At 36.2% G+C, this 127,430-nt stretch overlaps 16 protein-coding genes and 1 long non-coding RNA gene across 27 annotated transcripts; 8 read left to right on the top strand and 9 right to left on the bottom strand.

The window, feature by feature from the left end:
* Window positions 1-51,777: 51,777 nt before the first annotated feature.
* On the top strand, window positions 51,778-54,425 carry LOC110860898. Of its 3 annotated transcripts, none has more exons than XM_035860704.1 (6): window positions 51,778-53,225; window positions 53,314-53,439; window positions 53,496-53,744; window positions 53,859-53,935; window positions 54,002-54,097; window positions 54,198-54,425. In XM_035860704.1, the coding sequence occupies exons 1-6, from the start codon at window positions 53,223-53,225 to the stop codon at window positions 54,235-54,237; spliced, it is 591 nt and encodes a 196-aa protein (XP_035716597.1). In that variant the 5' UTR covers window positions 51,778-53,222; the 3' UTR covers window positions 54,238-54,425. The 3 variants fall into 3 exon arrangements, with proteins under 3 accessions (XP_035716597.1, XP_021965707.1, XP_021965706.1); XM_022110015.2 differs by having other exon boundaries at window positions 51,787-53,225; window positions 53,496-53,799; window positions 54,198-54,416; XM_022110014.2 differs by having other exon boundaries at window positions 52,470-53,225; window positions 53,496-53,799; window positions 54,002-54,115; window positions 54,198-54,416.
* A 361-nt stretch (window positions 54,426-54,786) lies between these two features.
* Window positions 54,787-56,633, top strand: LOC110860897. Of its 2 annotated transcripts, none has more exons than XM_035860705.1 (4): window positions 54,787-55,147; window positions 55,447-55,617; window positions 55,871-55,990; window positions 56,328-56,633. In XM_035860705.1, exons 2-4 carry the CDS (start codon window positions 55,489-55,491, stop codon window positions 56,433-56,435), a joined length of 357 nt encoding a protein of 118 aa, XP_035716598.1. In that variant the 5' UTR covers window positions 54,787-55,147; window positions 55,447-55,488; the 3' UTR covers window positions 56,436-56,633. The 2 variants fall into 2 exon arrangements, with proteins under 2 accessions (XP_035716598.1, XP_021965705.1); XM_022110013.2 differs by having other exon boundaries at window positions 54,800-55,147; window positions 55,829-55,990; window positions 56,328-56,533.
* LOC118439410 lies at window positions 56,599-58,943 on the bottom strand. Its single transcript, XM_035860703.1, has 4 exons — window positions 57,843-58,943; window positions 57,604-57,767; window positions 57,211-57,544; window positions 56,599-57,138 (listed from the first exon to the last, which is right to left on the bottom strand). The coding sequence occupies exons 1-4, from the start codon at window positions 58,232-58,234 to the stop codon at window positions 56,631-56,633; spliced, it is 1,398 nt and encodes a 465-aa protein (XP_035716596.1). The 5' UTR covers window positions 58,235-58,943; the 3' UTR covers window positions 56,599-56,630.
* A 1,979-nt stretch (window positions 58,944-60,922) lies between these two features.
* On the top strand, window positions 60,923-66,799 carry LOC110860870. Of its 2 annotated transcripts, XR_004837403.1 has the most exons (9): window positions 60,923-61,126; window positions 61,211-61,311; window positions 61,386-61,542; window positions 61,891-62,213; window positions 62,519-65,211; window positions 65,281-65,688; window positions 65,759-65,984; window positions 66,083-66,391; window positions 66,474-66,799. XR_004837403.1 is itself a non-coding variant. In XM_022109984.2 (5 exons), the coding sequence occupies exons 1-5, from the start codon at window positions 61,012-61,014 to the stop codon at window positions 62,726-62,728; spliced, it is 906 nt and encodes a 301-aa protein (XP_021965676.1). In that variant the 5' UTR covers window positions 60,924-61,011; the 3' UTR covers window positions 62,729-63,924. The 2 variants fall into 2 exon arrangements, 1 of the variants encoding a protein (XP_021965676.1); XM_022109984.2 differs by lacking the exons at window positions 65,281-65,688; window positions 65,759-65,984; window positions 66,083-66,391; window positions 66,474-66,799 and having other exon boundaries at window positions 60,924-61,126; window positions 62,519-63,924.
* Window positions 66,785-68,474, bottom strand: LOC110860871 (acyl-lipid (8-3)-desaturase). Its single transcript, XM_035860684.1, has 5 exons — window positions 68,230-68,474; window positions 67,804-68,148; window positions 67,640-67,707; window positions 67,462-67,566; window positions 66,785-67,350 (listed from the first exon to the last, which is right to left on the bottom strand). Exons 1-5 carry the CDS (start codon window positions 68,453-68,455, stop codon window positions 66,871-66,873), a joined length of 1,224 nt encoding a protein of 407 aa, XP_035716577.1. The 5' UTR covers window positions 68,456-68,474; the 3' UTR covers window positions 66,785-66,870.
* Window positions 68,475-72,677: 4,203 nt separating this feature from the next.
* On the bottom strand, window positions 72,678-80,781 carry LOC110860890. Of its 3 annotated transcripts, XM_035860682.1 has the most exons (6): window positions 76,838-79,563; window positions 74,114-74,446; window positions 73,614-74,021; window positions 73,322-73,547; window positions 72,943-73,238; window positions 72,678-72,861 (listed from the first exon to the last, which is right to left on the bottom strand). In XM_035860682.1, exons 1-6 carry the CDS (start codon window positions 76,896-76,898, stop codon window positions 72,722-72,724), a joined length of 1,464 nt encoding a protein of 487 aa, XP_035716575.1. In that variant the 5' UTR covers window positions 76,899-79,563; the 3' UTR covers window positions 72,678-72,721. The 3 variants fall into 3 exon arrangements, with proteins under 3 accessions (XP_035716575.1, XP_035716576.1, XP_021965695.1); XM_035860683.1 differs by lacking the exons at window positions 74,114-74,446; window positions 76,838-79,563 and adding an exon at window positions 79,574-80,781; XM_022110003.2 differs by having other exon boundaries at window positions 74,114-79,561.
* Window positions 80,782-83,371: 2,590 nt separating this feature from the next.
* On the top strand, window positions 83,372-85,681 carry LOC110860872. 3 transcript variants are annotated; one of them, XM_035860687.1, is made up of 6 exons: window positions 83,372-83,490; window positions 83,631-83,897; window positions 83,998-84,405; window positions 84,701-84,926; window positions 85,014-85,309; window positions 85,375-85,681. In XM_035860687.1, exons 2-6 carry the CDS (start codon window positions 83,741-83,743, stop codon window positions 85,512-85,514), a joined length of 1,227 nt encoding a protein of 408 aa, XP_035716580.1. In that variant the 5' UTR covers window positions 83,372-83,490; window positions 83,631-83,740; the 3' UTR covers window positions 85,515-85,681. The 3 variants fall into 3 exon arrangements, with proteins under 3 accessions (XP_035716580.1, XP_035716579.1, XP_035716578.1); XM_035860686.1 differs by having other exon boundaries at window positions 83,381-83,897; window positions 85,361-85,681; XM_035860685.1 differs by having other exon boundaries at window positions 83,382-83,897.
* A 60-nt stretch (window positions 85,682-85,741) lies between these two features.
* Window positions 85,742-94,517, bottom strand: LOC110860874 (phthiocerol synthesis polyketide synthase type I PpsC). The gene is made up of 8 exons (XM_022109987.2): window positions 94,366-94,517; window positions 94,159-94,271; window positions 93,672-94,021; window positions 93,260-93,604; window positions 92,436-93,192; window positions 88,246-92,354; window positions 87,061-88,161; window positions 85,742-86,960 (listed from the first exon to the last, which is right to left on the bottom strand). Exons 1-8 carry the CDS (start codon window positions 94,515-94,517, stop codon window positions 86,163-86,165), a joined length of 7,725 nt encoding a protein of 2,574 aa, XP_021965679.1. The 3' UTR covers window positions 85,742-86,162.
* An 857-nt stretch (window positions 94,518-95,374) lies between these two features.
* Window positions 95,375-96,963, top strand: LOC110860875 (transmembrane protein 68). Its single transcript, XM_022109988.2, has 6 exons — window positions 95,375-95,482; window positions 95,550-95,697; window positions 95,762-96,027; window positions 96,100-96,293; window positions 96,451-96,654; window positions 96,748-96,963. Exons 1-6 carry the CDS (start codon window positions 95,476-95,478, stop codon window positions 96,856-96,858), a joined length of 930 nt encoding a protein of 309 aa, XP_021965680.1. The 5' UTR covers window positions 95,375-95,475; the 3' UTR covers window positions 96,859-96,963.
* A 1,129-nt stretch (window positions 96,964-98,092) lies between these two features.
* Window positions 98,093-100,735, top strand: LOC110860876 (acyl-lipid (8-3)-desaturase). 3 transcript variants are annotated; one of them, XM_035860698.1, is made up of 6 exons: window positions 98,093-99,151; window positions 99,402-99,716; window positions 99,788-99,882; window positions 99,953-100,057; window positions 100,160-100,229; window positions 100,305-100,735. In XM_035860698.1, exons 1-6 carry the CDS (start codon window positions 98,932-98,934, stop codon window positions 100,667-100,669), a joined length of 1,170 nt encoding a protein of 389 aa, XP_035716591.1. In that variant the 5' UTR covers window positions 98,093-98,931; the 3' UTR covers window positions 100,670-100,735. The 3 variants fall into 3 exon arrangements, with proteins under 3 accessions (XP_035716591.1, XP_035716589.1, XP_035716590.1); XM_035860696.1 differs by having other exon boundaries at window positions 100,160-100,735; XM_035860697.1 differs by having other exon boundaries at window positions 99,815-99,882; window positions 100,160-100,735.
* Window positions 100,736-100,775: 40 nt separating this feature from the next.
* Window positions 100,776-102,293, bottom strand: LOC110860877 (retinol dehydrogenase 12). The gene is made up of 4 exons (XM_022109991.2): window positions 101,812-102,293; window positions 101,587-101,748; window positions 101,269-101,465; window positions 100,776-101,182 (listed from the first exon to the last, which is right to left on the bottom strand). Exons 1-4 carry the CDS (start codon window positions 102,090-102,092, stop codon window positions 100,866-100,868), a joined length of 957 nt encoding a protein of 318 aa, XP_021965683.1. The 5' UTR covers window positions 102,093-102,293; the 3' UTR covers window positions 100,776-100,865.
* A 735-nt stretch (window positions 102,294-103,028) lies between these two features.
* On the bottom strand, window positions 103,029-104,883 carry LOC110860912. Its single transcript, XM_035860713.1, has 5 exons — window positions 104,436-104,883; window positions 103,946-104,353; window positions 103,646-103,871; window positions 103,274-103,569; window positions 103,029-103,189 (listed from the first exon to the last, which is right to left on the bottom strand). The coding sequence occupies exons 1-5, from the start codon at window positions 104,878-104,880 to the stop codon at window positions 103,053-103,055; spliced, it is 1,512 nt and encodes a 503-aa protein (XP_035716606.1). The 5' UTR covers window positions 104,881-104,883; the 3' UTR covers window positions 103,029-103,052.
* A 384-nt stretch (window positions 104,884-105,267) lies between these two features.
* On the top strand, window positions 105,268-108,395 carry LOC110860878 (1-acyl-sn-glycerol-3-phosphate acyltransferase alpha). Its single transcript, XM_035860714.1, has 4 exons — window positions 105,268-105,607; window positions 105,685-105,827; window positions 107,799-108,146; window positions 108,217-108,395. The coding sequence occupies exons 1-4, from the start codon at window positions 105,426-105,428 to the stop codon at window positions 108,351-108,353; spliced, it is 810 nt and encodes a 269-aa protein (XP_035716607.1). The 5' UTR covers window positions 105,268-105,425; the 3' UTR covers window positions 108,354-108,395.
* A 98-nt stretch (window positions 108,396-108,493) lies between these two features.
* Window positions 108,494-109,961, bottom strand: LOC110860902 (retinol dehydrogenase 12). The gene is made up of 5 exons (XM_022110022.2): window positions 109,851-109,961; window positions 109,470-109,768; window positions 109,230-109,391; window positions 108,920-109,116; window positions 108,494-108,846 (listed from the first exon to the last, which is right to left on the bottom strand). The coding sequence occupies exons 2-5, from the start codon at window positions 109,706-109,708 to the stop codon at window positions 108,527-108,529; spliced, it is 918 nt and encodes a 305-aa protein (XP_021965714.1). The 5' UTR covers window positions 109,709-109,768; window positions 109,851-109,961; the 3' UTR covers window positions 108,494-108,526.
* A 353-nt stretch (window positions 109,962-110,314) lies between these two features.
* LOC110860879 lies at window positions 110,315-113,476 on the bottom strand. The gene is made up of 6 exons (XM_022109993.2): window positions 112,525-113,476; window positions 111,710-111,810; window positions 111,532-111,632; window positions 111,272-111,428; window positions 110,862-111,184; window positions 110,315-110,719 (listed from the first exon to the last, which is right to left on the bottom strand). Exons 1-6 carry the CDS (start codon window positions 112,686-112,688, stop codon window positions 110,510-110,512), a joined length of 1,056 nt encoding a protein of 351 aa, XP_021965685.2. The 5' UTR covers window positions 112,689-113,476; the 3' UTR covers window positions 110,315-110,509.
* Window positions 113,477-115,491: 2,015 nt separating this feature from the next.
* LOC110860903 lies at window positions 115,492-115,951 on the top strand. Its single transcript, XR_002549001.2, has 2 exons — window positions 115,492-115,643; window positions 115,715-115,951. It is a non-coding gene; the product is annotated as an uncharacterized LOC110860903 (long non-coding RNA).
* Window positions 115,952-116,476: 525 nt separating this feature from the next.
* Window positions 116,477-117,827, bottom strand: LOC118439403. The gene is made up of 4 exons (XM_035860681.1): window positions 117,443-117,827; window positions 117,198-117,373; window positions 116,619-116,765; window positions 116,477-116,536 (listed from the first exon to the last, which is right to left on the bottom strand). Exons 1-4 carry the CDS (start codon window positions 117,825-117,827, stop codon window positions 116,477-116,479), a joined length of 768 nt encoding a protein of 255 aa, XP_035716574.1.
* Window positions 117,828-127,430: the final 9,603 nt, after the last annotated feature.

The raw sequence follows: 127,430 nt of genomic DNA on the forward strand, positions 1-127,430 counted from the left end.
GAATACATCAATGTCAACCAATGCCAATTTACCCACAAAGTATTATTTTTTCAGGAAATATTTCAGCATTTCACGCGGAATTTGGTAACTTGGTAATCTTATTCCATGGGTTCGTGATTGCACTGTTAGAAATCAGGTATAGTCGGGCAGGAATTGATTTCTCGGTATTAAATTTACTACCGCTTGGTATTAAAATTATGCTGGTCCGTAAAAATTCGATAACGATATTGTTAGACTTTAATACCGGGTTATTACTACACGGTTGACGGTGGCACTTATGAATATCATCTTCATAAAGTCATATATAAATACCGCGTGGTATTGTTTTAAAACTGGATTTCTAAGAATGTCTGTGAGCGCTTGGAACAGGTTTGTAACTTGATTTCCCGTTGTAATCCGTGTAAATTGGCGAAGTTTGCGCACTTTATGAGGCTATCATTAAGGTAGATTGTGTGAAATTGAAGTAAATATTTTTTTAGGTGTTGAAACCTTTTTGTCTTTTGGTAGACTGGAACGTCGAAATGTAATTATGACAAATTGTTGAAATAGTAAAACGTGTTGATTAGATGCAATGGAACACGTCGGTAATTGGATTCTAAACAAGTCCTGAGTTGGAAGCTGAACTTTATCTGCACGAAATTTGTAATCCATGTATATCGAGAAACATTTTTGCAGGTTTGCGCAATTTACGATGTTATTATCAAGGTGAATGGTACTGTGTGAACAAGTTTGTGTCATGGCAAAAAGGAGATGGGCGATCTATGAAAAGGTTACCCAGATACCACGTAACAAGAAAAGTATTATCCCAATCCAGTTAGGGATCGGGTTTACTGCGCTGGGAATTTAAAGTTGACAATGTGTACCATATGTCTGTCATTTTTTTAAAACTCCAACACCACAAACCTAGCAGAAAACAAGGGCTTTCTGTGGAACTAGATTTCGGGCTGGCGGAGGAAGCAAGGTGATTTGGTAGGGAGCGCGGAGGGCTACACTAAATATTATTTAACACTACCTTATTTTTATTTTGACGTACAAGGTATACGAAATTGAACGACTTTTACGTCGAAATAGAAATAAACTAGTATTAAATAATATTTTATTATTGTAACCCTGTGCGGCGCGATCGCCAAATCATGCCTCTTCTACTCCGCCAGCCCGAAATCTAGCTCCTCCGAGATCCCTTGTTTTCTGCATTGTTTGTGATGTTAAAATTTTAAAAAATTGTCAGAAATATTGTACACATTGTCAGTTTTCAATTCCCAGCTCAATAGACCCGATCTCACTAAATTTGACTAAAATCGTTGTCAACTTATCGTGCACACAGGCAAACAAACATATTTCAAATTAATGAATTTCAACCCTTAAAAACAGGTCACAGAGGTGAGATATCGAAAAATTTTATAGGAAAAAATAATTATCCATTAATTTTTTCTAAATTCTGGCAAAATTTCAATTTTTTTGTTACGTGGTATCCGGGTGACCTTTTCATGGATCGCCCATCTCCTTTTTGCCATGACACAGACTTGTCCACACACAGTATGTTACATATTTATTTTTAATTTTAATTTAATTTATTCATACTACGAGCAGAGAAGCCAGTCTTTCGACTGGCAGTCATGCTAAGCATTTGAAAATGGTCGATAAAATAAATCTGAGGGGATTGCAGGAATCTGCTGACATCCGTGCACGGCGCTATGCAAATACGGTTGAAGTTTTGGTGACCTGTGACCCTTGACCTTGAATGGCGTAACCTATGCTATTCAAACTATGCTCCCACTGCTCTGGACGTACCTTTGAAATGCGCTATCATACGTTGCTGTATGTAGTCTAGCGTTTGAGTTAGATTTTTACCGTTATTCTAGGTCACAGTGAGGTCACAGACCCCAAGTGTCTTATATATTCGTGAAGGTATTTGTGAGACCTTTTGAATGATACCCCACTTGATGGGTGTTATCGGTTGACATTTTGATGACCTGTGACCTTGACCTTGAAGCCTCCAATGGCGTGACTCAAACTATGACTACTCTCATCGCTTAGGACTAAGCTTTTGAATGCCGTATCATATGCTGTTGTACCTAGTCAGGCACCTGAGTTAACTTGTGACCGTTATTTCAGGTCACGGGAGGTCACAGACCCCAAGTGTCTTATATATTCTGAAAGGTATTTGTATTTAACCCGTAGTCACTTTTTTATTACGGATCGGTGGATAGTAGGATCTATTTAAAAAGTAAATATAAAATTATATGAATATATGCACCAATTGCATTATTCCTTGTCGCACAATGCCCCATTCTTTCATTTTGACCACTTTTGGCCACTTTTGGCCACTTTTGCCCATTTGCCACCTATTTTGGTAAGTGGTCAAAAACCACTTTTGGCCGCTTTTAACTGGCCAATCCTGCCAGTCTGGTTATTGCCAAGCGAAACGCTTCCGAGGTTGATAATAACAGATCCTGATGCCCTTTGGATATGTGGTAGGGTCCTATGAGTATAAATGTAGTGCAACATAACAGTTACTGTTTATTAACGCAAAATTAGTCAAATAATAAATTCTCAAAAAACGAATCAATACATAAAATCTCGTAAAATTAGCCGAACAATAAATTCTCAAAAAACTAATCATCACATAAAATCTCGGAAAATCAGTCAAATAATAAATTCTCAAAAAAATTAATCAAAACATAAAATCTCGGAAAATCAGTCGAACAACAGATTCTCAAAAAATGAATCAAAACATTGACATTGACGGAACTTGTAGGGTGATTGTGGGTTCCTAATTCAATAAAATCAAATAGAATCAATAGACCAATATCAACAATAAACCTGGACCTTATCTTTATTGGAAAGAGATAAAAATCTATTAAATTAAAATATTAAATGACAAGGAGATTTTGTTTTGATTCCTTTTTTGAGAATTTATTAATTGACTGATTTTACGAGATTTTATGTTTGGATTCATTTTTTGAGAATTTATTGTCCGACTGATTTTCCGAGATTTTATGTGATGATTAGTTTTTTGAGAATTTATTGTTCGGCTAATTTTACGAGATTTTATGTATTGATTCGTTTTTTGAGAATTTATTATTTGACTAATTTTGCGTTAATAAGCAGTAACTGTTATGTTGCACTACGACGAAAAACAGGGTATCCATGTTGGTTTAATTTGCAGGAAGAAAGTGAAAACGGGTGGGGTAGGATATAATGGGGGGCAGATCATCTCGGGTAGCATATAATGGGTAGCATTTCATGGGTAGCAGATCATCACGGGTAGCATATAATGGGTAGCATTTCATGGGTAGCTTATAATGGGGGGCAAAGATATGCATAAAACCTGATTTGATCATGCAGAAATCGGTTGTGCGTCATTTAAAACAAATCCGACCGAGATCGGTCCAAAACTGAAAAAGTTTTGATGGAAGCATCTCAAACCATTCATGTTGCTAGCCAAAAATTACAATATTCTTAGTTGGTTGCTACTGGCTATCAATATAACAATTTTCCAAATACAAGTAGTTGTGTTAGGCAATTTGCCAAATTAATTGGTCAATTGTAATTTCCATTTTTGGCCAATCGCACAAAAAATTTTCTCCTATCAGTGTTGGGCACGATTATTAATCCATATTAATTATAAATTCTTTTGCAAATTCAAATTTCAATAATTTTATATTTACACCCGGTATACAAAAGTATTGGTTATTTGCATATTTGTAATTATGGAATGATTCCGTGCACTTAGAGCTTCGAAACTCTGCACGCAGTTATATAAACTAATTGGTGAATAATCGCTCGTCGCCGATTTTTAAAGTCGTCGACAGGTCAAAGGTCAGAATTTTTTTAGCACTTAAAAATGAGAGGCCAAAAACAAAAGTCCATGGATAATTTTTTTTGACTTTTTAATATTTTTTATTGGAAACTGCAAGGTCTTACGAAGAAAATGAGCTATCGTACGGCCGTGTACGATTTTTTTTGACGCCCACAGGAATTTTTCGCCAAAAAAGTTTTTGAGGCCTAAAATCGCGACCGCGGCGAAATTTAAAGAATTGAAATATACAAAAACATATAGAAAGTGCATATATGCTTTTGTATATTTCAATTCTTTAAATTTCGCCGCGGTCGCGATTTTAGGCCTCAAAAACTTTTTTGGCGAAAAATTCCTGTGTGCGTCAAAAAAATCGTACACGGTCGTACGATAGCTCATTTTCTTCGTAAGACCTTGCAGTTTCCAATAAAAAATATTAGAAAGTCAGAAAAAAATTATCCATGGACTTTTGTTTTTGGCCTCTCATTTTTAAGTGCTAAAAAAATTCTGACCTTTGACCTGTCGACGACTTTAAAAATCGGCGACGAGCGATTATTCACCAATCAGTTTATATAACTGCATGCAGAGGTTCGAAGCTCTAAGTGCACGGGATCATTCGCAAATTACAAATATGCAAATAACCAATACTTTTGTATACCGGCTGTAAGTACTGTGTCAAATTTACAAATTTTAAATTTGAACATCCTATATGCATATATTTTGGATTTAAATGTTTATAAGTTCATTTTGTAATTTATAATCTAATCCAGATTAAATAATCTTCCTCCCTAATCCAGATTGTTCTCGTGAAATAACTACATAATCCCCGTAAAACCTAATATCTGAAAAATTATTTTCTGCGAAATTAATTTAAAAATTTGGATTATTGATCCTTAATCCGTTTTTAAATTAATTTTGCGACCCTCTGTACATATTTTCAACTAATTTTGTAATGAAAAAGATTCAAGACATTCGGTCTTCAAAAAGTTTAACAATTTTGAGGTGCAATTAATTGTCTGAAAATGTGCATCACCTAAAATTCATGAAATAAAATAATTTTAAAAAAGCTTGCTTAGGCGAGGCGCTGCTAAAAGTGAAAAACAAGGCCTCTGGCGTATCTTTTAAATATCTCGTACCTTTATCATTGTAACAGGAGTTGGTGACTTTGCATCACCGCGAGGCCAAACATTTTACGCCAAGCCTCTAGTAATAAAGAATATATTCTCAAGAATTCGCAAGAATCTGGGTTAACGTCAAAATTATCATTTATCACTTTTTAGTTCGTACTGAGAACTAGTTGTTTTAATATGTAAATAAAATTAGGAAATACCCTCGCGTTGTTATTCGTGCGTCGGCATCTTAATTTTTTGCATAACACCTATTGAAAATTGTGCACATCCATCAAATTTTATTAGCTACCTGAATTACTGGTTAACTATCGAATTTAATTATGAGCTAAATAAACATTATTGATCATAGTGATCCTTCGCAAAATACGTTTACAAGCTCCACTCAATTTAACAGCCCTTTCGAAGCAATAATCGTTTGTTTAAGCATTTATGTATATATATACATATATACAATTTTAATTAGCAATAATTGAATTTCTTAGCAGAAAATGTAAGTAATAAACGTCGTGGTATGGTAAACGGTAAAAATGTTTGGCCTCGCGGTGAGGCAAAGCCACCAACTCCTGTAACAATGATAAAGGTACGAGATATTTAAAAGATACGCCAGAGGCCTTGTTTTTCACTTTTAGCAGCGCCTCGCCTAAGCAAGCTTTTTTAAAATTATTTTATGAGAATCTGTTGTTCGACTGATTTTCCGAGATTTTATGTTTTGATTAATTTTTTTGAGAATTTATTATTTGACTGATTTTCCGAGATTTTATGTGATGATTAGTTTTTTGAGAATTTATTGTTCGGCTAATTTTACGAGATTTTATGTATTGATTCGTTTTTTGAGAATTTATTATTTGACTAATTTTGCGTTAATAAACAGTAACTGTTATGTTGCACTACGACGTAAAACAGGGTATCCATGTTGGTTTAATTTGCAGGAAGAAAGTGAAAACGGGTGGGGTAGGATATAATGGGGGCAGATCATCTCGGGTAGCATATAATGGGTAGCATTTCATGGGTAGCAGATCATCACGGGTAGCATATAATGGGTAGCATTTCATGGGTAGCTTATAATGGGGGGCAAAGATATGCATAAAACCTGATTTGATCATGCAGAAATCGGTTGTGCGTCATTTAAAACAAATCCGACCGAGATCGGTCCAAAACTGAAAAAGTTTTGATGGAAGCATCTCAAACCATTCATGTTGCTAGCCAAAAATTACAATATTCTTAGTTGGTTGCTACTGGCTATCAATATAACAATTTTCCAAATACAAGTAGTTGTGTTAGGCAATTTGCCAAATTAATTGGTCAATTGTAATTTCCATTTTTGGCCAATCGCACAAAAAATTTTCTCCTATCAGTGTTGGGCACGATTATTAATCCATATTAATTATAAATTCTTTTGCAAATTCAAATTTCAATAATTTTATATTTACACCCGGTATACAAAAGTATTGGTTATTTGCATATTTGTAATTATGGAATGATTCCGTGCACTTAGAGCTTCGAAACTCTGCACGCAGTTATATAAACTAATTGGTGAATAATCGCTCGTCGCCGATTTTTAAAGTCGTCGACAGGTCAAAGGTCAGAATTTTTTTAGCACTTAAAAATGAGAGGCCAAAAACAAAAGTCCATGGATAATTTTTTTTGACTTTTTAATATTTTTTATTGGAAACTGCAAGGTCTTACGAAGAAAATGAGCTATCGTACGGCCGTGTACGATTTTTTTTGACGCCCACAGGAATTTTTCGCCAAAAAAGTTTTTGAGGCCTAAAATCGCGACCGCGGCGAAATTTAAAGAATTGAAATATACAAAAACATATAGAAAGTGCATATATGCTTTTGTATATTTCAATTCTTTAAATTTCGCCGCGGTCGCGATTTTAGGCCTCAAAAACTTTTTTGGCGAAAAATTCCTGTGTGCGTCAAAAAAATCGTACACGGTCGTACGATAGCTCATTTTCTTCGTAAGACCTTGCAGTTTCCAATAAAAAATATTAGAAAGTCAGAAAAAAATTATCCATGGACTTTTGTTTTTGGCCTCTCATTTTTAAGTGCTAAAAAAATTCTGACCTTTGACCTGTCGACGACTTTAAAAATCGGCGACGAGCGATTATTCACCAATCAGTTTATATAACTGCATGCAGAGGTTCGAAGCTCTAAGTGCACGGGATCATTCGCAAATTACAAATATGCAAATAACCAATACTTTTGTATACCGGCTGTAAGTACTGTGTCAAATTTACAAATTTTAAATTTGAACATCCTATATGCATATATTTTGGATTTAAATGTTTATAAGTTCATTTTGTAATTTATAATCTAATCCAGATTAAATAATCTTCCTCCCTAATCCAGATTGTTCTCGTGAAATAACTACATAATCCCCGTAAAACCTAATATCTGAAAAATTATTTTCTGCGAAATTAATTTAAAAATTTGGATTATTGATCCTTAATCCGTTTTTAAATTAATTTTGCGACCCTCTGTACATATTTTCAACTAATTTTGTAATGAAAAAGATTCAAGACATTCGGTCTTCAAAAAGTTTAACAATTTTGAGGTGCAATTAATTGTCTGAAAATGTGCATCACCTAAAATTCATGAAATAAAATAATTTTAAAAAAGCTTGCTTAGGCGAGGCGCTGCTAAAAGTGAAAAACAAGGCCTCTGGCGTATCTTTTAAATATCTCGTACCTTTATCATTGTAACAGGAGTTGGTGACTTTGCATCACCGCGAGGCCAAACATTTTACGCCAAGCCTCTAGTAATAAAGAATATATTCTCAAGAATTCGCAAGAATCTGGGTTAACGTCAAAATTATCATTTATCACTTTTTAGTTCGTACTGAGAACTAGTTGTTTTAATATGTAAATAAAATTAGGAAATACCCTCGCGTTGTTATTCGTGCGTCGGCATCTTAATTTTTTGCATAACACCTATTGAAAATTGTGCACATCCATCAAATTTTATTAGCTACCTGAATTACTGGTTAACTATCGAATTTAATTATGAGCTAAATAAACATTATTGATCATAGTGATCCTTCGCAAAATACGTTTACAAGCTCCACTCAATTTAACAGCCCTTTCGAAGCAATAATCGTTTGTTTAAGCATTTATGTATATATATACATATATACAATTTTAATTAGCAATAATTGAATTTCTTAGCAGAAAATGTAAGTAATAAACGTCGTGGTATGGTAAACGGTAAAAATGTTTGGCCTCGCGGTGAGGCAAAGCCACCAACTCCTGTAACAATGATAAAGGTACGAGATATTTAAAAGATACGCCAGAGGCCTTGTTTTTCACTTTTAGCAGCGCCTCGCCTAAGCAAGCTTTTTTAAAATTATTTTATGAGAATCTGTTGTTCGACTGATTTTCCGAGATTTTATGTTTTGATTAATTTTTTTGAGAATTTATTATTTGACTGATTTTCCGAGATTTTATGTGATGATTAGTTTTTTGAGAATTTATTGTTCGGCTAATTTTACGAGATTTTATGTATTGATTCGTTTTTTGAGAATTTATTATTTGACTAATTTTGCGTTAATAAACAGTAACTGTTATGTTGCACTACGACGTAAAACAGGGTATCCATGTTGGTTTAATTTGCAGGAAGAAAGTGAAAACGGGTGGGGTAGGATATAATGGGGGCAGATCATCTCGGGTAGCATATAATGGGTAGCATTTCATGGGTAGCAGATCATCACGGGTAGCATATAATGGGTAGCATTTCATGGGTAGCTTATAATGGGGGGCAAAGATATGCATAAAACCTGATTTGATCATGCAGAAATCGGTTGTGCGTCATTTAAAACAAATCCGACCGAGATCGGTCCAAAACTGAAAAAGTTTTGATGGAAGCATCTCAAACCATTCATGTTGCTAGCCAAAAATTACAATATTCTTAGTTGGTTGCTACTGGCTATCAATATAACAATTTTCCAAATACAAGTAGTTGTGTTAGGCAATTTGCCAAATTAATTGGTCAATTGTAATTTCCATTTTTGGCCAATCGCACAAAAAATTTTCTCCTATCAGTGTTGGGCACGATTATTAATCCATATTAATTATAAATTCTTTTGCAAATTCAAATTTCAATAATTTTATATTTACACCCGGTATACAAAAGTATTGGTTATTTGCATATTTGTAATTATGGAATGATTCCGTGCACTTAGAGCTTCGAAACTCTGCACGCAGTTATATAAACTAATTGGTGAATAATCGCTCGTCGCCGATTTTTAAAGTCGTCGACAGGTCAAAGGTCAGAATTTTTTTAGCACTTAAAAATGAGAGGCCAAAAACAAAAGTCCATGGATAATTTTTTTTGACTTTTTAATATTTTTTATTGGAAACTGCAAGGTCTTACGAAGAAAATGAGCTATCGTACGGCCGTGTACGATTTTTTTTGACGCCCACAGGAATTTTTCGCCAAAAAAGTTTTTGAGGCCTAAAATCGCGACCGCGGCGAAATTTAAAGAATTGAAATATACAAAAACATATAGAAAGTGCATATATGCTTTTGTATATTTCAATTCTTTAAATTTCGCCGCGGTCGCGATTTTAGGCCTCAAAAACTTTTTTGGCGAAAAATTCCTGTGTGCGTCAAAAAAATCGTACACGGTCGTACGATAGCTCATTTTCTTCGTAAGACCTTGCAGTTTCCAATAAAAAATATTAGAAAGTCAGAAAAAAATTATCCATGGACTTTTGTTTTTGGCCTCTCATTTTTAAGTGCTAAAAAAATTCTGACCTTTGACCTGTCGACGACTTTAAAAATCGGCGACGAGCGATTATTCACCAATCAGTTTATATAACTGCATGCAGAGGTTCGAAGCTCTAAGTGCACGGGATCATTCGCAAATTACAAATATGCAAATAACCAATACTTTTGTATACCGGCTGTAAGTACTGTGTCAAATTTACAAATTTTAAATTTGAACATCCTATATGCATATATTTTGGATTTAAATGTTTATAAGTTCATTTTGTAATTTATAATCTAATCCAGATTAAATAATCTTCCTCCCTAATCCAGATTGTTCTCGTGAAATAACTACATAATCCCCGTAAAACCTAATATCTGAAAAATTATTTTCTGCGAAATTAATTTAAAAATTTGGATTATTGATCCTTAATCCGTTTTTAAATTAATTTTGCGACCCTCTGTACATATTTTCAACTAATTTTGTAATGAAAAAGATTCAAGACATTCGGTCTTCAAAAAGTTTAACAATTTTGAGGTGCAATTAATTGTCTGAAAATGTGCATCACCTAAAATTCATGAAATAAAATAATTTTAAAAAAGCTTGCTTAGGCGAGGCGCTGCTAAAAGTGAAAAACAAGGCCTCTGGCGTATCTTTTAAATATCTCGTACCTTTATCATTGTAACAGGAGTTGGTGACTTTGCATCACCGCGAGGCCAAACATTTTACGCCAAGCCTCTAGTAATAAAGAATATATTCTCAAGAATTCGCAAGAATCTGGGTTAACGTCAAAATTATCATTTATCACTTTTTAGTTCGTACTGAGAACTAGTTGTTTTAATATGTAAATAAAATTAGGAAATACCCTCGCGTTGTTATTCGTGCGTCGGCATCTTAATTTTTTGCATAACACCTATTGAAAATTGTGCACATCCATCAAATTTTATTAGCTACCTGAATTACTGGTTAACTATCGAATTTAATTATGAGCTAAATAAACATTATTGATCATAGTGATCCTTCGCAAAATACGTTTACAAGCTCCACTCAATTTAACAGCCCTTTCGAAGCAATAATCGTTTGTTTAAGCATTTATGTTATATATATACATATATACAATTTTAATTAGCAATAATTGAATTTCTTAGCAGAAAATGTAAGTAATAAACGTCGTGGTATGGTAAACGGTAAAAATGTTTGGCCTCGCGGTGAGGCAAAGCCACCAACTCCTGTAACAATGATAAAGGTACGAGATATTTAAAAGATACGCCAGAGGCCTTGTTTTTCACTTTTAGCAGCGCCTCGCCTAAGCAAGCTTTTTTAAAATTATTTTATGAGAATCTGTTGTTCGACTGATTTTCCGAGATTTTATGTTTTGATTAATTTTTTTGAGAATTTATTATTTGACTGATTTTCCGAGATTTTATGTGATGATTAGTTTTTTGAGAATTTATTGTTCGGCTAATTTTACGAGATTTTATGTATTGATTCGTTTTTTGAGAATTTATTATTTGACTAATTTTGCGTTAATAAACAGTAACTGTTATGTTGCACTACGACGTAAAACAGGGTATCCATGTTGGTTTAATTTGCAGGAAGAAAGTGAAAACGGGTGGGGTAGGATATAATGGGGGCAGATCATCTCGGGTAGCATATAATGGGTAGCATTTCATGGGTAGCAGATCATCACGGGTAGCATATAATGGGTAGCATTTCATGGGTAGCTTATAATGGGGGGCAAAGATATGCATAAAACCTGATTTGATCATGCAGAAATCGGTTGTGCGTCATTTAAAACAAATCCGACCGAGATCGGTCCAAAACTGAAAAAGTTTTGATGGAAGCATCTCAAACCATTCATGTTGCTAGCCAAAAATTACAATATTCTTAGTTGGTTGCTACTGGCTATCAATATAACAATTTTCCAAATACAAGTAGTTGTGTTAGGCAATTTGCCAAATTAATTGGTCAATTGTAATTTCCATTTTTGGCCAATCGCACAAAAAATTTTCTCCTATCAGTGTTGGGCACGATTATTAATCCATATTAATTATAAATTCTTTTGCAAATTCAAATTTCAATAATTTTATATTTACACCCGGTATACAAAAGTATTGGTTATTTGCATATTTGTAATTATGGAATGATTCCGTGCACTTAGAGCTTCGAAACTCTGCACGCAGTTATATAAACTAATTGGTGAATAATCGCTCGTCGCCGATTTTTAAAGTCGTCGACAGGTCAAAGGTCAGAATTTTTTTAGCACTTAAAAATGAGAGGCCAAAAACAAAAGTCCATGGATAATTTTTTTTGACTTTTTAATATTTTTTATTGGAAACTGCAAGGTCTTACGAAGAAAATGAGCTATCGTACGGCCGTGTACGATTTTTTTTGACGCCCACAGGAATTTTTCGCCAAAAAAGTTTTTGAGGCCTAAAATCGCGACCGCGGCGAAATTTAAAGAATTGAAATATACAAAAACATATAGAAAGTGCATATATGCTTTTGTATATTTCAATTCTTTAAATTTCGCCGCGGTCGCGATTTTAGGCCTCAAAAACTTTTTTGGCGAAAAATTCCTGTGTGCGTCAAAAAAATCGTACACGGTCGTACGATAGCTCATTTTCTTCGTAAGACCTTGCAGTTTCCAATAAAAAATATTAGAAAGTCAGAAAAAAATTATCCATGGACTTTTGTTTTTGGCCTCTCATTTTTAAGTGCTAAAAAAATTCTGACCTTTGACCTGTCGACGACTTTAAAAATCGGCGACGAGCGATTATTCACCAATCAGTTTATATAACTGCATGCAGAGGTTCGAAGCTCTAAGTGCACGGGATCATTCGCAAATTACAAATATGCAAATAACCAATACTTTTGTATACCGGCTGTAAGTACTGTGTCAAATTTACAAATTTTAAATTTGAACATCCTATATGCATATATTTTGGATTTAAATGTTTATAAGTTCATTTTGTAATTTATAATCTAATCCAGATTAAATAATCTTCCTCCCTAATCCAGATTGTTCTCGTGAAATAACTACATAATCCCCGTAAAACCTAATATCTGAAAAATTATTTTCTGCGAAATTAATTTAAAAATTTGGATTATTGATCCTTAATCCGTTTTTAAATTAATTTTGCGACCCTCTGTACATATTTTCAACTAATTTTGTAATGAAAAAGATTCAAGACATTCGGTCTTCAAAAAGTTTAACAATTTTGAGGTGCAATTAATTGTCTGAAAATGTGCATCACCTAAAATTCATGAAATAAAATAATTTTAAAAAAGCTTGCTTAGGCGAGGCGCTGCTAAAAGTGAAAAACAAGGCCTCTGGCGTATCTTTTAAATATCTCGTACCTTTATCATTGTAACAGGAGTTGGTGACTTTGCATCACCGCGAGGCCAAACATTTTACGCCAAGCCTCTAGTAATAAAGAATATATTCTCAAGAATTCGCAAGAATCTGGGTTAACGTCAAAATTATCATTTATCACTTTTTAGTTCGTACTGAGAACTAGTTGTTTTAATATGTAAATAAAATTAGGAAATACCCTCGCGTTGTTATTCGTGCGTCGGCATCTTAATTTTTTGCATAACACCTATTGAAAATTGTGCACATCCATCAAATTTTATTAGCTACCTGAATTACTGGTTAACTATCGAATTTAATTATGAGCTAAATAAACATTATTGATCATAGTGATCCTTCGCAAAATACGTTTACAAGCTCCACTCAATTTAACAGCCCTTTCGAAGCAATAATCGTTTGTTTAAGCATTTATGTATATATATACATATATACAATTTTAATTAGCAATAATTGAATTTCTTAGCAGAAAATGTAAGTAATAAACGTCGTGGTATGGTAAACGGTAAAAATGTTTGGCCTCGCGGTGAGGCAAAGCCACCAACTCCTGTAACAATGATAAAGGTACGAGATATTTAAAAGATACGCCAGAGGCCTTGTTTTTCACTTTTAGCAGCGCCTCGCCTAAGCAAGCTTTTTTAAAATTATTTTATGAGAATCTGTTGTTCGACTGATTTTCCGAGATTTTATGTTTTGATTAATTTTTTTGAGAATTTATTATTTGACTGATTTTCCGAGATTTTATGTGATGATTAGTTTTTTGAGAATTTATTGTTCGGCTAATTTTACGAGATTTTATGTATTGATTCGTTTTTTGAGAATTTATTATTTGACTAATTTTGCGTTAATAAACAGTAACTGTTATGTTGCACTACGACGTAAAACAGGGTATCCATGTTGGTTTAATTTGCAGGAAGAAAGTGAAAACGGGTGGGGTAGGATATAATGGGGGCAGATCATCTCGGGTAGCATATAATGGGTAGCATTTCATGGGTAGCTTATAATGGGGGGCAAAGATCCGCAAATCGTAAAATGGTGTGCGTATTTATTTCCGTTCTATTCGATTTTTAAAGAAAGATAAATAGGGTCATATGGAGTTTCTTTTCTTATTATTGCGTTACAAACATCAGAGTGATTTTCTTTTCACAGTAGTGCTACTTTTGTTTATATGAATTGCGAAAATTAAAAATATCAAATAATCATTCCGCAACAAATGGAAAGAAAAACATAAAAATTAAAATTTGGGTTATGATTATTCTTAAAATTTAATTATTGACTGTCAAATTTGTCAAATTTTAAATTTGCCAAAATTGACGCAATATATTTTCAGCAATACAAAATCAGGCTTACCACAAACCAATCTTTATAAAGGTAAAAAATTAATATGCAATAATATTCTGTAAATAGTTCACTATGTAATGTAAACTTCGTAAGCTTGCAAAGATTTCCATCACTTTTGCAAAGATTACAAAATTACAAATAATCAGGTTTTGGGTGGTTTTGTTCGACGACTATATTATCTTATCTTATATTATCTATATTATTTGTTATTTGCCCAAAATCGTTCAATTGGTCTTGCCCGAGGGACGTAGGGAGCATATTCCTTTTTTGCAACAAAATCGATTTTTTTCGACCACAGGTAGTCCAGAACAACTTTTGAAGAATGACATGTTGCTGTGTCCGGTCAGAAGAGTACGTTACGATTATTGATAAAGGGGATCAAGATCTTCTTTACACAATCGTTCAGATATCTCTCCGAGGTCATGGTGGCTGTGGTCACGAACGGCTTTGAGACGTCCCCCAATGAGTCCAATGCTTGCCCGATTATGTGCTTTGTGGGGAATTTTGACTTCCGCGTGTATTTGAAGGAATCTTTAAACGTTTTCTTATTAGTACATGAGTAGTACTTCCTCCCAGGGACTTCATCTGGATCCATCGAGCACTTGGTCTCATCATCCATGACCAGAATCATTGGCATGTTTTGCTTGACTCGTTTTTCAGCAATATGCCGAGAGCTGGGCTTTGCTCTTTTTTGCTGACCTTGGTTGCACTTTAGTGCAGATGTCGCCTTATAGGATTTGACCCCCAACTTCGTAGGTTTAATGTCATGTAAACTTAATTTTGCTATTTTCAATTTGTAGCCCAAATTACCATCTGATATCCCAAGGTTATTTTTGAATTCCTGCTGAACTCTATGTATCAGTTTGGGGGTCCCTACACGAGCAGGACGATTTTTAGATTTCAGCATTCCTTCTCTCCAAATACATGTCTAAAACCAGGGTTGCAAGTGATATATATCACCTAGTGAGATTTAGTGAGATTTAATGATTTATATCATTTATCTCACTTGGGGCTGAGTGAGAAATATGAGAAATAATGAGATAAACATGCAGTTAATGACTCCGTCCGCTAGGTGGCGCTAGTGCATGGCTCATAAATCTCACTAAATCTCGTATTTCTCATGTCTCACTATTTCTCATTATATCTCAGTGAGATGAGATTTGTGAAGGTGAGATGAGATTTCTGCAACCCTGTCTAAAACTCTGCAAATTGTCCCCATATAATTTTTTTCAGTTTTGAAGTGGCGATTAACCATTATCCGAACGCGCCCGCACACGTTTTCATAGTAGTGGCAAATTCTTTTTTCGAGGTGTTCTGAGTTTTTTGTTCTCATTTTTGAACCAGTCCAGATATCGACTTCTGGTTTTCAGATTCGGGTAGTCAATCGCATGGACTATAAAGCTACAGCGTTCCAATTCAGTGACAATTGTTCTTTCATACAAATAAATATACTTTTTCAAATGTTTCTTTACTTTCCGATCGAACCCTACTATACTAGAAGAGATTCCCGATTTAAATTTTGTTGATCAATTTCCTTGTGAATACATGCATCTTGTTGCATTAGGAGTAAAGAGCATCCACTAAGGTTTTTGACTGACGAAATAAAATGCTCAGAACTTTTTACACAGTTAATGTAATTTAAAAAAAATTGCATATGTTTATTACCAAAGAGTTTGGATTGCCATACAGTTAAAATTTTAATGATTCAATTCCGCCATCTGCAACAGATTGTATTTTCTTCTTCAGATTTCGCATCAAATTCCGCCCAGAGACTGCACCTACTTCCAAGCTGATTTTCTTCCATCTGTTCTTAAATTTTCTAAAGGTGTCGGGGGTTTCTGAAAGCTTAGAATATTTGGATTTAGTCAGCGCCCAGAATTTCTCAATTGGTCGCAGTTGAGGAACATTTGGAGGGTTTTCATTTTTTGGCACAAATTCAATTTTTTTCATCTGTAGGTAGTCCGTGAACTTTTTTGGCGTAATGAGAAGTGGCGAGGTCATCCCAAAACAAAACTTTGTTGTTTTTATGATATTTGTTAATAAACGATTCCAATCCCCCTTGAATGCATGATTTAAGATAAACCTCCTGGTTTACAGTGCCCTCCAAAATGACGGGATCGGAAACATGGCCGGCGCTGGGGATGCATTGCCAAACTAGATATTTTTTTGGGAATTTGTCCTTCTTCCGAATTTTGTCTTCATATTTTACTTCAGAGGGGTCCGAGGAATGGTAAAAATGCCTTCTGGGAAGATTTGAAGGGTCGACGGTGACGTAGGTCTCATCGTCCATGATGACCACTTTTCCCCGAATATTCTTCAACAATTTCTTGCAGCACGCTTGAATCCTTTCCTTTTGTGTCGCCTTGTAATTTGGTGCCGGTTTTTTTGTCCTGGCTTTAATCCCTAGTTTATGGACTTTGATTTTGCTCAGATAGCTTTTTGAAATTTTGACCTTACTTGCCGCGGCAGCCGTTGTCGTTGATGGATGATTTTTGAAGATTTTTTTTTATCCGATTTTTGACTTGTCGTCGCTAGCTTTACAGGTCGACCAGTAGGGACTTTGAATTTGACGGAATTGGATTCCCCGTACTTTTTTAGGTGATAGTAGACTCTGGACTTAGAAGTACCTTCTTGTTTAAAAAAGTGCCACGTAGTTTTGGAATCACTGTTTGCTCTATTTTTATGAAACTCAATCACTCTTTTTCCAAACTCTTGCCTTTCAACCCAAGTTTTTCGAGTTTTAGCCATGACTGGATAATTGGTGACATATATCAATGGAAAGCTTATAAGTTGGTCTACTCAAAAATATTTTTCTAAAAAATAATTTCGCTGTGTTCCCGCCTAGCGCGCCTTTGACGGGGCAGTCAAAAACCTTAGTGGATGCTCTTTAGTAAAAAAGTTATTACATGTGTGAATTGATGGCAAGCCAGGTGCCCATAAACTCTCAGGTGTACAGATTAAACGACTCTCAGATTCTCTAATTTTGAAATCAAGCGAAGTAGTGCGCGAATTTTCAAGAAAGCCACGAAGTTTAACTGAATTACCAAGGTGGGAAGCTACGGAGTTTCGTCAATTTTTGCTTTATGTTGGTCCAGTTGTGCTTAGGGACGTAATTTCCTCGGATGACTACAAATTATTTGTGGCAGTGTCGTTATAAGTGAACCCGAGAACATATTTAAAATACGATAACCACGCCGAATTATTATAATCCTTTTTTGTGGAAGGCTTTAGAAAAATGTACGGAAAGGATCAAGTTTCTTATAATGTGCATTGTTTATTACATTTAGCAGCTGATTCAAAAAGACTTGATCCAATCGATTCGTACAGTGTGTTTAAATTTGAAAACCACTTATTTAAAATTAAAAAATGGTAAGAACTCTTTTTAAAAAAAAAAGCAAAAAAAGAGTGGTCCAGGAAGGTAGCATTCGGACGAAAAAATTTTTTTTCGAAAAAAAAAAGTTTTAGAATCTTCTGAAACGTGTAAAAATGCAAAAAGAGTGGTCCCGGATGGTAGAATTCGGACGATAAAATTTTTTTTGGGGAAAAAAAAGTTTTAGAATTTTCTGAAACGTGTAAAAACGCCAAAAAAGATTGGTCAAGGAAGGTAGAATTTGGACGGAAAAAATTTTTTTGGAAAAAAAACCGGCACCAAATTATAAGGCGACACAAAAGGAAAGGATTCAAGCGTGCTGCAAGAAATTGTTGAAGAATATTCGGGGAAAAGTGGTCATCATGGACGATGAGACCTACGTCACCGTCGACCCTTCAAATCTTCCCAGAAGGCATTTTTACCATTCCTCGGACCCCTCTGAAGTAAAATATGAAGACAAAATTCGGAAGAAGGACAAATTCCCAAAAAAATATCTAGTTTGGCAATGCATCTCCAGCGCCGGCCATGTTTCCGATCCCGTCATTTTGGAGGGCACTGTAAACCAGGAGGTTTATCTTAAATCATGCATTCAAGGGGGATTGGAATCGTTTATTAACAAATATCATAAAAACAACAAAGTTTTGTTTTGGGATGACCTCGCAACTTCTCATTACGCCAAAAAGGTCACGGACTACCTACAGATGAAAAAAATTGAATTTGTGCCAAAAAATGAAAACCCTCCAAATGTTCCTCAACTGCGACCAATTGAGAAATTCTGGGCGCTGACTAAATCCAAATATTCTAAGCTTTCAGAAACCCCCGACACCTTTAGAAAATTTAAGAACAGAGAAGAAAATCAGCTTGGAAGTAGGTGCAGTTTCATGGCGGAATTTGATGCGAAATCTGAAGAAGAAAATACAATCTGTTGCAGATGGCGGAATTGAATCATTAAAATTTTAACTGTATCGCAATCCAGTGTCTTTGGTAATAAACATATGCAATTTTTTTGAAATTACATTAACTGTGTAAAAAGTTCTGAGCATTTTATTTCGTCAGTCAAAAACCTTAGTGGATGCTCTTTAGATGTGATACGAAAGGAATATATTTTACTTGTAGCCCAACAAAAACAAAAACAGCCGCTATTTTTAGAACCGTTTGATTCTATCTAGTGTTCTAAATATACATATTTTCCCAAATTTATCTGAAGAATCGTCAGAATTGGATTTCTCAGAAATTTTATGCAAGTGTTAAGTTTTTAATGAGTCATTTGGACTTGTGTGTTTTCCACTTCTCCATAGTACATCTACATCCTAAACATGTTCCACGTTTTGGAATTTCATGACGACTCTGGAATATAGATTGGAATAATTCCGGCATCTTGGTACATTGAAGCAAACGGAGAATCTTACTGGCCGCCTGTAAGAAATCCAAATACGTTTGTGAAAGCACTCAAATCACCACAGGACTCTTGGCAGCGTTGTCGAGCTCGTATTTTAAAGTCGTATAGTAAGATTAAATTTGTAACATCTTAATTTAGCATTTTAAATTTGAAGTTTATAATCCTTACTAGCCTATAAGCCCGTCTTTAAGACGGGCCACATTTTAAATTTTACACGAACATTTCGTTTAAAAATAATTTTTTTACGTTGCTAAAGAATTTTTTTACGTTGCTAGGGAAATTTTTTTATGTTGCCAAGGAAATTTTTTTACGTTGCTAAGTATTTTTTTACGTAGCTAAGGAAATTTTTTAACGCTGCTAAGCAAATTTTTATGTTGCTAAGGAATTTTTTTTACGTTGCTATAGAAATTTTTTCATGTTGCTAAGGATTTTTGTATGTTGCTAAGGAAATTTTTTTACGTAGCTAAGTAAATTTTATTTATGTTCCTATTCATTTATGTTCATATTTATGTTCATATTCATCATCATATTCATAATCATATTCATAATCATATTCATAATCATATTCATAATCATATTCATAATCATATTCATAATTATAATCATAAATTCAGATGCCTTCTCTGATTGGTGGAGCCAGGAAGCCGGCAGCCAATCAGAATGCAGGAATGTCACGGCTAATTTCTCGGGACGGACTTTTCGAAATTATAATATAGATTCTGTTTATGGTACTTATGAGGAGGCGTCAAAAAATTTGTCCAAACATGAACTGCAGAGTGACGTCACATCAGAATCTGACCAAGAATATCACAGAAGCATAAGCGAGTGTCAAGACCCCCTGAAAGATTCTCGTACGGAGTCAAGAATAAGTCGTCAAAACTGGGGGATTTTCCGAAGTTATGCCTTGCACCATATTCAGGAACGACAAACGGTATTCAGCTTAGTTAAATATCAATATATAAATGCATGCATACATATCTATGAAAAAATATGTGTACGTATCCTTGATTTCTTATTTTTGAATCACACCAATTATTTCTAGAAGACAGAAATCAGATTCAATCGCCAGACTCAGAATCCAATATTGAAGTTAATGCTAATGGGACAAGCAATGGCCGGAATACTTCCACGCCTTCCGATGAAATTATTTATAGCTCAGGTATGTGTTTCCCAAATTATAATATTCAATTGTAAAGTAATCTAATACAATTTATTGTTATAAGGTGCCCAGTTACTGCCTTCCGACCTTAACGCCGACGGAATGATACCAAATGTACTTTGCTTTGATTATTTTTTTAAAACAATTAAAATTGCCTCTCAATGTTTTATATAATTTGTACATTATTTATTTTTTTATGATTATAGGTGGAAAACGACAACGTAGAGTCAAGACTTCCACAAGACGAAACTATTCCAACGTGCAAAAAAAGTAAATCCCAAATGTTGGACCGAAATCATCTGCAACCTTGCCAATTAACCCGCCGGTTTAATGAGTCACCCGGATCATCCCATTTTGACGAGCACGACTTTAACGAAGGTTTTACTAGGCAACAAGCTACGCCAATAGGTAAATTGTTGCCTTTTATTTATATTTGTTAGATTAAATTATATAATTCAGCTAATATTAAGATATTTACTCTCCTTTCAGAACTTTTGAGAAGTCTGGTGCAGAATGTGAAAATGATTAACTTGGACAGAAAGGTGACCCGATTATCAACCGGAGAAGGACTTGACAAAGGTGGAACTGAATTTACACTTCCGGACCAATTTACGGATTTAGAAGCCTTTTTGGCCTTTGATAAATCGATTGAAAATCATCTTGATAAAGATGTGGTGGGTGAACGGAACTGTTTATATGATTACATAATTATATGATTAATTGTTATGTAACCTAATCAAACTTTCTTAACACATGTAGAAACTGAAATTGATGTTATGCGGTGGAAACTCTGTGGGGAAATAGTTGGCCGAATGCTAAAGAAAATAATGTCAGACACTTTGGCCAAGAATTTTAGCCTCTGGGGAAACGTGATAACATAAACTTTTCTGAAACGAATCTCTACCGTTTGGTTAAATGTATGTAAATTATAAAAATTATAATTATTTATTGTGTTCCATATATGAGATTTTTTATTAGATGTAGTTCTTCGTAAACCAAGCTTAGGAGGGGACGAAAAATCAATCGAACATGCTGTCTCGGAATGGTTTCGTCACGCATCAGATCGTGCTAATCCGAAGCCAAAGAAAAGTCTGCAGCATCCCCATGTTTCTCAGAAATAGTTTTTAAGGATTAATTTACCCATGTATTTGCATAAACTTTTCGTTTATAATTTATGCCACCAATAAAAAACAATATATAATTTAAAATACGAGGTGAACTTTAATAAGCGACTAAATACTGCCCATATATACATCCAAGCGATGACATCGAATGGACGTACGCCGGACAAGTAAACATGGAGGAAGATGACATCCAATGAATGTGTTATGGATCATCCACATCAGTATTAAAAGTAGCCAAATTCGGCCATGCGGAGGATGTCCCATGGACGTTTCATAGGATTACATGTCATAATTATCATTTTATACGAAGAAGTTTAATGTAGAAGTGTAAGGTTGTTAAAGCTTTAGAAAAACTGAAATATAAAGCTAATTACATTGTTTTCACTAGAAAAATTTGTCAACTGGTTCAGGCAATACCCAATGGAAACATACGGAAAAATGCAAAAAGGCATCAAACGAGCAAAAAGGCATCAAACGGGCAAAAAGGCATGACTTTTTTCCCAAAAAGGCGTTTTATTGCACACTCTGATTACCACACGTAGCAACTTATTAATATCACTTTCAGGGTATGCTGTCACGACAAGGTCACGGGGGTCAAAACTACTGACTTGATCGGATTCAGCGTCAAAAATCCATTCAAAAATTGATGTGCGACGCGAATAAGCCATATTTGGACCCTACGGTCACAGCAAGATCACGGGGGCCTGGGTGTTCAAAACCATTCACGGCGTTTTGAATGTATTTTTGACGCTGAATCCGATGAAGTCAATAGTTTTGACCTCCGAGGCCCCCGTGAACTTGCCGTGACCGTAGGGTCCAAATACGGCTTATTCGAAATGTCGCACATCAATTTTTGAATGTATTTTTGACGCTGAATCCGATGAAGTCAATAGTTTTGACCTCCGAAGCCCCCGTGACCTTGCCGTGGCCGTAGGGTCCAAATACGGCTTATTCGAAATGTCGCACATCAATTTTTGAATGTATTTTTGACGCTGAATCCGATGAAGTCAACAGTTTTCACCTCCGAGGCCCCTGTGACCTTGCCAGGATTACCATGGGGCATAAGGATTACCATGGGCAATAAGGATTACCATGGGCAATAAGGATTACCATGGGCCATAAGGATTACCAAGGGCAATAAGGATTACCAACAGCCATAAGGATTACCAACGGCATAAGGATTACCAACGGCGTAGGGATTACCAACTGCCAGAAGGATTAATAAAAGCCAGAAGTATTACCAATGTCATAAGGATTATCAGCGGCCACAAGGATTACCAGCGGCATAAGGATTGCCAAAGCCTATAAGGATTCCCAAGGGCCATAAGGATTACCAACGGGATAAGGATTACCAACGGCCATAAGGATTACCAACGGCATAAGGATTACCAACGGCCACAAGGATTACCAACGGCATAAGGATTTCCAACGGCATAAGGATTACCAACGGGATAAGGATTACCAACGGCGTAAGGATCACCAACTGCCAGAAGGATTACCAACGGCCATAAGGATTACCAACGGCATAAGGATTACCAGCGGCATAAGGATTGCCAAAGGTTATAAGGATTACCAACGGCATAAGGATGCTTATGGCGTTGGTAATCCTGATGGCCGTTGGCAATCCTTATGGCGTTGGTAATCCTTATGGCCGTTGGTAATCCTTATGCCCGTTGGTAATCCTTATGGCCGTTGGTAATCCTTATGCCCGTTGGTAATCCTTATGGCCGTTGGTAATCCTTATTCCCGTTGGCAATCCTTATGCCGTTGGTAATCCTTATGCCGTTGGTAATCCTTATGGCCGGCGGTAATCCTTCTGCCGTTGGTAATAATTATGGCCGGCGGTAATCCTTATGCCCGTTGGTAATCCTTATGGCCGTTGGTAATCCTTATGCCGTTAATAATCCTTATGCCGTTGGTAATCCTTATGGCCGTTGGTAATCCTTATGGCCGTTGGTAATCCTTATGCCGTTGGTAATCCTTATGGCCGTTGGTAATCCTTATGCCGTTGGTAATCCTTATAGCCTTTGGCAATCCTTATGCCGCTGGTAATACTTATGGCCGCTGGTAATCCTTATGCCGTTGGTAATCCTTATGCCGTAGGTAATCATTATGGCCGTTGGTAATCCTCATGGCCGTTGGTAATCCTTAGGCCTTTGGTAATCCTTATGGTCGTTGGTAATCCTTCTGGCAGTTGGTAATCCTTACGCCGTTGGTAATCCTTATCCTGTTGGTAATCCTTATGCCGTTGGTAATCCTTATGCCGTTGGTAATCATTATGGCCCTTGGTAATCCTTATGGCCGTTGGTAATCCTTATCCTGTTGGTAATCCTTATGGCCGTTGGTAATCCTTATGCCGTTGGTAATCCTTATGCCGTTGGTAATCCTTATGGCCGTTGGTAATCCTTATGCCGTTGGTAATCCTTATAGCCTTTGGCAATCCTTATGCCGCTGGTAATACTTATGGCCGCTGGTAATCCTTATGCCGTTGGTAATCCTTATGGCCGTTGGTAATCCTTCTGGCAGTTGGTAATCCTAACGCCTTTGGTAATCCTTATGGCCGTTGGTAATCCTACTGGCAGTTGGTAATCCTTACGCCGCTTGTAATCCTTATCCCGTTGGTAATCCTTATGGCCGTTGGTAATCCTTATGCCGTTGGTAATCCTTATGCCGTTGGTAATCCCTATGCCATTGGTAATCCTTATGCCGTTGGTAATCCTTATAGCCTTTGGCAATCCTTATGCCGCTGGTAATCCTTCTGGCAGTTGGTAATCCTTAGGCCTTTGGTAATCCTTATGGCCGTTGGTAATCCTTCTGGCAGTTGGTAATCCTTACGCCGTTGGTAATCCTTATCCTGTTGGTAATCCTTATGGCCGTTGGTAATCCTTATGCCGTTGGTAATCCTTATGCCGTTGGTAATCCTTATGCTTGTTGGTAATCCTAATGGCCGTTGGTAATCCATATGCCTGTTGGTAATCCTTATGACCGTTGGTAATCCTTATGCCGTTGGTAATCCTTATGGCCGTTGGTAATCCTCATGGCCGTTGGTAATCCTTATGCTTGTTGGTAATCCTTATGGCCGTTGGTAATCCTTCTGGCAGTTGGTAATCCTTAGGCCTTTGGTAATCCTTATGGCCGTTGGTAATCCTTATGGCCGTTGGTAATCCTTATGGCGTTGGTAATCCTTATGGCCGTTGGTAATCCGTATGGCCGTTGGTAATCCTTATGCCGTTGGTAATCCTTATGCCGTTGGTAATCCTTATGGCCGTTGGTAATCCTTATGCCGTTGGTAATCCTTGTAGCCTTTGGCAATCCATATGCCTGTTGGTAATCCTTATGACCGTTGGTAATCCTTATGCTTGTTGGTAATCCTTATGGCCGTTGGTAATCCATATGCCTGTTGGTAATCCTTATGACCGTTGGTAATCCTTATGCTTGTTGGTAATCCTTATGGCCGTTGGTAATCCTTATGGCGTTGGTAATCCTTATGCCTGTTGGTAATCCTTATGGCCGTTGGTAATCCATATGCCTGTTGGTTATCCTTATGACCGTTGGTAATCCTTCTGGCAGTTGGTAATCCTTAAGCCTTTGGTAATCCTTATGGCCGTTGGTAATCCTTCTGGCAGTTGGTAATCCTTACGCCGTTGGTAATCTTTATCCTGTTGGTAATCCTTATGGCCGTTGGTAATCCTTATGCCGTTGGTAATCCTTATGCCGTTGGTAATCATTATGGCCGTTGGTAATCCTTATGCCGTTGGTAATCCTTATGCCGTTGGTAATCCTTATGGCCGTTGGTAATCCTTATGCCGTTGGTAATCCTTATAGCCTTTGGCAATCCTTATGCCGCTGGTAATACTTATGACCGCTGGTGATCCTTATGCCGTTCGTAATCCTTATGGCCGTTGGTAATCCTTCTGGCAGTTGGTAATCCTTAGGCCTTTGGTAATCCTTATGGCCGTTGGTAATCCTTCTGGCAGTTGGTAATCCTTACGCCGTTGGTAATCCTTATCCTGTTGGTAATCCTTATGCCGTTGGTAATCCTTATGCCGTTGGTAATCATTATGGCCGTTGGTAATCCTTATGGCCGTTGGTAATCCTTATGCCGTTGGTAATCCCTATGGCCGTTGGTAATCCTTATGCCGTTGGTAATCCTTATGCCGTTGGTAATCCTTATGGCCGTTGGTAATCCTTATGCCGTTGGTAATCCCTATGGCCTTTGGTAATCCTTCTGGCAGTTGGTAATCCTTATCCTGTTGGTAATCCTTATGCCGTTGGTAATCCTTATGCCGTTGGTAATCCTTATGGCCGTTGGTAATCCTTATGGCCGTTGGTAATCCTTCTGGCAGTTGGTAATCCTTACGCCGTTGGTAATCCTTATCCTGTTGGTAATCCTTATGGCGTTGTTAATCCTTATGCTTGTTGGTAATCCTTATGACCGTTGGTAATCCTTATGGCGTTGGTAATCCTTATGCTTGTTGGTAATCCTTATGGCCGTTGGTAATCCATATGCCTGTTGGTAATCCTTATGGCCGTTGGTAATCCTTCTGGCAGTTGGTATAAAAAGAAGGTTCAGTGTAGGGTTGAAATCCACTTGCATTTTTACAGATAAAAAAGTCTAATTTTTTCCATAACACAATTTGTGTTATGTGTTATTTGTGTTATTTCACAACTTACTGCAGAATCATGTTTGTTGCTGTGTCATTTATTATTTTTGGATTATTTACAATTCAACGCGTTGGAGGAACAGGTGAAATTTAAAGAGTTTATTTATTACGAAATTTCAAAAATTGTAAACAAATTTGTTATCCCATTTTCCTAAATAGTGGGACCAGATGAGTGTGCCCTTGTCCAATGTGCGGCAGGATTTCGGTGTGAATTTCGCCAAGTTCAGTGTTTCAATCCACCCTGCAATTCAGTAGCGAGTTGTCAACGGGATCCTCGTAAATACATAGATATTTTTTGCATAATGAACTTTTTAAATTTTTAAGCTTATTCTAATTGAAACTAATTAACTAACTTCTAATTTTAATTTGAACCAATTAGCCTACACAATTACATATCCTCAATTCCATTGGAATTATTTAAATATCCCTACAGGTAATCCATCTCCGACACGACCACCGCAACCTGGACGCCCATCCTGTGCCAATGTGAGGTTCAGTTTTGGCCAGATTTGTATCCTTGACAGGGTCAATTGTTACCGACCACCGTGCTTTCCTGTGACAAGATGCGTTCCGAGAAGAGTGGGACGATTTAATGGAAAGTGATAATACGAATTAATATTAACGTCGTTGGAATATGTACTTATATGTATAAGTATTACAAATAATGTTGACATCTAATTCTCTCATACATACATAAATCTACACATATCTTATAACGATTGATCGCATTGTTTTCTAAACGTTTTACTTTCATCAGATTACTCGAGGCATATCCTTCGGTTCGAACCATTACGTAAATATTCAAAAAGAAATAAACAAATTTAACTCAACCTTGTGTACATACATATGTAGAGGTTACATATTCCACAAGGGATAACTGAAATCGCATGAATTGTCTTACGACTTTGCGTATGGTAAAATTATTAGAGTGGTATTGACAAAAACATGTACCAAATTCATAGGACCATAAAATTATCAGAGACGAAATAAATATAAAATTCATACACATTTTAATGATACAATTAACATGCATACATGCTTGTGTAACGTCTCTGCCCGGTAGAACTATAGATATGTAAATAGGACAATAAAATAAAACGTAAGCTATAAATAAAAATATTTACAATAAAATAAGCAACGTTTAACTAGAAGATATTGATTGGATTTATTTTATTCTACAAGATTTTCCTCAAATATCGATAATTAAATTTTTTTCCGATTTTTATTTTCGTTTCAATATTGGAAAACGATGGAAATTTTAATCATGACGTTTCTCTGTTGACCTCTTCTTGTTTCTAAATACTTAAAACTTTAACGGCATGTATTTAGTTAGAAATATATTTGTGTACGTACATATTTATGTATAACAATTGTCTATCCTAACAGAGAAGTTGACTAAATATTTTAACAACGACCAACAAACTAGCAAAGCTTGTATAAGCTAACAGACATGTTTGTAAAAGCATCCGCAAACCGTATAAAATTAATAAAACATATTTATAACGAATACTGAAAATGACTTTATAATCTTAAACTGTAATCATAAATTCAACAATAACGATTGGGTCCGTGTCCTAATAAATTTTTCAATGCATATAAAATGACTTTATTTCAAGTTTCATTTTAAATATTAAAATTGCTGTGCCTCAGAAGGATGTATTACTTTACCTTTAAAACATTCAGGTACACTTTTTTGATTAAATCGTACACATCGTGGCAATTATTGGCCATTCATTGAGACCTCCATTCCCTCAGGCTGTATCTAACTAGGGTCTATATTATTTCAGAAAAAAATCTACCCATTTTTTTCAAAATGTTGCACGATCACATCTCCCTCATCCAGTGGTCTCTGAATTGGATGAGGCTTCTTTATTGTTTTCCTATCTTTTGGGACAGGTCGGCTAGATGTGTAAAATTAGTGACAAATCGGAGAATTATTGTCAATATAAGAATCATCGATTTATTTCAACTTTTCTACCTCGTTATAATTTCGGTCATTATATTCCACCAAGGGAGTGTCGGCTTTTCTTTTTACCCACTTTTCGCATGTGGTTGGTCACCGTTCAGATGTACTTGTGGGGGATGGGGGTTAATCTGGCGAGACAGGCGGGGCACCTGATAAATGCGGAAATACGGCTTGAGCAATACTTACAGGGCGTTTGCAAAAAGATGAATATACTAATGGCGAAAAAACCTGGAAAGAAGACTAAAATGAGGTAAGCTTCAAATAATATGGTAACTGATTATTGGCGATTCACACCATATCACACAATATATGACTCTGCAATACACTCAAAAAAATCTGGTAATAGTGCTATTACCGGCGGTGACTATATATGACTCTACCACATAGTAATAAAATGGTTACTGGAGGGTAGTAAATTTATTGCTACGTGGTGGCAGATGATGGTAGTGGCGGGGGTTTTGTCACCACAATGGTAGAATGTTACTGTAATTCCGTAACAAATATATTACAAAATTCCGTACAAAATTCCGTAACAAATATATAAATGTGGTAGAGTCACATATAGTCACCGCCGATAATAGCCCTATTACCAGATTTTTTTGAGTGTAGTGGTAATACATAAAACATACAACTGTATGAATTTTCTATTTTTTTGCACAACTCCAAAGTCCGAGGAACACCTTGATTCTGAAGGTCTTGCTGTTCACCAACTTCATGTGTCCCGTACTCGGATTGACCAGGAGTAGACGACTAATCGCAAACAGTTGCAATCCACCCTTTATTGGCCTCTTGGTGGGATACTGTTCCAGCTGTGGTGAACACATTGAAGGTTGGGATGGTCCGATTGGCAAAGTAATCAAGGCTTTTGCAATACTCCTGGAAGGATATTATTGGGCAGTGATTTCGTTTAGAGCATTCTTTCTTCTCTTCAATGTTACGATTGCCTCGATTAGATGCATGTTGGACTACATAGATTTATTGAACAGGTATGTACAAACAGAAAGTATTTGATATGCTGAAAACATTTGAGGGAGGGTGGAATTCCACAACATATGAAAGGTAACCAATTAGTAAAAGTAAGCGAGAAAGTCACCCTCAGCTATGAAGGGTCATGAGAAACGTATTTATTTCATCTCCGAGGAAAATATATGTAAAATACACAAGTTTGTTTCAGTCCTTATTAATAATGAGTAGCTATCTAAAATACATTTTTGCTTGTATTAAATACTTAGTTTCAAGTGTTGTCTAGTGCACATGCTTTTTGACAGAGCAAAACTCTGCCTATATACAGTTATCAGGAGCACGTAAATAACTTAATTTTTATATCCAAATAAACTTTAATCTTCCATAATAATGCTTTACAGGGTATCAGATACCTCAGCTGGGAGCATCGGGTTATCCAGCCGAATCAGCATACACCGGAGTCTCCAGGTGTTAGAGAAGCAGATAAATCAAACCTTGTGTACCCGAGTAATTCTAGCAACTATGATGGGTGCACCGATAAATCAAATATTTTGCTCGTACGTTCTCATCAAATTTTGGAGCTATCTCCCATCAGCAGGATTCCTGACGTACCCGTTCGCCATATTCATCTGCGTCATGTCAGTCGTAATATTTGAAAGTTTAGCGGCCCAGATGTGTATAAAATCGATGGATCAATGTATGAACTGGTTGAAGGAAAAAGGCATCTCATATGTTAGTAGGAGGAAGATAAGATCCCTACAAGCTCTCAGAATCAAAGTCGGCAGCAATTTCATTGATCGAGGCACTGCACTTGTTACGCAGAATTTCTGCATCAATCAGACAGTTTCATTGCTCCTAATGTAGTTTAAGGTATTGAATATTGAGTTGGATTTTTGACCTGACGAATAGTGTCATAATTTCAAGATTAATTGTTATCTCTAGATATTTCTCTCATCTGGCTAAACTACCAGTTTTTCTTTTCACTCTAATTGAAAGTACATAGAAAGTGTAAAGAGTGTTCGCTTATGAAGCAACCAGAGGTGGTTTTGTAGTAAGGTAAATTTTAAATTTAAATTTAAATTTTCATAATAAGTAAGTTATCATCATATAAGTATTAACAAAATTGGTTAAGAATACTTTTTCTTGCATGTAAAGTAGTGTCAGAAACAACTATTGAGAATAAGACTGTCTTGCACGGAACTATCAAAAAATTAGAGATAGAATCGCCTCTACCAACGTGTGAGCAAACTATAATGGGAAACAAACCTGCTGACGATACCACTCAACATGATAAAGATTTTTTTATGTTTCTTATTTTTATCTTTCTGTTTCTGTTAATTTTAAGTCTGCTGTGGTGATGATAAACCTTGTTCGCTCGTCATTTTCAAATCAGGATGAATACACCGTTTATATATCTCTTTTATATTTAGATTAATCCTTAAATTGATTTAATCTTTAAACGCTATTGATATTGGAGTTGCATCTTCACTGAACTTTGGTTTTCGGAATCGTAGGGAATCAACATACGGACGTTCAATTATTCTAACTACAAATGGTTTTCGGAATCGTAGGGAATCAACATACGGACGTTCAATTATTCTAACTACAAATATGTTCACTTCAAAAGTAACAACCTTATCAACCGGTCTACACAAAATTGCCAAATTTTGAAGGACGTCAACTTATCGTAGAATGTCCCATCACCCATTCCCACTTTTAATGGAGGGCAGGAATTCAGAAATTTTCTAAACATCGGGCATCTGGCTGACTTCGACCTTCTCAGGTTTTTGATAAATTGCGCCGAAGTGACGTTTGGTTTATTGAGAGAGTGTAAAAATATATGTATTACCGTGAAGAAATTAAACCCAAACAGCATAAAGAGCAAAATTATTTCGAAAGATAGATAACTCCATGAGGTGATAATTGTATACAGCGACCCAATTTGCCCAAGGATAACGAAGTTTAGGAAAATTAAGAAGTAAGGTTTCTCCAAGATGGCGTTGACAAGGTTTTCAGCAACTTGGGCAATCCGATACTTGTGTAACACTAGGTGCGTATTTCTGATAGGTAAATCTTGAATTTGGCTGTAAATAATTAGAACGAATCAAAATTTGTTTACTTGAAATAGTCCAAAATATATCATTGATGCTTTTTACTTTTTTGCACATTTACCTGTTCATCTCACAAATCCATAGGTCAATTATGAATGCCGGATAAATTATAACGTGTCCAAGTGTAAGTACAACAACAGCGACGTAAATGTAAAATAGGCCCGATTGAAACAATCCATTCAAAAAAGCTACCAATATCATTGTCACGTCCAGTAACCCATCCGGATTCTCACAACGGGGTAGGAATTCTCGCAACATTGATGGGGGCGAGCATGGTTGAACTGCCCCAATAATTCCGCACATGGTGGGAAGGATAAATGTAGACAATTTCATGGTGTAAAGGACGCCATACATTCTCCACGATATGTAATTTCTAGCCCCTGAAAGTGTATACGATATTGTGTAAATATGTAGATTTAAATCGAAGCATTTGCTATGAGTAGAAAACATAATTCAGTAGCACAGAGTACAATTACAGCTAGGATGACTCGATTTGGAAACATAACGGATAAATGTAAATGTATGTACGTCGTGCACAGAAAGTTTCTGTACAAATTGAAATTTATGCATAATCTCGGCGTACCTTTTTCAATGCAAACTTTCTCGAACCAACCTGTCGTTTCAAACAGTAAGCTTAATTCCGAGGCACGAAAATGTAATAAATAATGTAGCGAACCGAGTGTAATATAACACATGAAGTAGTACATATCAAATATGGTGTCCCAAACTGGTCTGGATTGCCATGTCTTGTCTAAGAAGATATAAACATAGAACCAGAAACAGAACGTGATAGGGTACAAGAAAGTCACAATAAGAGTAAAGTAATGAATCGCCGATACAAAATTTATTCCTTGGATTATGGTTAAGGAATTGTTGTTCCACATGACGGGAGTTGCGTGTGACTTGGTGATCCATTTAATGAGCCAGGTCATTAACGGCTGGTAGGAAGTTGGTTTATTTAAATTTGAGCAAAGTTTTGAATGAATTTTAGAAATCATGGTTTTAATTATGGAGTAAAAAAGAATGTTATGAATAGACATTTCCTGCAAGCGTTTATGTAAAAATTCAATGAAATACGTTAATAATACATATATTCATTAAAGGCTTTCAGTACTGGATACTATATAGAGTGGAATGCAATGAAGAAAATTTTTACCATTTACAAATATCCAATTATTTTTTATGTAATTATTATGTCAAGTTTGACACTAATTATATTTCATGGATACTGTCCAATCGTCAATACACAATTTTCAGGCAAAGTGTTTGCCCTTTCTAGAACGGTAGTCGGTAGTCGGTAGGTAGTCGGTTCTGAATGTTTGCCGGTGTTCTATAGACGGACGAGGTTAAGCATGGTGATGAATCCGATGGGTTTGGATGGGTGACCGTTCAGGTTCTGGGAAGGCTACCGAATCCTACTCGGCTCGGTGTATGTACGGGGTAGGTGCTTCTCTAAATGGTTGGGTGAACCCGGCTGGACGGTCCAGCAATGCTAGAGAGAGAGGCCCTCGCAGAGTCCGTTCTCTGTGAGATGATCCGACTCATCACCAGAGATATATGGTGAGGAGGACCCGTCATGGTTTGAAAACCAGAATGAAAGTTTCACAAGAAACTGTTTCTGATATCTGTTGACGTTAAAGGATGTGATTTTTGATTTTGATTTTTGATTTTAGAACTATATATATACGTACATATTATATACTCTATATGTATATTCCACCAGTAAGGAAATTGCAAATATTAAACCATTTCACAATGTTCAAAATTCATTAATCTTTTCCCTAAGTGTATGTTGTGTTGAGGATTACCATACCTAATTCTCAAATATTTACTTAGGATTAGGCAGGCACACCCCACTACATACATAGTATATATGTAGATACATACATATTATGTATCTACAACACGTAAAATATCTGTATTAAATCTATAAGATAGGGTTTAATATCCTGCGACAAATAATTTGAAATTCAATGATTGATTTCTGGACACATATGTACATAATTTTGAAATTATAAATATTATTACAATTAATTATGCCAATAGATACATAGTGCACTTTGTTCACTACCTCCTTTATGTATGTACGTATTTAATTGAAATCGAACCATTGAATAAATGTGTTCCATATATGTACATATTTATTATTTGCCAGCTATAATTTAAAATCTGGTATCGTTCTTAGTTTCGCATATTATTTAAGCATAAAAACATATGCAAGTATTCCCATCACAGCAACAACTGAACTAATCTTTCTAACTCCCCCATTTTTACAAGTGTCCGTCTCCCACGGTATTTCTGGCAAGTCAGCCAAAGTTTGTCCCCTTTGAGGAAATCAGTTCAAGTATAATGATCCACCCACATACATACTAACCTTGCCCCAATTCTGTTCTGATCAATGATTACCATACCTGTCCCCGTCACTTCCTCGTTCTTGTGCTAGCCCCTAATCCACCACTATAATCCACTCCAATTTACCTCACTTCCATCCAGTCCAACCCCCCTCTTGCCCCCCAGCACTTCCCGACCCTCTCCTGTTTTCCAGTCCCAACACAATTCCCCGACCACCCCCTTCGCGTTTCCGTCCTCGTCCTCCTTCTGGTTATAGCATTGGTTCTAGTTTCGGTTCTAGTTTTGGTTCTGGTGTCGGTACTAGTTTTGGTTTTGGTGTCGGTTCTAGTTTTGGTTCCGGTGTCGGTTCTAGTTTTGTTTCTGGTGTCGGTTCTAGTTATGGTTTTAGTTCTGGTTTTGGTTCTAGTCTTGGTTCTGGTTTTGGTTATGGTTCTAGACCTGATTCCCGTTCTCAAGACGCGAAAACGGGAACCAAAACGTGCACTAAAATGGTAAAGGGAACCAATTCGGGAACCAAAACAGAGGTATGGACGGAATATCTTGACAATTCGAGTATAAATCACTTTCCTAACGTCACATTTTCTCCCGTCATTTATGCAAATCACTTGCTCCACTTTCACTTCCGTTACTGACCGAAAGGAAAGCATTTCCGTTACATAGGGACATTCTTAGTTATAATATTGATGCGTACATACGTGAGACTTATGTATGAATGTACACATTCTACAATTGTCAATCCACTACCCATAACCCATTCCACAATCCAAATTAACCCCGCTATGCATAACAATGTTCCAAACACAATTTCAAATGATAACAAATTCGTGAAGCTTATAAAATCGGCCTTTGATTTGCTTTCGGTTTGATTATTCTTCCGCCTTTCCATTGAAAACAAAATCTCTCCTGCTAGTTCGTTCCACCTTTCCCAAATATTGTAATACCCCGCTTCCCGCACCCTATCCATAAGTTTCTTGCACTTTGCCCAAATTGAGTTCTCGAAATTGTCGTAAATCACCCTTTTATCAGCAACGTTCTTTACCAGATAGCAATTATACCGTCCTTTCAATACCAACTCGTGCACCATCCTCGTAAGAAAGACCCCATGATGGGGCAAACCTCTATGAATCATCGCAAATTCGGGTTTCGATTTGTCAAACATTTTTACCAAGTCGTTCTGGTCCTGCCCAAGTTCCCTTACGGAGGTGTTCAACTTGTCAGAAATATTCCATCGAGAAAAGTCCATTTCCAAAGTTTCCCAAATTTGGGTCGTCCCTTTCGGAACTATTATGTTGTGTAGGATAAATCCATTTTTAATTATTTCTGGAGGATTTTCCAGTTTCTGCGGAACGTCTGGAACGACAAGTTCTGCAGTTACAAAGAATTCGTATTCGGATAGCAGAACGGTGGCTGAAAATGAGAGAAGTATGAATATGTACGGAAATATGGACAGAATTGACTTTGAAGAAGATGAAATGCCTTGCCGCGCAAGAATCGAATATATGTCGAAGATGTCACTAATCAATAAGAAGTACGATGATGTTTCAGAGGAACGACTTGATACTCTTCGATGTAGGGAGAGTATCAAGCAAGTTGCCGATATGCTGCTTAGGACAAGCATCCAAACTGTAAGTTTTATCGGGATAACCCAAATCGAGAAGGAGAAACGTTCCGGGCGAATGTTATAGTCGCAGTAGATAAGATCATACCTATGTAAACCAAAAAGTAGTATAAGTTCCATGAGGATTAGAGAATCAAAATTTAAGATATATAACATAACATATCACAAATCATAATGTTCCCGCGATTTTTACTATTAATAATTTCATATTTAATTTAAAACAAGGTTGTGTATTCAGGTCAGGCAGTAAGATATGTTTCCACCAATGGTAATAAAGTCTTTATAAATAGAAATCTAAAAAGTCTACCGTCTGAAAAATAGATTTGTTCTCACCCCTGCTCAAACTGATAGCTCATCGTGTTAAGAAAATTATCCCGTTCTCCAAACATGAATTCAGTTAAGGTCACGGCTCCCAAATTTGTTTTCCATTCCCTCTTTACATTGGTAAAACTGATATTTATAAGACTTGCTAATATAGCAATTTTTCTCGCATTCATGGAACACACAAAACTCCTATTTGATTTCATGGAACCCAAACAGAATTTTACGGTACGCCGATCCAGACCTGTGTCCGAACTTAGTTCTAATTTCACATTCGTGTAAAACTTGATCTCTGTAAAATTCCAGAGATGTTGAAAAGCTAAAACACTCATAATATAAAGACCCGATCTTCCTGTAGCCTTATTCACCAATCTCCTCACCAAATCTAAAGGGTTGATATGTATAAAGTATGCCGGAGGACAATGTGGACAGAAGAACAAAAGTCCAAAATATATGGGACCACTCCAGCCACCAAAGTTATATTCGGTATTAAGCACTGGGTCGGGATTTAAGGATATCGAAACTTTTCTAAACTTTTTTTCAACGAGAATCATTTCAATTTTTGAGGATTGAAGTTTTTTTCAAAGCCAAAGGCTGTTTGTTGACCCGATGGTAAGCTGGATCTATGACGAGTGGCATAAGATGTAGAAAGAACATCCGTCCTGGTCCACTAAAATCGTTGTGAATTCCATGCAGTACAAAGTTTGGAGGTTCAAACGACATTATGAAGACCGTCCCAAAATTTACCGTCCCCCTCACAATGAATGGATTACGCTCCTGGATAAAAATCCTCTTCACCAGGACACTTACTGAAGAAATATAATTGAGGAAAATTGTTACTGCACAGTTGGAAATACCTCGATTAAGTAGTCTAAAATTTAGCAAGTTATCCATAGGCGATATGTCTGGAGAAGGCGCTGATATATTTTTCGCGTCCGCCTTGGGTATTATTCTATCTGGGGAAAATATTGTTTGGAATCCGTCACTTTTCATGCTTACTTCATTTTCTATAATCCATGAACTTGCTCCATTAATGGAGATCAGGTATGAGAGGAAGTCCTCCCAAAATGTTATTTGATCCTTCCCACGAGGCAAGTGCCCCAGGTAATTTCCAATGTCAGAGAAAATGTTGGCGATTAGGAGACAATTTTTAGAACCTGTTAATTTCTCTGCAATATTAGATAAAATATCTGCTGTTGGATTGCACAAAGCGTATTTTAAATGAAAGATAGCAATTACAATAAACAGCATCAGAAGTTGTTTTCCCTTGGGATTAAAGGCAAACATTTTTGTAATAATATTTTTTTTTGGTTGCGGAAGTCAGAAGACAATGATTGTCTTACTTTCTAGCTATGAAAATTTTCCCTAAGTGCCAATGTACCGAAGTAATAAATCAATATTAAATCCATCAATATGTATTTGTCTATTGTTGTGGAACGAAATGTACGTAAATATTTAATCAACGGGAGAATGTAGCCTTATCCTTAAAGCTAAGGATCAACTAATCACTTTAAGTGTTGGTTGAAGTTTGAAAAAGACTTATGGCTTGAGTAGGAATAACTGTGTCACGTGCTTAAATATCTGTACAAACTGAATCGCTAAATGAATTCCAATGAAATTTTGAGGAGTTACAGATGTATATATTTCGGAATTATTTTGAGCCTTGAATGGTTAATATACACCATACCGTCCGTTGGAGCGAGGGTTTTTCCAGAAGGAAGCCATGAGGGCTTCGCCACTCGTTTTCTCCATTCGTTTCATAATTTCTAGCATCGTCTTTGCAAATCATCTGAAAATTTTTGTTGGATTTTGTGGTCTGGAATATTCTCTCATGAATAATGCCTAAAATCGTTCAATTGGGTGCGCCAGACCTACGTTTAGAGCGTTCTCTTTTTTTCGTAAAATGAACTTAAATAAATTGGTAAATTAGTATAAATTGGTTTGTACGTATTGAAGCCCTATTTATTGGCTTCAATAAATCGCACATATGATTTTTATATTCCTTACGTAGTTGCTACAAAGCTATTCGCAGTGTTTTGATTTTTGGGGTACGCGTTTCCCCAGCGTTGCACTCGTTTCGATCACCCTACCAAAGCAGGATGACCAATTTTTTTTTTGAAATCAGCGTTTCTTCATTCCATATTTATGTATATTCCATGATTAATTCTTGTACAGAACATTAATTAGACGAGAAAATGTTGACGCGATTTTTTCCGGTCACGAATGAGCACATTTTCATGCGTGTGGCGAACACAATTTGTGACTTGTTGCAAAGTTTTGGCTACTATTTCTGACCGGATTGAGATAAATTGATTTGGTTTTCTGATCCGTGTTCTTGATTAAATTTCGCGTTAGCTATATCTTTGTTTCAAATTTTAAACATTCCCGCGAAGGTGATAACTATCGTGGGAAAATTGACACAGTTATTCATACTCAAGCCATATATATGTACATATGTGTAGGAAGATGTGAAGTACTAAATAATTTCCGTCGTAGGACTTTCTAGAATACTTTTTGTCAACTTAGACTTTTCAAAATTAAGCATCCATGTAAGTTAGGACTATTAAGAATTAGACCGATGACTACTTTAAATTATACACACGGTTATGATATACATACGGTTATTTCTCATTCATACATACACATAAATAGATAGTCTTAAAATATTGTGTAAGAAAATTTACTCAAAGCTTGTGGATTGATGTATTTTAAATGCCATTTATATAGCATTTTAATATTTGTTAATCTTTCTGAACCACATTACAAATAAATCGGCAACATATGTATGTAGATTAGTAAGCATACACTGAAGAACTAAAACAATTTTCATAGGGTTGCCGTTTTTTATCCGACGAAATCCTATCCTATCCTATCCGACGGATTTCGGATATACGTCATTTATAATAACATGTATCCGAAAAATCCTATCCGACCTATACTATCCTATCCGAGGTATCGGATAGGTGTCGGATAGGATACATGTTAAAGTAAATGGTCGAATAATTTCGGATTGTCCTATAGGATAGGATAGGATCGGCAACCCTAAATTTGCATTTATGCTTTGCGAAATATAACTATTTTCAATTCATAATTAACAAGTTAATAAACCTTTCCACACAGAATTGGCAAATTTTGAAAGATGTCAACTTATCATAAAATGTCCCATCACCCATCCCCACCTTCAAGGGTGGACAGGAATTCAAAAATTTTCTAACAATCAAACTTCTCGCCGATTTAGATTTCCTCATGATTTTAACAAATTGCGTGGAACTGACATTTGGGTAGCATAAGGAGTGTAAAAAGATGTAAATTATAGTGCAAAAATTAAACCCCAGTAGTAAGAAAAGCATCATTATTCCCACTGATAGATAGCTCCATGAGGTAAAAATTATGTACACCGAACAAATCTGTCCAATTATAGTGAAGCTAAGGAAAATTAAGAAGAAACGTTTTGTGAGTACAGCATTGACAAGATTTTCAGTAACTTGGGCAATCCGATATTGACGCAGAAGAAGTTGAGTGCTTCTCACCGGCGAATCTTTAATTTTTCTGCATAACGAAGAAGTATTAAAAAAATTGACTAACTTCTTCGCATAGTTTAATTTACCTGTTCATTTCTCGCATCCACAACTCAATCATTACCGAAGGATAAACAATAACGTGTCCAAGTGTGAGAACCACAACGGCGGAATAAATGTAGAACAGGGCTGCTTGAAATAATCCGTGTACCAGAGCCAACACTATCGCCAAACTTTCAGTTTTATCCAACCCGACAAGGTTCTCACAGTGAGGAATTAATTCTGGGAGCATTGATGGCGGCGAGCATGGTTTGAATGCCCCAATTATCCCGGACATTGCTGGAACCGCGACTAAAGAAAACTTCACGGTGTTCATGACTCCATAGATTTTCCAGGAAAAGTATTTATTTACCCCTAAAATAGATCATTTGCAAGTTACATACTTGCATCGTATTTCCATTCGGATGTGATTGGTTTACAAACATAGTCGGAAACATAAAGCGTGATACGGTATAAAAATACATGAAAATACATGTATGTATATATTCAAATTCACTATACCTTTATCAATGCAAGCTTTCTCAATCCACATTGTCGTTTTGACCAACAATCTTAATTCTGAGGCGCAGAAGTGCAGCAGATGTTGAAGTGCACCGAGCGTAACGTAACAAGTAAAGTAGTAAAGGTTGAAAACCGTTGCATAAACTGGGGGGCTCTGGAATACGTTGCCTTGTCCGGAAAGAAGTAAAGATACAACCAAACACAAGAAACAAAAGGGTATAAGTTGGTAAGAAAAAGCGTAAAATAATGAATTGCTGAAGCCGGATTAAATCCTTTGATTATCGACAATGAATTATTTTCCAACATAATGGGCACTGCGTGTGACCTTGTGATCCATTTAATGAGCCAGATCATTGATGGAAGGTACGAAGTAGGCGGATTTAATTTTGACGACAGCTTAAATATTTTAGAAATTTTTAAATTCATGATTACAATTTAACCACAAAGGAAAACGAGAGGAGTTTACTTCGATGGTGATAGTGGCAATGAGGGTTGTTGTGTATTACTTGTATGGATCCGATATAAATATTTTAAAGGTCACGAGGTTCATATGTACATGTACATACTTCAATCAGGAATAACCTTCAATATTCAATTATTTATTATTTTTCCAATTAATGTGTCAAGTTTGACACAAATTATCTATGTACCATGCGTTCCTTAGTTCAGTACTTGTCAAGGACGTGTGCACTTTATGCACTTATCTACTCCATATATATATTCATATGTTATACCACTCTAATTAGTGAGAGTATGGGGCGTTGCACGAGATGGTGATTTACATAACGACATGAGTTGTCGTTAATGTGTTAATGTTGTCGTGATGGTAATTAATTTAAATTTGATAAAATGATGGCAAATTTGTTTTCGTATTTGTAAAAACTTGTAACGAAAGGGTAGATAACTTAACAGTATAACTTAACAGTTTACGTGTACAAGAAACCACGTTTTTAACAAAAATAAAACTCTCCACATTTTGTTTGTACATAATCTCTCGTAACCTTTTAATCAATAATATACATACATAGAGCTGTTCATTTAACTCGTCCACACAAGTTGCAATAAATACCCTAAAAAAATCCAGTATCAAATTTTATAAAGTGCATGCTCTAAAATTTCTTTCCCTCAATTTTGCCTTCTATTTAGACATAAAAATTTGCAAATATTGCAAATAAAATAAGGAATGACCCAGCTGCGCTAATCTTCCGAATTCCTCCGCTTTTGCATGGTGCTTCCGTCTCCCACGGAATTTCTGGCAAGTAACCCACCCTTTGTCCCCTTTTGAACGAGGTCGTTCTCTTTTGCCCACCTTCCAAAATTTGTAATGTGTTGGTATCTTCAAACTCGAGTGCCATAGGAGTACCATCACCATCTGCTGCCCACCTCATCATCCAGTAATCAGAATCCCATTTGGTTACTGAAAATGTCGACGGCGACGTTTGGTTCAGCCAGGCACGAAGTAATTTTCCATATTCAACGTACAGCTGTGGAATTTCGGCAGGATTATTTCTAAAAGCTATTGTCAGCTCGCCTAAAAATTGTTAGATAAGGGGAAATTATAAGTTGCTTTACTAATAATATTATTACAGCGGCGCTAATTAGAAAATGATTATGTCACCACCATTTAATCCACTTCCGAACGTTACGATCGCTTGTTCTGTGTAATCGTAGGAGCAAATTGTTGTTTGTTGGAATTGAAAGGCGGATCGTTCCTCACATACATTTTTTCACTATCAAGGGCTAAAGTTTTTGTAACCGCCAACTTATCTGGGAATGCGGTTCCCAGAAGGGTACCGTTTTCTACGCGGAAATATGAATTTATTGACATTTTAACCACAATTATACATACTTCAATGAATTCCTTATAAGCCCTATACCTTGCAATATTTGAAAAATAACGTCATTCAATACTTCCTGTGGTAATAACCTATAGAGTGGACATAATACATAAGTAGAAATGCGACACAATGAAATGCTAATTCAAATGAGTGATCAAGTATGTTAAATTTTCATTAGCGGTCCCTAGTAATTTTATAGGCATTTCTCTACGAATTTATTTAGAACTTAAGTGGAGCTCACCCATTAAATCCAGGGCCGCTGCCTGCCGTGAAATACCAAGTCTCAAATCTGGATATAAATTCATCAAAGCAGCAAATGGTGGGACATAGCCGTCATGCCAGTTTCTCAGCCAGCCATCGTAAACTGTGACTCCTAGTCCGAGGCCAAGTCCTACTACAGAATACGGAACGACATCGGGATTTTCTTCCGTTTTAAAGTCCCCAAAGAATAATAGATTTTTTGGAATGGATAACCATGACATTGCTTCCTAATTAAGTAAGAAGTTTTTTAATATCTACAGTGCTTAATTTAGAATGGCATTTAAATTTTTCTAACGGTTTCAACCTACCGCTGAGACAAGTTGTATAGTCCCAACTTTCCCCTTATTTAAGTGAAATTGCATAAATTTGGCCATGTCATTGGCAGAACTTAAAAGTCCACCGGCAGCATTGGCAATCACAACTATCCTAAAATGTTTAGTTTAGTATGCTTGTCTTTCCGATGCTTGTCAGTGCTATGCTTGTCAGTCATTCCGATAGAAGTTAGTAGACCATTGAGCTTAATAAATATTGTTTCATATTTAACGTTTAGATTTCAGTATGTTATCAACACCCAATATTTTGTACAGTACCAATTCCTCATATGTAGAATTGGCCATGTGACCCAGCCATTCCGATAAGTCCATTATTGTAGAGAAATCCGTCCCGAATACCACACACTTCTGGAGCATATCGTTGCCGACTATACATTAAAAATCAAATCTCATAATTTATAAAAAAAATTTAGTGATGTATAATATTTACTAAATACTGCGCTCTATAACTAAATACATGTGTGCACTTACCTCTTTTTCATCGTTCTTTGCGCGCACTTACCTCTCTTTAAAATTAAGCATCGAGTGCACTTGCCTCTTTTTCTTCGGTGCCGGCAACGCCGGAAAGACGGGCCCCGCACAGAACGACAAAATGAATATGCTCAGGTGGGGCCCGGCGTAGCCGGAAGATTCCTTTCGTACCGAGCACCCAAAAGGTCCCACAACTCTAGCGCCCAAACCATGCAGCTTAAAGAAAAATGACAAGAGACAAAATAGTTAGAGAATTCTATGAGATGCGCCGCGTTTGTTTGAAATTTCAAAATTTTCTAGTCCTTCCAATAGAAATCGATTTTTGAATGTTTTTTTTCGATAATTTCGACGTAGGAATTAAACTTTCTTATTAGACATAGCAGCTATTAAGATTGCATTGGTAAAACCGAATTTTTTTTGTATAACGCATTTTTACGTACAAAGTCAATTTAATGACTTATAGGATAATTAAGAAAATTACCAATGTATGAGCTGTAAATAAGTAGTCCAATATGCTTATAGTCTAAACATAAGACACGCTGGTCTAGTGGTTAGCGCGCGACGACTGAACTCCAGCTCTCTTGGGTTCGAAGCCGTCCTTAGACAATAAAATTTTTGCACAAATTTTTTTACCAGAAGGAATATCATTTTAGACGGAAATTTCACTGAGACCTCAATTCTGGAAATATTTTTGACATCTGACCTTCCGCAGACCTTGTCGTAGAGGTCAAAGGTCAGGAATCACTTAATTGCATGTGGGGTGTCATTCCGGAACCAAATTTAACTGAGAATTCGATGGGATTATTATTTTTGGCCTCTGACCTTCCGGCGACCTTGTAGGCGAGGTCAGAGGTCAAACAAGAAATTTGACCATATGGGGTATTTATCAAAAGGTATTATCGAGTCCGTTCAAATCACGCGGGTAACATGTCGATGCGGGGTTAATTGCGACGGGGCAATATGATCGAATGGAAAGTTTCACAAGAAACTGTTTCTGATATCTGTTGACGTTAAAGGATGTGATTTTGATTTTGATTTTTTGGAGGTACATGATGGAGGAAGTGATGGAGATTTAGAAATGTGCGTCCTAAAGACAATTACATAAGGTTTCACTTCGCTACTACAGTTTGTTTGTAACTTTATTTACATTGTCTCCATTTTACTTATTTTTTTGTAAGAGTACTGATAAGTTGGTTTTACGCATTAGTTTCCTGCAAATTTTAAGAAACCCTCAACAATAGGCTGCAACCATTAATTTGCAGCTGTTTCAGCCTCAATAATTATCTGTACTCCATTCTAATAATTTTATTAATTAAGTTGGATTAAAATTCTTTGAGACTATTCTTTGAGAGTATTTTTATATATTTACATCGACAAACTATAAAATAAATTATTTTTGTGAAAAAAAGTCTTCGGTGCTATGGAGAGTCGCGAATAAAAAAATAAAACAAGAAATTTTGTAATTTTAAATTTGACAGATATCCGACAAAGAAAGAATTTACTATACTTAAAAATTTTAGGATTCGAATTATTGGCAAGTTGCCTCACCGTGGGCCCAGATAAGCAAAGAAAATGAGTTTCAAGAAAATTGAACTAATTTTTTCACTTAATTGTTTGATAAGTAACATTGATAACCCTTTTTGTATTAAAAATAGCCAAGAACATGTTTACTGGCCCAGATAAGCTACGAAAATTAGTTTAAAATGTTTTCAAAAGAATTTTCCCCAATTTTAATTTTTTGGGGTTTGCAACACAGTAGGTACGCTCATTACCACACGGCACACCCCAAAATTTCGGGCCCTTATATCATAGGGTCCCCGTTAAATATTCCAGTGGGGAAAAATAGTTTCCTCTTCAGAATTTTGCAATCTTTCCGAATCCGTCGAGAAAAATTGGCATTTTCAACGGGGACCGGGTCATAAATTGATCGACATAAAGCAAGGCCACACCCTTCAAACAATTAATTCCGACTTTAGGACCCTTTCAAAAAATAGTCCAAAAATATTAAAATTAATGTTAAATGGGCTATATGATCGTAGTTCAATTCATAAAATATTTATTGAAGTTTATAAAAACATAAAAAATTGAGTAAACAATTAATTGCATGGGCGTGGTTTGAGGAATAAAAAAACAGATTACGCGATATTTTTGCCTGCCTTACGTTGGCTATGCAATAAAAAATTTAACTCATTTCGAGATTTGATACCGTAATGGACCAGATCAGTCCACAAGATTTAGCTCTGCAATCCTAAATATTGATTGTGAACAAAACAAAATTCTTAATTTAGTTTAAACAACTACAAATGCATATCTATTAAGTTCGACGTCAATATTTTACTTGGCTAGTAAATTAAGAACAGATACATACATGCATATTTCTAACATTAAAATTATTGCAGGATACAACATGGTAAAATTAATATTGCTTTGTTTACTATACCCAAAATGAAAATTATAGTAAAACCAGTTAGGTAAACTTGGTTTTAATTGCATTCAAGTATACCTTCTCTCGATTTAAAAATTGAAATTACTATCTCAGAAGAATAATATCAGTAAGAAACATTTCGTAATTATTAGAATTATTCATTGCATTATACAAACACCCTCAATTCATGGATCACAGTCCGAAGACAACTTTGAATGGCTACAAAGTAATTATTGTTATAGTGGGGTAACAAATGAACCGATCGGAGTATACAACCTTAACCATGAAAAACTCCTTTCCTAAGACAAATAAGAATTTCAATTCCCACAGCTCGGCGATTCACTATACATTTGCGAATCCACAAGACACACATTTATTCTATTTTGTGGATCATAGTAAGATAAAGAGTTATTCATGGTCCTACTAAATTCTTAATATTGCCGGGATAACAGCATGTTTTTGCACTGAACTTGGAAAGGCATCACACCAAACAGTAATCATTCCGGATATGGGGACGACCACACCCCGCACCCACCAACAACTGTTTCATATTCGATCATTTCTTTCAGATTCAGTTAAGGATTTGTTACTCAGATTCCGAACTGGGGTATTGCGAGAGATATTTCTGGCGCCAATATACCAATTAAAATAATTAGTTCTGTTTTTGAAAGAGGAAGTCATATTCTGTTTCTGGTAAAAATTTCAAATTTCTACCATGTCCCGTTTTCATATAAAACGGAGTGAAAGGTAAGAGTTTGCAAAACGAGTTTTGCATTTTTACTTTTCAGTCGTCAATGTCATTCTAATTTGACCTGGCAGTATTTCAAGAAAAAAAATTTCAAAACAAGTACGACTTATTCTTAAATGAAAAAGAACAAGGAATCCTATAAAAATAATTCCAAAAATATCCGAGGTCGCAAACTAAAGACCAAAAAACTTTTAAAATTTTTTAATAATAATTCTTCAAGATCTGTGGGTCAGGCCGCCCTGAAACTTAAAATGTCGTGGTCAAGGGAAACCAAATTAAAGTACAGAAGTTTGGGATCACGGCGAAACCCGAAAAAAGTTTATCAAAAAATATCAACGGTCCGGAACTAAGAATTCAGAAATCCTGCAAAAAAAATTTTCAAAAATTACACGAAAAGTTAGCATCATGGATGACCCTCGATCTCGTCACCTCAAACCAGTTAAGGTCCCAGTTCGTCAATTTTCTTACTTAATCAAATATGGGGAAGCGTCTAATGAAGACAAATTTGAACTAAAATTGAAGTTTCCAAAAAAATATTGATTTTATGAAGTCGTGGCCTCATACGGAAATTTCCCGGCACCCTTCATTACGGATGCAAAAAGGGACTCGAGGATGTACCTGGAAAACTGTATGAAAGGCGTCCTAGAACCCTTCATACCTAGGCATCATTCTCCAGAAAGTATAATCTTCTAGCCTGACCTGACCACTATCAGTAGCGAAAATTGTGATGGAGAACTTTCATTCAAAAAACATCAATTTTATTACCCGTGGAAGAAACGCTCCAATTCTCCCTTAATGTCGTCCAAGTCAAAGATTTTTGGGAAATTGTAATAAGCGATATTCGAACGAAACCAGAAAACCAACTGGATTGCCAGAATTCAAGAGGATGTGAAAAAGAATCAGCTCTCAAGAACGAAGGAGCATGGAAAAAGCCTAATTCCTTGTGTCCAGAAGAAAGTGGGGGTGGTCGCGAGGAAAGGGGTGAAGCAAGCTATGACTGATGGCGACTTATAGGTAATGTTACAAGGCTACGTTGTATAAAATTTGGAATGAATCTATGAATTATTTCTCTAGATATCAACAAAATGGACCAGTTCGGAATCTGAGTAACAAATCTATAATACACAAGACAGAAGTTAGTGAAACACCTGTATCCTGAATCCAGAGGTGCACCTCTTGACTCAGGATACAGGTCTTTAACATGTTAAAGATCTCAATTTGAATTACTGTAGAAAAACATTTGATCCCTACCTGTTGGAATTGTCATGTTGGATATATTCCCAAATTTAAAAACTGAGAAACGGGTTTAGGTTTTTTGTTTATGATTTACAGCATAAACAAAATTTTACACCCAATGTTGTCCTCAAAATTATAACCAGCAAACTTTGGTACAACAATCTCGGTAAAATGTTACGGCTAATCGCTGTTGTTGATATTGTGGGACAACGCACATTGGTTTTAAAAATATATGTCTATATACGGATTTTCTATATTCCTACCTCCCATAAGATATACGACACTATTTCTATACACGAAGAAATAAATGTCCAATATTGGTATTGTGTTGGTGCTTACTTACATAATTGATAATATGTATAACAACAACAAAGACATGATATATTACAAGTAGGAGGAGGAGATCCGCTCTCATCGTCATAAGAGACACTAAAATATTGTAGATTAGAAACATGCATTTGCACATCCTAGAAAGGGAGATGAGATTGAGGATGTAAGAGAGGGGCTCGTCATTTTAGATCAATTTTAGATCACCTTACAAAATTGCAACAATGATCAATCGTTATGACAACAATAATATTCCACAGTATTCCACAATATTCGGTTGCCATGGACACGATTTAATTTAAACTATTATATGAACTCTGCGAACAATACTTTACTTTACGGAAAATAACAATAAAAATATCCGATTTTTCGCACAATTATATTCCACAGCAGGATGGGCAACAGAAATTGTTACGTTCATGTGTGCATACAAACCTTTGCACAATTTTGAAACGTGACTGATGTAACTTAAAATGTTTAAGTTACTAACGCCACCCCAGTGCATGTAAATTATGGATGTATACACCATTCTTTATCGTGCGTTTAATTCAGGAAAGTAAATCTGTTAAATTTTGTACATTAATACGTTACCGACAGATTTGTTTTCAACTTTAGTGGTAAGCTGTTTCAAGCCTGTATAAAATACACTAACGCATTTTCCAAAGTGAATGAATGACTTACTTATCTCAACTTCACTTCAACTAATGTTAAAAAATATGGTCGATGGACCGCCTAAGGCCCTCATAGGGACAAATTACCCCAGGTGGAAACTGTAGGTAGGCCTTGCTCTCTATTGAAATTGTGCCCTGCCCTGACTACACGGATGTCAGTACCAGACTCGCCCATTCGGATGAGCCAATTGTATTTATAAACCACTAGGTTGGCTAAAATGGGATAAAAACGACCCCATGGCAAAGAGCTGCATAATCCAATCTCCAGATGATATTTACAGGTAAACAGCTTGAAGCCTGCCAAAGAAATATAGCAGATTACGGAAAATGTATACACGACAATAGAATTAAGTCTGATAACAGCTACTCTTAAGATCTAACTCTATTTTTTCTAACACTATTGGCATAGCTTAAAATCCACCCGGTTCATGGTAATTATACAGATTATGGTTTGGATTTCTATTACATTATGGTTACCATCATATGTAAAATTAGCAGAAAACTGATTTAGCAAATCACGGAGATTAGAGTGTATGGAACGATATACGTCTTTAAGAGAATTTGCAATTTGTAAGTTGTATCGATCCATATGTATATATATACCTTTGTACATATGTAGGTCTAGGAGGATTGCTATATAATAACCAGAAATGTCATTATATTCCAAAAAAATCCCATTGCCTAAAAGATACGAGTTAACGTAGACAGAGTTGACTCATCGCCTCGGACCAGAAAAATGCATGAAAATCAGCACATTTTTGATCATTTCTCGACTCTGCCAATGTATTCAACCCTGAAAATTTACAGCATTGTAGAGCAAGTCATTAGAAATTTTATAAAAATACACACTCCTTATTTTGACAATATTTGAAAAATTCTATGGCTGATGAATTTTGCACTTTTTGCCATCAGACTTTAGTTAATCAGATTGCTATAGACAGCGAAATTTGCTTATCTTAATTCAAAAACTTATCACCGCCCTATTAATCGACTTAGTCACTACAGATTGGAAAAATCCCGTTTAAATATAATGTTCAGTTGTCTCATAAACCGATTTAAATGATTATTAAAAGGTAACTTACTACAACGTGGATAGGTATGTAATCATAAAGACACGGAGGAGAGATTATCAACCTTTCAGTACCAGATTTTTATGCTCTTTGGAATCCAAAATTTGAATACTATGCACTTCTAAATGATTGTACCAGATCTCTCTGTTAGTTTTACTGTGTGCCCCCATTCCCGCCTGCCACACCCCCTCCAACAGATACAAATTAGCAAAACTGCCGAATTAAAAACTATGCAAAAAATCCAATTTTTGATAAGATTTTGTCAATTGTTGCATTTTCTTGACCCACCAAAGTTAGTCTTTCTTATTCAACGACAAATTTTTTTTTAATTTCACATTTAAATACATCAGGGAATATCCAAAACTATTAAACATTTTACAATAGTTGAAATTGCTGGCGAATAATTGTCCACGAGTAAGAAAATGCAAGAATTATTTAAATTGGAGCAAGATTGGAATTTTTGTGACGGTTTTCGTGCCGCACTATTTGCATCGAAATCTGGAGTTGGCCGTGTGTGACCATCTCCTAGTAAACAAACGGGCTTTCGTGCTGTGTTTTTCACTGCGAGATTTCTTGAGACAACACATGTTCTCATACAACCTTAAGCAGTTTTAGGATGGGGTCCAGTCCAGATTAAGGGTAATGATAACTACCCTGGTATACTTAACTCGTACATAGCTTATTAAGTTGTGCAACTTGTTTAGAATTATAAATAAATTAAGGTTAACGTTATAGTAACTTCTTAACCAAGACATTTCCTATTGAGCACAAAAATATTGATAAGGTGCTTTCTCAATCCAATTTAGTTATGGCTAAATCGGATTGGCATGATTTAGCCATAACTAAATACATACATGCACTTATGTCTTTTTTGTTGTTTTTTGTGTGCACTTATGCTATTTCGGAATTAAGCATCGACTGCACTTATGCTATTTCGGAATTAAGCATCGACTGCACTTATGCTATTTCGGAATTAAGCATCGACTGTGCTTATGCTGTTTCGGAATTTGTACGACGACATGTGTTCAATAGGTTAAAAATTATAAACTAAACATATAAAATATTTTCTAACCACGTCATTGTTTAAAATCCTGCATTAATATTTTGGCAAGCGATCCGAGCGACGTTATGAGGTTGAAGATTGGTAGTCATTTTTAGGAACATTGGAAGTCACCTGTAGCTCACAGCTGGCCCATAGATGGCGTGGACTGCGGTAGATGACGCCGTTAATTAATGGTTGACTTGTGGTTAACCTGAATCCTAGTTGCTCCTGGGTGTTACCGAGGCGTGATCGTTGGTTGAGTGTTAATTGAATCTGTTGAACGGGAAAAACTATTATAATGTGACGACGATGGAGAAAGAAGAATATTAAAAAAAACATATAATGCAAATCAACACATAAACCATACATAGATACTTACATATTCAACGTGTTTATATAAGTTTCCGTCGGGAAAATTCTTAACGTTGTGGAACTGATGTCTTTATTACCTTTATTCAGAACGGCCGAAGGCCAATTTCCTTAACCCTTTAACGTGTGTGGTTAACAACAAGAAAATGAGTTAACTCAGGGACGCTATAAGTATGTTGTGGTCATGGTGCGGGAGGAGGAATTCAGGAGTTTTAATAAAATTCGAAAACTAAAAAATCCAAAATTTAACATTGCGTTACACTGGGAAATATCCCAATTTCCGGTAAGAAAATGTTCAAATTTAGTATTGTCTTGCCATAGGAGAAATCCCTCAAAATTGCAACATATTTTAAGCTGCGGAGAGAAAACGGTAAAAATCAATGACCTCCCAGAAAAGACAATTGTCTTCCTTCCGCGCCATGACCACGATTTTTAGGACGACTTACTTAGGATGTCTTACTCCCGAATTACACCATTTCTTATAAAAAGACTATTGTCTTCGTTACAGTTTAAAGGGTTAATACAACTTGTCATACGAGTTTCTTGAGAGGCATATGGTAGAGTTTGTAGGGCTTCAAATCCGCCCTTCAAAATAAGTATGTATTTCCTACTTTTCCTTATTTCAAAGATTTTACGCTAGGTTAGTGAAAATTGCTATTTAAGAATCCGATGTAAATTTATTCGCATATGCAAGATCATCGGTTCAGCTTTGTGTGTACAAATAACTGTTAAACTGTAACTTCGAATTTTTGTGAACTCTTTGGGAATCGTTACATCTCCTGGTTAGAAATATAAAATTTAAACCTATACATGTACGTGTGACCATTTTTTTTGGCAAAAATAGAGAAAAACTTGTGTTAAACATTCATACTTAAAAAGTCAAACCCTATATAGGGTTTGAGATGTTTATTTTGTTAGTTTTCCCTTGTGGAGCTAATTATTTCATAAATATTTTTTTAAATGTAGACACACAATGAATTATGTAAATAATTCGTTAGTTTATGAAAATACTATGACACAACTGTCTAATCTGCTTCATCTTTTTTTTATCGTATACTTCACACACCTTTTGCGTAATTCGGAAAGGTTGATTAATATTTAAAAATATTCGCACAATATTTGGCATAAGGCACATCTGTTATTATTTACCATGAAATCCAATAAATCATATTTTTTACTAATTGGTAAGCCAGTTTGAATAAATATGTTACATATGTATGTAAATTAATTCTCATGTCCTGGTTGATTGAAGGAATTACTTACCTTTTTATGTATACGTATTTATTATCAAATATCTTCATTATCATGCTCATCTTGTATTCGTCATAAATCGAAATTAAGTCGTGTCATAATCAGATTCGGACCTTATGATCAATATTACGTCATTACAAATGGATGTTTAGGGAAATTTTAGCATGCAATAAACTGAAACGTTGTTTACAAACATGTTTATTATATAAAATCTTATTAATATAAAACGAATTGAAAACCCACAAACAAAATATAGCTGTTTTACAAAGGCATCGTGGTTGGTTTTGATCAGTGTACGCTATTTGGCAAAAAGGCATGCCAAAAATTATGCTTTTTTTGCAGTAACTGCCGTCTTCAATGCCAGATATCCATAAACCGTTTCTTTTTGCAGTAAACGTGCCGTAAATTTGAATTTATGGTCAAATTGTGAGACGCTTCCACCGCGCAAAAATAAAAGTTGCACATTTTTCTAAACATTTTTTATTTGAAAAAAAGTTATGAATATCTGTTATAATCGGGCTAATATTCTGTCATACAGAAGGATTGATCAAGAATTTGGAGCCACTTTATCTGTGTGATGGACAAGTGTGGTAATGGATTGAATTTCGTGACTTCTTGTGGTATAGCGACTTTCACGTACAACTCTTTCCTGAAAACATCAGAATATCCGTTATTAAAACCTGTATTGTTGACTTACTGATTTGACAATGCAAGTCCAAACTTAGCGTGGTTAAACATTTATAAATGTTGATATTTATTTTGAACTCAATGTACATAATCCCAGTTGGTTTCGTATACATAGTTATTATTTGAAATTGTTTGCGAATTTTAGTGATAAGTCGAGTTGGAAATGTACAAATGTAAATAAAGGCAGCCGAGATAATCTGAACCAACATTGCATTCGGCCTTGTTCTGACATGTACTTAAATATGTACTGACCGTTAAGCACATGGAGGGAACCGTGCAAGTTATAGCCTGGACATTCTATTCTATCTACGGTTATCCTATGCCTATTCCATATTGTCTGCTTTATGCCAAGAAGTTTTAAATCCTTCACAACGCAAAATCAGGAGGTGATGGCCCCAACTGGGCGGCCGTTTTGATACCGTTTGTATATGTTGTAGTATTACCCAATGAGTGTACCAGAAGCCGCAATTAAGCCATCCTAAAAAATCTATTTACTTTTGCTTAGATTTGTACAATTATTATTGACCCCATCTAGTTGTTTTATCAATATCAAACTCAACTTTTTTTAAATTTTAGTTTCTTTCGAATTGGGGAAAAAATATTCCAAATTTCAAAAAAGTTGAGTTTTATATTGCATCTGATAAAGCAACTAACAGTGATCAACAATATGCATTCAAAGGACATCAAATTCTGGTACTGCCAAGTTGAAGGAATCTCCTCCTCAGTTATCTCACTCAGGTAACCCATATCCATTCTCTAATCTCCCAATACCATAAGCTGAGCCCTCAACTGGCAAATGTGCATATATGTATATGTCTTGTGATAGTGTGCGTTATTATTCATATAAATACTGGTCATGCAGAGTTTCATTTGGCAGTGAGAATGTTCTTGATTACATGTGTAGTATGTACACTGTTCCCAATAGTATTTAGCGCAGGTTGATAAAAGTTAAAATAACAACAACAAATTTGCAACAACAACAACAACAACAACAACAAAATATCAACAAATTGTGCAATGGTAAGTCCTATGAAGTATGAACTCATTAGGATAAGATTTGTTTTATTTAATTCATTTAGGCGTAACTAACAACTTTGAATGAAAATAGGCGTACCCAATCCCAATACAAGTATCGGTTAATCTCCGCTCTAAGGATTTCCCACCATATGAATTCCCGCCGAGAGTGTTCCCCTCAAGTGATTTATGGAGCAGTGTCTTGCGAGCTCACGGACTGGTTCGTGCAATCTTTTTAAATTCAATGGCGCCCATAATTTTCTTTTAACCTTATAGCCCAGGGAAGTCTTACACCCGGGACATTACTACATTAAGAAATGTCGTGGTAACGGTCCCACAGCTAGCGTGTCGGACACGGTTGAAAAGATACGGACACAATATGCAAAGACAGATGCGAATAACATATGCGTTCGCGTAGTTCGGAATGAGACGTTTAGATCTCCCGCTCCATTAAGTGGACGATTCTCGATGAGGTCGCCACCAAGAAGGAGTCGCCGGAGAGCACAATTTTATCCGCCTGCACAAGTAATTCCACTTGGACCTCCGCCTCCCAATAGAGGAGTACCCCCAGTTCACACTGGTTAGTTCGAATATTGGCGATATGTTTATTTCTAACATTGGCATCTACATTATAAATAGGGAGGATGGGTCGCGGCGTCCAACCACCTGGCGTGCCACAAGACATTTCCGACCCCCCAGTTATTAACCTTGACGTGGTAAACTTTCGAAAAATATATGCTTCTCATGTTTCAGCATCCGGTAATTAAATTATTATCGTACAGGACACTGAAGATGATGATGACAATAGCCAATTTGGTGACGAGGGACGAAACGATGAGGCAGAGGAAATTAAAGCCAGCGTACTTGCACAGGCCCAGGTTGTACCGCCTAAATATGTAAGCTTAAGGCAATTTGTATGTATGTCGCTCAATTCTGGGGGTAGGCATTAATAACGCATTTTTTCAATCTCCTCCACAGTTCCTCCAGGCAAAAGAACAATGGAAAAGGTACGGCATAGATAAGAAAAGCTTGCTTGATCGAAGCTCTCCTAAAGTGAAGCTCATCCTGGAGCAGATGCTTATTTGAATGGGGAATTATTACATATATGTTTAAATTATACAAATGGATTTATCAAATAAAATGCAGGATGTGTGTTCGATAAGAAATATGTTGTAATAAAATTGTTCATGAAACACATCAATAAGATTGTTGGTTTTGTTTTGGAAGCCTCGCACTTTATGGTATAGATATTATTTATTTAACGTGAGTAAATCCAGGTATGCGGAGAGTTTGACAATCAATCATTAAAAATACTGATTACAAAGGAAGGCGCCGGGTGTTTGTAGGACATTTGTATGTACATAGGTATTAATTCAGACAATTGTAGTCATTCATATGATAAAGGTTTATACCCAGGTTTACTTTTCTTTTTGTAGCCATATATGATTTCATGCTTATGTATGCAAGGTATGTTATGTAGCTCAGCCAGCTAGGTATGTATGAGTTTATGTACCTAGGTATAAGGTAAGTAATTCATCCCACATACATACGTATCGGAAGGTGTAGTAAATCGTTTGAATCAGAAGATAAGATATATTCGTTTTGCACAAATTCGACCAATTTTACAATAGTGGTGATTACAAAAAAGAAAAACTCAACTGTTGTGCTATATTTATAAACGCAATTAAATATTTAGGCATCTTTGCAATACAGTTACATTTGTAATACCTCCTGAATTTTGTACATTCATTGAAAATTTGCTCGGATCATAAGCTCGAAATGCAACAATTTGTTGCCTATTTATAGCTGCAATAAGCAAACGAACTTTCTTTCAGTTTGTTTAAACCTTCCTATACTGTACAACAGACAACAGACAAAAAACATCTCCCAGGACGTTAATTTATGTGCCAAATAGTTACTAATTGAAGGTAATTAAATATTTCTGAATATTATTTATAATATAATCTGAATATTATGGAGAGCCTTAGTGACTATCCACTCACCTCTAATTTTGTCTCCTTTCACAACATTCAAGTTTCTGCCTACTCTCTTAATGATTTTCTTATCTTTAATTTTTCAAAAGTTTTCCGTGCTTACTATCCAGATAAGTTTATAAAAGGGTGGGATATATATACCAGACCCTTTCGTGAAAGTTGAAACCAAATTAATTATGTAAACTACACATCGAATGTGCCTAAATACGTTTTCTTATTTTGAAATAATATAGAAAGCATCGTACTTAGATTCGTGTCCTGATCCCACCAACGAAATGCAGGAGAACGGTCTAAACGAGTTGAACTTGGCATCCATATCAACCGGAACTAGTGTAGGAACTGGTAATGGCCCCAGGCATGCATTTACTGAGAATGACGAGGACGCGAATATGACCCCATTTTTGGTGAGTATCTAGTAATTCAATTCACTAGGATATAAGTTGACAAAAATCCACGATGCACAGTTTATTTCACTGGTACATGAAACGAGCATTAATGCTCGTTTCATGTACAAAAATCTGCAATTATGGATTTTTAGGCTACTGGAATTAGAATATAATTTCAACTTAGCTTAAATTCTTGAATAATTTTAACATTTATTTATATTTTACATAGAGTCGCAAAAAAACTACAGCCACATTACCAACCCGGCGCGATAGTGGTGTTACAAACAACGAAGATGAAGATAGCCAATTTGGGGACGAATCTGCACAAGGAATGGCGCTCGAGGAGAGGGATAAAATAATTCGGGAGTTGCAGAAAATCCCTGCCAAATATGTTAGCCACGTTTTCGCAATATATATACGCATCAATATAATGTGCAGATTGATTGGATTATTTTGTGACAACTTATCACTCATCCCTATTCAATCATCTGGCTGAGGTTTTCTTGTTTTTCGTGTTAGCCACATGTTGCTGCACAAGTGGCTATACAGTGTTCAAATTCCTTATGTGCCCAGTCATGTATGTATGCATGTGTTGCATACAAGTTAACCACTAATTAAAATGTCGCGCCAACATTTAGTATGTACTTAGGAGATGCATGGCACGAAATAACCCTACAATTTCCCGTTTTAGGATTATGTACTTAATTTCATCTCCATTTAAATTACAGTTCTCCGAGGCAAAGCAGCAATGGAAGGATTGGAGTGCCGTGAAGAGGAATCGCTTTAATGAAGCCGTCCCCAAAGTGAACCTTATTCTTGGACAAATTTTTATATAACTCGGATTAACCCTTATATTACAATGGGAAGGATTCATCAACATACATACATATGCGGTCAATTAATATTTGGCTTCGGAAATTGATATATAACACATTTAATTTTATTAACTTTATTTTGAAAACTCGATTTACATTTTGGAAACCTGGACAATTTACAAAATTATAATTTCAGAAATTAAACACATTGAAATTTTACACAAATGCGTTAACAAATTTTCCAATGGCTTCCTCATTCTCTGCAAAGAATTTCTCAAAAGATGACACAACATCAGCGTCCGTCCAGTTTTCTTTATCCAGCTGTCCGAGTCTTTTCTTAATGAATTGTATGATCCCCATCATTGCGCATTTATCATTTTGGTTCATCTCCTTGTCCTTCACACATCCTGACTCGGTGCACTTTTCCAAGTTTTGGCCATCCTCGCCAAGCTTTTTTAACGCTGAATTGGCGGTATGGAGAAGATGTCGGGATAAGTGGATCATATGAGGACGGGCTTTTTGTCTAGTGATGGACAAATACTTAAGGAAGATTTGACTCAGGAGTGCGACACTGGGCGAGATCGGTTTTTTGTCGGTGACAGGCAGAAAGGGAAACGGAGTCCAATTAGATGGCAGAGCAGCTTTGTGGACAGTTGTGAATGCGACGAGTTCCGCGGCCGTGGTAAGCGTCATTAAATCCTTGATAGGAAGGATAGGGTTTTTCCTAAATATTTAGATCAAAAATATAAAATTGCATAATTTTGTATGATTTTCAAACAATTTGCAAAGCTCTCACAGGAATTCGTGCCCATCCACAAACTCAAAGTGTGGATTTGCCCAGGTTACCAATCCGCTTGACAGGGTTAGTTCCAACAATGGTTTCATATAATCGAAGCAGTCCGTTCGTAAAACCTTTTGATAGAAATTAAGAGCTTCTTCGTAATTAGAAAAGGTTTTTGGTTGAACTACAGCGTCAGTTTGGGGGCAGTTTCCAAAACCATAGAACGTTGGACCATCGGTTCTTTTTTCTTGAGCAAAATATGCTCCTGCTGATAGATTAGTTGCAAATTGGGTTTTCCATCCGGGATAATCCTTTAGTGGATCAGGCACCGTTTTTCCGTTGGGAATCGCTTTAATAAAATATTATGGAATATAACACATTTAATTTAATTCCCATTGATCTATTTACCCCTTTTCTTCCTTCCCTCAAGCGATTGCCCAACAGCCATTACAGTTTCCATGACTTGCATGCCAATTCCAGCCGCGCCGGATGCCACGTGGGCTGCAACGCATCCAATGGTGGTCACAGAGCAGACCAGATCAGTTGTGGACTGAACGAGAGTGCCGACAAGACTGAAAATAGTTGGTCAATCTATCTGTACTTTTTTAAGTCTAAGTAGAGTTAACTTTAAAATTGTTTTAACTCACCCCGCAATAAATTCGCCTCTCCCCAACACCGCATTAATTTCAAGGTCGAGATACAAATCATAGTTGTCGTTTGGGTCGGAGCCGTCCCCAGTTTTTATCTTGATGGCGTCCAACTCGTCAATGACTACTTTTGAAGGTTCCTTCTCCTTGAATGGGGGCAAAATGGGATATTTGTCTGATGGGACGAATACCGTGGTGTTAATGAAGCAAGGCAAAATAACGCTGTAGGCACAGGATATCGCCAGATTTTGAAAGGGCTGTTTCCCATGAATATAGTGCTCATCGAAGGTTGTCCATTCTACCACAATTTTCTTAGACGTGCCATCTTGGTCAATGGATGAAACTGTTTTATCTGAAGGTGCAGCATCGCTATTAAATTTACGATAACCCATTCAGTTTAAAGTGAACTTGCTAATTAAAAAAGTAGAAAAAAGTCAGACATTTATTTACTTCATATAATTCTTAAAAGGGTTTAATTTTTTGCGGTAATTTCAAAATTTCACTCACCGAATTATAGCAACCTGTCCATAATAAGAATTGTTACCTCCCACCGCCTTATTCTTTCTTAACACGATATAAATCCTTTTACTCTTTTTGAACGGCAACTTGTCCTCCACTCAAGAGGATGACATCCTTCCCAGAATCGTCCACCTTCCTCTCATATGCAACCAAATTGCTATCATCTCCCAAGAATTTGTAGGTGCTCTGGCCATTGGCCTTATCGACTTGTTGGATAAGGAGGGAGTCGTTTCGAAAACATGGCACATCCCCAGAAACGGCGACCTGTTGGAGAATCACGTCCTCCAAAGATGTTGCCTTCACGGTAATAAATGTTACCTGGAGAAGGGACAATATGGCAAGAAATTTTCGCCCCATTTTGTACCACGAGGAAGAGATGAGATTTATGATAAACCAGGAAGAAGACTGAGAGCAAATGCATAGGTAAAAGATTTATAAATTCGGATTTTAAACAATTGAATTTAATAGCGAGTACATTTCCTTATTATTTTAAAGTTAATGAATGCACACAGGTATTCATCTCATTGTGTGGTTTTTAATCCCTGCTTAGACATGACCCACCCAAGTAAGACATAAATTACCTTAATTAATTACGGCTTTTGTGCCATTCATTAAATTAAAGTTGTTAACAATAGCGAAATACGATGCCTGTACGACAATGAAAAGTAAACCTGGCAGCTGTAAGTATTACATTTTTAATCCAAATTATGCTGTAATCCTGGGTTTTGTATTTACACATGTGATTACAATGAATTGCTTAATTTAAAGTAAACCTAAATTAAAAATTGTACTGAAAAAATTGCTAACGAGTTTGTATAAATAATACACGTGCGTATGTATCTACTTACTTGTATCTATGAAAGGTACATACGTACATGCGGTTGTATACTCCTGTTGTGGGAAAATCTTAACTGGTTTTGCACGCTTCTGTCAAACAATACGTGTAAATACATAGAAGACAAAATGTTCCCACATCTCAATAGTTTTGAGATTTTCTTTCCTGGAAATTTATTTTATCCTTTGATAAAAGGAATATGTACATATGTATGTATATTTATTCGTTCTTTCTTAAAAACGATATGCCCCTAAGGTTTTCAAGTTATCTCGCTATTATTATTCTCGCTGTTATTGTTTTGTGAAACTCGCAATATGTATGTATAAATAAGTAAATCCTGAATAAAAGAAGGGACATTCCCGAGTTTAATTACATGCATGTTGGTATTTATTTTAAGCATTAATTATTACAGCTCAGCTTCAATGTCATTGATAATGATGAAATATGTATACACCTGCATGATTACAATTATTAAAATTATATTTTTTTTATTAAAATGAGATATACAGGGTGAATCTGAGGAATGTCCAGGCTTTTAAAAAATCATAGCAATTTTTCGGGTAGGACAATTTGAAAAATTTTAAGTTTGTTTTGTACCTTGGTTCATAGAAGGATTTATGAAACTGAGTTTGACTAAAAAATCAAACCGGAAAGATGATCCGCATAGATTTTCCCAAAAAGTGTCAAATTTACCATTGAAATCCCTATCCCGTGCCACACTTAACGACCAAGTTTTCGGGGAGAAAAAATTTCAAAAACACAAAAAAATCGCATTTTCTCCCCGAAAACTTGGTCGTTAAGTGTGGCACGGGATAGGGATTTCAATGGTAAATTTGACACTTTTTGGGAAAATCTATGCGGATCATCTTTCCGGTTTGATTTTTTAGTCAAACTCAGTTTCATAAATCCTTCTATGAACCAAGGTACAAAACAAACTTAAAATTTTTCAAATTGTCCTACCCGAAAAATTGCTATGATTTTTTAAAAGCCTGGACATTCCTCAGATTCACCCTGTACATAGATATGTAGATTTTTTCCCGGATAATTATTAACTCCATACATAAATAAGTACGTATACTGATCTGTATTTAAGTAAGTATGTGGTGCCTACATACATGCATATATAACATCTCTGTTTTGGACCTTATTGTTTTGATAATTTTTTTGCGAAATAAAAATCAGCCATGTAGTTGCAAAAGCTATTTTTCAAGCCAATAGAGTTACATTGTTTATTTTATTTTATTAACATTAAGATGCTAAAAAACAAATTTAACAGCATCGCCAGGATAATCACGTTTATAAAGACATGCAATCCGAATGAGTGAATACACCGAATATAAAAAGTGAATTTTGTGGCGTTTTTATATATTATAGGACACAATTGCATGTCACTATCCATGGCTTCTATTCCACGATGATGGTATTTTTGCAGATTAGAACTCCCCGGATTCCCACGCCAGTAAAAATGTCCATTTAGTTATGTATGTGCCGAATAGCCAAGCACGTGTCGCATCATTGAACTTAGCATATTATATTACTTTGCAGATCCGCATAAGATACAATCCACGCCACAAATTGATCCCACTATTATTATTGACACGCATCTCATATTCAGAGGATTCCCAGCAGGAAAAGCTGCTAAAAACCGGTCCGTCCAATCCCACCTGCTTCATGGATAGAAAAAATAAGGAAGATACATAGTCAAAAAAACTTGCTTTATACGCAATTTCAAGATTACCTTGGCCAGTATTCAGTTCACATTTGTATACCAATTCCAGATGTGCAATCAACCTAAAAATTTCGCAAATCGGTAAAATGAATAGTAAAAACGAATCCCTGAAGGAAGCTGTTTTTCGACTTTTTCCACCTTCAGGACCATACAGCACAGAAGAGGAGGAAGCAATTAAGGAATTTTACAATTTGGTGGACGGTAAATTTTCCATTTTTTCTTCGACGTGAAATACATATCCGTAATAACAAAGTGTAAAAATAAAATACATATCTTGTGTTTTAGACGACACAGATTTACAAGAGTGGAAGAAATATGCTCCTGAATCGGTTGTTATTTTTTGCCTAAGAGTTTGCCAATTAGAAGTGAGGGCTATGTATGAACTTGTGAGCTCATAAACATATGAATATATTTATGTCCAAATGTCCAATCAAATGACAAGGTTTTATCCATTCTTCAGGTCCGGTCTATTTATCGAGTTGCCATGGTAAATTTTCCAGATTTATTTGCACGCCTGAACCCCAAAGCCATGCCATCCATTGCGGATCGTGGCATATTTCAGATTATGAAAAGAAACAAGGAGGATGAAGGACCGGCGGTACTTGTGCTTCGAATAAGTAAGCATAACCAAGGGGGTATTCATGAAAATTTCCGGATACAGATTTTGTATCAGGAAATTATTTATTTCACAAAATCTATCTTAGAAATATATGTGACATACAAAATATGAGAAATTTAACAATAAAAATTATTCACAAAATTCTTTTTACTACTGGGCCCACCAAAACTTGGTTGGAAAAGTTTATACTTATGGTGAACGTGTTTATGAAGAAGGTTTCGTGAATACCCCTAAAAGTTTGGCTTTGGAAAAAATAAATACTGATATCGGTTATTTGTTTGATAATTAAACTATTAACTGTTAAAATCAAATCTTCAAACCAACTAAAAATGTATAATTTTTCCAGACAGATGGGATCCTTCAAAAGCTATCTTGGACGACGTATTATTTTTTACCTTTATCCTTTACGTATTTGCCGCAAGGCTCTCGCCAGAAATGCAGCGGGCCGGAATACTTTCAATTGTTGATATGCGTGGGTTAAGATTGGCACATGTCCGACATCTCAGTACTATGGATCTTGTCAAAAAGGCGGCCCTTATTTCATTAAAAGTTCCCATCAAGTTATCCACCAGGATTGTTAAGGGATGCGTACTTGTGAACAGTAATGCTCTCGTTGTTCGTACTTTTCACGCCTTCAAATGGCTAATCCCAAAAAAGTTAAGGAAGAAAGTAAGTAAAAAAATCAATTAATAGTTATACAGAATACATTGTGGTTACTAATTTAGAGTTCCCACGGTTACAAACTTAGAAATACTTAAAACAGAGCTTGCAATGTCAGAGAAACATTTCCATAGAAAAATTTCTTGCAAATGTATCCATCACTAAGAAAGTCATATGTCGAGAAATATTAAAGCAAATATGTAATTAATTATGCTAACACGTAATGAATATCCCCATTAATTGTCTGCCAAAAAATTTAGAATCATATACGTTGGTTCGTAAAAATACTGTAATATATATTTTTGTCATTTCAGATCGAACTAACTCAATCGGATATGTCATACATAACAAATTTGAAGGATCCGTCCACCCTTCCGGTAGAGTTTGGTGGTGTCATTGACGATACAGAAGCATACATTGAAGACCTCGCCAATAACTTAATGTCCGATAAAAAACTAGTGCCTGCCATGCAGCATCTGCAACATGAAATTCTACGACATAATGGATATTTGAAAATTAATTAGTATTACATAGTTGCTAAAATTTATGTCAAAATATATTCTGTATGCAATTGTTTTTACTAGAAATGAATGTGATATTTCTTTTGACGTGTTATAAATATTTTTTTATTCTTGTACATATGTATTTAGATGCTTTGATTAAATTCCATCTTGTGTTATGCACATGTATATACTTCAGATATGTGTGCAGTAGCATGTATTTATATAAGTTAACGGACGTGCAAATATGTATATCTATCACACATACTTACATAATGTAAGAATCGTCAATTTCCAAATGACATGTAATGGATTAATTATTTTCAACTGATTTGTTTGGATTTTGTATGAATTTTCAATTCATGAGGGGTTATCTTTTCATCCCCTTTACCCATTATGCAAAACATTTGCAATTACATTGTACAAACCTATTTTAAATTCTGAGCACTATAAATATGTCAAATACAATATGGTACCTTGACAAACATATTTGCTAAAATTTAAATTATGCTCCTATACGTAAGCTTAGGTCATAATTCATTATAATTCATTCCTGATTTAGTAAATGTTGCCTAACTCAATCAAGTATATATGTCAAATCCAGTTATAAGTGTATGTATGTGAAAAGGTGTTATTTGCGCAATTTACTCAATTTGGTATTATTAATTTGTTCTAGCTAATTAATGAGGTCGGAAGTATATATAAATTTTTGGTTTAGTGTAAGGCATATGATTGTATGTATCATTAAAAATTGTAAAATGTTTGTCTTCGCGCATAGATTATGAGTTATTCAGTAATTAGTAATTTTCCCTTATAAAATTGGTATAAATCGGAAAAATTTATTATCGGAAACATAATTTGAAATTGACATATATAATAGATAATAATGTCGTAGATAATATAAAAATATAAAAACTTTGTATTCGCGACCAGTTTTTGAATTATAAAGTAATTTAGGTAATTAAGATAGCATAAGGAAGTATAGTAGCAAGTAACCCCAAACTGTGAGGAGCGAGTTATGAGAGGTACTGCGTCGGGTAAGAGACAGAGGAGACGGCATGGCTGACTCTGCGGGGAGAGGGGAAGGAGTCCGGAGGCACGGAAAGGGTGCTCCGGGAATTAATTGTTAGAATTGGTAGGAATTTTTGTGAAAATTAGAATTGTTTTGTGAATTGATTGAGAGTGTGAATGTTCGTCAATAAATTGTGCTGAAGATAAAGTCCTGATTTGAGTATAAGAGGGTTTATTATAAAGTTTGGAATTGAGGACAAGCAGATTAGTGTGAGAAGTAGTTATCATCCCCTTCATCAAACTCGAACTGTAACACGGCACAGTCAACATACGGCGACTTCTTGCAGACGGGTAGTTTGCATGGATAGTTTCCAGTGGGTGAGGTTACGCGATCCCACAATATACATAAACTATTGCGGTCTGGTGGAATGGATATGTACTATGTACATATGCTCAAGCACAACATATATAAAAAACTATATCTTTCATCAGATCTCATAATTATTTATGATTTTCATACTTTGCTTGTTTCCAATTGGGATTTCTAAGTAATTGTGTAAAAAAATCTTTCTTCATTAAACGCAATCGCTTCTGGAATTAATGACCAGTAAAACCATATCTATTGTGGGAAACGAATAAATCGCAAATGAGATGTTTGTTTCTATTATACTCATTGTTACCTACATACAACATTTTTATATCGCAGAGCTCATGGATTCTGTAGGTATTGACCAATATACAATTAAATGTGTTTACTATTTTGTATGCATATAAGTTAAAAGTTCTTAACAAATTGTATGGGGATTAACTAAAGAGGTGTTATCTGAGTCGAATATCGGTTCTACATACATATTTCACCATACCAACTAATGTTGGCAGGTCTGTGTATATACATATTTATATATTTGAACGAACATTTCTGTACAGATTCCCATTATGTGTAAATTTGCTTGCACGTATACACTATCTCACTATCACAATGGTATACATTGCAATTTACATTAACTTGAATTAGTGTAGCACCTGAATTTTTTAAATCATTTTCTCTAAAGAAATATGGAAACTTTAAGAACATCTACGTCTAGTTGCTTGTGCAATGTTATGAAAAAACTATTTGTAATTATTATCACAATAATAGTCATTTCAGTACCAATCCCTGTGTTGTTTTTTCTACCTCGTTCGTCAAACGGTTGCCGTGCTCGGAAATTTTTTACTTGGTCTTAAAATGGTTCCATGGTTCGACTCCTGCCTCGCTGGAGAAAACGTTTATAGTACGAAAGCCCTCACAATGTCGGTGACCTTTGTAACAGACATTCCATCTATACAAAGGGAAGGAGTAATGCAGAAGGTGCAGGAAAATTTGCTAGAAAAACGAGATAGTGAAGGAAATTTGCAATTTCCTGAATTAAAGTGTTCCCTTCGTCCGTTCCTGGGATATTTATTTTGGAAGCCTGTTGGAAAGTTTAAACTTGAGGATCACGTGATTAACTATGAAGGTAAGGACTAGAATAATTAATGAAAATTAATACGTCTAATTTACTACATCGGTTTAATTTTATTTTCAGATACAAAGCTTTCACCTCCGGATTGGTCTGATCCTGACGCCCTAAGAAAAATAACAAGCGAGACGTTGAGATGTCGCTGTTGGAAGAAAAGTGCACCATTGTGGGAAATCATACTTTTAAATAATATTCCCAAATCACATTTGCCAAAAAATTCTGGCAACGGTTCACTCTTTATTTGGCGATTTCACCACGTCCTGATGGATGGTTATGGAACATTCAAGGTTTTGATGCAATTATTTGGCAAGTTTGACAAAGTAGGGGATTCAGCCGTTCCGTCGTCTGTGTCAATATATGATGAAAAAATGACCTGGGGTAAACTTCAATCAATTAGCGTTGCACCATTCAAACGTGCAGAGATTTGGCTCCCGCTGATTCGATGTCCTTTAAAAATTCCGCCAATTTTTAATGGTGAGGGGAAGGTTGTACTAAATTATTATTAATTATTTATGTTGTAATGAATTTAATTCTGAATTTTCAGGCAATGGGAACAAAATACTTTCCCACGGAACAGTAAAATTTCCCTTAGTTGACCTCAAAGCTATCAGAATGAAGCACAATGTCGACCTAACATCAATTTTAGTTGCCATCATTTCTGGTGGGGTTCGACGATTCCTGCTCAAATATGATCAAGATCTTCCCAATAAATTGGGAATAATGTGCCCCATGCTGATGCCAAATCATCCAGATAAATTAACAAATTATGTGTAAGTTGTCTTTACTAAGGACATTTATTTATTAGAAAAGTGCTGATTAGTCTTTGGTACAGCTTTGAAATTAAGATCTTTTAAAAACAATTATATAGAAGTGGAGGAGTGTTTCTATACCATTGCGGGAATCAAATAATATCAACCGGATGCGCGACATATCGGTTGCTTCTTTAACTCTCAGAAATAAGGGCATCATACCACTGAATCATTTTATTACAAAACTTCCCGGGTTGTTCCAACAGTTTGTGATTTTGACATACCGTAATTTGTTTTCACTTCCTCCCCTCTTTTTGACAAACTTGGTTGGCCCCATAGAAAAATTGTCGTTTGATGACATCTCAATTACGGATATTAAGGTGGGAGTTAATATCTGCCACAGGATCTGCCACAGGATGGGCCTCGAGGTAATAAATGTTATACAGATATCCAAAACTTTATAATGTGCCAGTAGGACAGAGTTGTTTCAGATACTCTTTGTCATTGCAGGTTTTTGCTTCGCATTTCTTACGTATGAAGGACAAGGTAACATAGCAGTTTCTGGATTCAATGAGTATTTGGAATCAAACCAGCATGCCGATGAACTTTTAGAATATTGCATGAAAGAAATGAAGGAGTTGGAGTTGTGTAAAGGAAACATTGCCAATTTATTTATTTGCTAAGTTGCAAAATTGTGTGTTTCTTGTTTGCGAATCTTACGTCGTTCAACTTTCTCGCACATATATAGTTGGAGAACAAATATGTGAATAAAGTTTTTTTTTTACTTTAGCATGTCCACTGGAACAGAAAACTTAAGAGAATATGTATACAAATTGTAATTTTATTAAACTTTAAGCCATCAACGAGCAATAATTGATTAGCATTTACACTTGTTTAAAATGTTTTGCTACATTATCCAAATTTCTAAAATTTTGAACCCACGCCTCCATATAAGAAAACTCATTGTAGGGAAGGTCATACTTGGCGGCATCACTTTGTCCCTCAGTAAATAGGATCGAAACGGTGGCAGGGTTGGGAAGAGGTGATGCACGACTTCAAAATTTAGATATCCGGTCCACCAATCAACCCAGAAGCTTGACTTGATATTTGCCGTGTGACGAAAGGCGTACTCCACCCAATGCGTTTGTTTCTTAGCCACGGGTAGACGACTATGGGAAAGAGCAAAATTCCCGAACAGGTACGCTCCTCCAAACCAAACTCCAAAAATTGTGGTCCAAGGAGCCGCAAAGGATAACAGAATCCACCAGTGAATCGCAATCATGGCCATGTTAAAGTAATTTTTATACTTGGTGACACTTCTTGGACTGCTGTACAGACGCCATGCCATCGTGGCGAGGAAACAATCCACAGTGAGGAAAAGCCATTTCTTGCAAATTTTAGGGACACATTGTAAATAAATGCATTTTGTTGTTAATAAGGGTACTAAATAATAAATTATTTCCTACAGTATTTAATGAATATAAATTCATTGCTGTACCTGGTTTTGAATAAAAAACGACCTTCCCTGATGCGGGTGTTTTACGACTTCAATCGAGTTTGCGATAACTGGCAGTGTGTTGAGGTCCCCGTCGTAATCTATTCTCTTTGATTTAATTTTATGGATAACTTTCTATTTAAAAGTCTTGAAAATAAAGGTGAAATAAACAGTAGGTAACCTGCGGCATGGCATGATGTTTGTTGTGGCGTCTCCTCCACCAACCGCCTGGAAGACCGTCCAAAATACCTAGAGTACAATATGGTGGGAAAATTTTAGTTGGACATTCAAGTATATTTTTTGAAATTTTGTTGGCCATCAAGTTTGCAATTAGATATTAAATACCTAAAAGGATTGATTGGATAAATCTGTCAGCCTTATGGTTCCCAGTCAGAGAATGATGTCCCGCTTCATGCATTACCCAACCTGCACGACCTGTAAAATACCGGACACCACCTGCACGACCAGCGCCAAGTCCAAACAGTATGGCTCCGAAGAATTGAAGACTAAATCTGCTACTTCCACAAAGGTAAATCCCAATCATCCAAATCATCGAGCATTCAAAAATTTGCCAAGTAATTCGCCATGGTGATGGTTCGAATAATCCTTGATTTTTTGCCCAGATAAATAATTCATTAAAATCATTGGTAAGATTTTCATGTCGTTTTCTCTCTTCAGGTGTTAATGGACCTTAAAAATGGATGAACTCTCATATATAAATTAATTTGGTATTTATTAATCCCTTTTTTAACATATTATCCGAGTACTCACTTTCAGTTTGAGTGGCGAGTCGTCTCTTAAGATTATCCAGCATTAACTTTACTTTTGGGAAGAACCTATTATGAAATTGCTGAATGGCTTGCGTAGCGTGTTCCCCTTTCTCTGTGTAGTATAAAATAACGTCCCCACCAGGGTGACGCGTAGAAAATTCAGTAATGTCATAGTAATAACCGTCGTATAGGATTTCAAACGGATCATCTGTAAATTGTTTCGTCATTGTATCCTAATTCAATTTGGCCAGATTATGATGCGGGATTCAAAATGTTAAATATATAATTTTGTTGCCTGGTCCAGCAAAGCTGTCGCCATGATCACATTTCTATTTTGGTTAGTAACTAAGCCCTGTTGGTCTAGTGGTTTGGGCATTGGACTGTCACCACGCAGTCCTACGTTCGAGCCCTAGACCAGGGAAACTTAGTTAATCCTACTCGGCTCGGTGATAGTACGGGGTGGGTGCTCCCAAGTGTCCGTTATCGGCTAAAAGAGGGTGCGGAGCCTTGCTCTGCTTGGGAGCCGCAATAGAGTCCGTTCTCTATCTGCAAGAGGAACTTGTGGAAGACCAGTCATTCAATTGTACTGAACAAGGAATTCCTACCCTTCGGGGTAACAGCCCAAACAAACAAACAAACAGTGCATCCGTCACTGTAAATTACGATCGACAAGTCGTCACTGTATTTTTCTTCAATATATTTGGTTAATTTGGTTGTAAATAATAAAAATATTTAATTGACTATTGTTCAACATTTAGTCAACGAAGACTAGGATATCAAAAGTTAGGTTGTGTATTACACATACATACATATGATACACATTATTATAATAATGTGTATCAAAAAGAAAGAAATAAAATCTTACTTGCAATTCCTATTCGTTTCTCATTATATGTTTTTGCTGGTAATTAATTTCACGTGTTGTTGTGTTTCAGTAAAAGTAAAACTTTTTATTTGGAAATACTATCTGGAAATAACCAAAGTATTTAAATAATTGTGAAATTTATATCCAGATTAAGTTATGATAATTAAATAATTGTATTTTGCTGCCAAGTAATTATGCATTTTAGTCTGAAATACATAATTACTTGGCAGCGAAATACAATTATTTAATTATCATAACTTAATCTGAAATTTTTAGATACCCAATAACAGAACTAATTGGCTCCAGTTTACACGTGGAGAACATTTATTTGTAGGAAAATTGATCTCTTCAGGATTAGCAGTCATTACAGCAAGAATTCCCAGTTCATAACAATGCTTAGCGATGTTATGACTGATAAATTTATAAATAAATTGTGAAATCGTTATTGTGCAAAAAATTTTATTACTGGAAAAACAGAATAAAAATAAAAATACTCGTAATCTCTTTTGGTCTTTGATAATTAGTTTGTCATTATATACTTTAACCCTGAAGTACATACATAAGTGTGATGAGCTCAAATATGTTACTTTTTAGCAATGTTAAATTTGCATCAATTTTTTGCATCACCAAGTTTTCCAATATTTTGAAAAATTGGTTATATTTATCGAAGGCAACTCGATTATTCTCGTCGGTTTATGACTAAATACAGTCTCATTTAACTTATTTAAATCAACACCTAAGTTTAAATCTGATTTATTGAAATTCGTCGCATTAATTGATTTGCATATATGCAAGTTTGAAATAATAAATTTAGATGTATACATAAAAATTTATTATCTCAAATTTTCGGTTCCATATGAAACTTGGTAAATTTGCACCTATGTATGTAGCTCACATAGTTAGGACATATGGACCAAATAATAAATAATACCAAAAAGGCATGAATCTAAAATTTTGAAGTACAATATGTAGGACCAGAATTTTTATACAACACGTTAATAAAGCAAGTGCATAAACAGGTTAGTCTGCGAATTTTTAATTTTAACAAGTAGACCAATGTGCCATACTTATGTTAAAAAATCGTACATATTTAGTAAACTTCAAGAAATTGAATAAATATATATGTACATACACATATAAATACATAGTTACCATTATTACTTGCTACATGATTAGATGCATTTATACAACCAGGATCTACTTAATATTTCAACATAAAGTAATTGTATATTATTTTTTCAATGTCCTCCTAAGCAGCAACTGTTCAATGCAGTGAGAAAAATATGCACTTCTCATGATCTCATCCACATTATGAATTAAGTATGTATGTATGAAAAGTAACCTGAAAATGTGTTTCATATTTGATTCACATCGAATCCTTACCGAACTTTTAAAAATTTATAGTTAAAATTTAATTAGGTTCTTGGTGAAATAAAAATGCATCCTAAAATTGAAAGTAGTAAATTAGAAATATTATACGACGGTTATGACTATGACGTAACCGAACTTTCAAAGAGACACCCTGGTGGGGATATTATTTTGTACTACTTACAAGGAAAACGAGGAAGATGCGACACAAGCTATTCAGCAATTTCATAATCGATTCTTCCCATAGTTAAAATTCATCCTGACAAATCTGAAAAGCCGACCGGGCCCGGAAATAGAAAGGAGGCGAACAAACAAACAACATTTGGTATGATTGTGACATTACAAAAATTTCAACTTAAATTGTAAATCGTCCACAAGATTCTTAAAGTCCACTAACACCTGATGAAACGAAGCGACATCAGAACATTACTAATGATTTTAACGAATTATTTTTATGGATGAAAAGTCAACGCCTGTTTGAGCCATCACCTTGGCGAATTATTTATCTAATTATTGAATGTTATTTGGATTACTGGAATTTGTCTTTGCAGTAGTAATAGATTTAGTCTTCAATTCTTTGGGGCCATTCTGTTTGGCCTTGGCGCCGGTCGTGCTGGTTGGGTAATGAATGAGGCTGGACATCATTCTCTGACTGGGAACCATAAGGCTGACAGAATAATTTAGTCAATCATCTTGGGTAATTAAGCAAACTAAATGTTTGAAATATCTTCAAAGGCTTACATGCCCAACACTAAATTTAATACAATTAGTTGAATACGATCTGAATTTTGTAGGTGTTCTGGACGGAGTTGCAGGTGGATGGTGTCGGAGGCATCACAATAGACATCACGCCATTCCACAGGTTTGTTTATCTAGATGAAATGCTCATTTTGTAGATACAAAAAGTTCCTATGTACCAACCCTTACTTAAATTAATAGAGAGTTGACCACAATCTGGACCTAAATCCGATGACAGTTATCGCAAATGCGACAAATACAACAAACAAGTTGTGCGGTAAAACCGCGGAAAAGAATCCACTTTTTCATTACCGTATGCATTAATTCACAATCTATGTATGAGCGCCCAAGCAAGCCTTACTTCGAAAAAGAGGCCACGATGAGGGCACTTCCCCTACATCTCAGCAATACGATTCAGATGAGACCCTGTCAAAAACAATCAAATTTGGGATATGTTGTCTCAGTGACAATGAAATGAGAAATGACATAAAATCGGACATTTTGAATTTTCATGTTCCTAAGAAGCATTCTTTCAAAAATCTAACCAAGAAAATATTGTAGCCAAACGGTAAGTTAATATTTATAATAGTTCCCACCAACTGGGGGTACATATATTGAGATATTTAGAATGTGTGTTATTTAAAGGAATCTAAATTTTCAGAAAACCAGCGATAACTTTTCAGGAAAGCCGAATTTCGAAAATATGGTTATTTTGACCGCACTGCACATGACCCTAAGGAAAACGATTCCAACGAGAGTTATTTAAAAAAATGATTATTTGAAGTACTTTCTCCAGTGGAAAAAAATTTATCCGAAATGTGACATTTTGAATTTTCCCGCGCTTGGGATGCTTTATTTAAAAAAAAGTTTCAAATGTTTGTTCAAGCCAAATTTACCTCTGGATTCGACACAGTTGACAGGTTTTGTCTATCTGTCACCCAGATCATTTGAAAAAATATTTAGTTTGCTCATCACGGCACAGAAATTATAGTACGTAAACATGGATATTTCAAAAAAATTTCGAAATTTTGAAAAACGGCATGCGTACCGTATCCCTACATTTTAGGGATGGTCATAATGCCGTTGACCGCATTGCTCTATCTCTTAAGGCGGCCCCACACGACCCCCCCTCAAATTAACATTGGGCTTGGTGATTCCATACCACCTGTTCCACATATACTTCCATGGTGCATGAAAGTAAATGGAGGAAAAAGTAGAAAAAGACATAATTATATGCATGCACTTATGTCCTTTTTGTCGTCTTTTGGGTGCACTTAGGTCTTTTCTGAATTAAGCGTCGACTGCACTTACGTCTTTTCTGAATTAGTACGATGTAACTAATTCATATTTGTGCAGCAAGACTGTCGTATTACAATTTAGATGAATCTCCCAGCGCATGCTGGAATACTCAAATTCTTCCGAGTTTATAGTCCTATCACTAGTTTTAAATATAATTCAAAATACCAAAACATCAAAAATAAGTAAAATGTCTGATTTATTCCCGATACATTTGCACTCATTTTCATAACCCTAAATCCGTCATTTCTTCTCTACAATATTTAAGCAGTTCGTCTGCATGCTCGTTTGACTCCAGATATTCATTATATGCAGAAACTGCGAGAGTGGCTAGTCCATCGTATGTTAGAAATGCAAAACAGAAGCCTGAAAATTAGATCTATAGATTAAACATTTTCCAATTGATTTCGAAATTTAACAAAAATAATATTCCAAGTATTTACGAACCTCGGGGTCCATTCATCGGTAAATTTATGCCCACTTTAATATCCAAGATTATCATCTCATCAAGAACCAGTGGTTTCGCAGGTCCAACCAAATTAGAGAAATAAAGGGGAGGAAGCGGAAACATGGTTTTATACGCTATCCATAGAAACTGAGGGAACACTCCCGCCAGCTTTCCAACAAAATGGGTTAGTGGGACGACGCTTTTATCTCTCAAGACTGGATTTATTGCCGATATTTCCTTCAGCCGTTTGACATTATTCTGTTCCCGCAAAGGGATTGGAAAAACTCCTCCGCATCTGTATTATGTAGTAAAAAGGCTTGTATTAAAATTCGAACTAGCAAGTAAAATTAATTTGTAATAAAAAATTAACCTCCTTACACGTAATTTGTTAACTTGTCGGGATGATTTGGCATGGGCATGGGACACATTATACCCAACCTATTTGGAATTTTTTGCTCATATTTGACGAGAAATTGTCTAATCCCACCGGCAATGATAGCAATCAAAATCGATGCAAGGTCCACATTATGTTTCTTTCTGATAGCTTTAATGTCATCTAATGGAACAGTTAGGGAGGCGTGGGAAAGTATTTTGTTCCCATTACCTATAAACATGTAACTAATTACCCTGCAATTACTTAATAAGTGGTATAGCCCTTAAGGTGACCAACTTTTAAAAATCGCTGGAAGTGCAATAGGACACCGGACAATTGGTAGACATACTTCAGTTATTTTGAATGGTGCTGTACAGATTGATTGAAATTTATCCCAAGTAATTTGGCCATCATAAATTGACAGTGTTGTCGGAACAACTGAGTCCTTTACTTTGTCAAACTTGCCAAATAGCTGCATTAAGACTTTAAATGTGCCATAACCGTCCATTAGGACGTGATGAAATCGCCAAATGAAGATTGAGCCATTACAAGAATTTCTTGGCAAATGTGATCGTGGAACATTATTTAGAATTATAATTTCCCAAAGTGGAGCCCCCTTCCTCCAGCATCGACTTCGCAGCGTCTGGCTGGTTATTTTTCTCATGGCGTCGGGATCTGACCAATCTGGGAGGGGAAGACCTGTACCTATTACATATAAAGATGACAATAAAATAAATGTTCAGTTTAGTACAACTAGGTAATTTTAAATCTGATGCAACAGGAAATATAAATTTTACCTTCATAAAGTAAAACATGTCTTTCAAGGTCAAAACGTTTTACAGGTTCCCAGAATAAGTAGCCAAGATATGGCCGAAGGGCACATTTTAATTCAGGAAATTGTAGATTGCCACTCTTATCCCGTTTTTCGAGAAGGTTGTCGCGCACTTTATCTATAATATCTGATTTATCGATAACAGGAGCGTTTCCAACTAAACTGACTGTCATGGATAGTGCTTCGATGCCATAAATGTCTTCGGCCGCCATGTGACTATCAAACAAGGGCACGATTTCTAGTCCGATTAATAATTTCCCGAGTAGGGCGACAATTTGTCGAAGGACAGAGAAAACCCCTATTACAGGCAATGATAGTATAATTACGGTTAGGGTGACTGAAATTATAAATAATTTGGCAAATATGATATATAAGCCATTTAGAAAAAATCCAAGTAAGGTTAAGTTATCCATGTTGCCCAATTGAGAAAAAATACGCACTGAATAGCTAACAAATATTGTATGCCAACAATACTGTCAGTACGTATGGAACACTAATTTCCCAGCATATTTATCATAAAAAATTACCATCCAGCAGACCCGTGATGGGGAAGCCCGGTTACGAAATGTGTGTATCTTAATAGCCCAAACATTGTGAGAACAAAATAAATACGTACCACAATAAATTCTTTAATAGGTTTACAAATTGCTAATTAATACATAAGTATGTATTTAGGTAGTTTAACATTTCTAATCATTCAGGATCTATAAGTTTGTAATTACTCAAGCAAGGATTTATCCAGGTTCACTTGGATTCTTTACACTAGATATGTTTTCATAATATTTGAGAAATATCTAGTTTTATATATTAAAGGTAAGGAGATTGCGATTTATACAAAGCAATAAAAAAATCGCACCACAGATTATTATATGAATCAATTTCAAGCATACCAGGATAGTGTCTTGGCATCGTTTTATTGATAAGCGACAATAATATCAATAATTATTTTATACGATAGAGTTGTCTACAACATTTCTTGGTTTGTCTACCTTGCTTGCAATTTACATATATCTAAAAAAATCCAAACAAAGCTACTGAGGGGGGGGGGCACTCTAATTTACTTGAGTTTGATTCGAAATCTTAAGTAAACCCTTCGAGTATGAATTTTCTAACTATGCTCAAATGCAGTCCATTACTTCTAGACACATGTAGTAGTTTTTTTTTCTAGATTTTCTGGTATCTAGGGCAATTATACTTTAGGGTATAATTCTGGGTCACTTTCCACGACTCCTGATTTATAAGTTTCCAAACTCAATGCCACGTAACCGCTGGTTGACTGGTATTTTTTGACAAAATTAATCGTGCTTTCTTTTCATGTATAAACCGTATAGCTTCAGAAGGTTTTCATAAGTACTTTTTTTGTTTCCAATTGGGATTCATAAGTAATTATGAATATAAAAAACTTTCTTTATTAAACGCAACCGCACATGGAATTAATGACCAGTAGAAACGTATATGTATTGTCGGAAACGAATAAATTGCTAGTGAGATTTCTGTCTCAAGAACATTTATGATACTCATTCTTACCTTAAGCTTTTATCACAAAGTCTATCGACTATGTATTGACCGATGTACAATTAACTAGACCTAACCTAGACTAGACTTAACCTAAATATGTTTATTATTTTGTATGTGAGGTAAACCTTCATAAGACATCGTTGGGGGATCGACTTATCTGAATTGAATACAGATTCTGTATCGGTTCTACATATTTATTTCGTACTAGTCGCCAAGCCCGTCCAAGGACGGGCATGGCGCAAGGCCCGTCAGACTATTAAAACTCAGCAAAATGTCAGATTGACCTGATGTGTTTGAAACTTTTGTCATTCGACCTCATGACTTATCAATAGGCACAATTTGTATTTATTTTGTCAAAACTTTTGTCAATATTTTTGTCAAAATAAGGGAGGCAAAATTTGTCCTTAAATTTTTTGTCAAAATTTTTGTCAAAATTTTGTCAAGATTTATTCGGCTTCGGAGTGAATGAATGAATGAAAGAGTTACACTGGGGTTATATAAGGGAGGATGGAAACCGTTTTCTGTGCAGAAAGGGAGTTCGCCATAACGACAAACATAACAACGCAAATTAAGTATTTGCGAATTTTGAAAGAAATGTTTCAAATTTTTGCTTTAATTTTTTGTCAAAATTTTTGTCATTCGACTCCATAAACAATCTCCAGACTAAATTTTTACCTCAATTTTTTGTCAAAACTTTTGTCAAAATTTTTGCCAAAATGGGGGAGACCAAATTTTTCCTTTAATTTTTTTGTCAAAACTTTTGTCAAATTTAGTTTGCTTCGGAGTGAATGAATGAATGAAAGAGTCACACTGGGTAATTATAAGGGAGATGTAGAAAAAATTTCACCATACCAACTAATGTTGGCCGGTCTGTGTATATACATATGTATATATTTGAACCAAAGTTTATGTACAGAATCCCACTATGTGTAAATTTGCTTGCACATACCCCCTCAGATGTAGACAATCGTAAACATTACAATTTACATTAACTTGAATTATGTACTGTGGCACCTGCAATTTTAAACTCATTCTTTTTAAAGAAATATGGAACTTCAGGAACTTCTGGGTTTAATTGCCTATGCAATGTTATCAACAAATTATTTGTGATTATAATCACAACAATAATAGTCATTTCAGTTTCGATCCCTGGGGATATGTTTTTTTTTACCTCGTTCGTCAAACTGTCGCCTTGCTTGGGAAATTTTTTCTTGGTCTGAAAATAGCTCCATTGTTTGACACCTCCCTCGCTGGTGAAAACGTTTATAGTACGAAAGCCCTCACAATGTCGGTGACCCTTATAGCAGACGTTCCAGCTATACAAAAAGAACGAGTAATGCAGAAGGTGCAAGAAAATCTGCTAGAAAAACGAGACAGCGAAGGAAATCTGCAATTTCCTGAATTAAAATGTTCCCTTCGTATATTCCTGGGATATTTATTTTGGAAGCCTGTTAGAAATTTTAAACTTGAGGATCATGTAATTAACTATGAAGGTATGTGAATACATAATCACTTATAACGTTATTTGATTAATTGATCTAATCGCTTTAATGAAAATTTAAAAAAATTGTCAGACACAAAGCTTCCACTTCCGGATTGGTCTGACCCTGATGCCTTAAGAAAAATAACAAGCGAGACGTTGAGATGTCGCTGCTGGAGAAAAGACGCACCACTGTGGGAAATCATACTTTTAAGTAATGTTCCCAAATCACATTTGCCAAAAAATTCTGGCCATGGTTCACTCTTCATTTGGAGATTTCATCACGTGCTGATGGATGGTTATGGCAGATTTAAGGTGTTGATGCAATTATTTGGCAAGTTCGACAAAATATCGAATTCTGCCGTTCCATCAGCGGTATCAATATATGACGAAAAAATGACATGGAGTAAACTTCAATCAATTTGCGTTGCACCATTCAAACTTGCAGAGATTTGGCTCCCGCTAATTGGATGTCCTTTGAAAATTCCGCCAATTTTTAGTAGAAGATTCTACTAAATTATTTTTATTAATTACTTAATTGTAGTGTATTTAATTCTAAATTTTAAGGCAATGGGAACAAAATACTTTTCCACGCTACTATAAAATTTCCCATGGTTGACCTCAAAGCTATCAGAATGAAGCACAATGTCGACCTAACATCAATTTTGGTTGCCATAATTTCTGGTGGGGTTCGCCGATTCCTGCTCAAATATAATCAAGATGTTCCCAATAAGTTAGGAATAATGTGTCCCATGCCGATGCCAAATCATCCAGATAAATTACCAAATTACGTGTAAGAATACTTGTCAACATAGGACAGTAAAAGATGAATGAAGTGTAACATTGAACTCTTATATATATAAATTCGTTTAGAAGTGGAGGAGTTTTTCCTATACCGTTGCTGGAAACAAATAATATTAACCGACTGCGGGAGATTTCGGGTGGTTGTTCAACGTTCAGAGACAAAAGTATCGTTCCACTGAATCATTTTATTTCAAAACTTCCCGGGTTGTTCCCACAGTTTGTGATTTTGACGTGCCGAAATTTATTTTCACTTCCTCCCCTCTTTTTAACGAATTTGGTTGGCCCCATTGAAAAATTGTTGTTTGATGAAATCTCAATTACAGATATTAAGGTGGGAGTAAATATGCCAAAAGATGGGCCTCGAGGTAGGAAAGTATTCAGAAATTTTATTTTAGACTAGTAGGAAAGATTTATTCCAGGTCCTCTTTGTTATTGCAGGTTTTTGCTTCGCATTTCTTACGTAAGAAGGACAAGCTAACCTAGCGGTTTCTGGATTCAATGAGTATTTGGAATCAAACCAACATGCCGATGAACTTTTAGAATATTGCAAGGAAGAAATGAAGGAGTTGGAGTCGTGTACACGAAACATTGACAGCTCATGCATTTGCTAACTTGTACATAAAATATGAATGTTTCTGGTTTGCTTAGTGCTTGAACTTCGGACATAGTTGAAAAAAACAGAATGTGAATAAAGTTGTGTTTATTAATTTATCACATCTACAGAAACACAAAACAAAATATGTAAATTGTAATTTTATTAAACTTTCAACGAGCAAATAATTTGATTGGCAATAACATTTACTTTGTTCCCACGCTTCTATCTAACGATTGGTTTAAGCTTTAGCCGTTGGCCGCTCAATCACATGGTTGAGAGATCAAAAATTGCCCTACCCCCAGGAAGCTCATAGTAGGGAAGATCATATTTGGCTGACATCGCCTTATACCTCACTAGATAGGATCGGAACGATGGCAAGGTTGGAAAGAGATGATGCACGACTTCAAATTTAAACACCCCGTCAATAAACAACCCAAAAGCTGGACTGGATATTCGCTGTGTGGCGAAATTTACTTTGTGGGGTGGCTGAACTACTCATAAATTGAGATAGCCCGACCAGCGGCGGTAACGCATTGAAGGCTAATTGCCGCCTGGCGAAATGCATATTCTACACAGTGTGTTTGTTTTTTCTTCGGTGACGCAACAGCCAAAAACCAGGGCCCCGCACGAACGACAAAAACCTCTGCAGTTGGGGCCCGGCGAAGCCAGAAGATTCCATTCCAAGTGAGCACTCAAAAGGTCTCAGAGATTTCACGCCCAAACGATGCGTCGGAGAGAAAAGTTACAAGAGACAAAATAGTTAGAGAATATCCTAACTTAATTTCATAATGATTCAGAAATTTTAATTTTTTAGTTCTTATGGTAGAATTTGATTTTTGATTGTTTAAGACCGGCTGATTTGGACCTAAAACTAAGTTGATTTTCTTCATAGTTTCTGAAATTATTTGTGAGATCAAGCTCTATTTTTTTCGTTTCACCAACTTTTACGTACAATGTCAATTTAATAACTTAGATGACAATTTAAAAAAATTACCAGTGCTGGAGCTGTAAATAAGTAATCCAATTACCTTGTACTCTATATGTAAGACGTGATGGCCTAGTGGTTAGCGCGTCCCGCCTGAATTCTAGCTTTCCTAGGTTCGAAACCATATGTAGCCAATAAAATTTTTGCACAAATTTTTTCATCATACCGAATATCATTTTGTATGGAATTTAATTCTGTAAATATTTTTGACCTCTGACCTCCCGTAGACCTTGTAGTTGAGGTTAAAGGTCAAAATCACGTTGTTGCATGTGGGGTGTCATTCCAAAAGCACATTTCACCCAGAATTCGATGGGACCAATATTTTTTACTTTTGACCTTCCTGTGACCTGTTCGGCGAGGCCAGAGGTCAAAAAATGGGATTTTCCCCTTTTTTGAGTATCTATCGAAAGGTACTGTCCAGTACGTTGATATTACGTTGACATGTCGATGCGGGGTGAATTGCGACGTGGAAATTTGAGACATATATGACAAGAAAGTTACAGGAATGTAGGTATGTATGTGTGTGCCCTAATGACAATTCTATGCGGTTTCTACTCTTTTCTCCAGTTGGTTTGCAACATTAATTTACATTATCTCTATTTTACTTACTTTTTATGTAAGAGTATTGATAAGTTAGTTGAGTGTTATGCATTGGCGTCCGACAAACTTAAATTTTTAGAAACTGCCAAACTAGACTACAACGATCAATTTGCACACGTTTCGGCCTTGAATGTTAAAACTGCGCAAAATCCACCATTTAGAATTGACTTTGTGTATCCAGTGGAGTGCAACTACTAATTAATTTAATTAATTGGGTATTAATCGGAGTAATACCCAATTAATCAGGATTAATTTAATCCTGATTAGTTTACGTTTTTAAATGGTCAATCACAATCCCGCTATCTTGGGTAATCCGGATTAACTGAACTGCCAACTCTGATTAATTATTACAATTAAAATACATTTTCATTCCAGTGTGCCGAATTCCTACCCACAAACGTTGAAAATACAAAACGGCAAAATGGCATGTAGTTTTGCACTGATTTTGGTGTATGACATAAATTTGCTGCTGTTCCTTAGTCATGCAGGTTTATATTAATCAATAAGATTGCTTGAAGTATTTGAGATTGTATTTTCTATATTTGCATCGAAAAACTACAAAATAAATTATTTTTGTGGAAAAACAGTCTTCGGTGAGATAGTGAGTCGCGAATAAAAAAAGAAAACAAGAAATTGTGTATTTTTTAATTCGATAGGGATAACACAACAGAGAAATAACTTACCACTTATTAAAAAATTACTATCCAAATTACTGACAAGTTGCCTCACCGTGGGCCCAACGCCTTTAACAAAATTATTTAAGAACCGAAATTATGCATTTTATATATTACAGTAAGATCTGCAGCCTAACCTGATTTTAATCAAGTTAAGTTGCCCACTAAAGTTGACAAGCATCTTAGTAAGTAGTCTGACGCAAAATAAATTGTATTGTATTCGGGATAACTAGGTTTTTTTTGATAGCCTGTCTATAACCTACGACCTACCGTGATTATCCGACGAAATATGCGAATATTGGCCCAATGGTTAGAACTAGTTAATTGTCAATTTTATAAAACAACCGAAAACAATAGAACTTTACTCTTCAGCAATATTCATGATCCCACCTTAAGATAATAGGAAACAAAAACTGGTGAAAATTCGATACCACCTCAAATAAATTCAATCACTGTTCCAATTTTTTATAAGATGTTGGGCCCACGGTGAGGCAGCTTGTCAGTAATTTGGATGGTAATTTTTTTAATAAGTGGTAAGTTATTTCTCTGTTGTGTTATCCCTATCGAATTAAAAAATACACAATTTCTTGTTTTCTTTTTTTATTCGCGACTCACTATCTCACCGAAGACTGTTTTTCCACAAAAATAATTTATTAGCGACCGCAATGGGACAAAGCAAAGTTTCCAAATAGACTCCTTCAAACCACACCTCAAAAATAGTGGTGCATGGAGCGGCAAAGAATAATACGATCCACAAGTGTATTGCAATCATTACCATGTCAAAATAATTCCTGTACTTGACGATTCTTCAAGTATGACTGCTGTACCATTACAGCCACCATGCCATCGTAGCAAGGAAATAATCCATAGTGAGGAAAAACCATTTCTAGCAAGTTTTATTGGAATGTTGTTGTTAATAAGTTTATTATATAAAATAAATGCTATCATGTAGTATTTAGTTGCCATAAATTCAGTGCTGTACCTGATTTTGAATATGGAGAGATCAACATAAATTCTGACGTATGTACCTGAAACAAATTAAATAATTTCCGTCCTACGAGATATACGTATTCAGCTATCAAGTACAACAGAAATAACTACATATCTGGCATCAGATTTCACAATTCTTTATATTTTCGAGTCACAAGTACTTTGTTCTTGGGATTTCCAAGTAATTATATAAAAAAACTTTACTTGCTTCATTAAGCATTACCCCTCCTGGAATTAATGAGCAGTAGAAACGCATTGTGGGAAACGATTAAATTACAAGCCAGAAGTCTGTTTCCACCTGAAGATTTATGGTACTAATTGTTACCTGAAGCTTTCATATCGCTAGGTTCATCAACTAACTATTGACCAATACACAATTATATGTATTTATTATTTTGTAGGGTAAAATTAGGTAAAATTTTCTTACGGAATCAATTAAAAGTTTTTCACTTGACTTGAACATCGGCTTTACATAAATACATGGTCTGATTGAACTTAGGATTTGGAACAAATATGCTAAAATCTACATATCGTCGGACTAATTATGAAAGGGCCGAAGTGCAGTCGATGCTTAATACCGAAAGGGCCCAAGTGCAAGCATGTTTTTACTTATGGCTAAATCGCGCGATATAGGAAGAATCGCTTTGGCAAGATATAGCCATAAGCATATACATGCTTGCACATAGGCCCTTTTTAATTTCTTTCTGTGCACTTAGACCCTTTTGGAATTATGCATCGACTGCAGTTAGGCCCTTTCGGAATTAGTCCGACGATATAGACATATTTCCGGCACTTCAATTGTATGTAAGAGATGTATACACTTTTTAACTTTCAATTTAGGCGAAAACCTTGAACGTTTTGTGAACCATGTCTAGTCTGGTGTATGAATTTTTATTATTTTCATAAATTAAATATGAATGCAAAACTAATTTAGTAAGTGAATCGGCGTTTGACGTTATAGACACATGCATAAAACCTGATGAGTTGATAAATAATTTTTTGGCCCGTACTTTCCTGGAAAATGAAATTGAATTCGGTACAACATAAATTACCCATGTTTAAATAGTATGTAATTATGACAAAATATAAGTATACCTTATTATTAATAAGATGTACTTTTTCCTAGATTTACTTTAGGTCTAAAAATATCCAATAGCAATTTTTTAACCAGTTGCAATTCCTGAACGTACATATGTCGATATAGGAACTCTAGTACAGAAGTACATATACATATATTTCCACATGTACATTATTCTGTGTTTGCTTATAATTTGATCAAATTCTACCTATTTCCCCACTAATCGTACGTAGCTAATCAAAGTTGTAAATTTGATTGTACTGAATTGGTGAATTCATAGTGGCTATACCACGATCTCTTTTTAATATGTATCCACTTACACAGAGTTGGAATCTGTACATTTTTTCTACATAATATGTAGACACAAAATTCACCCTACCAACCAATGTTAACCGAACCGTGCACATATACATACATATGTATATATCTAGAAAAACTGTACAGATATGTGTAACCATCCCTATACATTTACTAGTCCATACATACTTATGCACAATCTTAACTACAGACAAAGGTGATCATTACATTTTACATGAAGTACTGTGACCGCTGAACTTTTTAAAATTATTCTTTCCTAAGAAATATGGAAACTTCAAGAACTTCTGTTTCCTGTTGCATGTACAATGCTATAAATAAAATATTTGTAATTATTATCACAGTAATAGTAATTTTGGTACCAATTCCTGTTTTATGTTTTTTCTACATCCTACGTCAAACCGTGGCGCTTCTTGGGAAATTTATACTTGGTCTGAAAATAGTTCCATTATTCGACACCTGTCTGGCTGGGGAAAATGTTTATGGTAAGGAAGCCCTCACAACGTCGGTGACCTTTGTAGCAGACGTTCCATCTATACAAAGGGAACGAGTAATGCAGAAGGTGCAAGAAAATCTGCTAGAAAAACGAGACCGTGGAGGGAATCTGCAATTTCCTGAATTAAAATGTGCCCTTCGTCCGTTTCTGGGTTACTTATTTTGGAAGCCTGTAAAAAAGTTTAAACTTGAGGATCATGTGATTAACTATGAAGGTAACTACGATAATGATATTATATTTAGTCTGATTAAATATTTGCTTAATCGAATATCAATAAGTTAATGTACATATCTGAGTTTCAAAATTTTTGGTAGACACCGAACTTCCAATCCCAGACTGGTCTGACCCAAACGCCCTAAGGAAAATAGCAAGTCAGGTATTGAGATATCGCGGCTGGAGAAAAGACGCACCATTGTGGGAAATTATACTTTTAAGTAATGTTCCCAAATCACATTTGCCTAAAAATTCTCGCAACGGTTCACTCTTCGTTTGGCGATACCACCACGTCCTACTGGATGGTTATGGCACATTTAAGGTGTTGATGCAATTATTTGACAAATACGACAAAGTCAAGGACTCAGTTGTACCATCAACGTTGTCAATATTCGATGAGAAATTGACATGGAGGAAGCTTCAATCAATTTGCACTGCGCCATTCAAACTTGCAGAGATTTGTCTCCCACTGGTTCTGTGCCCTTTGAAAATTCCGCCAATTTTTAATGGTTAGTCACAACGTCCAGTATGAAAATTTTATCCGACTTTCTCCAGGGATTTGGCCTAATTTTCTGCGGAAAAACTTTACGCTGAAAAAAGTATGCAAAAACTATACAGGATTTTGCATACACTTTTATGCAGGGCTTACCAAACAGAAATCTTCTGAAGAATTAGGCAAATATTTCCTGCAGAAAAGAACACTTCTGTAGAATTCGGCACACAATTTTCATACGGGATGTGCTTATGTGCATACTTTGTATTATAGAGTTATTAATTCTGTTGTATTTAATTCCGACCTTTAAGGCAATGGGAACAAAATACTTTCCAGCGCAACAATAAAATTCCCCTTAGCTGACCTCAAAGCTATCAGAATGAAGCACAATGTCGACCTAACATCAATTTTAGTTGCCATCATTTCTGGTGGGGTTCGACGATTCCTACTCAAAAATAATCAAAACCTTCCCAACAAATTGGGAATAATGTGTCCCATGCCGATGCCAAATCATCCAGATAAATTAACAAATCACGTGTATGCAGAGTTACCTATTAAATACATATTGACAAAGATTTAAAAATATTGGTATGTGACATTTTGCTATTATGTTAATTTTTATAGAAGTGGAGGAATTTTTCCTATACCGTTGCGGGAACCAAATAATATCAGCCTACTGCGGGAGATTTCGTTGGCCTGTTCTACTTTCAGAGATAAAAGTATCGTTCCACTGGGTCATTTTATTGGAAAACTTGCGGGGCTGTTCCCACAGTTTGTGATTTTGACACATCGAAATCTCTTTTCACTACCTCCCCTCTTTTTAGCGAATTTGGTCGGCCCAGTAGAAAAATTGTGGTTAGATGATATACCAATCATGGATATTAAGATGGGCGCAAATATCCCAAAAGATGGGGCTCGAGGTGAGAAAATAAACGTAAACTTTATTATGTAGCCACAATTATTCCAGACAGTCGTTGTTGTGCAGGTTTTTGCTTCGCATTTCTTACGTATGAAGGAGAAGCTAATTTATCAGTTTCTGCATTCAATGAGTATTTGGAGTCAAATCAACAGGCCGATGATCTTTTGGAATATTGCTGGGAAGAAATGAAAGAGTTGGAGTCTTGATCAAATTATTTGCATATGTGCTACATGTTGAGGACTAACGTGAAATCAACTATCTATAATGTTGTCATGTATCAAGTTTCATAATTAATTTGTGACAATAGTACATTGCTTATTTTAAGTGGGAGTTCTATAAAAATAATAATAAAATGTTTTTAATTGTTCTGAAACATTTCATAGACTTACTTATATAAATTACGGTATGTACAAATGTATATTGGGAGAAAACATAAGGATTTATTAGGTTGCAGTGAAATATTCCAGCATGTACATATTCATAAGCACCTAGGTAGATAAACATTACTGCACTATACTTTTAGTGTTACACTTGCCTATGTACTAGGTACTTGTATATTTATGCATAATTTGCTGTAAATTCAGATTGCATGAAAGAAAACGCCAGAAAACATTTCTCAGTACGTTAATCAACATATTTTAGTATGCATACCTAGTAGTTTGTTGCAATGTTAAAAGACAAATCATTTGTTGTTCTTTTCAGAACCTCGACAAAGTTTATGAATTTTTGATTTATTTGAACATTTTTATGGTTTGATTTTTTTTATTTCGAGCGAAATATGTATTTAGAAATTTCTTAGATCAGTCTGGAATATAATCTGGATTGTTAAGTAGGTTCATCTGTCTGAAGGAAGATTACGCTTGAGCTGTTTTAACAAGCGCAATTATATCCTCAGTGGTACTATCTTCAGGAATTTCATCTTGAAATCCAAATCTAGAACTAAGTTGATTTTTAAGCTCGATAAACATTAACGAATCCATTCCCATATCCCTGAGTTGAACATCTTTTAGAAGTGACCCTCGAGCTCGCAAAATTTTAGATACAACTGCAGCAATTTGGTCTTCCAAACTCATGACGGTCAAATTCATATCATCTTGTCCAACTGCTGTTTTGTGGTTTATAATTTCTTCGATCTGGTCCAAGTCTAAGTAATTTGGGAACCAACCAGTCCGCGCGTCATCACTCCACAGAGTTGGGGCAACTGTTCCGCCAAGGTTGGATTTCATGATTGTCTCGAGTGCCTCAAGGCCAGCGGCGATAGAAAACGGCTGGACGCCAAATATATCTCGATTAATGTTAGCTGTCATCCCCAATTCTTCCCACTGTCCCCATGCAATGCATGTTGCCGGTAAGCCAAGACGATGTCGATAAGTTACAAGACTCGCCACGGCTGCGTTTGCTGCTGCATAATTTCCTTGACCAATGCCACCTAGTAAGCTCACCGCTGATGAAAATAAGACAAAGTGCTCCAAATTGATATGTCGCGTTGCGTAGTGTAAGGCCCAGGCACCATTAACCTTACCACTGTACACTGTCTCCATTTTGGACATGTTTTGTTGTAGTAAGGTTCCATCAGATATAACACCAGATGCATGAATGATCCCACGGAGTGGTGACATTGATCTTGAAATTTCTGTCACAAGTTGCGTGACCTGAATTAAAAAACAATATTTATGGATGGATTATAAAAAAACTTATCCGTAATACAATTAATAAGTTCATATTTAAATGAAAATTTCACCACTAGCTCACCTGGTTTTTATCCCCCACGTCAACAGACTTAATTATTACACAGGATACATCCAAATTGTGGTCCCGTAGTTTTTCAATTGTCGCCTCTGCTAACCCTTCTCCTCTGCGGCTAACAAGAAATAAATTCTTAGCGCCCGATGATAGCATCCATTTTGCGACTTCAAAACCAACGCCTCCCAATCCTCCCGTTATGAGGTAGGTTGATCGGGTATTAAAGATTTGCCCGGTAAGATTTACAACCACCTTCCCAATATGTCTTGCCGTCTGAAGTTCTATTAATGCAGATGTGATATATTCCTGGCTAAAAATATTTACTCTTAGGGGCTTCAACTTTTTATTTTCAACCCAATCGTTTAGACGCTCCATTAAATAAATTGCACGCGGAGCGTCTATAATACTTAGATCTTCTATTGAATATTTTACGTCAGGCCTCTGTTCGTAAACTTCCTCTACACGCCAAATATTTAGTTTGCTCATTTCAATAAATTTTCCACCATTTTTGGTAACCGAGAGTGAAGCTTCCTTCCAGCCTTTCGAGGTCAATGAGTTTAGAACAAGGTCTACTCCCTTCCCTGCGGTTAATTCCAGAATTCCCTTAGCAAACGAAGTATCTCTGCTGTTGTAAATATGAGTTAACCCTAGTGATCGTAAATAAGCTCGCTTTCTTTTGCTACCAGCCGTAACGATTATATTTGCCCCTAGGGATTTCGCAATTTGAATCGCAGCCAATCCCACGCCCCCCGATGCTGTGTGTATTAATGCAGTCTCTCCTTCCTCCAATCTTCCAACCGAAACGAGACAATGATACGCCGTAATAAATGCGGTAGGCAGAGACGCGCCTTCTGAATGACTAAAATTTAGTGGAAGTCTGGCTACAAAGTCCGCATTTAAGGTCACATAATTTGGAAGCGGTTGCGGTAGGGGATTCATTCCTATTACACCATCACCAACTGCCCACCTTGATACAGAACTCCCAATGGCGACAATCGTTCCCGAGAAGTCAGCTCCAACTCCGTGAGAATCGCGAAACTCCGCAGTAGGCTTCATTATGTTTAAAATGTCTTTGAAATTTAACCCAGATGAATGAACACGTACTTCAACCTGGGAAATATGAAACATGTTATCAAACCATATAACGTGTGTATCATAACTTATATGCAGGGAATTATGCTTTAATATAATTACCTGATTGCGACCCAATTCCGAAACGGATAGTGGTGCTTCTTCCCAAACCATATCTTGAATTGAACGTGAACTAGGAAGTTTAAGTTGCTGTTTCAAGTTGATCTTTCTAGATATGGACGACATCTTACACATTTGCAGGCGTACTAATGTGGCCAGATACTTTTGCCCATCTCTGTAGCATATTATGGGTTCTTCATTCCATTTGGTAGTTGGCTTTTCCAATTCTGACAGAATTTGTGTTATTCTAGCATCCAAATTTTCAGAATCATGTAAATCCAAACAAGTCACATGAATATTTATGGCTTCAGTGGCTAGATTACGGGAAAGGGCTACGACTGGAGAACCAGCTGAAATTATCGCTTCTTCATCAGCAATATTTACTTCGTTGTGGGTGATAACAAGTACCTTACAACTCTTTTTCCTCATAATGAGTTCCTGAGCTAGCCTGAGAAATGAATCCAGCACTGGAAAATGCTTTCGTGTGTGATCTTCATTTAAATTTTCATTTTCGGTTGGTACACAAAATATAAGCAAATCTGTACTCGCAACAACATTAGATGTGTGGGTAACATTTAAATCTATATGTGTTCCCATGTGTTTTGGAAGAACATTTTCTAAAGCATTGGCGATTAAACATTCCTCGCTGGAAACTAGTAGCCAGTTATATGTGGGAATTGTTGAATGTTGGTTGACGGAATTTGTGGCAACAATCACTCCCATCCCAACGTCTTTACTTTCTAGTGATTTGGTAGACTGGAATCCTGCACAAGCTAAAACATTTTCCCAACCTTCTAGTCCAATAATGCAATGAGTTACTCGGTGCGTATCTTCAAATTTCCAGTAACCTTCACAATGACCGAAAACAATGTCTACGACTGCTGATGGTCTGAATTGTTCTCCAATTACTAAATGTCCACCGGCAGTAAGTAGCTTCCTAAGATTGGTACACACTTTTTGAACGTCTTGGGTGGCATGAAGTACGTTAAATGCAATTATTATATCGTAATCATGGTTATCAAGTCCTTGGCTTCGCGCATCATTTTGAACATCGAAGGTGCAAAACTCGAACGTGATGCACTTAGTCTTGGATAAAATACGCTCCGCAGCGGATAGGAAGGATGGTGAAATATCTGTGAAAGTGTAAGATGTATGGTAATACTCTAGAAGCGGAATTAAGTTCTTCGTCGCACTCCCTGTTCCTGCTCCAACTTCCAAAATTTTCAAACTGCTTCCTTTCTTGAAACTCTTTTCAAGTAAAAACGATACCATTGATGTTAAGTTTTTGAGCAATCCAACATTTGTGGTGAAATTTGTGTACAATTTGTCAGCAGAAAATTCTGCTTCTGTTGACGATGCCGCAGGGAAGAGATATGGAAGGACCGATTCCGTCCCGAGAAGAAATGATCCAAGTTTGGCACAATAGAAATTGGCAAACTTCCACTCCTCAAGTACAGAGTGAAGGACTGTTTCGTCACATTCCATTGCATTTTTGAAATCTTGTATAACTTCCCATTCTGAAAAACGCTCGAGTTTCTTTAAATACCCCGCTTCCTCAATGTAATGCATCAATCTAACAAAAAATCTTGGATTGACTTCGTGAAGATTAAGTTCATTAATTACTTCAGTAGCTTTTACTTTGCTTCCTATACACCATTTCCAACCAAGTTTGCTAAATGTTGATACGATTCGACTCAAAATGAAGTCTTGCAGAGGTTGTAGTTCAACAAGTGCGTCATCAGAAAGTTTAAAGGGCTCCGGAATGCGAACAGAACTATTGTGTAAGTCATCTATTTGAGTATCCATCAATTCATTCGATGTACGCCACTCTTCGATGTAGATAGGAAGAGAATTTCTGATATGTTTTGTTAAAGATTTTTCAAGTTGTTTGATAGTTGTCGACACTGTTAAAAGTCCAGTTATACTAGCCACCACAGTCCAAGTGGATTCATTGGAGTGTATATCCGGATGTGTAGTTGCCACAACAAGTCTCATTGAGTATCCGGATCCAACAATTTTCAGTAATGCCTTATCCATAGTGCGTGGAGGCCTATATAACCTTAGTGATTTTATTGAAACGGGTAATTTAAATCCGGTTATTTTATTTCCCATCATCAAAAGGCTACTTTGAATTAAGGTATCGATTATGGTTGGATGCATGAGGTATCCTGCTTCAAGAAGATTATCAGCTATTTTTACATCACTGTTGAAACTTGTTGCTTCCTTATCGTAAACTATATTGTTCAGCGTCCTAAATGCTCTCCCAAAATTATAGCCAACAATTTTCATTTCTTCATAAAGGTTTTCAAATTCCCTCGTAGTTGCCATATCGAAGGTGGAGATAATCGGGTTTTTATCCACCGCTTCTGATTCGTCCACACTAGGCGATATTACCCGTGCAATGGTGGTAGCGTGGAGCTTTTGAGAATCGTATACGTCAGAGGAAGGATCCCTGCTGAGAAAGGATATCGTGTAGATTTCAGCCTCCTCGCTTACTTGTACACGTGTGTAAAACTCAGCATTTGTCTCCAATGATAAAGCCGCTTGAATTTGAAAGTCACTCAGTTCAATTCCAAATTTTGACATTCCAGTGTTTTTATTGTTTATGCGTTTAATTGTGTCAACCGCAGCGAAAGCCATTTCTGCATAGCCAGCCGCTGGGAAAATAATGTGTGAACCCAATTTATGATCGCGAAGCCAGTCACTAGTTATCGGTTTCGACAGCAACCGTGACGTGGAATTAATGAACGCGTAGTTATTTTCCACCAGGGTTGGTAAACATGATCCCAATAGCGGGTGAATCTCTCTACTATTAAGAAAGTGTGATGACTTTACGGAAGGGACTGAGGTGAACCAAAATGCTTCCATTGTCGTAAAAGGATATAGTGGCACAAAGCTTGGGATTTTGTAAGGAGGAGCCAATGTCAAACTTGCCCAGATTTCGGACCAATCCAAGTTAACCCCATTGCTATACAATGAGGCAGCAGTGTCCAACATGGTTATAATATCGTCTGCTCCTTTCCTCATGGACGGCAAGAGTAGAACTTTTCTATTTGATATCTCTGTATTTGCTTCAGCAATACTGCTAACTAATGGGCATAGTACTGGATGCGGGCCAACTTCCAAAAATATTAATTCCCTTCCAATTTGAAGGGCTGATTTAGCCCCTCCAATAAATTCAACTCTTTGCCGCATGTGCTTTCTCCAGTAATTGGATTCTATCGTTTCATACTCATTAATTAGTCTTCCGTAAACTGAGGATATATAATCGACGGTTCTAAATCTAGGTGGATAATTTAATTGAGCTGCTTCGGATTCAAATTGGTTAAGTATTGGTTCTAATGATCGTGAATGAAAGGCATGAGATACATTTAGAACAGTATTTTTATATCCATGTTTGTTGCTGAAGATAGAAAATCTCGCAATAATCTCCTTTGTAGATGAGATTACTGTTTGCTCGAATGAATTTACGGCTGCAATATCTATCCAGCTGTCTGGTTCTGCCACGTCCTTCATAAAATTGTTTATCAAATTTGTAGTTACATTTTCATCAGCTTTAAGCACGAGCATTCCTCCTTCTTCTAGATTTTGAAAAACTTTAGTTCTGGATGTCACAAGCAATTCAAGAGCAGTTGGGAGTGACAAAGCCCCGGCAGCTACTGACGCCGCAAATTCTCCGAACGAGTGTCCAAGAACAATTGAGGGAACAATTCCCCATGCACACCAAACTTTCAGAAGACAATATTCGACAGCAAATATGCAAAGTTGTGAATAAATTGTTGTGCCAGTGCCGTCAAAGACTAGGGCCTTTAAATTCAGTCCATAATTCTTTGCTGCGATGTCATCCATAATATCCAGATGATGTCGAAAAATAGAACACCTTTCATACAAACCTCGCCCCATTCCTGGATACTGACAACCTTGCCCGGGAAATAGAAAGCAGACTTTTGATTTCACATTTGATTTGTGAGGCATGGGCGGCTCTAGGTTATTGCCTGATACAATTGCTTGAATGAGGTCCTTCGTGGTAAACCCAACAACAGCATCCCGGTATTCATTGAAGTGGTCTCGACAAACTGCGGCTGTGTAGCAATAATCTGCTAGCTGACTTTCTACATAGTAACATCACAATTACTTTTCATTATCATACATTTTAATTATGTTTTAGTATGGAAAAAAACTGCATTTTATACCATTCAAATTCTGCAGAGCAAGAACGTGTCTCTTCTTTAAAGCAGCCATTGCGTCTGAACATTTCGCTGAAAGCGGGAGGATATAGGCGGAAATCCTATCAGATTGTGATCTGCTGTCCTGCGTCACCGAAGCACGCTCAACTATGAGATGCGAATTTGTTCCCGTAATACCAAATGAAGAGACACCTGCGTATTTTCCTTTCCAGGGTAGCAATTCCAACGGTATATGCAAGCCGTCCAAAATTAGCTTAGGGTTGAGTGCAGAAGTTATTCTCTGCAATGGAATTTCTTCATGTTGCATCGCCATCACTACTTTAAGCAATCCTGCCGCTCCAGATACACTCTCTGTATGACCTATGTTTGCCTTCACCGATGTAATTATCAATGGTTTCTTTCGCACTTGTCTGCCAGCGTCCAATCCGTATGCAATTCTAGTTGCTGCGACTTCAATTGGGTCACCAACTTTGGTACCAGTGCCATGCATTTCCAACCAGTCAACGTCAGCTGGCGAAATATCGGCATCCTTTAGTGCTAGCGTCATTGCACGTGCTTCTCCATCAATCGTTGGCGTACCGGCAGATCTGGACAGACCGTCTTGCGAGGTCCCATAACCAGAAAGGATGGCGTATATATGATTTCCATCCCGTCTTGCATCAGTTTCTCGTTTCAAGATGTACATGATTACTCCTTCTGCTCGTGCAAAGCCATCCGCATCCGATTGGAACACTTTACAGCGGCCGGATGGTGAAAGCACACCCTGATCGTTAAAATTTAATTCATATCAAGTATAATAAATATAGTACCAGTAACGTGAAAACACGTACCTGGAACTCCTTGTAAAGGAAGGGCTTCAAGATTAAGTTAGCCCCACCTGCAACTGCAAGCCCGGTGCTGTTGTTTCTTAAGGCTGTCATAGCCGCTCCAATGGAGCATATTGTTGAGGAGCATCCAGTCTCGGTTGCTATAGCTGGTCCAGTTGTTCCAAACACATGCGCAATACGAGCTGCAGCATTCCCCATAGAGCAACCTAAATATCGTCGTAGTTCATTGCCAGCACTGCTTCCAGATTGTAAAAGTAGGTCGTTGTAATCTTCGCGCCAGAAACCGAGGAAAATCCCTGCATCCGTCCCATGTATAGTAGATGGTGGGATTCCAGCGTCCTCTAGCGCCTGATAATGTTTAAAATATTCAGTTATTGCTGCCACATTTAGCAACAATCTAACGATTACGACGTACTTCCCAACCTAACTGCAGCACCATTCGTGCTTGAGGATCCGTGTAGTCCAGTTCCATGGGCGATATTCCCCAAAATTTAGCGTCAAACGTGTCCACCGGGCAGGATAAATACCCAGCTTCGGTCAAACCATGTTCCGGAATTAACTCTGGGTTATCACGTTCAGGTTGAAACCGGTCCTTTGGTGCTTTTCCAATACAATCAGCCCCTTTGACAAGATTGTTCCAAAAAGTATTGTAATCGTTTGATCCCGGGAGTCGACAGGCCATTCCAATGATTGCGATAGGCTCGTTGTTGGAGTTGTTGTTTGCAAGCTTCGCATCCGATACTGGTATCGTTTTCGAGTTCTCACCTGTAATAGAATAAATAACTAAACATGTATTTACCCTTAAGCAGACGGAAGTATTTAAATATTCATAGGACAATATTGGCATTATGTACCAACTTGTATAAATAAAGCCCAAAAATACAATATTTATGCATTCATACCAATCGGAGGAAATCTAAAGGTGACGTGATCCCACAGGCGGAAACTGCAAGCTTCCGGGTCTTCATTCTCTGCCATCGTAACGACAAAGTCAAAGATTTTTTCCAATTTAGTGCTAAATTTATACATATAAAAATTTAAATAAAGAATTTCACAAAACTTATGTATGAAAACTTAGGTGCGTTATATAGTAAAGTCTATATATATACCATTCTTCAAACGATATGGCAGGTCCCACAAATACGGCAGAATTATGATGACCAACTTCTTCGTTTTTGTAAGTTTCCATAACCCATGGGATGTCGTCAACTTTTCGTATTCCGCCCACCCATATAGACGATCTTTGCTTCGTTCCATTCATTATTTCGGTTTTCATATTCACACACGTGATATTTCTGCGAGTCTGGATATTATGGAAATATTCAAATCGAAAGTCAACCGAAATTGGCTACTTACACATGAAAGGTTCCACTAGGAATGACAATCACTTTTATAATTTCACAATTCATAATGTAACTTTAGATAATTATTAACAATATGTAATAAAGCGTTGCAAACGAAATGTAGCAAAGGGGTGAAACCACGTGGTAATGTCCTTAGAACACCCCCATCATTCCCATCATTCCTACACCCCCATCACTTTCTCGTCATTTTCTATCATTGTCTCAAATTGCCCCAAGTCTCAAGTCGCCCCATCATAACACGTCACCCGCGAAATTTAAACGTCCTCAATCACACCTTTCGAACGACACCCCATATGGTCAAATTCATTTGTTTGACCTTTGACCTCGCCCAAAAGGTCATCCGAAGGTCACAGTTCAAAAATATTGACGCAATTGAATTCCTGGTGAAATTTCCCTATAAAATGATGCCCCACATGTCGAATAACCCCAAAAAACAGGTCGTGACCTTTTTGTGACCTATGACCTCCATCTTCGAACTTGACCTATATTTTGACCTCAAGAACACGTGGTAAAAATTTCAGGTCGAAATTCGCATCCGTTCGAAAGTTATCGTGTATACGGACAGACGGACGGACAGACGGACGGACAAGGCATTTCCATAAAGGGGCTTCACCCCTTAATAAAGCGAACCATGAAAGATAATACACAGGAAAGCATTTTGATTTGCAACATAAATCTAACCGTGTAAAATTTCCATGCATCAATCCGTCAATATCTGATTCCCACTAGCAGGTGTACTCTGCAATGTTAGTAATACATTAATTTCTTATATAGATTTTTTCAGTTGGGATATTACGACATTGCTGAGCAGAGTGAAAATTAACTGGTGCAATATATACCTTCAATTAAGCCGCTATGCTGGGTAATAACATATCTAATTATGTAAGGAAAACATTATATCGAAAGTTTTAATATAATTACGATTCTAGGCCCCTTTGTGGACTTAAATATTGACTACTTCAGATGGATAAAGTGGTCAATCACCATAATCTTGATCCCTTACATTCTGCCAGCATTTATTGCCATATTTTTTACCCTTAGTTCCTTGTACGCATATATTTATCAGATTTTTAGCAGGTAAAATTTCTAAATTAATCATTCAATAAAGTTTCTACTTCATTAATAATTCCTTGCCTTGCAGGAATAAGGCTGAATTAAATTCAAGTGGACAAAATACCTGCGGCCCATGGCATATATTTCTGTCCAGAATTTGGAATGCACAAGCCCGTTTATGGCACGGTTATGAGGTCGAAGGACTTGAAAATATTCCAGCAGATGGGCCCGCAATTATTGTCCATTACCATGGCGCCGTACCAATCGATGTTTACTATTTAATCGCCAAATGCATCACAGATCTTGGACGGTTGTTAAGTGTTGTTTCGGATCGTTCATTATTTAAAATTCCTGGTATTTCGTATTATGTACATATTCATTTTTCTTTATTTTGAGATACTTTAATTGATGTGTTCTATAATATAGGCTGGGGTCCACTTCTACAATTCATTAAAGCAACCCCTGGAGGGTTTGACACCTGTATGGGGATTTTAAACGAGGGAAACATCCTTATAATTGCACCCGGTGGGGCGTACGAACTGCAGTTCAGCGACAGCAATTATGAACTGAAATGGAAAAATCGAGTAGGCTTTGCAAAATTGGCATTGGCTGCCAAAGTGGTGAGGAATATGTAGCTTAATTATTAAATTCTGTCAGAGAATGACATTTCGATAAATTATACGATTTTATATTTGAAAATACATATTTATTTAGCATGGATTTACACATATAAAATGTATGTATTGTTTGTATGGTTATTTTTGTTTATTTTTTCAGCCCGTAATACCCATGTTCACCAAAAATATTCGCGAAGGATACCGAAATCTTACGTGGGGTTATAGATTTAGACACTGGTTTTACGCCACCACGAATCTCACTTTTGTCCCGATGTATGGATTTTTCCCCGTCAAATTGAAATCTTATATTGGAAAGCCGATATTGTATGATGGGAATAAGTCGCCAGAAATGCTGGCGAAACAGGTCAGGTTTTGGTTTGAGTAAATAAATAAGTAGTTGTTTACGTCATATTAAATATTAATGGTTCAATATAACATTTCGCAATTTGTTTCGCAGGTCGCAATGTCTATCGAAGACATTATTAAGAATCATCAACGCATCCCGGGAAGCATTCTGCATGCATTTGCAGAAAGATGGCTAACCTCATCTCAAGAGAAGACGGAATGATTTCCCAACTGTGTAGGAATAGCTCAGATAATAAATACATGTATTTCTAGTAAATCACACGAAATCTCGTTGTGCAAATAAATTTAAAAAACAATATGGCGATACTAAATTATATTTGCATCAATTCAAATCTGACACTTATAAGTCGGTTATAAAATATAACACGAAGTAGCGTCATTTATAAATTTTCTTCGCTTTACTCCAGTAAATGTTGACTGTATTAAATACTTTCACTTACTCATAATATGCACACACATCTTCAGCAGTGCATATGTAACAAGATATTTATGTCAGGATGACTTCATTTTCCTGTTGAAAGATGCATCCTTACTAAATTCGAAAAAGTCACTAGTCAATCGTGGTTAATTTACTTAATTTAGGATTAGTGCAATTTCAAACATCAAGTTGTATGTAGTCCGAATTTATCACAGTGTTTGAAAAAGTTCATAAAAAACCTCATTCCATGACCATGCATTAATACTAGTTTCTTAGTAATAATGAATTTTGTATGAAATTTGGAAATTTGTTGGTTTGGCATACATCATACATATATAACGTAAAATAAAAAAATAAACAGTTCAACCACGGTTCAAGGCTTTCGTTTATATTTAACATCTAAAATAACCTGCAATAAGGAAATGGCGTGAAGAAATGTTAAGGTTAAACTATGGTTGCGAAATTCACGTAAGCTTTGATGTAAAGCATACTTTTAGTTTATGCATTCCCCGAGAATTATTTTTTTTCTTTTGACTTGGTGAATAATTAAAGCATTTAATTGCTTATTAGTCAGCATTTAGTCGATGCGAAGTATGATATCAAAAGTTTGAGGTAAATATATAATAAGTTGTATCATAAATAAAATCTTGTAACTAATCTGCAATTCCTGCTCTTTTCTCATAATAGTAATAATGATAATTATGTACTTTCACGAGAGGAGTTGTTATATTTTTAAAAAAGTACAACCTTTTTATGGAAATTCCACCCGGAATAATACAAAGTATTTAACTCATTGCGAAATTAGAAGCCAGATTTAGTTATGATAATTATTTACAATATTATATGTATTTTATAGCTAACTAATTATGTATTACATATGCCAAATAACAAAATTAATTGGCTCCAGGTTACACGTGGAGAACATTGGTGATTTTCACCAGATTTAGACGTATAAGACATTTCTGGAATGGTGATATACTGATATACATACTTCATTACCGGTGGTGATGAATTCGTCGCTACTTTTAGTAAGTTTATCACCATTGGGAATAAATTCGTCAGGAGTATTAGTTTATCACCATTCCTATAGATTCATACACGTCTAAATCTGGTGATAATCATTAAATTATTACTTTGAGTGTAGATGGTTGCCGGATATTATTGTCGTCCGTTTGTTCATAAACAAACATAATCTTATTGATTTGATTTCAATCAACATTTTACTTTTAATAGGTTTCATTGAAATTCATCCAATAATTTGATTTGCATATAAATTTATTAATTTAAATCGATGCGATTTGCTATATAGGGAATCTTCGTACGACGAGAACTTGCAATACAATTCACACAAGTTGGTAATATGGACCAAATAGATATGTTCAATACTTATAAGGCATGAATCAGAAATTGTGCAGTAAAATAGGACCATATTTTTTTACAATTCGTAAAAGAAACAAGAATATACATAAACATAGAATAGATTGCGAAGTTTTCATTTTAACTAGTAGGTTAATGTATCATACATTTACATATATAAAAAGTGGTGTAATGTTATATGGAAGAAATTGTATACATGCACACTTACATAGTTGCCTTTATTATCTGAACTACTAAATACTTAATTGGGTAAATTTGTAAGACTAGGATCTGATAAAACAATGCAAGTATGTAAAGTACATAATTGAACCTATTATGTTAAATCTAGTAGTGGGAAACATATCTACCTCTCATAACCACATCCACACTGTATTAAGTGTGAAAAAGTAACTGAAAATCGTTTCATATTTGATTCACACCAAAGCTACACCGAACTTTTAAAAATTTAGTTTGAAGTTAATTAAGTTCCTGGTAAATAAAATGCATCATAAAATTGACAAACTAGAAATTTTATACGACGGTTATTATTATGACGTAACCGAATTTTCAAAGAGACACCCGGGTGGCGACATTATTTTATACTACACGGAAAAGGGGGAAGATGCGACGCAAGCTATTCAGCAATTTCATAATCGATTTTTCCGAAAAGTTAGGTCAATGATGAGCAATCTAAAAAGACGGCCAGCCCCTGATAATGAAAGTAAGGGAATAATTTCCATATAACGTCGAACTAATTTTGAAAGAGCCTAGGTGCAATCTATCTTTAATTTTGAAATGGCCTAAATGCTTAATTACAAATGGGCCGAAGTGCAACCTTTTTACATGTTACAGAATATTCTTGTGCGGTTTGGCGCTTTCGTAATTAAGCATTTACTGCACATAAGCCCTTTCAGAATTACTCCGACGATAATTCATAACTATAAAATGAAAGGGTCTAATTCTATTTTAAGGTCCACTAACACCCGAAGAGAGGAATAGACATCAGAACATTACCAATGATTTTAACGAATTATTTTCTTGGATGCAAACTCAAGGCCTGTTTGCGCCATCACCGTTGCGAAATATTTGGCGAATTATTGAATGTTCGTTGATTTGGATGACTGGAGTTTATTTTTGCGGTAATAGTAGATTTAGTCTGCAATTCCTTGGGGCCGTGCTATTTGGACTTGGCGCCGGTCGCGCAGGTTGGGTAATGCATGAAGCGGGACACCATTCCCTAACTGGGAACCATAAGGCTGACAGATTAATACAGTCAATTATTTTGGGTATTGAAGAAGCTACACACCTTAAATATCGATAAGCATTATGATTATGTAATTTAAAAAGTTAACAACAGTTTGTGTTTACCATGGACATTTTCTAGGTGTTCTGGACGGAGTTGCGGGAGGATGGTGGCGCAGACATCATAACAAACATCACGCCATGCCACAGGTTTGCAAATTTTTAGATGACCATGAAAATCCGGAAAACCGACAAATTGACTCATTCAATAAATTTATAGAGAATTGATTACGACTTGGACCTCAATACCATGCCAGTTGTCGCCAACGCTATAGAAATTGTCAAAGATGGACGCCATGGGAGGTCTTTTTTCATTCAAAATCAGGTCGGGGAATATGTAATTTACTTAAATATAGTACCCGGTACAATTAAAGAATTGTAAAAATGTGTTCATATTTTATTCTTATTATTCATATTTTTATTTCAGAAATGGTTATTCCTGGCATTAGACTGTTGCCTCGCCACAATGGCTTGGCGGATGTACAGCAGTCCAAGAAGTGCGATAAAGTACAGGAATTACTTTGACCTGGTCATGATGGGGATTCATTGGTGGATTATGCTCTCATTTGCAGCACCATGGACTATAATATTTGGAATTTGGGTAGCGGGGACGTATCTATTTGGGAACTTTGCCCTATCCCATAGCCGTCTACCCGTGGCTAAGAAACAAACGCACTGGGTTGAGTATGCATTTCGTCATACAGCAAATATCAAATCAAGTTTATGGATGGATTGGTGGACGGGTTATCTTAATTTTGAAATTGTACATCATCTCTTCCCTACCTTACCACCGTTTCGATCTTATTTAGTCAGGGATAAGGTGATGGCTCTGGCTGCCAAGTATGATCTTCCCTACAATGAGGTTTCTTACATGGAAGCGTGGGCTCAAAATTTCAGAAATTTGGATAATGTAGCAAAACATTTTAAACAAATGTAAAAGTAAGCGGAGAATGTTCTTGTGAGGTTATGATTTTAATAAAGGATTCCAATTTAGATAAAGGCATTTTTAATCCATACAGCCAAAATGGATATTACTGATTTAATAATGCTGATAAATTATATCTGATAGAAATTCATATTAAAGTTTGCAATAAGGAAATTTGTCGATATCTGAATAGAAGAAATTGTAGCAATTATGTCCATTTAATACCAACAAGCTCTTCAGAAACTTTCCAGAGACGTTCGGCAATTTGGGGATCATCAACTATGACAGGCTTTGGGATAACGTTTATTGGACCAGTGCAGGTTTTAAATTTAGTAGGACCATAGAATTCACCGGGTACTGCATCACTGGATGTAGCAGCGAATAACAAATATTTGGCCCCTTCCTCTACACTGTGGGTAATCCAAGGTTGTAGTGTCCACTTGAAAAGTAACCCAAAAATAGGGTGTCGATCGATGGCTGCTTGTAACATGTCAGACCTTGTTAACCCAGGTGAAGCAGATACAACTAGAAAAAGAAGCAAACTTGCAAATATTTATTTAAAAGTTAGTCTAACTGCAAAAACTTATGTGAATATTTATGTATTTCCTTACCTGATAAGCCCCACCCATTCTTATCACTCATTTTTTGTAGCTCGGAAGTAAACAATAAGTTCGCGAGCTTGGATTGTGCGTACACATGGTAGAAAGTAAAATATTTCGCCTTTGCATATTGTAGGTCATCGAATTGGATATTTGCATAGTAGGAACATGTGCTGGATACATTTACAATCCTAGGGAATACTGATCTTCTAAAATAAATTAGGACAAAAATGCCTGTAAATAAATGATTGGTAAAACTAGTAAAAAATAATATGTATTTTTGATCGAAACTTGTTTGACTAATCATGCTACTTTATGAGACATGTTTACCGAAGTGACGGGAGTAATTGAGCCGTTAAAGCAAACGGGGCTAAGTGATTTATTCCAAAAGTTGATTCAATCCCATCCACGGTCTTCTGTAATCTTCCCCATGGGTAAATTCCAGCATTGTTTACTAAAATATCTAGTCCAACACCCATCCCATTAAACCACCTGCAGGTTTAAATACATATATTTACAAATGCACTTGTGTTGTGAAAACTGTAAAATATTTACCTTGCAAATTCACCAATTTCTTCCAGACTTCCAAAATCAACTTTTGAGTATGTGATTCTGGCAGTCTGAAATTTACTTTTGATAAGGGAAACAGCATTGTCCCCATTTTTCGAATTGCTTCCAATAATTATGACATCCGCTCCAGCAGACACTAGTCCAATAGCAGTGCAGAGCCCGATGCCTCTTGTTCCTCCAGTAACAATTGCAATCTTTCCGGTTAAGTTTGGAATATCTTTAGTTGTCCAACAAGAAAATCTGATCATACTTGTAGTTTGTGTCATATTTTCAAAAAAAGAAATCGTTGCTGTCGATACGGCTACCTAAGTATTTTTTTAAAATTCTTGTCTCGAAATTCCACAAGGATTTGAAATTTATTACGTGTCTCATGAAAGTTTCTAGTTGCACATATGTATGAGTTGAATAGTTATTACTTCAGAACTCCCATAGCATTATATGTAATTGGAAATGTTGGAGCACATGAAAATAATCTTAGGCATATTTTTAAGCGTTTGTAATATATGGATGAAATGTGTATTCCACTTCATTTCCAGCCTGAAACATACAGCGGCGTATCGTGTGCATTCAATATTTCCAGGTGGAAGTATATGAAATTATGTGACTTTCCCATGTATGCATGTGCTTCATTAGCACTACCAACCTCGTTAGTAATACATATGTACATACATAAGTAAGTAAAAAATCAGGTTAAGCTGAGATTTTACTCAGAACGGTTGCACAATTTGGTTGTCTTCATGAAAATAACTATTTAATAACTTTATTTCATTTGGTTTCAACAAAGATAACATTTAGAACTCTGCAAAAAACGGTGGTCAATTAAAATCAATTCTTATCGCTATAATAAGGGAACGCTGATTTTTATTTTATATCTCAACAGAAATTATTACTTATTTAGTACTATGTAATAGTTAATGATACCATGCTTTTATTACTATGCATATGAATTATAAATTAAAATTGCATAAACTCATCATCGGTCACGAAATTGCATTCAATTTCGTGACCGATGATGAGTTCATGCAATTTTAATTGCGATTTCTGTAAAAAAACAATTGATAACAATTCATATCGCTGCAATTAGAGTCCGAACATTGTGTCTTATCCATTGTTTCAATATGCGTAAATGTAACTTACATCGTGTAAGAAAATTATTTGTTTCCATCTCTAATAAATACAAGACCTGATTTTTTTCAATTCCATACATATGTACACATCCATTTTTATTATTCCAACTCCTTCATTTCTTCCCTACAATATTTCATAAGCTCATCTGCATGTTTGTTTGACTTTAAATATTCATTATATGCCGAAACCGCGAGGGTGGCTTGTCCATCATATGTAAGAAATGCAAAACAGAAACCTGAAAATTTCAACCAATGACTAAAAATTTCTATGTGGACGTCGAAATTTATCAGAAACAATACCCAAATATTTATTTACGAACCTCGAGGTCCATGTATTGGTAAATTTATGCCCACTTTAATATCCGTGATTAGCATCTCATCATAAAGCATTTGTTCAATAGGTCCAACCACATTGGACAGGAAAAGGGGTGGAAGCGGGAACAAGGTTTTAAACGCTATTAATAAAAACTGTGGGAATACTCCGGCCAGATTTCCAATCCAATGGGTGAGTGGGACGACGCTATTATCTCTAAAGATTGCATTCATTGCCGATATCTCCTTCAGCCGGTTGATATTATTATGTTCTCGCAACGGGACTGGATAAATTCCTCCGCAACTGTAATAGTAAAAAATATACGCTATCAATCTGTACTCATTCTTTGAAGCAAATATTTATAAATCAATCTCCTTACACGTAATTTGTTAATTTGTCGGGATGATTTGGCATTGGCATGGGGGTCAGAATGCCCAATTTATTTGGTATCTTTTGCTCATATTTGAGAAGAAATCGTCTAATCCCGCCGGCCATGACGGCAATCAAAACCGATGCAAGGTCCACATTATGTTTCTTTCTGAGAGCTTTAATGTAATCTAATGGAACAGTCAGGGAGGCGTGGGAAAGTATTTTGTTCCCATTACCTGGAGGTACAAATGCAGATATATAATTAATTAAAGTACAATTAAAAAGTCGCACAAATTTTAATTTCACGAACCTTTGAAAATTGCTGGAAGTGTTATCGGACAAAGAACCATTGGTAGAAATGCTGCACCAATTTTAAACGGCGCGGTACAAATAGCTTGAAACTTCTCCCACGTCATTTTACCATCATATATTGACATTGTTGTCGGAACAACTGAGTCCTTTACTTTGTCATACTTGTCAAATAATTGCATCAATACCTTGAACGTGCCATAGCCGTCCATTAGAACGTGATGAAATCGCCAAATGAGGAGTGAACCGTTGCAAGAATTTCTTGGCAAGTGCGAGCGAGGAACGTTGTTTAAAAGTATGATTTCCCAAAGTGGTGCCCCCTTCCTCCAGCATCGACTTCTCAACATCTGGCTGGCTATTTTTCTCATGGCGTCAAGATCAGACCAATCGGGGAGTGGAAGACCTGTATCTGTAATTTTGTAATAAATAATTAAAACATATACAACCAAATTTAACATCTATAAAATATTTTGTAGGGTTTTCCTGTTTACCTTTGTAAAGCACGACATGTTGTTCCAAGTCGAAATGTTTTACAGGTTCCCAAAACAAGTAGCCAAGATATGGGCGAAGGCCACATCTTAATTCGGGAAATTGTACATTTCCATTCTGATCACGTTTTCCAATAAGGTTGTCTCGCACTAGCTGTACAATTTCTGATTTATTTATAACTGGAGCGTTGCCAACCAGGGTGACCGACATTGAGAGTGCTTGGATGTCATAAACGTTTTCAGCAGCCATGTGGCCGTCGAACAGGGGAACGATTTCTAACCCAATTAATAACTTCCCGAGTAGGGCAACAGTTCGTCGAAGGAGGTAGAAAAAACCTATTACAGGAAATGCTAAAATAATGAAGGTTATTGTGACGAAAACTATAAAAAGTTTGACCGCCAAAAAATATAAGCCGTTAGTACAAACTTGTATATTTAAGGTATCCATGTTGCCCCAATTGCGAAAAAAATTGCAATGAAGAACTAACCAGTGCGGATATATGTATGCCAACAATGCTGTCAGTATGGAATATTAATTTAGTTTGATTTGATAAAAAATGAAGCCATCCATCAGCAGCGTGTTGTGTAGGGAATTCCACTTACAAAGTAAGTATATCTTGATAGCACATAAAATCTGAGTATGGGAAACACATATAATTATACAACAATAAAGTTCATATTTAAGAAGATTAAAACCAGGATTTAATTGTTTCGCTTTTCTAATCATTCTGAATCTGTAAACGTGTATCTAATTATTGACTAGTAGGAATTTTTATATTTATCCTGCTTGGCTTTATTCAGTGTTTTTCACATATTAGTTGAATACCTGTTTCTTTAAATATATTGGGTCACAAAATTCGCAGCATTTCGCAATTTATTTTAAACCAGTAGGAAAAATTTTCAAACCCAATCCGTCGAGAGTGAAGGGTTCAGAACCTAGTAAGGAGTTTTCGCCTATATGAATAATCGATACCTTTGTCAATAATTATCACAATGGAATTATCAACCATATTTGTCGGCTTTAGTACCATACTAGCAATTTATGTATATTATTATCCAGCCAAAGCTGCGTATCTTTTCAAATTTTTCGTGTTTTTGGCCATGGGAAGTTGTGGAAGTTTTGTTACAATTCTCGTCTCCCTAATTTGTGGACCGGGCCGATGCACCAATATTTTGTAATAAATATAAATCTTCGTATTTATATGATTACTATAAGTATTTTAAATATTCACAAATGTTTCAATTAATGCAGATACATCATCCCCTATGCTCAATGGACTTCTCGTATGTTAGGAGTTCAATGGGTTATTCAAGGGGAGGAACATCTAATTTCAGTAAAGGACCGATCTTGCGTCATTACGCCAAATCATCAAACCATGCTTGACTTTTTGGCATGTAATTAAAGGTCGCCATAAAAATATGGTATTTGCCCGATAAATTATTGAGTTTGGCCCTAAATGATATTTGCCGAACATAATTATTTTTTAGCCCCATAATTATCTTAGGAATCCCATTAATAAATTGACTGACCACATAATTAAAAACAGGTACTATTGCACATATGTAACAGTAATTGGAGTTGACGGAACAACAAAATATCATAACTCAATATGCATATCTATTTTCGTCCCGTCTTGGTAACTGTTAATAACTTCTGAGCCTTTCACCGAGTACATCCACGATTACTTGACTTTAAGTATCTAGGTAACGCGTGTCCCTTAACGGTTGCGACAAACCCTCAAAGTATTCTTGGAGCATTTATTTTGAAAATTGGTTCTTCTCTTATGGGCGAAAGAACCAATTCTAAGTGAACGCCTTCATCAAAAGTCGCTGCCAACGAGATTTATTTATGGTTTCTGCTGAAAAATTTCTGTTAATTTTATTTAAAAATATCCTCAAAATATAGTTTTTCAAGGATTACTCAGCTATTTCGTGTCTCACAAAATTCTATAACATGTCAAAATGATCGTATGATCGAGACCGATCGATTGACATGCCATCGATGAGCTGTGACCACTCGACCAGGATTTGCCCCTTCCGGGTCTTCCTTAGCGACTTGGCATAGTGATTATTTTTTTTTACATAAACCTTTTCTCGTTACATAAACGAGACGCCGGTTCGTAACTCAGTGATTTGTCGCAACCTTATAGGACGATGAGTGTCAAGTAATCTTGGAGTACATCATATATTTAATTGTGACTCCAAAATTTCAATGAAGTGAAATCAGCCAATAAAATTTTGAAAATTATTGTTGCGTGATTACGCGTATTTGTGAAGGACAATTAAAATAATTTCAATATTAATGACGTATTAATACTTTTGAGCAGGTTGTTACAGGAAGTAGTCTGCTTTCTTCGCCCAATGGTTTATACTGCACTACATCGTAATTTTATTTCTCATACTCAAGTCCAATTTTGTTGTTTTCAAAAGTGGGAAGAGTTTTTTTTCCACTCCGGTAAATTTCAATTGATATTTGCCACATGGATAGATATATCTATCCATGGGCGGAAAAGATCAACCCCAACTATCTAGAATCACCAAACAAGTGGATAATCAAAATTGCTGTTTTTAAACTTTAGTGGCTACTACTTCTGTCAAGGTTCGACATATCGGTAAGTTATAATTCTGCTCAAGAAAAAGGCACCACAAGGAGATCTAACGTCAATAATGTCATCGATGGGTATACGGAAAGTATGTATAAAACGGAAGCGTAGGATGATGGAAACTATAGCCTTCTGTGTGTTTAAAAACATTAACAAAATTCCAGTGTAATAATTTTCGACGTGTAGTATGTAGACCGATTTTCAGTTTAACTATCACTGTATTCCTAGTCACTAATTTTCGACTCACAATTGGATGTTTGGTTTGGACGAATACCAAAGAACTCATTAGTGGTTAGTCAAGCAATGTGATTTGATTTAGTGACAAAACGAGAGTTCAGTTAAGTCAAATTACTGTTAAATATGTGTAATTTACTCGATTTTAATTATATGGTCAGTCATTTTATTATTGGGATTCCTAAGATAAATATCGGGCAAAAAAATAATTATGTTCGGGCAAATATCATTTAGGGCCAAACTCAATAATTTATCGGGCAAAATCCATATTTTTATCGGGGTCGAAAATTATATCCCTGACTTTTTGTGTAAGCAAAACTCACTCGTAAAGTCTCTTTCCAATCGGCTAGAAATGCGTATTTGGATAATCGCAGAATTTACATTGCCTATATCGTCGGAAATTTTTAGCATGGCTAAACCCTGCGATTATTCTACTTGCGAGTCCCAGCCGATTAGACGGAGATTACTGATATTTTCGTGTCAAAAAAATATGCATAATATATATAAGATTTTGACTTAAAAATTGAAGGTATGTGCGAACTCTGGCCAAAATTTGGTCGGTGCGTTACCTTAGCAAAAAGATCAGTATTGTGGATGTTTCCACTTGGACCTGCGGCATATCTTGTTGGAACGTACTTTATCGATCGTAATTATTCCGCAAGATCGAGTGCAACGATAGAACAATTAGCGAAACAAATGAAGGAAGAAGAAAACAAGGTCATTGTTTACCCAGAAGGGTCACGGAATTCAGGACAAGAATTTCTCCCATTTAAAAAAGGAGCATTTCACATCGCACTAAGAAATAAGATCCCCATTCTCCCAATTGTAATTGGACCGTACAGATTCCTTAGTGATAACCCTTTTCGATTTGGGACAGGTATGAATTTAATCAGTATTTTTAAATATCCTTAAAATATTTTCATATCCAAGGGTGTGCATTTTTTCAGGAAGGGTTCATGTCACCATATTACCTCCAGTTGACACCAGCCAGTATAAAAATGTAGACGTGGTAAAACTTTTGGATCATGTTAGGCATCAGATGAAAGAAGAGTTTGAAAAATTGCGAAAACTTGATGATGAATAAAGAAAATAAAGTAATTGCATATTTCGCAATTTTAAAAATTTACTTTGACAACTTTAATATCGCAATACCTGAGAATTACAAACATATCTTGACCACATTCAATAAAATATTATGTTCATGTATATTAGGAAGTTATGCTTTGAGCTGTATTTCTCTAACTTATTTAAATACTTTCATCCCCATCGAACTTTTGTCAACTTCTCAGAAATTTCCCATAACTTTCCTCCAACTTTAGGATCTGTTGCCAAGCGGGGAATCCAAATTTTTCTGATTGGACCACGGTATGCAACATACGAATACGGAGGACCATACAATGCCCCTGGGGTGATATCTGGGGATGTTGCCGCAAACAACGAATACTTTGCCCCCTCCTTCGCACTATTAGAAATGCAGGGTAGGATAAAGGACTTGAAAATTTGTCCGAGAGTACTGTAGCGATCAATTTCTTTTTCAAGTAAACGAGTTCGAACCAATCCAGGCATTACTGACAACGCTGTAATTACAAATAGCTTATTTCTCAATGTATTTACGTTGATTTATAAACGCAAAAATAATTATAAGCATACCAGTCAAGCCCCACCCTTTGGCATCGCTTCTCCGTTGCAATTCCTCAGTAAATGCCAGGATCGCTAACTTGGATTGAGAATAAACCTGGCTGAACAGATACCACTTGGCTCTTTCATATTGAATATCGTCGAAGTGAATTTTCGCATAATAGGCGGCTAGGCTGGAGACATTGACAACTCGAGGTGCGTTGGCTTTTCTGAGTCGAAAGGAATTGTAGGTAAATAAATTGAATAACGAACACATACAATTTTAGTACAGTAAACTTCTATGCTTTTAAAATTATTCGCCAATCAGCGGAATGTGTAATACCGAAGTGATGGAAGCAGTTGCGCCGTCAAGGAAAATGGGGCTAAATAATTGATCCCAAATGTCGATTCAAAACCATCCACAGTCTTCCACAACTTTTCACGGGCGTAAATTCCAGCATTGTTAACTAAAATATCCAGCCCAACTCCTTTCTCATTAAAGGCCCTGGAACAGAAATACTTCGATCACCAAATACGTAATGATATGTATAGAAAATTTGCATGAATAATTGTACATAAATACCTTGCAAAATCCGCAATTCCCTGCAGACTTCCAAAATCCACCTTAGTGAAAGAAATGTTTGCACGTGGAACTCTCTTCTTTATAAATGACACAGCATTTCCCCCCTGTTCAGGATTGCTTCCAAGAATGATAACTTCCGCCCCAACGGTCGCCAACCCCATCGCTGTGTACAGACCAATACCTCGAGTTCCTCCAGTAACAATGGCAACCTTTCCGGTCAATGTTTGAACGTCTCTCATTGTCCAAGTAGACAATCTCGTTTTATTTACCAGATATGAAATAACGATCTGCAATATTTCCTGAAATTATTTAAAATTTACTTAATTTAAACCGCACTATAAACGAAGGACCAAATTGGTGAACGACTCTTGTTATTTTTACCTAGTTGTGTGCAAATGATTAAGCCTTGGAAAAAAGTGTTCATCCAACTTTTGTAAAGCGTGTGTGATAAACTGGTATTTCCTAGGAAACATGAGAAGCAATTTGTTCAACATAAACTTTTAATGAGTACTACTGTTCCGCTGCAATAGGTCCATAATATATCACAAGGAGTGGGAAATCCAGGAATGGTTACATATACATATTTATGCATGTGCGAAATCAGATTAGGTTGCGAAAAGTTAGACACATTTTGTTTTTTGTTCACTTTATGTTTATTGAGAATATGTGATGGGATATTTATTTATGTAGCTACTTATTAATATGTGTGTGTATGTATGTATGTGTCCTGCGGAAACTGTGAGGGGATTTGACGTTATGCAGATAACGTTCAAGTCCCCTCAATTTCTTAGACTATAATATACTAAATAATTAATGAAATTAAGTAGTTAAGTATGTAAAATACATAAATCCAAAATCTATTTACGTATATTTACAGAGCAACTTGATTTCGTCATACACTTTTACAAAGATAGTTTAACCTTTCTTGAGTAACTTAATTATAGGTTGAAAATTAATTTGATTTATAGTTTTTATTAATTACTTCAACTATGAACTCATTATCCACTTCAATAGCTCTGTTATGGACTAATTGTGCCAAACTAATTAATTTTATAGTATCCACTATTTCGTAAAATTTCAATTTTAATATGCTCCAGAGCAGGAACTAATTTCGCGTCAGACATTAAGTCATCGGCCAGGCCTTCAAAATATGCCTCCTTGTCGTCAATCACACCCCCAAACTCTTCCGGAAGTTTTTGCGGATCCACTATATTTGTTACGTAGGACATGTCAGACTGCGTTAATTCTATCTGAAAATATACACCAGTCCAATTAAATTTAAATTTGATTAGATTAAAAACTAAGAATAAAAATTATGTGTGACAATAAAAAAAGGTAATATCCACATGTACGTACATCAAATGTAATCTAATTTTATACAGTCTTATTTACCTTTTTCCTCATTTTCTTTGGGATTAGCCACCTGAAAGCGTGAAAAGTACGGACGACGAGGGCATTACTGTGAACGAGTATGCATCCCTTGACCACCTTTCTGGATAACTTAGTTGGAACTTTCATTGAAATAACTGCAGATTTTTTTACCAAGTCAAAAGTCGTTAAGTGACTGACATGTGCCAGTTTTAGGCCGCGCATGTCCACGATAACTAAAACTCCAGCACGCTGCATTTCTGGTGAAGATCTTGCTGCGAATATGTAGAGTAGGAAGTTAAAGAGCAGGACGTCGTCCAAGTTGAATTTTGAGGGATCCCACTTGCCTGCAAAATTTTTATTTACATTAATTTGTTATCCGATACATACATGTGACTTTTTTATTTTTTCAAATTCAAACTATCTTTACTAACTTAGTCGTAACACAACCACAGAAGGTCCGACTTCTTGTTGGTTTCTCTTCAAAATCTGCACCATATTACAGGTCCCAATATCTGGTAAATTCTTCGGCTCCAGGCGCGATATCAGGTCGGGAAAAGTTATCATGACAACTTCAAAAAGAGCTCGAGCCTAAGTAATATTAATTTTTGCGGAGTATACATTTGTCAATTATTTTTAGATCTTATTTAAAATATAGAGTACATTATTTCAAAAATAATATTTTCCTACGCACAAGTTCAAACATTTTATGGGCTTCAAGTTGGCAAATTCGCAAACCAAATATAACCATTGGTTTTGGCAAGTATTTTTTCCAATCTTGCAATAATTCGTCCGCTAAGAAAACGAGGTTTGATTAGAATACATATATTTATAATTCAGGTATTTTAGTTTTAAAAAATTGTAAAATTTACCATCAAACAAGTTGTAAAATTCCAGAATTGCATCCTCCTCTTGAGACGTGTAGGAGCTTGAGGATGGAAAGAGTCGGAGGACTGCGTCTTTAATGGATTCACTTGAGGTGTTCATTTTAATTTTTAATTAGCAAAATTGTCGTACTAAAAATTGCTCTGCAAATCATCAAATGAGAATGCAAAGTGATGCCATGAGAAACTTTGTTTTACACTCGGATTTATTTTTTTATAAAACATATGCACACTTTGTTTAACTTGATCAGATAATAAAACAGTGAAGCTTCAACTTAGGTTTTCGTGGTTACTTCATGGTGGGAATTTTGTTGATGTTGAATATTTATGTCTGGTAGGTGATTACATATTTAATTACGGTGGGACCAGCTTTTGTAGTTAAATACTGATTAAGTACATCCTGGTGAATACATAATTAAGTAGATGTATGCACATATGTACATATATAGGCGTGTATACATATACATACATGTACATAATGCACGTGTTTGGTACCTACATACATACGTTCGTACAGCAGGAATAGTAATGTTTTTGCAAAAAAGCAAAAAAAAATTTATAAATATACATACATACATATTCTTGTTTTTGTTGGAAATTTTCTCCATGGAATTTGTCCAATTATGAAATTCCAACCCGACAAATAAATAATATGTAAATAATATGTAAATAATATGTGCCAAATCATCAGCCGAAATTTTGCAGCCGAGTCAGAGTAAATTTTGTAGACAATACATACTTATATGTATACCAAAATATAGATATGTGGTATAACGGTATAATTTTTAATACACATGTTTTACCCAAATTCTCCAGAAATGGCTATTCCTGGCCTTGGACTGTTTCCTAGCCACGATGGCTTGGCGGTTGTACAGCAGTCCACGAAGTGCGATAAAGTACAGGAACTACTTTGACCTGGCCATGATGGGGATTCACTGGTGGATACTGTTGTCCTTTGCAACGCCATGGACCATCATTTTTGCAGTTTGGGTTGCCGGGACGTACTTATTTGGAAACTTTGCCCTGTCCCATAGCCGTCTACCCGTCGCTAAGAAACAAACGCATTGGGTCGAGTACGCATTTCACCATACGGCAAATATCAAGTCCAGTTTGTGGATGGATTGGTGGACAGGGTATCTAAATTTTGAAATAGTGCATCACCTCTTCCCGACGCTACCACCGTTCCGATCGTATTTAGTGAGGGATAAGGTGATGGCTCTGGCCGCCAAGTATGATCTTCCTTATAATGAATTTTCTTATACGGAAGCGTGGGCTCAAAATTTCAGGAATTTGGAGAATGTTGCAAAACATTTTAAATAAATGCAAACCAATAATTTTCACGTGAAGTTATGATAAATGTGAATTTTAGAAATTTATTTGCTAATTAGCAAGATTTGTAAGCAAACTTTTGCTATGGAAAATTAGTCCTTAATTTGCTCAGTAGGAAAAGTTGGTTAGTTAGTTAACCATTTTATAGCCTATATTTTTGCAGTACATTTAAGACTGGTCTCCCACAAGGAGGCTCTTTTCATAGAGAACGGACTCTATGAAGGCACACCGGAGAATGGCCCCGTGCATATGTACTCTCCATTGTGCCACGACATCCGTGACAGTGTTACTAACACTGTCAGCAGTGTTTTGCTGTGGTTTTTTCCACTGTCCAAAACAACCGTCCAAAAGTGGTTAAAACCGGTTTTGGACACCGAGCTTTGGACGTCCAAAACTGTCCAAAACTGTCCAAATGGATTTAACATAGGGAAATGGGGCAATATGTTACAAGTTCTCTAATAACGACTTTTTTGCAAATCTATGCACAGATATGCAATCTCCTCTTCATTCTGAGCATTTTGATGTGTAATACTGCATAGTTTCGACAATTTCCTAATTTCTCATAAGAACACATGTTAAAACAAAAGTTTTTCAGAATTTCGTCGTATTACACATCAAAATGCTCAGAATGAAGAGGAGATTGCATATCTGTGCATAGATTTGCAAAAAAGTCGTTATTAAAAAACTTGTAACATATTGCCCCATTTCCCTATGTTATACCATATTGGACAGTTTTGGACAGTTTTGGACGGTTTTGGACGGTTTTGGACAGTTTTGGACAGTTTTGGACAGTGTCCAGTCCAAAAGGGGTTTTGGACGTCCAAAACGAAACACTGACTGTCAGGAGCCAAGTAGGATTCGCCAAGGAGGATAGTATGTCTTCGGGAGAGATGGAGTTTAGCTAAAGCGTGTGCTCAAAACTCGGGTCCTAATACCCCACAGTGTAGTATAAGCAAAAAAACAAGACATTTTTTTTATGATTTAGAATGGACCGATATGAGTGGGGAAGCCAAAAAATATTGTCCATTTTGACTTAAAAAGGGGGTGTGGTCAGGAGGTTTTTTTATTGAATTTCGAAAAAAATCAAACTTAACTGATGATTTTGAAAAACCTGATTTTGTAAAAAATGTCGCAAATTCCCCTGGAACCTCCCATGACCTCCAAATGAGGTCAAATGTCCAAAAATATTATTTTTTTCGTGAGATGTTTATCAAAAAGCTTTGTTAAGTACGTTCACATTTTGCGAGTATCATGTTTACATGGGTGGGGTGGAATGAGATGATCGCAGAGAATTTAAAAAAATTGGTGGGTGTACAATTTTCATACAGTTTCCCATTTTCTGCAATTGTCTCATTCCACCCCACCCATGTAAACATGATATTCGCATAATGTGAACGTACTTAAAGCTTTTCGATAGACATCTCACCTGACAAAATAAAATTTTTTGACATTTGACCTCATTTGTAGGTCATAGGTGGTCAGACCCGGAAGCTCCACAATTTTCAAATTCCTCCAAAATCCGCACCCACCACACAAAAGTCTCAAAGTTAAAACTTTTTTTTAATTCGACAAACACCCCACTTCTTAGCACACCTCCTTTCGGAAACCAAAACGAATTAGATTTTAATTATTGACCACCCGTGGTGGTCCATTTTAGACCATAAAATAAATTGTCCATTTTTTGGTTTCTGTGCTCACTGTGTTCTTTTCCAGCCTTCGCCACTAGCACAAATTTTAACAGTAGAGGATCATTCTAGGTGCAGGGGTCGTCCACTGATCGCTATTCTATGAGGATTCGCTAGCCTTCCCCGAACCTGAGCGGTCACCCGTGCAAGCCCATAGGATTCATCATCATGCTTAACCTCGTCCGTTTATAGAACACAGGCTTTCAGAACCAGCTAGCTAAAGAAACTCAAACTCTTAGAACTCATTGTTCATTGTTCAAACTTATGTTGATTTGTGCGTGCATTAGATATATTGTTTTGTCTGATCAAAACTAAAGAAGGAAAGATTGAACTAATTAACGGACTGGTTTTTTAAATTTTATCAGGTGAAATGCGTCTAATCCTAACTTAGGATTCTATACGAAAATTTTAATACTTTCAACGACATATCAGGTGATCCAAAAATCACGAACTGTGTTATAAAATTGTTATATAAAAATTCTTGTTAATGAAAATATTAACAACATTTTAATATTTCTCATGAATACATTGAATTTAAAAAATCTTTTAACTGAATTTGGACCAAACAGTTGGCTGCCAGATGTGATTTGTATTACATTACCAATAAACATTTTATATGAGTGCTGATAATAATTGCATAGACTGCATATTGTACATTTTTATTATGACGTATGAACAAATTCAATTTATTTGTTACTTATTCATAGAATTCTTAGAATGCTAGGGTAATTATGGAAATTGTGATTTTTCCGTTCCTACTATTTAAGGAGAAATCATTTGATCATTATATAGATTTATTTTGAGACTGCAACACGAAACCGCACATAAGGATCAATACCGCAATGAAGATCTTGTTCTTCTTAACGATTCTGGTTTTGGGCATGCTCCTCATCTTTGAAGCAAACCTGGTAACTTTATCATAGTCCTTAATTTTTTACGACTTTGATCAAAATTCTGAAGTATTTTTTTCAATTTGCAGGTCGAAGGGCGATGTAGAGGCGTGAGGAGGGCGTTGTGCCACGCGAGATGCGCACAACAGGGGTTTGCCTGTATCTGGCCGGATGGAAGGTGCCAGTGCGAGACTTTTTAAGGACAACCAAAAAAATCTTCAGGTTGTGCCGAAATCAAAATTAAAAATTTCAATATAAATTATGCAATTTTTTGTGGAATTGGTTTAAATAAAATCCGGGAAGAATGTCCATGCTACTGCAATTTAGATACCTATATTTAAACACCTGTTAATTTCCAAACTTTTGAAGTTGGACATATGATATGTCACATATCACATGAAATTTTGTGAAAGAATATATGCATTTTGAATTAAAATTACCAGCACTGCACTTCTATCTGAATGGTTCCTGAAATTCTCTGGAAAGATAAATACATACTTTCATTGACACTTGTGGATTCGACTAATCAGGAATCGAGGAATTATGACGAACAATATGGACATCAGGGTTAATGCTATAATTACAAGATTTTTCTTCTGTGTGCATTTGTCTAACATGTTTAGATAATTTGTGTATGACGTACCAATTGACAACCCACTTATGAAAAACTTGACAAACCAAAAAACAGGTAATTATGTCAGTATCTGTACAAATGTATGTTATATTGTTGCACAACTTTACTGATATATCTTTCTTGCTGCGGGATATTATAAATAACTGCACATATGAATAATTTGACGTGTATATTCACGTATTTCTAACAATCCTGTTTGCATAAATTTATACCTAAGCTAATTCGGAATTATATTAAAATGCACCAAACTGACTCCGAAGGCTTTCCTCCGGAATCGCTAGCGATAAATTAATCGTATTATCCAATATCCTTACATAAAATTCTGCCTTGGTAGACCGATCAATAGAGAAGAATCTTACCTCGTGAATACCTACATGTAGTTTTTTAGGCTTTAAAGATTTCAGCTTTTTCCTTAAAATATTTCTCTCTTTTATATCAGGTTCCATCATAATTTCCACATTCCACTTGTGCAAAACCATTACAGAATAGTCATTAATTACCTGCGCCTGTGGTAATAAAATTGAAATTATTAAAACGATAATGCCAGATACTGACGGAAAGTAAAAATACAACCAGAATGGGAGAATATTCCATAATTTGATGCTTCCCGTATTGAATATAATTCCTGCAAAAAGCCCTAACCCAAACACAACCAGGGTTGAAGATTCTTGAAACTTTGACATTAAGAACATACACAGTCTGGATTGATGGTCCTCATTAATTAAACAACTTAGGCTTAGCATATTTTTTCTGGCTGAACTGATTCTCATATCACTATGCAAAATTCCAGTAGCTATGGTACCTTTCGACATAATTTTACCGGTTTGTAACGTATTGGCAAACATGATAAAAATGAGACACATATGGCGGCATGTTTCAACTGTGCATACAACGCTGACGTAAATCCTGACTAGGTTGGCGCAAAAATAAAAAATAACCCTGTTAATGTCTCCTTGGATGTTAGATAGAGTCCAGTTGATGACAATATAGAATGGATCCAGTCTCATGGCTAGTCCAAATAGGGCGACAAAAATTGCGTAAAATGTAAACAATCGTACCATTATTATCATGCTTGCTCCCAAGTAATCCCGATTTTGAGGTTTTGATATCTTTTCTATAAAAAAAAACAGAAATCACGTCCAAATTTTTTTACATAATTTTTTATTTAATAAGTTTTGCATACTTTCACGTTCGGACATTCTTTTCTCCAGTTTATGCAATTCGTTCCATCCATAGACGAATTCCTTTCCGTAGGCCAGTAATCCTATCGACATTCCAATATCGGACGTTCCCATGACTAAAAGTAATATCAGAGTGAGGATATTGAAAATCGGGATTGTTTTTGTTTCCACTAATATTTCTCTGATTAGGATGACGACTGTGGTACCACAGCCTGTAATTGTAATAACCACGGCCATATTCCATATCCAGAAATATAATTTCCTTATGCAACCTATGTAATAAAATCTGTTGGTCTTGGTGTCCCACATTACTGGAGAATTGTCCAAATATTTTTGGAAATAAGTGGTGTAGATTTCGAGAGCTTTGAGGACTTTAGGCGTCGGCATTTTGATATGGTAATGGCTCAATGGGTCTAGAAATTTCGGTGCTCTTTGGGTTTGAGATAGACTCAAATGAGTCAATCGATAGCTGACTACTGCATTAACTTATAAGCATTTAATGAAATAAGTATGAATAAGTAATACTTATTAAATAGGTACGTATGTTAAGTTGGTTAAGTGTATCACATAATATTTACAAATACAGGAGGAGAGACTCACTGCATGTCCTTTTCAGATCTTGAGACCCAGTGGCATAAACCTAAGAGGGAAGATGTAATTATATATATCTACATATTTATATGGATATCCATATTGCATCGTACCTATTAGAAAGGGAATCAAGATCTGAAAGCGGCATGTCAAGAGGTTTTCCATAGAATACCTATTCAAATAAGTTAATGCTTGCACAACTAAACAAGACGCAAGCTTAAACTCTCCAACCCATTTATAATTATCGCAACATACATGAAAATACTTACATACTAAAAACTTATGCCAAAATATTGAGCAGATTAAACTATCAAAACAACCCAGGTACGTTAAAATTTAATAAAATTAGTCGTCTCGAAAAGAAATTCGCATTCATAATTGAGTACGCTTATGAATATGTATAAATGAATTTGCAGCAAAATTAGGTAATATTATTATCCATAAATATGTAGGTATTGAAAAATATGAAAACAGTTTTTGTACTCTTTCGATTATTCTTACTAAATTAAATATGCTGCGTAATATTACTTTTGCCAAGCTAGGTGGGCAAAATTGTAGCCGTTGCGCCATATTTTGTCAATACATGCATCCAAGTGAAATGACAGAACCGTATGAAATTGGAACCTCAGGGGAAGAATGGCTGGCAAATAAAATTTAATTTATTGATTCTTGCCCAGGATCCAGAACCATGAAAATGTGAATGTCGAGAGGTTTCAATAAGTTTGAATAAGTTGCAATAAGTTTGTGGTAAAAAAACTTTGCCCGCATTTTTTGAATAATATACATAATTATGTATATCTAGGACTCATTAAACTACAATTTCTTATCTTCTGTATTATAGTTTCGTTTTATTGCAGTAATTTTTTTTGCACTTGCGTTCTTATGCATAAGCATGGGTTCGTACGTCATTTTTGCGACTTTCAGAAAGTAAAAAATAGTGTTCCTGTTCGTAGTTCTGACGTATTCATGAATAGGTTCTTGCATAATTGTGCACAGATCATAGGATATACATATATGTATCTGTTCGTAACAAAATTATTAAACCTTCAACAAGCTTAATATTTGATTCTCATATTTATTTATAACTTTTTAAAAAATTGAGACGTTTAGGTAGCTTTGAACTAATTTAAAGAATGCAATTTACCAACTGCAAGGCAAATATCTAAATTAATTGTCTTGCAGAATATGCTGGAAATTGGTGCGCATTACTTACGCCCAAAACATACATATGCATATTAATATATCCATATACATATGTATGACTCAAATTAATATTTGTAATTGGCACTGAAAAATATGACTTTGAATTAGTTACACTGTTACGTGTCCCAATTATTTTGGATTTATGTAAAAGTATACTGAAATTAAACTCGGCTATTTTATTTTCGTCGCTCATCCACAAATACCAGAGTTGGACTAGGCAGGTTTAAAAAATTTCAAAATGATAATCACTCCCCTCATGTGGAAATCTCTGGATCGTTTCTCCCACTATTTTAATCACTTCTGGAAAAATCCAATAGAATGGGACGTCAAACGGAAAATGCTTGTCTTCACACCAATCTCCCGAAAATTGAAGATCTGGATGGTTTCAATTGTATTGACAATCATTTTGAACGCTACTTCGCTTTTAATGCTCATGCCGGAAATTTTGGGATTTACCGATGTACATTTCGCCAACGTCGTGTTATACTTGGTTTGGCTTGGCGCAACTTCAAGTACACTCACCTTAGAGATATTACAGGAAAAAGTGCGGCTTCAGGGTTCAACTGCATTACCGGGTTGACAAGGAAATTTTGTGAGTTACAATTTTATAAGATTACGTGTTCAAATACACATGTTTAAATTTCGTTTTTGAGTCATGTATTGTCGTGGAGTTTAGTAAGCTACATACATAGATATTTGGTGCGGAAATTCAGTATTTTCTTACCAGCGATAATTTTAGAAAGTCCTTCAATCTAACCTAAGGAGTCCTTAGCTTAGAAATTCAAATTTCTAAAAAACTAAGGACAAACATATTTACATCTAGACATAGAGTGAGACATAGATAGAGATATATAGAGATTAATCTTTGCCATATCCCTAACAAAAAAGATAAACATCTTAATGTGAGATTTATCGGCACTTGTCAGGACACTTTGAGATGTGAAGTGATGATGGCTTAATGATACACGAAATCAATAAAGATACGTTCTTTTTTCTTTTATGGTTTACGTAACCAACAGCCATACAGATATTTAAATCTATTATGGATAAAATCATAACCGTTTTTTTTGTAATTTTCTAGGTAGCCAGTCAATCCATCCCATCAATTTCAATTTCGACACGAGGGGCATCATACTTAACACGGTCATAATTTTCGTTCTTCCCCAACCAATCATTTTGTATTTGATCTCAACAATAGCTTCAAACTTAATCCCGTACGTTCAGCTTTACAACTTAGCACTATCGATGGGGTATTTAAACAGTTGGTACACCCAAAGCCTGGTCAAATTGATTATCTTCGTCCTAAGATTCACTTTATTCATTCATTCCCATGATCCAAGCTTCACGAATTATTTGCTTTATATCTTGCTTCCCTGCCATGGCGGCATTTTCTGCACTACAATGTATCACAATTTTAGGCAAAACTGCTGTCTATTACTTAACATCAAGGAGGAAAATAGCCGTTAATAATTATTTGCAAGATTATGCCATTTTGCAAATAATTTTTGCAACTGGGCACAAATTTATAGCGCCAAATGTGGCCATTACAATGTTTTTTCAATGTGTTCTTCCGTTCTGGTTAATTTCATTTCGCTCAAAATGTACGTTTGATACCAATATCGATATTTATCTTTTTTCCACTGATTTCTCTCTTTATTCTGGGAACACACCAGTTTACTATTCCAGTGATGATTGGAATTTACGAAAATTGTAAGACAATTCATGTTAGGTGGAAACAATTATTGAATTTGAGCAATGATAAGAAATACTTGAAAAGAAAATTGAAATCTATTCGGGTGATTGCGATTTACGCTGGAATTTTTGGCCATAATTATTACAAGTTTAAAAAGTCGACGCGATTGACTTTTTTTGGGGCTATTATTAATTACACGATTTCTGCAGCTTTGTCAATTAAGACGAAACATTTGGTTAAGTTAAGGTTGAATTAGGAATATATGTTACACACAATCTTACTGACAATAAGTAAAGAGGTTCCAAATTTTTAATAAAGGAAAATATAAAGTTTTTTAGTACATATTTACTTGTGTGAATTACATCATTTTAATGTCTAAGCGAATATATGTTCTTGACATACTTAGAATGTCAAAATGAACAGTCTTTTTACATGTTATACCCTTTCGAAATTAAGCATTTATTGCACATAGGGCCTTGCAGAATGAGTGCGACGATATGTAATCCCTTCTTTTGCCATGAATAAGTATTTCAATTCTGGGACTGCTCAAGCCGATGTTCAACTTATCGTCAATAGTTAGATTTTATAAATAATTTATGCCCAATCGACTTGGTTTGAAACCTGTTAAAACATTGTACAAGGAGACAGCCCTTATAACATATTTATCTAAGTTGCGACTTGAGAGTATTAATGAGTATGTGCTTTGTTGAAGTGCTTCATAAAACCGAGGTTTAATGCTTAAATAAGTATATCGGACATGGCTATAGATACATATATACAATATATAGTTATACATATATACATATATACAACTCCTATAGGATTTGTATATATGTATACAAATAAATATAAGTAAATAAAGTAAATGTAAATATTTGTACCTATAACTAATTTAACCCATAATTGATGTAATTTTGTGGGAAATTTTCTTCCCTCAAAAGAGTTGTCATATCCCACTTCCAACATACATACATATGTACATAAATCAGATTTACTAGCAAATTCAGTAAATATAGCACAAAAGAAATGACAAAATGAGCTAATTGAAAAATTATATCCTGACTTATAAGGAGTGTGATTAGATTAGATATGTTGATATACTTTTTTGAAACCAAAGAGAATCAGGTACATACTTCTGTAACTCGCGTGACATTAAAAAATCATAAAATCTGTGGAAGTCAATGGTCCAAATATTATATGCTAACGATTGTATGCTTATAAAATATTTGTTTACCAGTCATGAGATCGTTTACTAAAGGTAATCCCTATGGCCGTTGGTAATCCTTATGCCGTTGGTAATCATTATGGCCGTTGGTAATCCTTATGCCGTTGGTAATCCCTATGGCCGTTGGTAATCCTTATGCCGTTGGTAATCCTTATGCCGTTGGTAATCCTTATGGCCGTTGGTAATCCTTATGCCGTTGGTAATCCTCATAGCCTTTGGCAATCCTTATGCCGCTGGTAATACTTATGGCCGCTGGTAATCCTTATGCCGTTGGTAATCCTTATGGCCGTTGGTAATCCTTCTGGCAGTTGGTAATCCTTACGCCGTTGGTAATCCTTATCCTGTTGGTAATCCTTATGCCGTTGGTAATCCTTATGCCGTTGGTAATCATTATGGCCGTTGGTAATCCTTATGGCCGTTGGTAATCCTTATGCCGTTGGTAATCCCTATGGCCGTTGGTATTCCTTATGCCGTTGGTAATCCTTATGCCGTTGATAATCCTTATGGCCGTTGGTAATCCTTATGCCGTTGGTAATCCTTATAGCCTTTGGCAATCCTTATGCCGCTGGTAATACTTATGGCCACTGGTAATCCTTATGCCGTTGGTAATCATTATGCCGTTGGTAATCCTTATGGCCGTTGGTAATCCTTATGGCCGTTGGTAATCCTTATGGCCGTTGGTAATCCTTATGCCGTTGGTAATCCTTATGCCGTTGGTAATCCTTATGGCCGTTGGTAATCCTTATGGCCGTTGGTAATCCTTATGCCGTTGGTAATCCTTATGGCCGTTGGTAATCCTTATGCCGTTGGTAATCCTTATGCCGTTGGTAATCCTTATGGCCGTTGGTAATCCTTATGCCGTTGGTAACATTATGGCCGTGTAATCCTTATGCCGTTGGTAATCCTTATGGCCGTGGTAATCCTTATGCCGTTGGTATCCTTATGGCCTTGGCAATCCTTATGCCGTGGTAATCCTATGGCCGTTGGTAATCCTTATGCCGTTGGTAATCCTTATGGCCGTTGGTAATCCTATATGCCGTTGGTAATCCTTATGGCCTTGGTAATCCTTATGGCCGTTGGTAATCTCTTGGCGTTGGTAATCCTTATGCCGTTGGTAATCCTTATGCCGTTGGTAATCCTTATGCCGTTGGTAATCCTTATGCCGTTGGTAATCCTTATGGCCGTTGGTAATCCTTATGCCGTTGGTAATCCTTATGGCCGTTGGTAATCCTTATGGCGTTGGTAATCCTTATGGCCGTTGGTAATCCTTATGCCTGTTGGTAATCCTTATGCCGTTGGTAATCCTTATGCCGTTGGTAATCCTTATGGCCGTTGGTAATCCTTATGGCCGTTGGTAATCCTTATGCCTTGGAATCCTTATGCCGTGGTAATCCTTATGGCCGTTGGTAATCCTTATGCCGTTGGTAATCCTTATGCTTCTTGGTAATCCTTATGGCCGTTGGTAATCCTTATGCTGTTGGTAATCCTTATGGCCGTTGGTAATCCTTATGGCCGTTGGTAATCCTTATGGCGTTGGTAATCCTTATGGCGTTGGTAATCCTTATGCCGTTGGTAATCCTTATGCCGTTGGTAATCCTTATTGCCGTTGGTAATCCTTATGCCGTTGGTAATCCTTATGGCCGTTGGTAATCCTTTGCGTTGGTAATCCTTAGGCTTGGTAATCCTTAGGCCGTTGGTAATCCTTATGGCCGTTGGTAATCCTTTGGCCTTATGCCGTTGGTAATCCTTATGCTGTTGGTAATCCTTATGGCCGTTGGTAATCCTTATGGCCGTTGGTAATCCTTATGGCCGTTGGTAATCCTTATGCCGTTGGTAATCCTTATGGCGTTGGTAATCCTTATGCCGTTGGTAATCCTTATGCCGTTGGTAATCCTTATGCCGTTGGTAATCCTTATGGCCGTTGGTAATCCTTATGCCGTTGGTAATCCTTATGCCGTTGGTAATCCTTATGCCGTTGGTAATCCTTATGGCCGTTGGTAATCCTTATGCGTTGGAATCCTTATGCCGTTGGTAATCCTTATGCCGTTGGTAATCCTTATGGCCGTTGGTAATCCTTATGCCGTTGGTAATCCTTATGGCGTTGGTAATCCTTATGGCCTTGGTAATCCTTATGGCCGTTGGTAATCCTTATGCGTTGGTAATCCTTAGCCGTTGGTAATCCTTATGCCGTTGGTAATCCTTATGCCGTTGGTAATCCTTATGGCCGTTGGTAATCCTTATGGCCGTTGGTAATCCTTATGCCGTTGGTAATCCTTTTGGCCGTTGGTAATCCTTATGCCGTTGGTAATCCTTATGCCTGTTGGTAATCCTTATGGCCGTTGGTAATCCTTATGCCTGTTGGTAATCCTTATGGCCGTTGGTAATCCTTATGCCGTTGGTAATCCTTATGGCCGTTGGTAATCCTTATGGCCGTTGGTAATCCTTATGGCCGTTGGTAATCCTTATGCCGTTGGTAATCCTTATGCCGTTGGTAATCCTTATGCCGTTGGTAATCCTTATGGCCGTTGGTAATCCTTATGCCGTTGGTAATCCTTATGGCCGTTGGTAATCCTTATGCCGTTGGTAATCCTTATGGCCGTTGGTAATCCTTATGCCGTTGGTAATCCTTATGCCGTTGGTAATCCTTATGGCCGTTGGTAATCCTTATGCCGTTGGTAATCCTTATGCCTTGGTAATCCTTATGCCGTTGGTAATCCTTATGGCCGTTGGTAATCCTTATGCCGTTGGTAATCCTTATGGCCGTTGGTAATCCTTGGCGTTGGTAATCCTTATGCCGTTGGTAATCCTTATGCCGTTGGTAATCCTTATGCCGTTGGTAATCCTTATGCCGTTGGTAATCCTTATGGCCGTTGGTAATCCTTATGCCGTTGGTAATCCTTATGCCGTTGGTAATCCTTATGGCCGTTGGTAATCCTTATGCCGTTGGTAATCCTTATGCCGTTGGTAATCCTTATGCCGGTAATCTTATGGCCTGGAATCCTTATGCCGTTGGTAATCTTATGGCCGTTGGTAATCCTTATGGCGTTGGTAATCCTTATGGCCGTTGGTAATCCTTATGCCGTTGGTAATCCTTACGGCCGTTGGTAATCCTTATGCCGTTGGTAATCCTTATGGCCGTTGGTAATCCTTATGCTGTTGGTAATCCTTATGGCCGTTGGTAATCCTTATGGCGTTGGTAATCCTTATGCCGTTGGTAATCCTTATGCCGTTGGTAATCCTTATGCCGTTGGTAATCCTTATGGCCGTTGGTAATCCTTATGCCGTTGGTAATCCTATGGGTTGGTAATCCTTATGGCCGTTGGTAATCCTTGTGCCTTGGTAATCCTTATGCCGTGGTAATCCTTATGGCCGTTGGTAATCCTTATGCCGTTGGTAATCCTTATGGCCGTTGGTAATCTTTATGGCCGTTGGTAATCCTTATGGCCTTGGTAATCCTTATGGCCGTTGGTAATCCTTTGGCGTTGGTAATCCTTAGCCGTTGGTAATCCTATCCGTTGGTAATCCTTATGCCGTTGGTAATCCTTAGCCGTTGGAATCATTATGGCCGTGGTAATCCTTATGCGTTGGTAATCCTTATGGCCGTTGGTAATCCTTATGGCGTTGGTAATCCTTATGCCGTTGGTAATCCTTATGCCGTTGGTAATCCTTATGCCGTTGGTAATCCTTATGCCGTTGGTAATCCTTATGGCCGTTGGTAATCCTTATGGCCGTTGGTAATCCTTATGGCCGTTGGTAATCCTTATGGCGTTGGTAATCCTTATGGCCGTTGGTAATCCTTATGCCGTTGGTAATCCTTATGGCCGTTGGTAATCCTTATGCCTGTTGGTAATCCTTATGGCCGTTGGTAATCCTTATGGCCGTTGGTAATCCTTATGGCGTTGGTAATCCTTTGCTTGGTAATCCTTATGCCGTTGGTAATCCTTATGCCGTTGGTAATCCTTATGCCGTTGGTAATCCTTATGGCCGTTGGTAATCCTTATGGCCGTTGGTAATCCTTATGCCGTTGGTAATCCTTATGGCCGTTGGTAATCCTTATGCCGTTGGTAATCTTAGGCCTTGGTAATCCTTATGGCCGTTGGTAATCCTTTGGCGTTGGTAATCCTTAGCCGTTGGTAATCCTTATGCCGTTGGTAATCCTTATGCCGTTGGTAATCCTTATGGCCGTTGGTAATCCTTATGCCGTTGGTAATCCTTATGCCGTTGGTAATCCTTATGCCGTTGGTAATCCTTATGCCGTTGGTAATCCTTATGGCCGTTGGTAATCCTTATGCCGTTGGTAATCCTTATCGTTGGTAATCCTTATGCCGTTGGTAATCCTTATGGCCGTTGGTAATCCTTATGCCGTTGGTAATCCTTATGCCTTTAATCCTTATGCCGTTGGTAATCCTTATGCCGTTGGTAATCCTTATGGCCGTTGGTAATCCTTATGGCGTTGGTAATCCTTATGGCCGTTGGTAATCCTTATGGCCGTTGGTAATCCTTATGCCGTTGGTAATCCTTATGCCGTTGGTAATCCTTATCCGTTGTAATCCTTATGGCCGTTGGTAATCCTTATGGTGTTGGTAATCCTTATGGCCGTTGGTAATCCTTATGGCCGTTGGTAATCCTTTGGCGTTGGTAATCCTTATGCCGTTGGTAATCTCTTGTTGGTAATCCTTATGGCCGTTGGTAATCCTTATGCCTGTTGGTAATCCTTATGGCCGTTGGTAATCCTTATGCCGTTGGTAATCCTTATGGCCGTTGGTAATCCTTATGGCGTTGGTAATCCTTTGCGTTGGTAATCCTTATCTGTTGTAATCCTTATGCCGTTGGTAATCCTTATGCCGTTGGTAATCCTTATGGCCGTTGGTAATCCTTATGCCGTTGGTAATCCTTATGGCCGTTGGTAATCCTTATGCCTGTTGGTAATCCTTATGGCCGTTGGTAATCCTTATGCCGTTGGTAATCCTTATGGCCGTTGGTAATCCTTATGGCGTTGGTAATCCTTATGGCGTTGGTAATCCTTATGCCGTTGGTAATCCTTATGCCGTTGGTAATCCTTATGGCCGTTGGTAATCCTTATGCTGTTGGTAATCCTTATGGCCGTTGGTAATCCTTATGGCCGTTGGTAATCCTTATGGCGTTGGTAATCCTTATGCTTGTTGGTAATCCTTATGCCGTTGGTAATCCTTATGGCCGTTGGTAATCCTTATGCCTGTTGGTAATCCTTCTGCCGTTGGTAATCCTTGGATTGGTAATCCTTAGGCCTTGGTAATCC

Source organism: Folsomia candida, unplaced genomic scaffold (assembly GCF_002217175.1).
Source record: "Folsomia candida strain VU population unplaced genomic scaffold, ASM221717v1 Fcan01_Sc035, whole genome shotgun sequence".
Lineage (NCBI taxonomy): Eukaryota > Metazoa > Arthropoda > Collembola > Entomobryomorpha > Isotomidae > Folsomia > Folsomia candida.

Excerpts from the sequence above, each read along its gene's own strand:
- LOC110860898 (XM_022110014.2), top strand. Across the intron at positions 53,440-53,495 it reads TCTTGCGAGCTCACGGACTG|CCCAGGGAAGTCTTACACCC; the intron begins GTTCGTGCAATC and ends TTAACCTTATAG. Across the intron at positions 53,800-53,858 it reads AGTACCCCCAGTTCACACTG|GGAGGATGGGTCGCGGCGTC; the intron begins GTTAGTTCGAAT and ends CATTATAAATAG.
- LOC110860897 (XM_022110013.2), top strand. The coding sequence starts at position 55,489 with ATGCAGGAGAACGGTCTAAACGAGTTGAACTTGGCATCCATATCAACC. Across the intron at positions 55,618-55,828 it reads CGAATATGACCCCATTTTTG|AGTCGCAAAAAAACTACAGC; the intron begins GTGAGTATCTAG and ends TATTTTACATAG. Across the intron at positions 55,991-56,327 it reads AGAAAATCCCTGCCAAATAT|TTCTCCGAGGCAAAGCAGCA; the intron begins GTTAGCCACGTT and ends TTTAAATTACAG.
- LOC118439410 (XM_035860703.1), bottom strand. The coding sequence starts at position 58,234 with ATGGGTTATCGTAAATTTAATAGCGATGCTGCACCTTCAGATAAAACA. Across the intron at positions 57,768-57,842 it reads AGAGGCGAATTTATTGCGGG|TCTTGTCGGCACTCTCGTTC; the intron begins GTGAGTTAAAAC and ends AACTATTTTCAG. Across the intron at positions 57,545-57,603 it reads TGAGGGAAGGAAGAAAAGGG|CGATTCCCAACGGAAAAACG; the intron begins GTAAATAGATCA and ends ATTTTATTAAAG.
- LOC110860870 (XM_022109984.2), top strand. The coding sequence starts at position 61,012 with ATGAATAGTAAAAACGAATCCCTGAAGGAAGCTGTTTTTCGACTTTTT. Across the intron at positions 61,312-61,385 it reads TGAGGGCTATGTATGAACTT|GTCCGGTCTATTTATCGAGT; the intron begins GTGAGCTCATAA and ends TCCATTCTTCAG. Across the intron at positions 61,543-61,890 it reads GGTACTTGTGCTTCGAATAA|ACAGATGGGATCCTTCAAAA; the intron begins GTAAGCATAACC and ends TAATTTTTCCAG.
- LOC110860871 (XM_035860684.1), bottom strand. The coding sequence starts at position 68,455 with ATGACGAAACAATTTACAGATGATCCGTTTGAAATCCTATACGACGGT. Across the intron at positions 67,567-67,639 it reads AACATCATGCCATGCCGCAG|AGAATAGATTACGACGGGGA; the intron begins GTTACCTACTGT and ends ATTAAATCAAAG. Across the intron at positions 67,351-67,461 it reads CGTTTTTTATTCAAAACCAG|AAATGGCTTTTCCTCACTGT; the intron begins GTACAGCAATGA and ends AAAATTTGCAAG.
- LOC110860890 (XM_022110003.2), bottom strand. The coding sequence starts at position 74,561 with ATGGATAACTTAACCTTACTTGGATTTTTTCTAAATGGCTTATATATC. Across the intron at positions 73,548-73,613 it reads ACTTCCAGCGATTTTTAAAA|GTAATGGGAACAAAATACTT; the intron begins GTTGGTCACCTT and ends ACATGTTTATAG. Across the intron at positions 72,862-72,942 it reads ACCGATGAATGGACCCCGAG|GCTTCTGTTTTGCATTTCTA; the intron begins GTTCGTAAATAC and ends TCTAATTTTCAG.
- LOC110860872 (XM_035860685.1), top strand. The coding sequence starts at position 83,456 with ATGGAAACTTCAAGAACTTCTGTTTCCTGTTGCATGTACAATGCTATA. Across the intron at positions 83,898-83,997 it reads TCATGTGATTAACTATGAAG|ACACCGAACTTCCAATCCCA; the intron begins GTAACTACGATA and ends AATTTTTGGTAG. Across the intron at positions 84,927-85,013 it reads GATAAATTAACAAATCACGT|AAGTGGAGGAATTTTTCCTA; the intron begins GTATGCAGAGTT and ends TAATTTTTATAG.
- LOC110860874 (XM_022109987.2), bottom strand. The coding sequence starts at position 94,517 with ATGAATGGAACGAAGCAAAGATCGTCTATATGGGTGGGCGGAATACGA. Across the intron at positions 94,272-94,365 it reads GCCATATCGTTTGAAGAATG|CACTAAATTGGAAAAAATCT; the intron begins GTATATATATAG and ends GTATAAATTTAG. Across the intron at positions 92,355-92,435 it reads TGCTCTGCAGAATTTGAATG|AAAGTCAGCTAGCAGATTAT; the intron begins GTATAAAATGCA and ends GTTACTATGTAG.
- LOC110860875 (XM_022109988.2), top strand. Across the intron at positions 95,698-95,761 it reads ATTTATCAGATTTTTAGCAG|GAATAAGGCTGAATTAAATT; the intron begins GTAAAATTTCTA and ends CTTGCCTTGCAG. Across the intron at positions 96,028-96,099 it reads TTCATTATTTAAAATTCCTG|GCTGGGGTCCACTTCTACAA; the intron begins GTATTTCGTATT and ends TCTATAATATAG.
- LOC110860876 (XM_035860696.1), top strand. The coding sequence starts at position 98,932 with ATGCATCATAAAATTGACAAACTAGAAATTTTATACGACGGTTATTAT. Across the intron at positions 99,152-99,401 it reads GCCAGCCCCTGATAATGAAA|GTCCACTAACACCCGAAGAG; the intron begins GTAAGGGAATAA and ends TTCTATTTTAAG. Across the intron at positions 100,058-100,159 it reads CTTTTTTCATTCAAAATCAG|AAATGGTTATTCCTGGCATT; the intron begins GTCGGGGAATAT and ends TTTTTATTTCAG.
- LOC110860877 (XM_022109991.2), bottom strand. The coding sequence starts at position 102,092 with ATGACACAAACTACAAGTATGATCAGATTTTCTTGTTGGACAACTAAA. Across the intron at positions 101,749-101,811 it reads GAAATTGGTGAATTTGCAAG|GTGGTTTAATGGGATGGGTG; the intron begins GTAAATATTTTA and ends TTAAACCTGCAG. Across the intron at positions 101,466-101,586 it reads CAATTACTCCCGTCACTTCG|AAGATCAGTATTCCCTAGGA; the intron begins GTAAACATGTCT and ends AATTTATTTTAG.
- LOC110860912 (XM_035860713.1), bottom strand. The coding sequence starts at position 104,880 with ATGGATACCTTAAATATACAAGTTTGTACTAACGGCTTATATTTTTTG. Across the intron at positions 103,872-103,945 it reads ACTTCCAGCAATTTTCAAAG|GTAATGGGAACAAAATACTT; the intron begins GTTCGTGAAATT and ends TTGTACCTCCAG. Across the intron at positions 103,570-103,645 it reads GACAAATTAACAAATTACGT|TTGCGGAGGAATTTATCCAG; the intron begins GTAAGGAGATTG and ends TTACTATTACAG.
- LOC110860878 (XM_035860714.1), top strand. The coding sequence starts at position 105,426 with ATGGAATTATCAACCATATTTGTCGGCTTTAGTACCATACTAGCAATT. Across the intron at positions 105,828-107,798 it reads CATGCTTGACTTTTTGGCAT|GTATGTGCGAACTCTGGCCA; the intron begins GTAATTAAAGGT and ends TAAAAATTGAAG. Across the intron at positions 108,147-108,216 it reads CCCTTTTCGATTTGGGACAG|GAAGGGTTCATGTCACCATA; the intron begins GTATGAATTTAA and ends GCATTTTTTCAG.
- LOC110860902 (XM_022110022.2), bottom strand. The coding sequence starts at position 109,708 with ATGAGAGACGTTCAAACATTGACCGGAAAGGTTGCCATTGTTACTGGA. Across the intron at positions 109,392-109,469 it reads GGAATTGCGGATTTTGCAAG|GGCCTTTAATGAGAAAGGAG; the intron begins GTATTTATGTAC and ends TTTCTGTTCCAG. Across the intron at positions 108,847-108,919 it reads CAAAGGGTGGGGCTTGACTG|CGTTGTCAGTAATGCCTGGA; the intron begins GTATGCTTATAA and ends TTGTAATTACAG.
- LOC110860879 (XM_022109993.2), bottom strand. The coding sequence starts at position 112,688 with ATGGCGTTGCAAAGGACAACAGTATCCACCAGTGAATCCCCATCATGG. Across the intron at positions 111,811-112,524 it reads GCCATTTCTGGAGAATTTGG|TGAATCCATTAAAGACGCAG; the intron begins GTAAAACATGTG and ends GAACACCTCAAG. Across the intron at positions 110,720-110,861 it reads CAAAGAAAATGAGGAAAAAG|ATAGAATTAACGCAGTCTGA; the intron begins GTAAATAAGACT and ends GTATATTTTCAG.
- LOC118439403 (XM_035860681.1), bottom strand. The coding sequence starts at position 117,827 with ATGCCGACGCCTAAAGTCCTCAAAGCTCTCGAAATCTACACCACTTAT. Across the intron at positions 117,374-117,442 it reads AAGAATGTCCGAACGTGAAA|AAAAGATATCAAAACCTCAA; the intron begins GTATGCAAAACT and ends TTTTTTTTATAG. Across the intron at positions 116,766-117,197 it reads TCCAAGGAGACATTAACAGG|GCGCAGGTAATTAATGACTA; the intron begins GTTATTTTTTAT and ends TTATTACCACAG.